This window comes from Homo sapiens, chromosome 13 (genome assembly GCF_000001405.40).
Source record: "Homo sapiens chromosome 13, GRCh38.p14 Primary Assembly".
Taxonomy (NCBI): Eukaryota; Metazoa; Chordata; class Mammalia; order Primates; family Hominidae; genus Homo; species Homo sapiens.
Genome location: NC_000013.11, coordinates 31,416,743 through 31,560,921, shown reverse-complemented (window position 1 = coordinate 31,560,921; position 144,179 = coordinate 31,416,743). Strand labels below are relative to the sequence as shown.

Sequence of the window (144,179 nt, the reverse complement as noted above, 5' to 3'; positions counted from 1 at the left end):
ACACATCTACAACCATCTGATCTTTGACAAACCAGACAAAAACAAGCAATGGGGAAAGGATTCCCTGTTTAATAAATGGTGCTGGAGGGATTAAAGACTTAAATGTAAGACCTAAAACCATAAAAACCTTAGAAGAAAACCTAGGCAACACCATTCAGGACACAGGCATGGGCAAAGACTTCATGACTAAAACACCAAAAGCAATGGCAACAAAAGCCAAAATAGACAAATGGGATCTAATTAAACTAAAGAGCTTCTGCACAGCAAAAGAAACTATCAGCAGAGTCAACATGCAACCTACAGATTGGGAGAAAATTTTTGCAATCTATTCATCTGACAAAGGGCTAATATCCAGAATCTACAAAGAACTTAAATTTACAAGAAAAAAACCATCAAAAAGTGGGCAAAGGATATGAACAAACACTTCTCAAAAGAAGACATTTATGCAGCCAACAAACTTATGAAAAAATGCTCATCATCACTGATCATTAGATAAATGCAAATAAAAACCACAATGAGAAACCATCTCATTCCAGTTAGAATGGTGATCATTAAAAAGTCAGGGAACAACAGATGCTGGAGAGGACATGAAGAAATAGGAATGCTTTTACCCTGTTGGTAGGAGTGTAAATTAGTTCAACCATTGTGGAAGACATTGTGGCGATTCCTCAAGGATCTAGAATTAGAAATACCATTTAACACACAAATCCCATTACTGGCTATATACCCAAAGGATTATAAATCATTCTACTATAAAGGCATATGCACATGTATGTTTATTGCAGCACTGTTCACAATAGCAAAGTCTTGGAACCAACCCAAATGCCCATCAATGATAGACTGGATAAAGAAAATGTGGCACATATACAGCATGGAATACTATACAGCCATAAAAAGGATGAGTTCATGTCCTTTGCAGGGACATGGATGAAACTGAAAACCATCATTCTCAGCAAACTAACACAGGAACAGAAAACCAAACACCGCATGTTCTCACTCATAAGTGGGAGTTAAACAATGAGAACACATGGACACAGGGAGGGACACTGGGGCCTGTCAGGGGGTGTGGGGCTGGGGGAGGGATAGCATTAGGAAAAATACCTAATGTAAATGATGAGTTGATGGGTGCAGCAAACCAACATTGCACACGTATACCTATGTAACAAACCTGCACGTTGTACACATGTACCCCAGAACTTTAAATATAATAATTTTTTAAAAAAAGACTATCACATGGTAAATATTTAGGTAAATCCTAGCAAGCATTGCCTGTATAAAATTACAATGGTGGTTGAAAAACAAAACCAGCTCCGAATTCCAATGTCTCCCCCAACTCTGCCACCATCAAGATCTGCACTCTTCTCACAGCACCCTAGTAGCTGTTCTCCACCAGCCCCATGCGTTCTTAACTTAGTCTTTATCCAAAATCTCATGGAATTTCAATGCAAATTTTGGAGGTTCTTTATCTGTGCAAACCCCCATCTACTAATAGCCTGCCCCAGAAATTCCAGCTACCTTAGCAGCACTGAATTCAGATCTGTCCCTTCTGCCCTGCCATAATACTGCTTTCTATTTGGGATCCACTTTGTGGTGCAATTTGGAAAGTGCCCAAGATGAAAAGCTAGGCTGAATGTTGAGCTCATCTTTAGTGTTTCTTTTCTCTCAGTATCATAACCTTGTGCTGCCTATTGTCCACTGCCCAAAAATAGTCGTTTCATGTGTTTTGTACAGCTTTATAGTTGTGTAGCCAAAGGATAAGTTGCTTGTTACTCCCTCTTGGCAGGTGTAGAGTCCCTTATTCATTAATTTTTTAGCCTATAGCTTTCCTTTATGACTATAAATGATAAATGATAGCATATAAGGCTACCAATTTCCTTTAGAGCACCATTTTTATTGCATTCCCACAAGTTTCCATATGTAATGCTTTGGTGTAATTAAATTCCAAGTTTTCCATTTTTCATAATTCATTATGGTTTCTTTTCAAATGTATGACTTATTCAGAATTGTGTTTTCTTAATAAAAGACATATACAAGAATCTTCATAGCCATTTTATTCAGTAAGCTAAAGACAGTAAGCTAAATATGGAACCTAGGTGATCATGAGCAGGAGAACAGGCAAACAAATTAATGTATATTCATACAATGGAATTCTACTTGGCAGTGAGAACCACAATGTTCTAATGCATGCAGCAACATGGGATAAACTTAACGACATCCTGTGAAAAAGATGCCAGACATGAAGGAGAACAGATAACACAATGCCATTTAATAGGAAAGTCTGAAAAAGTCAAAGCTAATTTATGGCATTAGAAATTACATTAATGGTTGACTCTGCAGGGGCGGGGAGGTAACAAGGACTGACTGAGAAGGGACTGATTGATGGGAATAAAACTCATTGAAAAACTTAGAAATGAAAGAAATATAATTTTAAAATTTTTATTTCATGCAACTTGATTTCTAACTCCTTAATCCCAGGTATTCTAATGTTTCTCTTCTCTTTTGGGGTTCTGCATGGCACTGGGTTCTAATGCAGCATCATAGCACTCAGGGCAGGGGACACCTTGGCTGTCAGTCATCAGCTCATAGACATTGCTCCAGAGAGCACGATCCCCCTGCTACTTCTGCACCCTCTTGGCTGCATGATTCCCAGTTCCTAGATGTGCCATGCAGCATACCCTCCAAAGTCAGGCCATCTTTCTGGAGAAGTTGCTGATAAACAGACCCCAGACCCCTCTGCTCTATGGACCCTTCAATGTCTCTCTCAATCTCCCTGAGCTCCAGGAAAATCCATCAGGCTTGGGGAGGTCCCTGCATTCACTTCTACTTCTCCAAAATGTTTCTTCTCCTCTTTTTGGAGACACAGTCTTGCTTTGTTGCCCAGGCTAGAGTCTAGCGGTGCAATCATGTCTCACTGCAACCTTGAACTCCTGGGCTCAAGTGACCCTCCCACTTCAGCCTCCCAAGAAGCTGAGACTACAGGCACATGCTAACATGCATGGCTATATTTTTAAAAAAGTTTTTGTAGAGACAGGGTCTCGCTATGTTGCCCAAGCTGGTCTCGAACTCCTGGTCTCCAGCAATCCTCCCAGCTTGGCTTCTCAAAGTGCTAGGATCACAGGCATGAGCCACTGCATCTGGCTGTTTCTTCTCCTTCATGTATGAATCCTCTCTTCTTTTTGGGCTTAGACTTTCAGAAATACAAGCCAAGAAAAGAGATGTTTGTCAAGTAATCCTAGATTTCCATCTTGCCCCACTCTCTGAATGAAGTCATAAGCTCAGAGTCAACTTGGAAATTGAGAGAAGGACAAACGATAAACAAAGGACTAAATAGCCATGGATTGCTGTCTTAAGATACTATCTTGCTAATATTATTTTACTAGTCTCTAACTCTCTGCCTTATGGAAAATCGGACTCCATTTAAAATTTCACTTCATGGGCCACTCAGATATTATTTTTCTTGAGTAGGAACTGCAATGTGCTCATAATCACCTCCCTTTAAAAATGGCCCCATGATGCTGCTTCTGCATTTCTTGCACATCCTAAGTGTTGCCTTGACTCTGAGGAGCTCGGTGATGTACCAGAGTTTGTGTTGCTGAATGGTTTGGTGTCATTAGCCACTGTAATCCCAAACTATCAGCAACAGGATTCTCCATTCTCAGGTTTTGTATGATCCGCTTGGCACCACATCACCAAGATCTTGTTTCTGTGATCAGCGGGCTCTGCAGCACACAAGTTACTACTTCCTGTCCAGAAAAGGCCCAATCCCTGACCAAGGTATTTCAGTTCCGCTCTGAAATGGGTAAGAATTTCTGCTCAGCTAACAGCTAGGATGGGTACAGGTCAGATAAAATTGTTAAAGCTGTTTAGGAAAAATATTCTTTCTGCAACATGTACTGAAATTAAAAATATGCAATTGTGAGCAACTTTGGTTCAGAATTTTTTCTTTCCCTGACATTCCTGATGGCTGCCTCTGACCTTTCTCCTGTCCTGTGACTCAAATCACTGCTCCATTAAAAAAGAAAGAGAGAACAAAAGAAAGAGAATTTCCACACAGATGAGAAAAAAAGAGCATAGCAGCCTTTTAACCCTGTGTAGTGTAAGAAGTGCCCATGTAAGAGATTTGTTCAAATACACGGAGAAGGTAGACAGACTGAAATAATCTTGGTTAAGAGCAACCAGTTAGAAATAGAAAAATTCGCTGAGTTCTGATTGTGTTGACCTTTTGGTTTGAGGTTTTATATCCAATTTCCTCTGAGGCTGGTGAGCCTCTAGGCATTTGTTTTTTATTTATTCACGGATACGTTCTGCAGCCCTTCTGGGAGGAAGCTCGCAATCCTCCTCTGCTGTGTTCTACACCCCATTTCTCCAATCTTATGCTGTGAGTCACTGAGGTCACCCATCACCAAGCACTGCCTCACATTGCTGAGAGTCTCCTAGCGCATACTACACTACCAGTGGAGAGAGAAGATTGGTCTACATGAAAGCTATCATCTCTACCTCTCTTGAGAAAATTCCTAGATGAACTGTACATTCTGAGGCTGGTGCTACAGAGAGCAAAACAATCCTCAGTAGCAGGTCAGACATGCAGACTGAGCAAGGCCGACAAACCAAACTAAAAAAGAATTAGAGTAACATCAAAGAAAATATGACATCTAGGGCAAGAGTGATGTCTTAAGACATAAAATGCAAACTATGAAGGAAAAGATTGACAGTTTTGACTTCATTTGAAAAACTGTTGTATGACAGAGATATAAAAAAATGTAAAAAGCCAAACCCACAGGTTAGAAGATTTTTACAATGTTCCTAAGCAACAAATAATTCATCTCAAGTATCAATTTAAAAGATGAACAACTCAAAAGAAAAATAAATAAAGAAACAAGCAAGCACTTCACAGAAAAAGAAATACTTATTATAGCCAATACATAAGGAAAGATATACAGCTTTACTAGTAATCAGGAAAATGCAAATGCCATCTCACTCCATTTAGGCTGGTGAAATTTAAAGTGTATGACTTTACTAAGTGTGGGTAGAGAAATAGAAACCTTCATCACGAGTACAACCACAACAAAATACATTTTGGCATCATTAGTTAAAGTTAAAAATATTCACACATGCCTATGACCCAGAACTATTTCGAATTACTCCAAGAGAAACTCTCACATCTTTGGAGAAAGAAACATACTCAAGGACATTTCTGTAGTGCCTTTCACAACAGAAGAGCTTTATGTAACCTAACTGTCCATCAATAGGGGAATGTATGAATAAAGTTAGAATTATACAATGGAAAAAATATATAGCATAGTCTAAATGAATAATTGGAGCTATATGTGTTAATAGAGACATGTTGAAAACTAACACTGGCTGGCATGTTGCCCATGTTGCAGAATGGTCTGGGCAGTGTAGAACTACTTATATTAACTTTTAAAAGAGAAAAACAATAATATATATGGTGTTAAAATATGATATATGTATATATATCTATATAGGGAGTATATACACTAGTGTGTATATACCATATATAGTGTATTATACCATATATAAAATAGGGATTTTTCTTTTTAAAATTAATATAAATGGCTTATATATGGCATGTATATATGTGTGTATATGCACACATACACACATATATATGATAAGAGTACAGACCAACTTCAGAATACTGATAACTTCTGGAAAGGGAGGGAAAGACAAGGAAAGAGAAGGAAGAGGAAGAGGAGGACAAGGAAGCTGTTACCATTTTTTTGAGTGCTTCTTATTTGCTAGTCCCTGTTCTAAATATGGTCAATGGATTGTCTCATTTCATTCACCCGCATAGTTACTTATAATACAGGTACTATTATTATCATCCTCATTTCACAGACAAGAACATGGGATTTCAACTTTGTCCATTGTAAAGTGCTTCTTTAAAAAAATTAGATCTGAAGTAAATGTGATGAATACTAACATGTATTACATCAGAGTGGGGGCCAGTATACATATTACATTTTTGAGGGGTGTCTTGTGACAAAGAAGCAGGCAAGTGAAACAAATGGGATCTTTTGCCACATTCAAAATCTCGGAACACTAAAAAAAATTACTCTCTCCCTATAATTACTTTTCTAAAACGCTGATAAACCACTAAAGTTAATTAATATCTTTGCCTGTTCAACCTTGGTAGTGACTTATCATCAATATGCTTATTGGGTACCAACCATCAGATGAGCAATTACTTTCTTAGTTAACACTGAACACACTAATTTACTAATCTAAGCCATCCCTCAAGGCAATTTCTTACTTTATAAGCTGACTTCTAAGTTAAACTTTAGGATTACATAGAAAATAGTTCTTTCTTATCTGATAATAATTAATTTGCAGTTTATGTAATTTTATGTATGCTTCATGCACCCATTCAATCAGAATAAATTGGGTAAGTGACTTGAAGAATCAAAGAAAGTGCTACATACCATTCTTCAGAGTCTTCATTTGCCTTCCATTTTTCCTAACATTTTCCCTAACACTTTAATTTTGGTTGGCAAACAGTCGGCAGGTGACAGTTTGGTCAAATGTCTTACCACTGCATAGTGAGGGTCACCCACTTTGTAGCCTGAGATGATTGAGTCCAAACCCATCATTGCTCTATCTGCTCCATTCACTCATTTTCCCCATTTTATGGGTTACACATAACTTATAGCACCCTTGTTTACAATAATCATACACCATCAGTTATAAATATATGGAGCTGCAAGTAAGAGAATGCCTTACCTGTACAGGTAGTCTCTGACTTGCGATGGAGTGTTTGACTTGATGATGGTGTGAGAGCAATGTACATTCAGTAGTAACTATACTTTGAATACCTATACAACTATTCTATTTTTCACTTTGGTACAGTATTCAATACATTACAGGAGATATTCAACACTTTATTATACAATAGGCTTTGTGTTAGATGGTTTTGCCCAAGCATAAGCTAATGTTAGTGTTCTGAACATGTCTAAGGTAGGCTAGGCTAAGAGCTGATGTTTGGTATATTAGGTATATTAAATGCATTTTTGACTTATGATGTTTTCAACTTTTGATGAGTTTATTAGTATGTAACCCCACCATAAATTGAGGAGCATCTGTATAATATAACAAATATGGAGGTGGGACAGAGACCCAGAATCTTTCTATCTATCTCTCCATCACTCTCAGTTTGCCTGCTTTTGTTACCTCTTTGATATTAAAGAGTTGCTGCAGCTCCAACAAGGCAGACAAAGGGGCATAGGAAGAAAAAACTGGTATCTGGGTATTTTCCATCTAAACAGAATGCAAACACTATCCTAGGAACACTAACGAACTTCTGCACACTTTTTAAAAATCAGAACTATGTCACATGGTCATCTTTGGTTGCATAGGAGGCTGAAGAAATGGAAAATAGGATTGTCCCACTGGTCTTAGTCAAGTCATGATTCATTCTTTCTCGATGTACATATTATCTCCCTGCACAAAGCAGTTATCTCGGCATAGAAGAAAGGAGGATAGATATTTGGAAAGCAGTTATGTGACTTCACAGTGTTCAGCCATCTGATCTTCCCTGGGGGGAGGCATATTCTTTAATTCAGTATTCAACGTACCTGCTCCTGATTTAGCCCCACTGGACAATGGAAAAAGTTTTGTAGGAAAGGGTAGGGTTGAGTAAGTTTGGTATTCTCTATCTCCTTCTGGAGCCCATGTCTGGGCAGAAAAATCCACCAAGGGTGGTTGTAGAGTTGGATTAAAAGGAAGACTGTTCAGGCTGCTCATGGTTTTTGCAGTATATTGGCAAGGCAGAAAATTAGCAAGGATATTAACAAATGAACAATCTCAATAGTGTTATGAACTGTGAAGAATGTAAAGCAGACCAATAACTGGGGTGGAACATACCTGGAAGGGAAGCAAGGAGCAATTTTTTTTTTTTTTTTTTTTTGAGACAGAGACTCGCTCTGTTGCCCAGGCTGGAGTGCAGTGGCGCAATCTCGGCTCACTGCAAGCTCCGCCTCCCGGGTTCACACCATTCTCCTGCCTCCGCCTCCCAAGTAGCTGGGACTACAGGTGCCCACCACAAAGCCTGGCTAATTTTTTTTGTATTTTTAGTAGTGACGGGGTTTCACCGTGTTAGCCAGGATGGTCTCGATCTCCTGACCTCGTGATCCGCCTGCCTCGGTCTCCCAAAGTGCTGGAATTACAGATGTGACCCACCGCACCCGGCAGAGCAATGTTGATGCTGAGTATTTCAGATAGGATAGACAGGGAAGCTTTCCCTCAGGGGGTGACTGTTGACTTGAGACATAAGTTATGAGAAGGCACCAGTCATGAAAAATCTGAAGCATGAGTACTGCAGGCAGAGGTGATAAGTGCAAAGACCCTAAATTGAGAATGAGCTTGGATTGGAGCAGAGTGGGAAAAGAAGCAAGTAAAACTAGATAAGGTGTAGGTAAGAAATAGAGGTGAGCAAGGTAATAGAGAGCCTCATGGGCATGTTAAGAAATTGGAGGTTTAAATACAGCAACAAAAACAAGACAATGACATAATCTTATTTTGTTTTACAACATATAAGGGATGCTAAACCATTCTTGGGATAAGTTAGAAGTATGGTGCCAGTTAACTCAGGTCTCTTTACATACCTAGCCAAATGTAAATTGTTTCCACTGTTACTCATTAAGAAAACACTCTTAAAAGGGAAAAAATAAAGCATTCCTCATTGCTGCCATCTACAAAAATGTAAATGTGAAACAAATATTTTTAAATCTTGGTTTAGAGTATTTATAAGTTATTAACCAGTTTGGGACATTAATGTATCTTCATGCAATGACTAGCTTCAGATGACCTTTGAAAAGGTGCTTTTGCAAAAATAAATGGATGATTGAACTTCTAGTTTGTAGTCCAGCATGTAAGAAACTTGGAAGTTGTGACTCCAGTCTTCACCACAACAATAAAAGTTGAGCAAACTGAAAATCAACAACTCTTCTTAAATCCCTTGGGAAACTGAAGTCACAGTGCACCCCAAAATTGATGTCTATCACTCCAAAATTGATGTGACAAGTTGATAGAGAGAATCACAACTTTCTTGGGCAGAAGCCCTGGAATCAAAACCACCAGGAAAATTTAACCTGTAATTGATGAATCGCTAGATGATCAGTGTGGATAAGATTGACAGTAAAAAACTTCAGGGGGCCCAGTCCTAAGAGGGACATATGTTATGATGAGTTTTACTTCCAGAAGTCCTATCAGTTTCTAATAGAGAAGATTAGAGAAAAATTCCCCTGTGCTTCTGGCAGGGGGTGGAGGAAAGTAGCCACTTTAAAATATACCCAGATCATTCTGTTCTAAACAAGGCCTGCCCTTAACAAAAATAAAAAAATGCCTCTGATTGTTCCATCAGTAGACTGAACATTGTGAAGCAAAGAATCTATGAGTTTGAAGGAAGGTCAATAGAAACTTCCAAAACTGAAATGCAACAAGAAAAAAAGTGAAAAAGATAGAGCAGAATATTCAAGAATTGTAAGACAATTATAGGAGATATAACATAAATGTAATGATAATACCAGAAAAAAAGTAAGAGAAAAGACCACAGGAAATGTTTGAAGCAATAATGGCCAAAGTTTTCCAAAATGTATAACAAAAATAAAACCACAGATCCAGGAATCTTAGAGAACACCAAGAAAGATAAATACCAAATAGTCCATAGAGAGGCATGTCATATTCAAGCTGTAGATAACTAGAGACACAGAGAAAATTTTGAAAAAAGCCAAAGTGGGGGAAAGATCTTACCTGTAGAGGAGCAATGATAAAAATTATATCAGGCCAAGTGAGGTGGCTCATGCCTGTCGTAATCCCAGCACATTGGGAGGCTGAGGTGGGAGGATCACCAGAGGTCAGGAGTTCGAGACCAGCCTGGCCAACATGGTGAAACCCAATCTCTACTAAAAATACAAAAATTAGCCAGGCATGGTGGTACGTGCCTGTAGTCCCAGCTACTGAAGAGATTGAGGTGGGAGATTCACTTTTTCAAAAAGTGAAAAAGCCCAGGAGATTGAGGCTACAGTGAGCCATGATCCAGGCTAGGCAACAGAGTGAGACCCTTTCTCAAAAAAAAAAAAAAAAAAAAGAAAAAAAAATATATATATATATCAGACTTCTCTTCAGAAACCATGCAAGGAAGAAAGAGAGTGGAATAAGATATTTAAAGTATTTAAAGAAAAAAAACCCCACCAACCTAGAATTCTATATCCCGAAAAATTATCCTTCAAAAGTGAAGGAGAAAAAATGCTTTGCTCAGATAAGCAAAACTTGAGAGAATTTGTTGCAAGTAGATCTGCCTTGCAAGAAATGTTAAAAGAAGTTCTATAGAGTGAAGGAAAATTATATATGCAAGAAACTTGGGTATACGTAAAAAAAGGAAGAACATTACAGAAGGCATAAATGAAGGTAAAATAATTATTTTTATTTTTATTATTCTCAACTGATCTAAAAAGCTAGAGAAAATTGAGTCATATAAAATTCCCAGGTAAAACCAAAATTGACAGAAAAAGAATGAAATACAAATAAGCAGACAAAAGAAAAAAGGAAAAGAAAGCCCAAGGGCAATGAATCGCAAACAGTAACAAATAGAGTAGATATAAATCCAGCTATATCAATAGCCACTTTAAACATCAGTGGTCTCAAGTATACCAATTAAAAGAGACTGTCACAGTGCATAAAAAGGCAAGACCAACTATATTTTGTCTAAGAAATCCACTTTACATATAAAAACATATATAGGGTAAAAGTAAAGAGATGAAGAAAGATAAATCATGATAACAATAATCAAAAGAAAGCTGGAGTAGTATATTAATTTTAGGAAAAGCAGACTTCAGAACAAGGAAATTATCAGGAATCAATATGGGAATTGCAAATTGCATAATGATAAAGGGGTCAGTTCTCCAAGAACACATAATAATCCTCAATGTGTATGTGCCTAACAACAGCGTGTCAAAACACGAGTGAAAAATGGACAGAACTGCATTAGAAACAGACAAATCAACTATTTTAGTTGGAAACTTCAACACTCTCTATCAGAAATAGGCAGATCCCGTAGACAGAAAATGAATAAGGACATAGTTGTGCTCAATAGCACCATCAATCAACTGGATCTAATGGACATTTACAGAACACTTGATTCAATAATGGCAGAACACACATTCTTTTTAAGGTCATAAGGAACATTCATCAAGATAGAGCCCATTCTGGGCCATAAAACACATCTTAACACATTTAAAATAATACAAATCATATAGCATATGCTATAGATCACAATATAACTCATCTACAAATCAATAACAAAAAGATAGCTGAAAATCTTCTGAGTATTTGGAGATTAAATAGCTTGTAAAGAATACATAGGTCAAAAAAGAAAACTCAAGAGAAGTTTAAAAATATTTTAAACAAAATAAAAATGAAAATACAACTTATCAAAATTTGTTGGATGCAGTGAAAGCAGTGCATAGAGAGAAAATCATAGCAGTGAATGCATATATTAGAAAAGAATAGAGATCTGAAATCAATTACCTAAATTTCTACCTTATGAAACTAGAAAAAGAAGAGCAAATTGACTTAACTTGCCAATTAGAAAGAATTAGAAAAAAAAAAGAAACAATGAAAATTAGAGCAGAAATCAATGAAATAGAATGTAGGAAATCAACAGAGAAAATCAACAAAACTAAAAGTTGGTTCTTTGAAAAGATCAATAAAATTGTAAAAGTCTAACCTGATTAGCTAAGAACAAAAGAGAAGACACAAATTAATATAATCATAAATGAAATAAGGGCCATAAATACTGATTCTATGGACATGAAAAGAATAATAAAGGAATATCGTGAGCAACTGTATGCCCACAAACTTGAAAACCTAGATGTAATGAACCAATTCCTTGAAAGATACAATCTACCAAAATTCACAAGAAGGGAAATAGACAATTTGAATACTTCTGTTAAAGAAGTCAAATCTTCTTCTATTAAAGAAGTAGAATCAATAATTAATGAGCTTCCAAAACAGAAAACATCAGACCCATTTGTATCTTAGTGAATTCTACCAAACATTTAAGAAAGATACGATATCAGTTCTCTACCATCCCTTCCAGAAAATAGAATCAGAGGCAATACTGCTTAACTCATTATGAAGCTAGCATTACCCTAACAAAGACAATACAAGAAAAGAAAACTATGGACCAATATCTCTCATGAATATAGATGCAGAAATTAGCAAGAAAATATTAGCAAATCAATCCAACAATGCATGAAAAGAAATTATACAACCACAATCACAATTTTACAACACAATCACAACACAATAAATCAAGTGGGATTTATTCCAGGTGTGCAAGCCTGCTTCAACTTTTGAAAAGACGTCATACTCAATGGTGAGAAATTAGGTGCTTTCCTGCTAAGATTAGGAACAAGACAAGCATGTGCTCTTGCACCTCTCATGTTTAACAAAGGAAATTTGGTGGAGAAAAGATAGTCTTTTCAACACATGATGCTGAAGCAACTGGACATCGACATGCAAAAAAAAAATGAAGTTAGACTTACACCTTTCATAAAAATTAACTCAAAATGAATCATAGACCTAAATGTTAAATGCAAAAGTATAAAACTCCTGGTTGAGCACAAAGGAGAAAATCTAGGTGAACTGAGGTTGGTGATCATTTTAGGTATAACATCAAAGGCATAATACATGAAAGAAAAAACTGATAGTTTGGACTTCATTAAAACTAAAATTTTCTGACAACAGACTGTCAAAACACATGAGTTAAAAACTGGTAGAACTGCAAGTAGAAATACACAAATCAACTATTTTAGTTGGAACTTCAACACTCTATCAGAAATGGATAGATCCAGTAGGCAGAAAATCAGTGCTCTATAAAAGGCACTCATAAGAGAATAAAAAGGCAAGCCACAGACTAGAAGAAAATATTTGCAAAACATGTATCTAATAAAAGACTGGCATCCAAAATATACAAAGAACTCTAAAAATGCAACAATAAGAAGACAAACAACTCAGTTTTGAAATGGGCCAACAATCTGAACAGACATCTCACCGGAAAAGATATACAAATGGCAAATAATTATATAAAGAGATATTCAACATGGTATGTCATTAGGGAATTGCAAATTAAACTAACAATGAGATACTACTACACCTTATTAGAATGGCTAACATCCAAAACAATGACCACACCAAATGCTAGCAGGGATGTGGAACACCTGGAGCTCTCATTTATTGGTTATGAAAATGCAAAGTGGTACAGCCATTCTGGAAACAGTTCGGCAGTTTCTTACAAAACTAAAGATACGTTTACCATTCAATTCAGCAATTGTGTTCCTTGGTATTTACCCAAATGTGCTGAAAACTTATGTTCACATAAAAACTTACACACAAATGTTTACAACATCCTATTCATAATTGCCCAAATTTGAAAGCAACAAAGTTGTCTTTTAATGGTGAATGGATAAACAAACCATGGTTCATCTGTACAATGGAATATTATTCAGCACTAAAAAGAAATAAGCTATTAAGCCATGAAAAGACATAGAAGAATCTTAAATGTATATTGCTAAGTGAAAGAAGCTAGTCTGAAAAGGCTACATACTATGTGATTCTAACTATATGACATTCTGGAAAAGGAAAAACTATAGACATAGCAAAAAGAATCAGTGGTTGCCAGGGGGTTGAGTGGACATTGAGGAGGGAGGGATGATAAGTGGAGCGCAGAAAAGTTTTAGGACAGTGAAACGATTCTGTATGATACTGATGGGTACATGTCATTATGCATTTGACAATAACCCATAGAATGTACAAGACAATGAGTGGGCCCTAAGGTAGAGACCTTAGTTAATAATAATATATCAATATTGGCTCACCAATTGTAACAAATGTTCACACACTAATGCAAGATGTTAATAATAGGAAAAACTGGGAGGGGCATGAGAAGGTATATGAGAACTCTCTGCACTTTCTACTCAATTTTCCTGTAAACTAAAAACTGCTCTGAAAGTTTATTAATATATTTTTTTAAAAAATCAGAAGCTACCCTTCTATGTGCTCCTCTCACTGGTCAGCAGAAGCAAGAAGTTCTAGGTTTTCTCCAGGTCTCTCCCTTGCCCCTGGCCTCCTTAGTTTTAAGCCATAAACTCAGCTTCAGTTCTCTAGTTGCTTTTTTACTTAACTTTCATAGTTTCAAATTTTTATCTTAGTTACACTTATAATAATATACATTACTGCTCAGATAATTCTGTAGTGGTCATGAGTCCCTTTTAGTTAATTTCTGCAAATGAGGTCTTTGGTAAAATAAATATGAACACTATTGGCTTACACCTTTCAATCTGTTAAATGCAGACGCTAGAAGCTATAACTCCCTAAATTAACATGGAAACAAAATAATTTAAGCCTCCTCTTTGAAAAGAGCAACTATAAAATCAGAAATATGAGGGTCCCTTTAAGAAGAAAATCACATTTCAATGTAAAGGACTAGGGATAAATCTCCTCAGATTTGAAATTATTGTGGTTTGGGGGATGCTGTGTTATAAATCTTTCTATGTGCTGATTAGAAAACTGAATTTAAAGCCTAGTAAACTCAACAAAGAGCTCTGGTGAGCTAACTGATCAAGGGGAGAAACTGTCTGCAAGGCATTTGACTGAGCTGTGCTCTCTATTTTAAGTGCCAGCTTTCCTTCCATTCAGCCAAGAGAGATAAACTCCTGATGTCAAATGGCTTTTTGACAAGATCATGTCTGAAAGTGTAGATCTTTATATTTGTGTGGGCATCATTGTCTGCAGAAGTTTTAGATAATTGCAAAAAGTGAAAAACATCAGAGATGGTGATAGTTCATTTTTTTCATTAATTGTATTTATTGTTAAACACTCCAGAAACAACTCATCTTAAAATAAACCGTTTTAAAATTATTTTCTCTCTGTAATCTGGATCTTTTGTTCCCCATCCACTATTTATAACGTGTAATTTCTGAGATCTGCAATAGCATTTTATCACTTTCTCTTTGTTGCTGTTGATTGTAGCACAACTGCATGAACTGAAAGTGCTTCCGACAGTTTGAAAAGCTAAAACATGACTCAGATTGTTGTTCATTCTTTGGCACTACTACTGGCCATTTTACAAGCACAGGATGAGAATAAGAAGTTTTGATAATGAAGACAATATGGGAGGTAAGAAAGTACTACCAGGGAAAGAGTGTAGAAAAGAAATATTTGACATCCTAAATCCTACCATCTCCTTCCCCTAAAACTGACATTTATTCCAAATTCCATATTTCTGCCACTAACACAATCTTGTCAGACACATGAGAAAGTTTGGTGTCATCCTCAAACCTTTTCTCCCTATCTGGCTCTCCAGATCCTCTTCTCTCTAATTCTCTGTGGATTCCAATAGAGGTGTTCTCCAAAATACTATAGAATCAGTGTCCATTGATCCCACAGGGACGCAAGCTCTGATCTGAACCCCAATGCAAAGGGCAATGGATATATAACATTTATCTATAGGGATTAGGACCAACTGATAGGCAAAAGAGCTGTGCTATGAACAGAATTACCTGGAGAGGACCTGAGCAGCCTTGGACTAAACTAAATAAAAGGTGGAATGAAAGGAGAGAGTGTATAATTCTATGAGAACTGTAAGACCTCCTGGGTTGCAGCACTGATAGTACCTCATAGCACGTTTGATAGTTGCATGTCTACTCTCCCTGGGTTGCCTCAGTCTACCATCTAGGCCACTTAGGATTTTCTTCTCTCCATGATTTCACAGTGAGAGATTTCAATCGCTTTAGGTTCCCACAAGAGGGCAGAAAGTTATATGCAGCCTGTACCACACCCTACTCCTGCCAGCCTCTCCTGCCTGAGCACCCACTGCCTCAGTCCCCCCTACATTGCTTATAACAGGGCAACCCCCACTTCTAGTCAATCAAACAACCATCTATCTTAGCTTCCTGGTCAGAGTATGAACTCAGGAACTCTATAAACATTAATTCTTTTGCCTCCATTTCTTTTCTTTTCATCTTTCTAGTTCAATTGCTTATCGCCTTGTGCCAAGACAAATCTCTTCTAACCATTCTTCCTGTACTTTGAACTTTTCCCTCTCCAATCCACCTTAAATAATACAGCTGTTTATCTTCCTGTCTCATTATCCTGTGCACCCTCACCCTCCTCTGCATCATTCCACATCTCCCTATTAATTATCACATCTATCCAACCTTTCAGCAGGGAATCCAGCTTCTCTACATCTGGCTCACGTCTCCCTTGATCTAGCCTTATTTCCTTCATATGCGGACAGGAATCCTCTGTTCCGTCAACTGGACTGATCATTTCAACCATTCAGAGGAAAGAATTTACCCTGCTTATCCCTAATCTACTCACATGGACAGATTAAATGGGTACCAAGAACCATGAAGGGTCTTACATTTTGCCCTACTTGCAAACTAACAAGTTAAACTGCTATAGTTTCATGGATGCTGCAGAAGACATGAGACTTCTGGGTCAGAGACAAACGACTTTCTTACTAACAGCAATAGCAGCAGCCAAAGTATAAGCATTTTCTTGCAACTGTTTCTAGAGCCCCAATCATAGGGCAATACATGGAAGGCCAGGGAAAATCAGCATATACAGTAGGCTGCATTAGAGAAGAGGAACCCTGAGTTCAGGAACACATATCTTTTATAATAAGCAGTAATCATGCTAGCTGTTTACTCCTGAGGAAAACATTTTGTCTATCTTTCATGGCAGTTGTCCATAATAAACATCTCTGAAAATATAGTTCAGAAAAAAAGGCAGTCAGCACCTCTGCTTGTAGGACGTATGCAGAAACACAAGAGACACGTGGATGGATAATTGTCTCCCAACAATGAGCTTAATTCTAATCCTTTAAAAAACAGAAAGGTTGATTTGTTGGTGAAGTGGACAAAGAAGGTTGTAATGGGCTTTTTTTTTGAGACGAAGTTTCAGTCCGTCACCCCCGCTGGAGTGCAGTGGTGCGATCTCAGCTCACTGCAACCTCTGCCTCCCATAGTCAAGTGATTCTCCTGCCTCAGCCTCCCGAATAGCTGGGATTACAGGAACGCACCACCATGCCTGATTAATTTTTCTATTTTTTAGTAGAGATGGGGTTTCGCCATATTGTCCAGGCTGGTGTCCAACTCCTGACCTCAAGTGATCCACCTGCCTCGGCCTCCCAGAGTGCTGGTATTACCGGCGTGAGCCACTGTACGTGGCCTGTAATGGGCTCTTGAGTCAAACATCATCAGTTCGCTAATTGCCCTTATCCTAGTGCCTGGCCAACAGTAAATGTTCAACATAAGTTAACTAATATTATTTTTGTTGCTGTTGTTAAGTAACAGCAATGACTAATAAATCTCCTAATCTTCTACCCCTGATCCCAGGAGAGGTGATTAGTGCCTATCTCAGGAGAAACATGGATGGTGATTGCTACAAGCTGAATTATGTTTCCTCAAAATTCATATGTTGAAGTCCTAGCCCCTGGTACTAAAGATTGTGACTGTATAGGAGATAGGAGGTAATTAAGTTAAAATGAGGCCATTAGGGTGGGCCCTAATCAAATATGACAGGTGTCCTTATAAGAAGAGGAGATTAGCATATGGACACACACATGGAGAGAAGACACAGGGGAAAGACAGCTATCTACAAGCCAAAGAGAGAGACCTCAGAAGAAATTAACCCTGCCAACACTTTGATCTTAGACTTTTAGCCTCTAGAACTGTGAGAAAATAAATTTCTGTTGCTGAAGCCCTCCAGTCTGTGGTATTTTGTTATGGCAGTCCTTGCAAATGAAGACATACAGTGATGAATGAAATATGAATGAACCTTCTGAGACCTGGCTTTGGGTGATTCTGGGCCTTAACCAAATAGCTTATTACAGGAAAAACCAATGTGAGGTATGGCCTTAAACATTCTCTAAATGATGCAGGGTGTGCACCTTGTAGTCCCACCCTTGGCCAGGGCTCTGTTTTCGCAGTTCCCACCCAGCCCTCCATGCAGCTAACACTCCTGACTTCAGAAGCAGGGCCCTGCCCCTTACTGCCTTATTTCACTTAGGATGTTACAACAGGGTTGGGGGCTTTCCTAACTCTTTAAGCTTCTCAGGGAGACAAAGTGTGGTAACTAAAAGCTAAGTCATACTTGCAAATAAGTTAGAAATAACAAATACAAGGTTATTACCTGCAATTTGTAAACAAATTTGATAGTCATTCTCCTCTCCTCCTCTCTCAAGGTTAGAGAGTTAAAAATTGTAATTATAGGTTGGGGACTGTGGCTCACACCTGTAATCCTAGCACTTTCGGAGGCCAAGGTGGGCAGATCACCTGAGATCAGGAGTTCGAGACCAGCCTGACCAACATGGTGAAACCCCATCTCTACTAAAAATACAAAAATTAACTGGGCTTGGTGGCGTGTACCTGTAATCTCAGCTACTCAGGAGGCTGAGGCAGGAGAATCACTTGACCACGGGAGGTGGAGGTTGCAGTGAGCCGAGATTGCACCACTGCACCCCAGCGGGGGTGACAGACTGAGACTTCATCTCAAAAAAAAAAAAAAAAAAAAAGCCAGGAGAATCGCTTGAACCCAGGAGGCAGACATTGCAGTGATCCAAAATGGTGCTATTGCATTCCAGCCTGGGCAACAAGAGCGAAACTCTGTCTCAAAAAAACACTTAAAAGTTCCTCTACAGTTAGCAGGAGGCTTCGCACATACAGTCATGTGCCACATAATAATATTTTAGTCAATGATGGACTACATATATAACAGTGGTCACATAATCTTATAATACCATATTTTTACTGTACCTTTTCTATGTGATATGTTTAGATGCACAAATACTTACCATTGTGTTACAGTTGCCTACAGAATTCAGTGCAGTAACCGGCTGTGCAGGTTTGTAGCCTAGGTGCAACAGGCTGTGCCATATAGCCCAGGTGTGTAGTAGGTTATTCCATCTACGCTTGTGTGAAGACATTCTATGATGTTCACATAATGATGAAATCTACTAACGAGTCATTTCTCAGAATGTATCCCTGAGGAAAGCATGACTATTACCATTTTCTCCACTTTTAATCAGATGGCCTGCCTGGTTCAGAACGCCCTTGTAATTCTTTTCTTCTTACCCAAGCTCTCCCCTCCCATCAATGCCTTGCCTCAGTCCTTAGAGAATACTTATCTGAACATTTTTGTCATTACCATCTATGCGTTCACGCTCATATAGCATACACTCTCATGGAAATTATTTTGTGGACACCTTCTTCTCCAGAAAGATTTACAATTTTAAAGCAATAGACAGAAGACTCCATTATATCATTTTTAAATTGATAGACCTGATTTTTTCAGAGCAGTTTCAGGTTTACAAGAAAATTTACCAGGAAGTACAGAGAGCTGCCATATACCCCTTTCCCCCAGCCCAACACTTTCTCCTATTCTTAACATCTTGCATTAGTGTGGTACATTTGTCACAATTGATGAACCAATATTGATACATTATTATTAACTAAGGCCAGTTGTTTATGGGGGTTCACTCTTTGTGTCATACAGTTCTGTGGGTTTTGATCAATGTATAATGTCAGGTATCCCCCATTATAGTATCATATAGAATTGTTTCACTGCCCTAAATACACCCTCTGTTTTACCATTTCAATCCTGCCTCTCTTTTCCCAAATCCTTGGAAACCACTGGTATTTTTAGTCTCTATAGTTTTGCTTTTTCCAGAATGTCCTATAGTTGGAATCACACAGTATGCAGCTTTTTCAGACTGGTTTCTTTCACTTGACTTGACATCTCGACCTCATTATATTTTAGCACAGACCCCTACTCATAGCAAGACCTCAGTAAATATTTTATGAGCTGCTGTTGATGATAACTCCCATTAAGCAAAGCTTCATGGAGGAAGTGGCATTTGAGCTGATCTTTGAAAGATGAGCAGGATTCTACATGACAGCTAAAACATCCAGCAGAAGAAATAAACAAAGTGACATTAACAAAGTCACAAAGGTAAAGTTCCTGCACCTCTGAGGCTCATGTTCTTTGTCTAAACTTTTCTCCACCTGCTGTTGTTGATAAAGTCTTTCTCTCCTCCTCATGATTTGTCATTTTCTTGGGTGTTTTCAACATTCATGTATTGGCCCAAGTAATATCCTGTTGGCATTTTAAATTTTTTTATTTAATGCAAAAGTAAAATAAGTTTCAGAAGAGTTAAGTGAAGTGCCTGAGTTAGTAAGTGGCAGAACTGCTGCCTAACCCTAGGTGTTTTTGACACTCAAACATTACTGTGACATTTTATGTCCCTAAGGATTAAATTAATGTCAACTCAGATCCACTGAAGATTCAGTTATGGCCTCAGTGTATGCTTTGAATGAATCATCAACATATGATGCTATTTCTCCCATAGCAACAATGCATGCATTCTGGGTCCACGTGGTGGAACTGGGCATGGGTGCTGTTTATACTTCATAGCACACTTGTAGAATTTTTGCTTCCTCTCCCTGAAGCCAAGGAAGGAGTGTTTCTACCAAGTGACACAACAAGGATCCCAGTAAGCTGGAAATGAGACTGTCACTTGGCTATTTGAGCTCCTCACGTTCTTGAACCAATAGACAGACAGGAGGTTGCTTTACTGGCTCAGGTGAATGAGGTTAGTTTCCAAGGGGGAATCAGATTACTGCTACATAATTGTAGCAGGGAAGATCAAGTCTAAAATGTAAGTGATTCTCTATATCACAGGGAGGCTAACTCCCCCCGTGTCTGTCTCCTCTGGTGTCTCCAGCAGTAGCTGTGTTACTCTGTGGCTCCAGTTCTCAGTAACAGGCCTGCTGTGGTCCCACCTTCTGCCAAAGACCTTGAACTCGGGTCTCTGGTCATACCCCCTCCTCTCTTTGTCCTTCTGGCCAGGGGTGGTGGTGACTTGCTGCTATTGCTAATCTCCGGATGGTATCTCTGTGTCATAGTTTAGCTTTTCAGCTCTTTCATTACTTATGCACAAAATTCCTTGTATTAAATTATCTTTGTTTTAAATACCCAATGTGGTTTCTTTATTTCTGGCTTGGTTTGACCTTCACTGATATAGACTCCCTTCTCTTATTAATCTATCTGTAATCTCTCTAGAAAATAGCACCCCCTGTAGTAAGTATGGCTACCATCTAAACAAGGAAGATTTCCAAATCTGTGTCTTCAGTCCTGATGTCTCTTCTGAGAGTTGGTGCCTTTTCCACAGACGTAACTTAGATGTTGTGACAGTAAATATCAGCTACATTGAGCTGAGGAAATAAATGATCCCAAATTCCAGCAGCTTATGGTAAAAAATAGGTTTATGCCTTGCTTACACTACATACTCATCTCAAATCAGTTGAGACTCTACGTTGTTTTTCGTCTGAGACCGAGATTGTATGGAAAACATCTGGCTCTTAAGCCTTGTGCCTGGAAGGTCCACATGGTCACTCCTGCATTCATCAGGCAGAGAGGGGATCCAGGAGGAAGAAACCAGAATATTCGATACACTACACAGTTAACAAGCCCTCAAATGCAGCATGCCCACACAGAATTGCATCATCTTACCCCCCAATACGTTCCCCCACCTGTGCTCCGATTCATATAATGTCACCATCATCCAGAGTTACCTAAGATAGAAACCTAGGTGTTATCCCTGGTCTCATTCTTTCCTAATTTTCCCTCAATGCTTTCCCCCAATAAGTCACCAAGTTTCATTGAGTCCATCATGTAAGTACTTCTTAACACATTCCCATTTCCATTATTCATATTCAGATGACTGTCATCTCCAGAATGTCTCCAATCTTGTTTTCAGTTGATTCTCTATAGAATGTCCAATGTAGAATCAAAGAGGATCCTCTTTAAATCTTTACTGACCTTGGTTATAGATTAGTGAGTTATGACAGTATTTAGCATGAGGACTTGCAAAGAAAGAGAAAGTAACCCTGTGGGGATATATACGTGAAGCATTATTAATACTGCCTTCAAATTGCTCTTCTAGGAATGACAAGGAAGAAGAGGTTATGGAATGTTTACATTCCTGTGGCCATGAAAACACAATAAGTTGGAAGCATTGTTGGCAGCCAGCCAAGTGGGGCTGAGTTCTAAAGATTACAAATGTACAGCATCTTCTCCTGGTTATCACTTTATAAAGCGTCTGTGTTTACTAGTATTTAAGGTGATAAAAAATAGACCTTCCAAGGTATATAACTGCTGAGTTATAGGGTTGAATAGTCCAACCACTTACGCTATAACATTTGTTATAGAAGATTATATTTTTCCACTTAAGTTATAAAAAGACAGGAACCAATTTCTCCTATAATTAATTTCAACCTATAAATGCTGAGTGAGTTATTGGTTTAGCTAAAGCATTTTTGACTACTCAATCTGTCTCTGTCTGCATATGGATATCACTATTAGAGAGATTATAGCTAGTCTAGGCAGCTCTAATTGGGCAAAATACCCGGCTTCATTTCTTCCACATCAGAGAGATGTTTCTAAAGCACAGGACCATGATCATATCATACACACAGATGTGTAATAATTCACAGAATCAAAGGAAGAGCTCAACACCGGTCTATAGGATGGCTAGAAGTCAGGAAAGTCCTGAGAATCTGGGAGAGTATCTGCAGGGGACTGCCCTCTGGAGGACACATATCAAACAGCTTCCACTTTCGGAAACATCCCAAAACTTCAGGAAAGAGGAAGCAATTATTCTATAGAGAAAAACTGATAAGGAGGAAGGCCAGGCAAAATTCTAGTTATAAACAACCTTGTGAGGTATTCTTATTTGCTAATGACAAAAATGATGCTTTGAGAATTTAAATAATTTGTTCAGCTGGTAGTTATCAGAGACAGCCCTTAGTCAAGTCTATTTGACTCCAAAATCCATGCTCATAACCAGCATGCAACCATGGCCACTTACTCACCCTTGAGCCCTCAGTGACTGGTAAAGTATTAACACTAGGCAGGCATTCCATAAATATTCATTTCATTGAATGAAAACATGAATAAAAATGAATAAAGATAATAATAAATGGTCAAAAGTGGTCTAAGCTCCTAGCTGAAGCTTAGACTATGTGGCGATTTATGCAGGAACATGAGGGTGGAGGTATAGGATGAACCTACACTTCTATTCAGATATGATTTTTCCTAAGTAGGCTATTCTATTCTATGTTCTACCACCCCACTCCAGCCAATAATGCATCTCCTTTTCCCTGTGGCTCATTTAATCGCCTTTCTGATGGAAGCCTTCCTATATAGTTTCTGCCCTCATAGATCTTACTCTCATGTGAGCCCCAAAAAAAGTTGCATATTAACAACATTAATTACATTGATAGTATTGACTGGCATAGCTTGCTCATTGCTTAGTGTCTAATACATATTAAACAAAGCTTCTCCCCAACCAGATTAGCATCAGCTATGCAAGGACAGATAAAGGGTACTCCCAATCAGTCCCAGGGAATATACAACAAATTAAAGATGCTCCATGAATAATTATTTCTTGATTAATTGTTGAAGTATTGCCTCACAAATCAATAGCTTGTATCCTGAAATAGCAAAACCGAGCTCCCTGGCTGTAGAGCAGGGAGACCATAATTTAAAGGTTGTAAACTCAGGATGTGACCCTGCCACTGATTCACTGACCTGAAGCTGGACACATCCACACTGAGCTTGAATTCTGCCCTGTGTGCTATGCTGTCAGCAGGATGGGCAGTAAGATTTCATAAAACCAATGCTTAGAAAGACAATTAGAGAATCAGAGCAAGCCACTGCTTCAGAGCATCCTGCCTAATTTACTAAAAATGAAGACCATTCTTGACCTGGTCACTTCTTCCATGCTAAGCTGTGTGAAAACCATAAAATGCTTTTAAAATTAATCTCTCTGATGCAGTTTGTCTCCAGCAACATCCAAAATCTTATTTCTTTTTCCGTGGTTTTCTGAGTTTCTTTCAAGGAATTTGTGTGTGTGCGTATGTGTGTGTGTTTGTGTGTGTGTGAATGAGACTTAAGATATTTTTTGTGTGTCAGATGTTTTCTCTGGTGGATTTTTAAAAGTTCTCTGAGCAATGTTATACAGGTATCGACATTCTTCCAAATAAGTTACACAATGTTTTCAGTAAATACTTGGAGGGGAGAGGCACTAAAGATTAACAGCAATAAACACAGCAAAATTCAGGTGTCTCAAATTTCCTTTCTTGAGAACAGATATCCTGGAGCTGACAAAATGAAATTGAAGCTCACAGAAGGAATCAGGGAGTACATCAAAACACACACACACACACACACACACACACACACACACACATACACACACACACAGATTTACTCTTACTAACCAAAATATGCATAGCTCTCCTTACACCCTAAAAACCATTTGCAGGACAGTGAGTGGGGAGACGTTTCTGGGCACCTGACTCAAGGCAGTAATTAAAAATCATCATCTGTTTCCTTTCTTCACCCAGTCCGTGGTGTTTAGGTGAAGTTTTCAGCTGTTGATAGATTAGATTTCCTAGAATAGCAGGATGAGTGATTTTCAAGATCTAAGAGAGGTTAGAATGTAGCTCTTGCTGAAATCGCCCATGTGAAGAACAACATTGAACAGCATATCAGGCAAAATGCAACTTTGAGGAAATCTGCCCATAACTGTGAAACATCAAACCCCTTTGAAGTGTCAAAAGCATCTTCGTACATTAAGTCCTGGAGGTAAAAACCTCCAGAGCACAGGCTTTTTCTTTTCAGAAGACCCTAGAGATGAAACTTTGAAGGTTTTGGGGCCCTATGAGTTTAACTGTCAATTCTTCTGTTCCATTTTCTTTTTTCTGCCTTTTTAAAGAAAAGGCCCCTGCTGCGAGATGTTATAAAAAGCTGCAATTTCCACTTTTGATTAGTTTTCATATTCTTGAAGCCACAAGGCAAATGCAGGGCAGGTGGAAATGACTTTTAATTCCCTTTTTCATGTAGAAGGTAACGAAGCAAAAGACACAGGGGTGGCTTCATCAGGCACCTGGGGACCCCAAAAAGACATGAGGAGTTGCCCACAAAAGCTGCCAACAGCTCCTTTTTTATTAATTCTACAGGACAAAACAAGATAGCACAAAACATAGGGATGCTTTTAGGGAATCACTTATTGCAGGGGTAGAAGAGACAGAGATGATAAAGAAAGCCAAGGGCCTCAAGGCAAAACATTAATACATTTTTTTAAGGCATCACAAAACTTCTATTACGAAGACCAGAGCCAAAGCAATCTTCTGAATTTTATGAATTTTACATCAGTATACCAATTGCATTTCTGAAGATGAAAATAAGCAATATTCCATGATATAAAATTATCAAATTAACACATTATCATGTAAACATATTGAGTCTACAAAGCCATTTGTTCTGATTCTGTAGCAATTGGTGCCAAAAATTATGTCCCAGAAATTTCAGACAATAATTCCAAGAAGGTTAAAACTACAACACACAGCTTTTCAGAGAGCAAATGAATGCATTTCTCAGAATTATTCTTGTATCTATTATCATAATCACCTCCAAGGAATTTTGATGTTGTTTCAGATATGCACAGTAAAGGGCATGGTCCTGCAGAGGTTTTCTTGGTGAGCTTACAAATACAGGTTCTTAGGCTGAGAGGAGCCCTGAGGTTCTACTCATGTCACTCATGAGGAAATGAATCAGTAAACTCCATTTGGGCCACGTTTCCTTGTGAAGTTCCTCCTCCATGGAGGAAAGGGTGTCATCATCAGTTTCATTAGTTACTAATCTTGGATAAGTAATTATCCCCTGCACACCAATTTCTCTATCTATAAAATTAAGATAATAATAGCTACACTGGATTTTAAGAGGGTCATATGAGATAATGTGGGTCAAAGTATAATCCACCCAACACTGGATGTGAAAGGATTATGGGTTAAAAATTCTGAATTTCCGCCAGAAGGAAGATGAGTAGGGAAAATAGCCCATATTTGTGCTCTGGCCCAGTGGTGGATCCACCCTAGCATAGATTAAAAAGGAAAATCATTCTCCTACCAAAAGAAACATAAGGAGGAAGGCTCTCCAACCAAGGTGAATGTAGACACAATTCACAGGAGAGGCAGCAGCAGAGCCGATTAAATAGAAGGAATAGTCCTATGTCACTCATCTATAGCCAGTGGCAGAATTTTTGCATTTTATATTAAATGAAGCAAACATCATTACGGATGACACTGACAATGATCCAGTGCTTCAGGTCTTTGGGGTCAATAAAATTGACTAAGCATTAGCAGGGAAGGGGGAAAAAAACCCCTCTTTAACCTCTAAAACATAGACATGCTGAATATAACAAAGAAGTATTTAAAACAGTTCAGCTTAAAACCAAAAAATGAAGAGAAAACTCCAAGTCACCATAGTGAGTGAATGCTGAAGCCAAGGGGTGATCCTTCTATTGGACCTAACACATAGGGAAAGAAGGCTGATCGGGAGGGAGTTCTGGTTCTAGCTTGAGTGCCTGGAGACAAGTCACAAAGGAAACTCCAGTTGTTTTCCCCTAAGAAATATGGGGGAAAAGAGCCACTCATGAGAAATCTGAGCCCTCCTCTTGTACCATGCACATGTGTGAAGTCTGAATTCTTGATATTTGCATGGTGGAGGAACACCAAGTTAAGAATGTAATAGAAAAGCGGTCTGACACTGTGGAAGCCCAGTGTGCTCCCAACGTGGGCAAACATAAAACTACTCTGAAGATTAAAGTCGTAACCAACACCCAGGAGATCCCCACAGAAGACAATCCAATGACAAGGAGCTCATAGTAAAAAATAATAGTAATAAAAATTGTAATAGTGACATAAGTAAACAAAAGAAGAGAGGAAAAGAGACTTCATTGGAAGATGTGCCTTCCCAGGAACTGAAGATAACAAGACCACCTCAAAGAGGATTTAAAATAAACACGTCTAAAATGTTTAAAGAAAGAAAGAAATGCAAAAAGATATTCAAGATGTTGGGGGAGGGAAAGAACAAATCTTTGCAAGAACAAAAGATATTCTTGAAATTGAATCTATGGTCACTGAAATTTAATAACTCAAAGAATAGAAAAATAGATTTAGGGACAGTGAGAAGTAGTGAATTAATAGTGTTAAAGGGTGAATTGAAGCCCTAACCCCCAGTAGTTTAGAATGTGACTGTATTTAGAGACAGGGTCCTTAAAGAAGCGTGGACCCTTGTGCGGTGTAACTGGTGCCCTTAAAAGAAAAGAAAATTTGGACACACAAAGAGACACTAGGGATGTGTTCACACAAAGGAAAGGCCGTGTGTCCATGCGCACAGAGGGCACAGCAAGAAGGTGGCCATCTGCACACCAGGGAAAGAGGCCTCATAAGAAACTATAATAGCCTGATAGATTCTTTCTGCCCACTGCACCGACAAAACCAGTTCACTGAGATCATGGTAGTGTACTAAAAGAAAAGTTTAATTGATACGAGGCTGCCATTTCATGCAGGAGATGAAGTTATTACTCAAATCAGTCTCTCCAAAGACTTGGAGATTAGGGTTTTTCAAAGACAGTTGGTTGACAAGGGGGTTAGGGAATGGGGAATGTTGACTGGCTGGGGATGAAATCATAGGAGTGTGGAAAACAGTCCTCCAATCTGAGTCTGCCTCTGGGTGGGGGCCACAGGACCAGTTGAGTCATGAGTCATGGGGCCAGTGGAGCCATCAGTCATCAGAAATGCAAAAGTCTGAAAAAAAATCTCAAAAGGCCAATTTTAGGTTCTACAATAATGATGTTATCTACAGGAGTAATCAGGGAAGTTACAAATCTCATAACTTTAGTTTTACGAAATTTAGTAAATTTGATTTTTTACTAAATTTAGTTTTACAAAACTAATTTAGTTTTGGGAAGGGCTATTATCTTTCTTTTAGGGTTAAACTATAAACTACATTTCTCCCAGATGAAGCTTGGCATAAGTTCAGGAATGACCAAGGAGAACTTGGAGGTCAGAAACAAAATGGAGTCAGCTATATCAAATTTCTCTTACTGTCATAATTTTGTGAAGGCAGTTTCACAACAAAACATGCCCACACCTTGATTTTGGACTTTGAGCTAACAGAACTTTGAGAAATAAATTTCTGTTGTTTAAACCACCCAGTCTGTAGTATTTTGATATGAAAATAACCCTGTAGACTAATACAAGTGGATAAGTACAACGACCAAACTGGAGCACAGAGGAGAAAAGAAAGCAAAGTGAAGAGACACAGAGGATCAAAATAAAAAGATCCAACATATATCCTGTAAGATTTTCACAAGGGGAGAATGCGGAGAATTGGGAAAAGCAATATTTGAAGAGAAAATTGCTGAATTTTTTCCAGATTTGAAAAAAGACAGGAGTCTTATAAAAGTAGCACCTTAAGCAGGATGAATACTTAGGAGTGAGACTACAAAACAAGAAAGACAAAGACAAAATCTAAGAGGCTGCTACAGAGCAAAACAGAGATCACCCTCCATGAAATTACAATTACAATTTCAAACAGTAGCAGTTATCTAAAACAGTAGCAGTTATCAGAATGATAAAATAACATTTTCAAATGCTGAGGAAAAAGGTCAACCTAAAATTGTATAAGCAACTAAATATTACTCCAGCAATAAAGACAAAGTAAAGATATTCTGGAATGTTAAAATATTGAAAGGGTTTACTACTCACAGATATTTACTGAAAATTCTTCCTACATATGAAGGAGAAGAATATTGAAAAACATGTAAAGAGAAAACATTTAGCCAAAAAATTACAAATTTATTAAAAATTCAGAGTAAATACTGACTATAAATACTAATAATTCTCTGTGATAATAACTGCTTTAGAAGGTACATGTGAAATACTAGACAACAATCACCTGAAAGATGGAGAGGGGGATCTTGGAGTTCAAATATTCTAAGGTTCAGGAGGGGGGATTAAGGTTCTGGTTTAGATATTTTTTTAAACATCTGTGTTAAATTTTAGTGATAACCACTGATATAATGGAAATAAAATGTATTTTTCCAAAAAAGAAAAATAGCCCAGAAGGCAGAAAATAGATGGGCAACTAAAAAATATGGCAATTAGAATTCACAAAATAACAATGCAGTCCTTGACGAATATATTCATCCACACAGATGAACCTGGAAAACACAATAGTGAATAAAAAATAAAATTAAATTAAATAAATAAAAATAAAATAGTGAATAAAAAAGGAAACGATAGACTAATACATACATACATAAAGTGTGATAATATCAATGTCCATTTAAAAATGACAGAAATGAATATCATGCTTGAACACACACTCACATCACTAGAAGAGTATGTTCCAAAGTCACTATGGAGCTTGTTTATCTGGAAAGAAAGTAGAATGGTACAAACTTGATGAACAAAGAAGACTATAATTTAATCTGCAGTGTCTTATTTTTGTGAAAATAAAACAAAAAAACAACCAAACAGAAAACTTTTTGAATCAGAAAGAAAGAAAGAAGAAAGGAAGGGAGGGAAAGAAGGAGAGGGGGATGTAGGAAAAGAATCTTATTTAAAAAAACAGGCCCTGACGCCAGATGGTCACACTCCAGGTTGGTCAGTGCAGGACAAGAAGGACCCATAAGAGGGTATGGATGTGAAAAATAATCAGGGAATACTGAGATGCTGAAAAATCATCAAATCTGGGGAAGAGCCAGTATTGGTCCATGGCCTGTTAGGAACGGAGCTGCACAGCAGGGGGTGAGCTGTAGGCAAGAGTGAAGCTTCATCTCTATTTACAGCTGCTCCCCATCACTTGCATTACTGCTTGAGCTCTGCCTCCTGTCAGATCAGCGGCAGCATTAGATTCCCATAACAGCATGAATCCTATTTTGAACTGCGCGTATGTGGGATCTAGGTTGCACACTCCTTATGAGAATCTGATGCCTGATGATCTGTCACTGTCTTCCATCACCTCCAGATGGGACCATCTAGTTGCAGGAAAACAAGCTCAGGTCTTCCACTGATTCTACATTATGAATAATTGTATAATTATTTCATTAGATATTACAATGTAATAATAATAGAAACAACGTGTACAATAAATATAAGGCACTTGAATCATCCTAAAACCATCCCCACCCAGCCACCAGTCCATGGAAAAATTGTCTTCTATGAAACCGGTCCCTGGTGTCAAAAACATTGGGGTCTGCTGCCTTAGCACACTGAATACCAATTAGCACTTTTTCTTAGAGACTGGAAACTGGCTACTTATTTGAAAACATACAGTATCCTTGATGGTCTATTTCATGCAAGCATGGATAGTAAACTTCATGGATTAAAAAATAAAAGATAATGCTTTATGTGAACTTTGCCTAACTGTACTTAAAAAGTCATAGGCTTTTCTTCAAATAATGGCAAGGGCCTCAGCACAAGCCTTGACACTAGGGGACAGAAAGAGAGGGCTGCATGAGGAATATCAGTAGGACCAGGATAACCAAGAATCAGAGAAGCCTAAACCAAGCTTCTGAATCAGAACAAGAATTTTTTTTTTAACTTTAAGTTCTGGGATACATGTGCAGAACATGCAGGTGTGTTAGAGTTACGCATGTGCTGTGGTGGTTTGCTGCACCCACCAACCCATCATCTAGGTTTTAAGCCCCTCATGCATTAGGTATTTGTCCTAATGCTCTCCCTCCCCTTGCCCCGCAACCCCTGACAGGCCCTGTTGTGTGATGTTCCCCTCCCTGTGTCCATGTGTTCTCATTGTTCAACTCCCACCTATGAGTGAGAACATGCGGTGTTTGGTTTTCTGTTCTTGGGTTAGTTTGCTGAGAATGATGGTTTCCAGCTTCATCCATGTCCCAGCAAAGACATGAACTCATTCTTTTTTATGGCTACATAGTATTCTATGATGTATATGTGCTACATTTTGTTTATTCACTCTATCATTGATGGACATGTGGGTTGGTTTTAAGTCTCTGCAGTTATAAATAGTGCTGCAATAAACATACGTGTGCATGTGTCTTTATAATAGAATGATTTATAATCCTTTGGGTATATACCCAGTAATGGGATTGCTGGGTCAAATGGTATTTCTGGTTCCAGATCTTTGAGGAATCGCCACACTGTCTTCCACAATGGGTGAACTAATTTACACTCCCACCAACAGTGTAAAAGCAGAACAAGACTGTTTTTTTAGCTAATCTTAATGTAATGTTTCACCAGCAATTTAAAGAGAGAGACTTGGTATCAGATACATAAATATCCCTGGTATAAATCCCTATAACACAGTGATATTTAACATTCTCATAGATGGCCAAAGTTGCATTGTCTAAGTGATGTGAATGAATGGAGACAAAGTGCTCTAAAACAATTTGCATTTTGGGTTACTTTCTCTTTTAGTTAAAAACAATGAAAACTTTTCAGGCAAATAAGTCCAGTTTAACTCACAACAACCTTGAGCACTGGTGACACAAAGATGAGGCCCATGAGCATCGGCTTGGCTGCTCCTGCTGCCTCTGAGGAGATCTGAGTTCATTTGTCCACCTGTGGGCTAATCCCCCAAAGGCAGGGGACAACAAGCAGGGAGGCAGGAGAGGGCAGAAGAAAACCACTGAGCACTCATCTGTAGTCTCTATTAGCTGGCTTGATAGATAAGATAGAATTCCACACTATGTGGTCTCTAAGTCACTCACCAATGTCACCTGTGATTGTGGGCTCCCAACCAGTGCAAGGACTCCAGATGAGAGCCTGCTTATTAAGAAGAAAGGCATGGAACTCTGCAGGGTCTAGTTCAGAGAAGGTTCACTCTAGTAATCAGACTCCACGAGTTCCCATAGCACACACATTGGAGATATGTGGCAGGAGAGAGCCAGGCAAGGGCTGAGGGAGCCAGAAGGTGAGTGAGCCTTTGGAACAGCTTGGGACTGTGCCAACCTCACCAGCAGGGTCTGAGGGGCCACTTTCAACCCCATACCAAGAAGGCAGAGGCAGTTTAGTTTAATTATCAACACAGAGGGGGCTATGCCTATGTCTTTCACACTCTCTTCTGTGCTCCAACCCAAAGGAGTAAAGGCAAAGAATGGGGAGAGAGGGAAGAGGGTGAAAGAGGACACCCAGTGGCTGATATGGTTTGACTCTGTGTCTCCACCCAAATCTCACCTTGAATTGTAATAATGCCCACGTGTTGTAGGAGGGACCTGGTGGGAGGTAACTGAATGGGAATGGGTTTTTCCCATGCTGTTCTTGTGATAGTGGGTAAGTCTCATGAGATCTGATGGTTTTATAAAGGGGAGTTCCCCTGCACATGTCCTCTTGCCTGCTACCATGTAAGACGTGACTTTGCTCTTCATTTGCCTTCCACCATGATTGTGAGGCTTCCCCAGCCATGTGGAACTGTGAGTCCATTAAACCTCTTTCCTTTATAAATTACCCAGTCTTGGGTGTGTCTTTGCTAGCAGCATAAGAACAGACTACTACAGTGGCCCCACCCCTGTCCCAAGACCCTCAGAGTCCCAAGTGCACTACACACTACAGATAGGAGAAGAGCTTTGAATGAAATATGCATGACTCACAACATAACTTCAGGGGCCCAGCGCAAAATGTAAACACTGGTCCCCTTGCTTAAAATTGTTAAGAATTGCAAGACAACGACAGGTGAAGGGCCAAGCACAGGGCCCTGAGTGAATGCACGAGTTGCAGGCCCATTAAGTCACCCCTGAAAACATGAGAATGCAATTTCAACAGAACTAAATCATGAAAACTAGAACGAATCTGTTTTACCAACCAAGAGATGCTGAAAAGTCATCAAATCTTTTCGATGGGGAAGAGATGCCCTTAAGGCAGCATTATCAGTGGAGAAGGTGTTTGACAGAAAACAGTAGTGATCACTGGGGAAAAAAAATTCATATTTGATTCTATGTTGAAACTGTTCATTAAATAAAATATTCCTTTTATGAATATCCATTAAATGAAACATTTCCTGTTTCAATGGAAATATTCTACACTTGGAGCACAGCCTTTTTATAGACACAATGACATGAGAGTTTGTTAGGAAGAGAGAGCCTGACGCACACAATTTTTAGGAGGAGGGAGGCAGCACACCAGTCCAGGTTTTCCACAATTCTCTCCTAGGCGATCTACATTACCCCCATTGTAGACAGGAATTGGAGGTTATGAGTACTTGAGAGATGTGCTCAGGGTCACAGAGCTAGGAAGAGGAGAAGGTCAAATTCCAATCCAGGTCCCTCGGCTCCAGTCCAGTTTATTGTGCCCCTTGGTGCCGCCCCGTGGCTCTACTGCAAATCATTTGTACTTGGTTCAGCATCACTACACATAGGTTAACTGCAGAGTAAACTCTATATGGTTCTCATTCCATAGTGTGACTGATTCACCCTCAGTGAATCCTTGGGTTGTCTTTATGAAATCCACAAAGATGTTACTCTCTCCACACATCTATCCAGCCAATCCCTACAACAAACATGTGTTTATGGATCCATATCTAGGCCAAGTAGACTCAACTCTGCCATTGCAGTCAAGATTCTGGGGGCCAGAGGAGGGAGGGCAGGTAAGTTATATCCCTTAGAGAATGCCAGTTTAGCTAGACTTATTTCTCAATGTACTAAAAATTATAAACTTTTTATAACATCAACTCCTTATGTAAATTTAATGCACGTAAGTGTCCAGTGCAACGGAGATCTAGAGTGAAGTTTTCATGTATACAGTTGGGTTAGTTGATTTTCTTATTCCAAGTGTGCAACAGTGTTTTTATTCAGAGGGGGAAATCAAAGAAGGAAAACTCCCTGGGGCTTTGCTCTTCATTTTGCTAAGACTATACCCTTCTCCACTCCTGGATCTTGATATTGTGCAAGGCAGAATAGATTCCCCTAAGATTCCATGAAGATGTCTTGGTGAAAAGGCTCAACTTAGTGGGTATGCGGAAGAGGCAGTGCAGTTTCATAAAGAGAGTGCTCTCTTCTGAGTCTGTCAGATCTGGGTTTAGATCCACTTTCCTCCCTTGGCTAGCTGATCTTAGGCAAGCTTCTGCTTAAAATTTCCAAGCCTCAGCTTCCTCATCTATAAAATGGGGATAAAATATATACTCCAATGTGCTGTTGTTAAGATTAAATAAGATAGAATTCCTGTTCTAGTCATATTATGGACTGCTTAAAGACCTCACAATACAAAATACCCCAAAATGCTGGATAAATTAAGAAAACATCTGTTAAAATGTAAAGTAGGTAATATCTACCCTAAAGCAAGGAGAGAAAAACAAAGAAAGTGGCTTCTCTCTGCATGGGCTCTTCATTCAGACCTGTCACATCAGTCAGGTCTCTGTTCAAATGTCACCTCCTCTGCCCTTCTCTTCCCCTTACCTTGTTCAACTTTTCTTTCCAGCATTTGTCACTGGCTGTCATCATATTCTTTGTGAGCAAGGGGACTATTTTCCCCTCATTAAATCCCTACACCTGGAACATGGTGGGTTCATAATAAAGATTCATTTGATGGATGAATAAACCTTTAGTTTATGAAGTGAAATCCAATACTCAAATCTAGTTATTAAATCAATGTTACCAATTGCTCTAGGACAAGAATGTTAATATTTAATAATGAAACATAATGGGAACAATTCAAACATTTTTACCTAAAATCGAGAAGTTCAATATTTACCTTAAGATAGAAAAGGTAGCAAGTTTTAACAAAATGAGTTTAAAATATCCACAAATGTGGCAGGGGGATTGACTGGACAGCTTGACCGTGTCTCGCCATTATTTATGTAACTAATAACTGACAATTTGCATATAAAAGGCCCAGGGGGCACATGGGAGAAGGAAGTTAGGAAAATTCCCATTTGAGCAGTCACTGAGTTAAGCTCTAAGGCCATCTCCTTTTCAAGAAAACTAATGTTCTGGCAAGAACCAGCCCAGTTCTGCAAGACAATAGGGCTGCCTGACTGCCTCTGAGGAACAGGTAACCAATATAATTTGTTTCAAACTGGAACATATTAAATTTATTTCCTAATTTTTAAATATTGATCTCACTTGTCAAATGCATTTGAATAGGAATTGGTGCATGCACCCCTCTTAACTCCTAAGAGATTTCCAGCCACTCCTGCCTCATCCATTGATTCCGTTCAGTAAAGGGGGTGGGCGATCCGTTGGTAAATGTCAGCTCTTGCCAATCACTCTCTCCATCCAACACCTGTACCCACACACAGTTGTTCTCTCTCATCTGGAAATTACTGGGTTGGGATTGTTGTATTTTATGTTGAGATGAGGATGCCCTTGGGCTGATAGCCAACAGCACCCTCAAAGAGAGGAGGTGAGATGGGGAAAGCCCTGTGGAGCAGTTGTTCTCAAGCATGGTTCCCTGACATGCAGCATGGTCACCTAGAGCTTGCTAGAAATGCAAAATCTCAGGCACCGCCCTCCAGAATCTTTTTTTTTTTTTTTTTTTTTTTTTTTTGATACCGAGTTTTGCTCTTGTTGCCCAGGCTGGAGTGCAATGGTGCGATCTTGGCTCACCACAACCTCCACCTCCCAGGTTCAGGCGATTCTCCTGCCTCAGCCTCCTGAGTAGCTGGGATTATAGGCATGCACCACCACGCCATCTAATTTTGTATTTTAGTGGAGATGGGGTGTCACCATGTTGGCCAGGCCTGTCTTGAACTCCCGACCTCAGGTGATCCACCTGCCTCAGCCTCCAAAAGTGCTGGGATTACAGGCGTGAGCCACTGCACCCTTGGATCTTTTAACAACCAAGAGATGCTGAAAAGTCATCGATTCTGGGGAAGAGATGTCCTTAAGGCAGCGTTATCAGCGGGGAAGGTGTTTGGCAGAAAACAGTTGGTAGCGATCACTGGGGAAAAAAATTCATATTTGATTCTACATTGAAACTGTTCATTAAACCTGATATTCTACACTTTGAAGCACAGCCTTTTGAATCAGAAACTCTGGGGTGGTTCCAGTCTTCTGTGTTGTATCAAGCCTCCAGCTGATTCTGATTCTCACTCAAGTTTGAGAACCACTGGATAAGAACTAATTTTCGAGTAGCAGAAACTCTCAGAATGAAGGGATTTCATGTTCTTCAGAAGCAAAAGTCCACCCACTGACCCAATTCAGTACACATGGGGTGTGTAAGCTGCACCCTCTCAGCTGTACCAGGGCTGGCATTTCTAATAGACTCCAAACCCAGATAAAAAGCCAACATTCTTCCAAAGAGTTCCCAGGCAACCACAACCAATTGGTTAGAGCAGGCCTGTGGTGTGGTACTTATCTGCCACCTGACAAAGCCTCTCTCCTTGACCCAACTTTAGACAGGCTCCTCTGAGGCCTGTTTTCAACTAGGCCTCATCCTTGGGTTGTGTCCTGGTCCTGTGCAGCCCTGTTCTAGCAAAATTCGTGCTAAGTCAGTTTAGGGAGACCCTCTCCACATTTATCTGATCAAATTCCTCACCCCCGTCCTCAATGTCTAATCCTCAATACCTTGAACAAGAGTCTCCCTAGACTTGATAGCTTCTGTTAGTAATTTCCCACCCAGGGTTCCCCTCACTCTGCTCCTTGGCTATAAATTCCCTGCCATCTTTCCTGCGTTTGGAGCTGAGCTCAGTGTTACTGAAGCTGCTCTCTGCTACTGCAATAGCACTGAATAAAATCAATCTGTATTGCCTTAACTAGTGGCCATCTCTGTTTTTCTTTGACACATCTTAGTCACTGGTAAATTAAAACTCTATCTTAGGAGACATATGTTTGTGTTATGTGATATTGCAGGCTGGGCCACAGAGCGAACTCATATCTTATTAGAACAAACTGGGCACAGTGTCTCACACCTGTATCCCAGTGCTTTGGGAGGCTGAGGTGGGAGGATCACTTGAGGTCAGGAATTTGAGACCAGCCTAGGCAACATGGCAAGATGCTGTCTCTACAAAAAGTTAAAAAAAAAACTAAAATAAAACCCTATTAGGACAGTCCAGGAATTGTGGCTCACACCTGTAATCCCAGTGCTTTGGGGGCTGAAGTGGGAAAACTGCTTGAGACCAAGAATTCAACACCTGTCTGGGCAACATAGCAAGACCCTATTTCTACGAAAAGTTTTGAAAAACTAAACTAAAATAAAACCCTACTAGGACAGAAACTGATCTTCACTGAGTCCTACCTCTCACAGCCCTACTATATAATAAGCTGATACCTCTCTCTCTCTCTCTCTCTTTCTCTCTCTCTCTCTCTATATATATATATATATACACACACACCAATTATTAGCAGAAAAAAAAGTTGGCCTAAAGCTCATTTAACGCTCAGAAGACTTTATAAAGAAATACCTTCATTGCTGTCGGGAAAGTCAGCAATGTCCCTCCCCCCATTTCTAAACTCAGTGGCTCATGTTCAACTTTAGGCTATCTCAGGTTTTCACTACCATCATCGAATGCCTACATTTTGTTTCCCCTGTAATTTCCATATGATTCTTTGTGAGCACCAAATTCTATTTTGAAATACATTCATGTGACCTACTTATGTCTCAGACAACCTGATTACTATAATAGCACAGCCTGCATAAAAGGAAAATAACTAGAGTTATTCAAATGACAAAAATTTAATTTGAAGACTATCAGAGGAAGAAAGGGGAAAAAGTCTTTATAAGGATACCAAAAAAGGCTCATCAGCTCAAATGCAAATGACATTTGACTTTCTGGAAAAGGAAATGCATTGCACTGGATTATGATTCAATTTCTATACTTCATGTACTCTAATTTTCTCCGTTACAGTTACATAAATTTTAAAGAACAAAAAGGAAAGCAATTTTCTCCTTTCTAAATCAAAGATAAATGTAAGTGTGCCTTGGAATTAATTTCAAAGCATGGAGTGAATTTTTCCAAAAGATACTTTTACATTCGTATCAGGTATTTCATTAGAATTTATTTTTAATTCAGGTGAAATCAAAGTGCTTTTGCTTTCTGAAGGTTGGGGAGAACAAGCACCCTTCTTTCATGAGCCCTCTAGAAAGTGTTTCTGATAGATCTATTTCAACTCTGCCATTCTTGAGGCAAACCCAGAGCTAGGGAAGGAAGCTACTCTCCTAGTATACCAGAGTAGATGGATAAGTTCTGGTTGTGGATATGAGTGAGCAAAGTATACAGAGGCACTGCTAGGAAATCATGCTGGGGGTTCAACAGCCAAAAACTTTTTCAGGTGAAAAGAGGTGCTTGCTCTGAGCCTGCCTAGGGTGGCCAAGTGCCCATGGGCCATGAGCCTTAGGCAGAGAAATTCAGGAAATCCTCCTGGCCTTCAATCCATGACTACCAACCCTCTCATCTGCCTCTGTCACTCAAAGCTACCAGGGCAGCCCTGATGTCATTTACTCAACATTGTTTAACTATTTACTTAGCAGTCCTATAGTGCCCATTTCTCATGTGCACAGTGCTGGCACACCACTGGATTTATGAGTGAATTAGTAAATTAGTAAATGAATGGTTAGACAACTTACAGACTGGGCCTTGGAGCTCAGAGCTCCAGACCTCGCCCACTTCTTCTGGCCTGGAAAGGTTTCTATTTTGGGTCTCATTTCCTCTGCCTGGAAGCAAGAGGTGATAAATTAATTCCTGCTAATATTCTAGCTTGCTAATTTGTTACTCCTTTCAGATATCTTACGGTCTTAATTCAGTTCAAACCTCCCAGGCGTATTTGGCGAGAGGAATATTTTGGGTCTGGAGGGCCTGTTTGTGCCCCTCGGAGGACACTATGGACACAGTGCTCCTGGGGAATTACAGCTGTCTAAAGTTCTCTTTGGTAGAGACGAATTCAAGATACCTCAGCTGCCCTTGATACAAGTGCAAAATACTGCCTCAGAGGAGAAAAAATATTTACAGTAGTCAGAATTCTAAAAATAACAACTATGCGAACATACAGAGACTGTCTTAGAATGTACCCAATATAGAAAGAATCATTGAGGAGGTACTGTGCTTTGCAGCCCGTGGTCAGCTGCACTATCTGGTAGAGCAATAGCCTCCAAATAACAAACTTCTCATTTCCTCCTCTGTTGTCTGTTGCCTTTGTGTTTTTCCCTCTCTCTCCTTTGTAAGACAAACACCTTTTAACTCTGTATCTCAATACTTTCTGGATTCAGGCTGTGGAGTAGCTGTCAGAAGGAGGCAGCTCACTGTGAGCTTGTAAAATATTTTAGAAATTACCCTCAACACACAATAACTGTAGCAAGTTTAATGTGGCAGGAGGTTGGGTAAACTAGGGCAGACTGCCATCCCATTTGCTGTGTGTGTATGTGTGTGACTAAACATCCAGAAGCTGTCTTAGCAAAAGGAATCAGGAGCATAAAACATGACCAGCCCTGCTTGTGCTGCAACCAAAAGGCATGTCATAGGGATGTCAATAAATTATATGCTGAGGACAAAGCAACACACACAGAAATTAAACTTGTTGCCCCCTTCAAGGAGGAGGAGCAAAGCTTTCTGATGATGCTACAGATGGTCCAGTGAGACATATCTCATACCTTTTTAACTAAGCAGTGTTGGCACAAATCCACTCCAAAGAATTAACATTTCAACAGGCTCATCTGATGGTAACAAAATCAGAGATCAATGAAAGTTTATCCAAATTCACTAACAAAAACAAGATACCATTGTATTTTCCTACTAATCACCCGTGAGAATTAACACATTTCTCCCCTTTTTAATGCCAATATATGTTTTGAATAATATTCTCCATTCTAAATAGCACACATGTGCTAAAGAACGCAAATTCAGCAGTGAAGATTAAACTTGATGCAGAAAATAAGAACAAGGTGAGAAATGCAGTTTATCATGACATTCATTTATTTTCCTATTTTGTTAAACTAAAAAAGCACTGCACAGGGAGCATATTTAAGCAATGATCTTGCTAGAGATCATTTTGGAACCCACTTTTTAAAGCCCTCTAAATTTCTTAAGATTCATAAGGCAACAGGGATGATATTACATATGTGATGTTATGTCTCTATCAAGAAAGAGCAATGATTAGCAAATACAAAAGAACTGTGTATAGTTGTGTTTTTAAGAGTATTTATTAGTTAGCACGGAAAAGACCATATGTCTTTTGGCAGGAGGTGAGATAATAATTAAAGAGTCAACTCAAGTAACTGGAGAAAAAAAGTAAAAACAAAAACAAAACTGGAAAAGAGAAATTAAAATTTTAAGTTGAAAAGAATTAGAAAACTGAAAATAGTGAAATACATAGAACCAGAAACTGATTTTTAAAAAATCTTCTTAAAATAATAAAATTTCTAGCAAACAATAACAAACACAAACACAACAGCAAACAAAATTTAAGAGATGAGAAAACAAAACCAATCCAGAGATGATGAACAGAAAACAAATGGAGATTCTGTGGTTAAATTTTCCAAGCCATGGGCAATAGTGTACGTGCATATTAAATAAAGAGATTAAAACCCAAGCTGATCTGTTATATCAGTGGAGCCGGTAGCCCTGATATAAGGCATGTCTAGAATTCTCTCCAAGGAGTAGAGTCTCTAAATATGGTAAATAAATAAAGGTCTGTACGTTTCCATAGTCCTCTGCAAAAGGAGAAGTTGCAGAATACTTTCTAATGCCCTCTGATGTTTTACACTTTATAAAATATTTTTGAGTATATTGTGTTATTTTATATTTAAAACAAAACAAACAAAACCCTAAGGCGTAGGTGTTATTATCACCCTCACATTTTATAGTTGAACAGTCATGAAAACTCAGGGTCAAAAAGAAGACGTCAATTTCCCAAAGACACACGGCTGGTAAATGGTATGGGCAGGACTTGGGTCAAAGTTCTTGCTATCTGCTTTGGGAATAGACCACATTCCTCCCCTGCCTTGCTCCAGTGTCACCTGGAGAGCAATTTACAAACCTCAGTTGCAAGGATTTTTTTTTTATTACAGAGTAAAGTGTGTGTACTCTTAATAGTCTATAAATTAAGCAGATGGTTGAACATGGAACAAGAGAAAAGTTATTTCCAGAGAGAAACTACTTAATATAGTTTGCAGAGGCAGGATCTTTAATAAAGGATAGGTCCTCAGAAAAGCACTAATCAAGCTGATTGGTAAGGGGCAGTGAAGCAACATCAGGCCCCAAATCCTTCAGAAAATGTGTGGCAAAAGCTTGACCCCAAGTGTCAGCATTTCAAGTTCTTAGGGGATGGCGAAGGGCTTAAGAATTGATTTAGCATTTATTGAGGTGACCACAGGACCCCTACGTTGCCTGGATTTTTTAACCATTCATTAATCTGGAACAGTAAAACAACAACTATTTGGTGGTGCTGGGCCTCATGAGCATAGGAGAGCCCTATCACCATGGCCTTAGGAAAACCCTTAGCAAAGAGGAAGGATGGTGTTACATTTCCACTGCAGCTGTGAGCAGAAAATAGGAGGATATATGACTGACAAGTTTAGTGAAACAAGAAGGCTTTCAAAGACATACAAAAAAAAAAAAAAAAGAAGAAGAAGAAGAAGAAGAAGAAGAAGTCCAGATTTGGAAATGCCAGCAGCAGAGCTGGGGAAGAGAGGCATCAATCACCAGCATCCGTGGCCAGCCAGTCAGCTGAGCCAAAGGAGAAGGCAACGGTCTCTCTGGACCTTTCTGTTTTGTTGGGGGAAGGAGTTGTTGCAGAAAGTAACTGAGAAGACACTAGAGGGTTAAAGGATTTCTGGAGTGTGTAGTCCATGTATAAGTTCACTTCACATGGTCACATGAAACCAAAGCAGATGACCAAAGACCTCCCCGAGCACTGATTAGTTACAACAGTGCAGGGGGAAAAACTAAAGTTTAAAAAATTGAATGTTTTCTTTTGATAAAAATTTCAGGATGTTAGAGAAGAAAATTGTACTGACTGTCAAAAACTTTTCCAAATATAGCTCCAAGTGCTGAGCAAGCTGCAGGGTGCAGTTAGTTTAAGCCACTCAGAAAGTGAATTAGCTTTAAACTTCATAGGTCAAGAGGAAACCTTTATTTCATGTCAACTGAGATGTTCGTGAGAGTAATGAACATGATGGAAACTGTAGCTGAGATTGAGCCATGTGTGGAATGTTAACAGGACCAGAGCGAGGGCAAGCAGCCCGGTTCCTGTAAAGGCATGCAACCAAAATCCTTTGTATTTTCCTCAATACGTTCCATTTTCCCCTTAACTTTGGTACTTTGGTCTGGTAAGTGTGGGAGCCATTATGCAATTAGCTTGTCAGTGGCCTAATGTTTCCATATAAGTTAATTCAACTGTTATAACAAAGCATATTTCTTTGGGGGAGTGGCAAGCAAGATGTATGAGTATGCTCCCTTCCTCATGTAGCTTCCCAGCTTTCCTCAGATTCCACTGATCCAATTCCTTCTGAGTCTTTCGGCTACATGTTGGCTACATCTCCACTCGGGTAAAATAGCTAAAGTCATTCCCCAAAGCTGGTTCCTACCACAGAGGATGCATCAAGAAAGGGCAATTTCTCCCATTGGTTATTTAATTCTGCTGATGGGTTTAGCTTCTTCACTTTCATATCTTATTTCAGCCAGATTTTTGAAAACTGTGAGAAAAATAATACGAAAAGCAAATATATAGGATAATAATCTCAGTGGTAGTTTGCTTAACATTTTCTGTAACATAATAAACCTTAAAAATGGATTCAAGTAGAAAACCTGGATAGACCAATAAATACGAAGGGATTCAGAAAATCATCAAAGAAAGTACAAGCAAAAGGCCCTGGGCGCAGAGGATTTCATGGTCTTTAAGCTTTCAAGGGACAGATGATTCCCTTTAAATTCTAAGTATAGGAAAAAAAACCAGATAATTTTCCAAAAGTAGGACAATCTTTATTATAAAAAAAAGAAAAGTATAGGCCAAGCTTATTTATTAATTTATATATACAAAATTCTAAACATATGACTAAAAAATAAAATTAGAGAATATATTAAAATAATAATCTGCCATGATCAAGAAGATTTTAGGAAGACTAAAATACATTAATATTAAGAAAGCTAATGAAATAAAGCATCACCTTGATACACCAAAAAAGAAGAAAAAAAAGAATCATCTCATAGATGTCAAAAAGGCATTCAATATCATTTTTACCATTGCTGACTTAAATGATTTATTTTATTATTATTTTATTTATCTATCTATTTATTTATTTATTTATTTATTTATTTATTTATTTATTTATTTATTTTTTGAGAAGAAGTCTTGCTCTGTAGCCCAGGCTAGCATGCAGTGATATCATCTCAGCTCACTGCAACTTTCGCCTGTTGGGTTCAAGCGAATCTCCTGCCTCAGCCTTCCAAGTAGCTGGGATTACAGGCATGTGTCACCATGGCCGAATTTTGTAGTTTTAGTAGAGGTGGGGTTTCGCCATGTTAGTCAAGTTGGTCTCGAACTCCTGATGTGAGGTAATTCTCCTGCCTCGGTCTCCCAAAGTGCTAGGATTACAGGCAAGAGCCACCACGCCTGGCCTTAAGTGATTTATTTTAAATATAATTTTGGAAGTGTGTTAGCTATCTATTGCTGCATAGTAAATTACCCCCAAATTAGCAGTTTAAAACAATAAGCGTTTATTATCTCACAGATATTTTGTAAGTTAGGAATTCAGGAGTGGCTTCGCTGGATGAATCTGACTCAAGGTCTTTTATGAGTTTGCAATCAAAATATCAACCAGGGAAGCAGTCATCTGAAGGCTACAATGGGGCCAGAGTAACTGCTTCCAAGCTGACTTACTCATATAGCTAGCAAGTTAGAGCTGGCTGTTTGATGGGAGGCCTCAGTTTCTCACCATTATAGGGCTGCTTGAGTGTTTTCACAACATGGCAGCTGGCTTTTCCCCCTGAGTGAGTAATCAGGGGAAAATTTCCAGGCAGAGACTGCAATGTCTTTTATGAACCAGCCCCAGAAGTCACCAAACTTTATGTCCATAATATTGTTACATACGTCAGCCTTATTCACTATGAGAGGAGACTACACAAAAGTGTGACTACCAGAAGGTAAGAATCATTATAGACATTTTGGAGGCTGAGTATCTCTGACAGATTCTCATATAATACAAATAACATCTATCTTAAGCCATAGACAACATCATACTTAAAATAGAAATGCTAGAGAAAGTTCCAGTAAAATTGAGAGTAAAATCAAGATGCCTACTATAATCTTATTATTCAACATGTTCTAGAAGTTTTAGCTGATACAAGACACAAAACAGGCTGGGCACAGTGGCTCACACCTGTAATCCCAGCACTTTGGGAGGCTGAGGCAGTTAGATCACTTGAGTCCAGGAGTTTGAGACCAGCCTAAGCAATGTGGTGAAACTCCATCTCTATAAAAAATACAAAAAATTATCTAGATATGGTAGCATGTGCCTGTAGTCTCAGCTACTTGGGAGGCTGAGGTGGGAGGATCGCTTGAGCCTCGGAGGTTGAGGCTGCAGTGAGCTGATCGTGCCACTGCACTCTAGCCTTGGTGACAGAGAGAGACCCTGTCTCAAAAAAAAATAAAAAATAAATCAAAAGACACAAAACAGAAATTAGAGGTAAATTTATTGAAAGAAAAGCTTCCAATGATTTGCAAACCATATAATTATATAAGAAATCTCACTTATGCCAACAGTAACCAGGTGGAAAATGCCATTTACTATAGCAACAAAAATCACCAAGAAACCAAAACGATCCTAAGCAATAACAAAAGTGCACTTTACTGAGAGGTCTGAGAAACTAGTAACTGTAGAGGTGCATCATGTTCCTTGATGAGCAGATGTTACAAAAACATCAATTCCTTCCAAAATAATGTATAAGTTTATTATGGTTTCAAGAGGGATCCCAATAGCCTTTTAAAAATTGTTGATAAGGGATATTTTTAAAAGTAATGATAGGTTAACAAATAGGTAAAAAACCTACGTACATTTTGAAAAAGAAGAGGAAGGCTAGGGAAGTCATCTTGCCAGATACTAAAATATACTTAAAAAAATGCAGTTGCCAAGCCTGGTACAGATGCAAAAATAGATAAGTCAATGCCACAAGTAAACAGTACAGGAATAACCCAACATACATGAATTTAAAATAATTTAAATCTTTAGGCAGTTTATTATACATATAAGGATTCCAAATAACATCACAAATTGGAGAGGAAATGAAAGATTGTTAAAAATATAATACTGGATTCATTGGTTAGATGTAAAAAAAAAAATTGGCCTGAAAAATATTGTGAAATATGAAAGGAAATAGAGAACATTTAGTACTAGAAATGGAATATCTCCATTCTGGGAGTAGGATAAGACCAAATTTCAAAAGAAAGATACAACATTCCCACTTTCAAATCTTTCCAAATTCTGACCCATTCTTTCTGATGTGTAGAAAACGAATATGCCTGATGTTGGGTTTTCTCCACCATTTCCAAAGTCTCTCCTTATGAGATCATTTTAATTTTAATCAAGTTTTCAGAAAAACTCATGCTGCATTTGGACAGGGCCTGATTCCAGGAAATGGGACAATTTATTTTAATCTCATCAGTTTCACTTACAAAAATTTGGAAATCTAGTTCAGCCTTTCAAATTTAAACTTCCACAAAGTGTAAATTTACTCTACCACCAAAGTCAACCTTTGCTTGTTTTGTCTCTACTTAAAGTGGTTTAAAAAAAGAGAATGGTTGGGGCTTGAAGGCACTAAATGTCAGCTTTATTTTGGTTTTTCATTTGTTTGTTTTTAATATATGGAAATATCTACTACCGAAAGACTTAGAATGGATAGATTGATGATGATGATGATGATGATGATGATGATAATGATGATAGATGATAGATAGATAGATTATAGATAGATAGATAGATAGATAGATAGATAGATAGATAGATAGATAGACAGATATAGATAGGTAAATAGACAGACAAATCAGCCATAAGAAAATGATGCTTGTTAATAGTCTTGAAAGCAAGACTTACTGTGAGGAAGGAATTACTGCTTGGGGCTTTAACTTCCTGTATGGAAAGCAATTATTCTCACTGTATATCAGAGAAAAGATTATAGTTGATTTGAAAATAAACACAGTTTCATGTGAACCCAGAACAGAAACATTCAGTAACAAGGTGATGGGTTGATCTGAGTTGAGTGAATTATTCTAGCTTGTGACTTGGTAACACTGAGTGAAACTCCCCCAGGGTTCCAGCTGCCTGAGTTTCCTATCCAAATCTCATTCCCACCCCCGAACCCAGATCTCGGCTCCCCTTCATTTTCTAAGGCTCTTTTCTATCTTCATTTTGCATCAGAATCACCTAGGGCATCTCTCAAAAATACAGAGTCCCCGGTATGAGCTAACAGGCTCCCCCAAATGATTGTAACATGGACAAAGGTTGAAAATCACTTTTCTGACTCCCTGTTTATTCCAACTCTTCCTGGACCCTTTTTTCTCCTATTCGACATACCACCAATATCTCTGGTTTTAGAATACTGAATTCAATAACTACATATTTGTAAAGTGTTTTCTTTCTTTTACCTGTTTTGTTGGAATGTATCTCTCCTATTATATTTTTTGGAATGATATGCTCATATTCCTGAAATTGTTGTGGTTCTCAGTAAGTGGATTATTCTGTTCAGCATCTATGCTTTCTGTAAAGTCATATACCAAAATGGCTGATACTTATATACATTTATTATGTACCAAGCACTGTCTAAACACTTTATCTAAATTCCTTCAATCATCACAACATCTTGCAGTTAGGCACTATTATTACACCCCTGTTTTCAAACGAGGAACTTGGGACACAGATAAGTTAATTAATTCATCCAAGGTCACACAGCAGAGCCACCTTCGAGCCTAAGTTTTCCAGCTCTTATTTGCAATATCATTCTGCCTCTCTGCTCTGTATTTTGTATCTTTATTCAAACTTTTTCAAAGCACAAAACACAGCAAAGTAAATAGCTTCACCAATGAAGACAGAATTAAAAGGCTTCCATCTTCTTGGTTTCTGAACAAACTGTAACATGGCTTGTTTTTCTTTTGTCCACAAACAGGCAAATCAGTTAAGATTAAGAGATAGAGAAATGATATAATTGTCAACCACTTGGGGCTTCTGGCAGAAATTAAAGGTCCCCTCAACTTCTAACAGTCCTGCACTGTGGCCAGAGGTGGCTTTGGTGGTGAAGGTTTGCACAGTAGATAGTTTAATGTGTCATTGTTTTCAACCATTGTTTTTTTAAGTATCAAATTATTCTAGTCGTGTATTACAGACTCTTTATCCTATGTGTAGAAAGGAAAAAAAGAGAAGAAAACAATGACCCAAACCCAAATATACATAAATACCTGCATTCGTCTCTTCTCTCAGTAAACATTTAATCAGCATTAACTACCTACTGGCCATTGTGTTGGATGCTTATAGGAATACAAACAAATATGTAGGAGACACCTCTGATCACCGATGCTCCGAAATACTGACTGATTTCATGCAACAATTCAAAATCCACAGAAGCTGAGTCCCACTGCTTGCCCAGAATGGTGCAAGGTGCTTTTCACTGATTCATGGGAGTCCTCCGAGCTGCTTGGTCTTATGGACAGTAGGACAGGATAGAACATCCTCCAAGTGACAGACTAAGAAAGGCTGATGATAAAGACATTGCTGGAATTGAAGTTAGATGCAATGAAAATTCATCAAAATCTTTTAGGCAGAAACAAAACTATTCCTATTAACGTTTAAATTAAATTAGTATCTAGAGATAAACTATCCTTCCACTGTACTCTTCATTAGAAATAAGAGAGAGAAACTCTACCAGTAATTAGTGATAATTGCTTATACTAAGCTATATGAGTGCAATTATGTTTATTACATTAACTTTACTCTAAGTACACATATGGAAAATGCTGCTGCTTTATGCTATTCATCAGGCATTAATACTCAAGTTATAGGCTTGATAGCTGAAAAGAAAAAACTAGCACCCTGAGGCTTAGCTTTGCTAAACTTAAAACCCACCTATCTATAGCTAATATCTCCACAAGGTTTTTCTTTCATTTATTTATTTGTTAAATATTTATTCTATAAGACTTCGGTGCCCTTGACATGCTTTTAAATATTTTCCTTTTTCCTGCTTTTGCCTTAGTACTATTTGCAGTTATAAAACAATTTCATACAATGAAAGCCCTTTTTCCTATAAATGAGTAACTGCTATATTTCCTAATCCCTCTTTAATTAAGGACTAAAACTATAGCTTGAATTATAAGATCATAAAATGAGAAATAACCTTTTAGTAACTTAGTATATACAGAATAATGAGCAAATGTTTTATACTTTTTGAAAGTGACCCCAGAAACCCACTTAAATCAACATGAGAGATGCTTTCCTGAATTTCTGATTAATGTCGCACTTATCTCTGGAGACAAAGATACTAGTGATTAATAAAACAGACAGCAAAGTTGTATCTTTTTTTAAAGTTCTGGCAACTTACCATTTTCAAATGCTGAAATTCATCTGAGGATTAATGATGAAGAAGGTTTGTGAGGCAGTTTTAGCTTGCACATTTTGCAGGGTAGAATTAACGAGAGAAGAACTAATCTCCAAAATGGGAGAAAGGAGTCAAAAACAGAAAGATCATAAATTCACTGAGGCCCGTGTACTTAGTTTCCAGAATGGCCCAACATCTGGGATTTTCCTGTCATTGGCTGGGATTTATTGGAGTTTAACAGTTGGAGCATAAATTATGTCACATCATTTAGATTATACCAGTGATGCATTTTGTATTCATTCATCAAACTTCAAATATCACTGCAAACCCACAAAAGCTGTTCCCAGCCTTGCCAGACCACAGCCATTTTGCAGCAGGATGTCTGATATTGCACACAGTGTATGTCCTTGTCTTATACACTCTGTGACCACAGAAACCAAAAGATAAAATAATAATGAATTTTAATCCTCACCTTTCCTATCAAAGGTCTATAATGCATGAGTCTTCTAGGAACTAGGTTGGCTATCGCAAGCTTATAAAAATGCATGAGCAGGAAATTTACCAAAATGAGGAAGTAAACTTCCTTAGAGGGGCTTATATTATAAAGTTTGGTGAAAAATTTGCTCAAATGGAAAGAAGTTTAAAATACGTGTTGAGTGTGGGACGATAGTGATAGCCTGAGCTTTGTTAAATGGTATATTTGTATCTGGAGAAGGCTTTTAAGGGTATAATCCTTAATAGAGCTGGGCTACAAATATGGAAAATTTCTGGGGCTCCTCCAACTATACCGTGATCCCACCATCTTGGTCTCGTCATATGTCACTCATGCCCAGATTTGGGCCACTGTTTCCTTCCTGCCTCCAGTTTATCATTTATGTGGCCATCCTACAGCCTGCTGTGAGGCAAGTATTTCTAAAATACCATTTATTAAATAGGCAGTGGCTCCCCCTTTTTTATCATAGATCCCCAACTGGTCTTTCAAAGTTTTCGTTATCTTCCCTGCTCCACAAGCATGTGTCTCCGTATTCCTCCCAGGGGAAAACCATCTACTCAGTCAGCTAATTTGCAGTGTGTGTACATCATGCCATACTGAATTCCTGCATCTGTCTGTGCCTGTGCAAATGCTGTTACCTCAACCTGGAAGATGACATCTTCTTCCAGCCTCCTATTTCCAGCCTTCCCTTATGGTACAGCGCAACTTCTTAGGATGTTTGCATCTCAGCTGTTCTTTTCTCTCTCCCAACTCCTGCTGCCTTCCAGCACAAGCCTAAACACCCAACCTTCTTAATGCTTCACGTGACTTAATTGTTTGTTACTCCTGTAGAGCAAGAACTGTGTCTGACATATCCTTTGTGTCTCTCAGCATAAGTACGATGCTGAGAACAGAGAAAATGTAAAATGCTTGTTGATTAAAGCCCATATCTAATACATCACATCCTTTACTTTACAAACTATTACTTTTGAAATTTCACATTCTATAAAGAATTCAATCACTTCTAATCAATTCTGTATGTACTGTATTCTATAAAAACATTTCTGTTGACGGGGTGCAGTGGCTCACGCCTGTAATCCCAGCACTTTGGGAGGCTGAGGCAGGCCAATCACAAAGTCAAGAGATCGAGACCATCCTGGCCAACATGGTGAAACCCCGTCTCTACTAAAAATATAAAAATTAGCTGGGCGTGGTGGTGCGTGCCTGTAGTCCCAGCTACTTGGGAGGCTGAAACAGGAGAATTGCTTGAACCCGGGAAGCGGAAGTTGCAGTGAGCTGAGATCACACCACTGCATTCCAGCCTGGCAACAGAGCAAGACTCCATCTCAAAAAAAAAAAAAAAATCTAAAAGAAAGACAGCTTTCATTTGTGAAGATGGCCCAGGTGCCATCATATGGATGTCCCCAAATCCTCCAGCCTTACAGAATCACCTTCTTCTTCAACATTTATATTGCAATAGCTCAGCACCATTCCATAAATGTTGGGAAACAGCATCACCACCGAAGTGTCCAGGGATTCTAGAGAAGATTATATTTCTCTAAGTCGTATCTTACTCTTATTCCTTGCCTCTGTAGAATGTCCCATTTCATACGTATTTCCCGTCTTACTGGTTTTGCTTTTCATCTTGTACTAACCTAAATAAACATAGTTTCCCCTTCTTGATTCTCACAGATACTGTTACATGCGATAGTTTTATGTAGAGGTATTTAATTTAACATTTTGTAGAGAGAAGGCAGGAAAGTAGTAACATCACAAAGCATAGGAGATGATTTGAAATTCGGTCTCAGCCTTAGACACCTCTGAGTCATTCTCCCAATTTCCATCATTCCTGCCTGGGGGGATTTCTCACTGACTTTCTTCTTCCATCCCCTGACTGCCCACCAGCTTGCTGTCCCTCTCTCTGTCTTCACATTTCCTTCTTAACAAGCTGCTCCCTGGTGCTTTACAATCCTATGGTCCCCCACACCCTACCTTACTGTGCAGAGCAGTTCGTAAGCCACCCAGACCACTTTCCCTTTCTACAATGAGAAGGTTGTTAATCAGCATGTTCAGTCAACACTGTCCTCTCATTGCGATGAATTCTGCCATCAGCTTGAAAATATTGTGTTACCTTAATACATAAATAATTCACCAATCCTTAATAATTTAAGGGGAAAATTAATATATATGTTATATAATTTTGCTGATGCTTTCTTCTGTGCTTTTCATCATTTTAGGTGCCTGGATCTAATAGGCAACTACTTATTTGCAGAGTTATATTAGATTGTTGAGTCAAATTTTCATTTATATAATGTTCCACATTTTCCCTTAAGCTTGAATTTTCTTGATAATTAACACATGGATTCTCTCCAACTTTCAAATGCACTGCATAGCAAAAACTTAACTTTAAAGTATTTATTACAAGATGTTATCTGCAAAAGATGCTTGGTAGTGGGGTTTGGTTTGTCTTGGTCCATCCCAGTCATTAAAGCGGTGGATAGTTCTTCATTTTATAATGTAGATATTTCTTTGACTAATCAGAAAGACTTGGTAGGTAGGTGAAGGAAGAGGAAGGAAAAGATATTATACACTATTAATCAGGAGGTATGGTAGAACCCTTCCAAGTAAAGTGCAAGATGACAACCTCAGTCACTACATACTGAGATTTTCAGGGTTGGAGGACAAAATCAGATAGTAGAGGGATTTGGGAAAGCTGCCAGGAAATAACGGCAGTGAGACATGAAGCAGAAGATTCCAGAGCTAGCTGCCAGAATCAAGCTGGAGCAGGCCATTGAGGTATAGAGGTTGAAATCTCACTAACATTTGCAGGGCCCAAGACTAGGGTACAGGGGCAAGCCTTCACCGTTGGTCTATATACTTAAAAGCTGCAATAAATCAAACTGGCAAACTACAAAATAAAAGATGTTTTATTGTCTTAGCTTAATAAGTATACCTTCCTAATGACTTAGAAGACCATATTTGAATTTAAAATTCTCATACTTCTCAGAGTTCTACATTAACATGTGGACGTGCAGAGAGAACTGGTCCAGGCTCCCAGCTCCCCAAAACGTCTCTCTCTCTTCTTTCCCCAGCTCAGGCCAGAAGGGAAAATGGGCTTGTACATGCCTGGGAATAACCCAGCCTCATATCCAAATGCCATCCATACCCTCTATAAGTAGCTACTCCTTGGCTGTCTGGGCCTACAGGTACACACACAAGTAATATCTGCCTCAGGACAACACATCCAGAGAAGGGGCCCACCCAGGCTTTGAAAGGTGGCTTGGAGCTGTTTGAACAGGGGATTCTGAGGTGCTGGGTTCCTGGAGCACAGTGTAGAAGGGGGTCATGTCTCCTCGACCCTGAGCTCTCCTTGCCCTTTGAGAGTGGAGCACAGCAGGAGAAAGCCAGAACAGGAGGGCTAGGCCTAGGGCTAGAGCCCCTCTTGCCCAAATTTAATGGCAGTATAAATTTTCTACCTAGCCAAAAAGCCTAGTTGAGTCAAAGAAACTGAGCATCAGGGTGGAAGGCAGATGTCCCAGGTAAATCACCTGGAAGATAACCTGAAACCAGCCACCTCTATTGTTCCCCTCCAACTGGTTACAGTCAGCTATATTCCAGTTAATCTTTAGTGTGCAGAAGGAGTGTGACAGCTTTCAGAATCCATCACTCATTCCTTATCCCCCAAAACCTGTCTCTTGCATGATTCTTACTGAGTCCTCCACCAAAATAGTGCCATTCATCGTGCTTCCTCAGCAGGGCTTGAGAACACGCAATGGCAAGAATCACCTGCAGAGAGTGAAGAAATGGTCTACAAGATGTATGCCAGGTTGACACCTGAGCAGGATCTACAGGATGCATGGGCTTTCTCTGGAGAGCGTCTGAAATTACTGGGGGAAGAACTACAAAGGCCGATCTCCCTGTCATGCAAGAAGGAGGCTCAATAAATGCCAGTTTGGCATTAAAGGGAAGGATGTCTTTAGGCATCTCAGGACAGTACCAATTGTTGGAACAACAGGAACTCCCATACACTCCTGGTCGGGGTATAAATTGCTCCAGCTGTTTTAGAAAGCAGTCTGGTGTTGTTTAATAAAGTAGAACACACAGATTCTCTAGAACTCATCAATTACACTCCTGGTATACATACGTGCACCAAGGACATGTACAAGAATGCTCATAGCAGCAAGACTAACAAGTATCATTCAACAAGAGATTGGATATCTAATACCATTCAACAAGAGATTGGATAAATCGATCTTGGCATAACCATGAACAAAATACTATATAGTGGTAAAAATGAATGAACTACTGCAACATAAACATCATGGCTATATCTTACAAACATACTATTGTGTGAAAGAAGTCAGGCACAAAAGAATACATATTATAACTTCAATTTATATAGAGTTCGAAAACAAGCAAAACTAAATTATATCAGCAGAGGTTAGAAGAGTTGGAAATAGCTGGGCTTGGTGGCTCATGCCTGTAATCCTAAGGCCAAGGTGGGAGGATCAATTCAGCCCAGGAATTTGAGATCAGCCTGGACAACATAGTGAGATCCCATATGTACAAAAATAAAAATAAAATAAAATAAATTAACCAAGCATAACAGAACATGCTTTAGTCCTAGCTACTTGAGAGGCTGGGACAGGAGGATCACTTGAGACAGGAGTTCAAGGTTACAGTGAGCTATGATCACACCACTGCACTCCAGCCTGGGCAACCAAGTGAGACTTTGTCTCAAAAGAAAATAAAAAATAAAAAGAGTTAGAAATAATTTGGGAATACAATCTCATGCAAAATAACATTTTTTTTTTGTACATTCTCAGTTTTGATCATGAATTTAGCTCACTTTTTCTCATTTCCCTTCTATAGTAGCAGAAAAGCAGTTGTTCAAAGGAGCAAATAATGAATCTACTTTTCCACCCAAATGAAGGTCATATGTTAGAAACAGAAACTTGGAAAAGAAACACAGCAAACCGTGGTGTCTTTTAAAAGTTAAAATCAACACAATCAGGAAAATTTGGTGAAACTCCATAGCAAAGAAAGCTATCTGCTTTCCCCTGGCTCTTTTCTTTTCAGGGTGTTGATTGTCTTTCCTGTTGGGTTTGATTTTACTATAAAAAATTTCAAAACATGAAACTGGATCTCTGGGAAAGAGACAACATCAAGAAAACAAGAGACCAGGGTGCTTCCTCCTGTACCTGCCTCCCAGTAATGTGTAATTTTTCTCAAGAAAATTAACAACTTCAATTTGAACTTGAAACTAATTAAAAGCCCTTTGGAAAATCAGGATGGATTTCCTCTCTTCCTGGAACAGAGATGCACCAGCAAACAGGCTTTTCAAGGAAGGAATTGCTGAGAGTGAAAAGCCAAAGGCCACCGGCCAGTGTGAGCAAGAAGAAATTTGGGAGGCAGGAAACTGAAAGCAGCAATTCTATTATCATGGGCAAATGAATCCATCAGAGAGTATCAGGGAAAAGGAGGTGACAGCATTTTAAATTGTTCTAGTGAGCCATAATCTGTTACATCATGTTCCCCATCCACATCTTTGCCTATAGATGTGAATATCCTTTCCTCAGTATAGAAATGGAATAGATTCAAAATGGAAATGGAAAGAGAAGGCAGTTTTAAGATCCGCTAGGATTTGGAGCCAGTATGTAGTGATTGTGTAAATTTGCTGATAACTGGGCAGGCAAATAAATGGGAAACAGCTGAGCATTCCAGAGTACAATGTATTTGGGTTTTCATTGGGTTTTAATCCTCACTCTACCGTTTAGCTGTGTAACCTCGGTTACTTAACCTTTCAACTTACAGATGGTTTCTTCATCTGTAAAATAGAAATATTAGTACCTACCAGACAGGGTAATTGTGAGAATTAAATTATGAAAAGCACTCAGTGTAGATGCTGGCACATGACAAATATTCAGCATATATTAGCCATTTGCTAGATCATGCAATATGTATCAGATATCATCAGTCTTTTTTTAAGATATGATCAATCTTAAAAGCAAAAATAGTCAAAGCATAAGTGTAAGCAGAGAGTACTGAAATTGCTTTGCAGTCAATCAGTTCATAATATAAGCAAAGTATTCATTCAACAAAAGGAACGGTCTCCTTCAAGAAGGCCTCAGTGCCAGGGGCAGTAGCTCACACTGGTAATTCCAGCACTGTGGGAGGCCAAGGTGGGCAGATCACCTGGGGTCAGGAGTTTGAGACCTGCCTGGCCAACATGACAAAGTTTTTTTGTATTTTTAGTCTCTACTAAAAATACAAAAATTATCTTGGTGAGATGGTGCAAGCCTGTAATCCCAGCTACTCGGGAGGCTGAGGTAGGAGAATCGCTTGAATCCTGGAGGCAGAGGTTGCAGTGGGCCGAGATCGTGCCACTGCACTCCAGCCTGGGAGACAAAGTGAGACTCCATCTCAGAAAAAAAAAGAGGAGGAGGAGGAGGAGAAGAAGAAGAAGAAGAGGAAGAGGAAGAGGAAGAGGAAGAAGAAGAAGAAGAAGAAGAAGAAGAAGAAGAAGAAGAAGAAGAAGAAGAAGAAGCCACCCTCGGCTAAGAAGCAGCTTTGAAATTCCCAAAGGCAAGGGTTACAAGATACAGAGCTTAGATTAATACATCTTTTGATATTTCTTATCTATTTCTCAGAAAATAGAGAAAAACTAAGAGTGGGTGGTGAAGTGTCAGAGTGAGTGGCAGAGTTAACAAAAGTGTAGAGAACAGAAAAGCCTCTTGCTGATTTGACTAAAATAAATTATTACAAAAGTAACACAGTGGCCCTTGCTGAGATGTTTGTGAGGCCTCAACACCACCAGGGAGGAAGAGAAGCAACACCGCCCCATGGGAAAGGAACAGTGGAAAAGCAGAAATGCCTCCCCTTGTGCCAAATACCCACCGCATGCTTGTAATTTAGAGGCAATTCAGTAATGATACTGGGAGAAGGGAAGAACTGCAAGAACTTCAAAAGCAGAAGAGGATTGCTTGTGGTGAAAAACAAAGATTGCTCCACCACCATATACGTTTAAGGAGTATTACCAAGTCATTATTTAACCATCAATTATCAATAATGTTTGAGAAAAGAAAATATGAGCTACATAGTGGCCAATCATAAGTTGAAATATGGTTGTTTTTGCCAGTTTACATCTAGTTGAATGTATTATAATGATTCCATCCTGGGATGTAATCTAGGATGATTACGATTACGCAGATACTGGTAGAGGAGTTCAAGGGGGAGTAGCTGATTTAAACTAGAGTTCATTCCCACTCCCCCGGAGAAGCATCTTACAGAGCAGCGGTTCTCAAAGTGTGGAATGTCAGCATCCCCTGGGAACTTGATAGAAATGCAGAATCCCGGGCCCCACCTCAAACCTACTGAATCAAAAGCTAATCCTTGTTTGAGCAAGTGTTCCATGAGATTCTGAAGCACACTAAAGTTTGAAAACCATGTGTATTAGTCCATTTTCACACTGCCATTAAGAAATACCTGAGACTGGGTAAGTTATAAAGGAAGGAGGTGTAATTGACTCACAGCTCCGCATGGCTGGGGAGACCTCAGGAAACTCAGAATAATGGCGGAAGGGGAAACATGCACCTTCTTCATAAGGTGACAGGAGAGAGAGCGAGTAAAGAAGGAACTGTCAAACACTTATAAACCATCAGATCTTGTGAGAACTCACTATCACGAGAACAGCATGGGGGAAACCAGTCTCATGATCCAATCACCTCCCTCCCTCAACACATGGAGATTACAATTTGAGATGAGATTTGGGTGGGAACACAGAGCCAAACCATGTCACCATGAATATAGATGATATATTAGCAGCAAAGCATGGTGGCAGTTTTGTGAGCTCTTCAGTGGAGGACTTGGGCTCAAAACCTATCTCAGGCGTAGTGAGTGAATCTGTTCAAGGTACTCAAACTATTAAAGGGATGATAACCTTGTAAAGTTGTATCCGTCTGTTTTCACACTGCTATAAAGAAATATCCAAGACTGGGCAATTTAAAAAGGAAAGGGGTTTAATTGAGTCACAGTTCCACATGGCTGGGGAGGCCTCTGGAAACTTACAATCATGGCAGAAAGTTAAGGGGAACCAAGGACCTTCTTTACATGGTGGGAGGAGAGAGAAGTGCCAGCAGGGGAAATGCCAGACGCTTTTAAAACCATCAGATTTCATGAGAACTCGCTCACTATGGTGAGAACAGCATGGGGGAATCTGCCCCCATGATTCAGTAACCTCCCTCCCTTGACACATGGGGATTATAATTCAAGATAAGATTTGGGTGGGGACACAGAGCCAAACCATATCAGTTGTTGTGAAGATAAGATAATGTATGTTAAATGTAGTGCTGATAGAAAGTGATTAATATATGCTTGCTATTATTTTCGTTGGTGAACAAAAAAATGCAGACTTCCAATGATATGAATTTCTCACAGCCATACAATGTCCATTGAACTATAGTTTTGTTTGGACCCAAAAGAGAGACAGCATTGATGGAGATTATCTTAACTGGAACATTAAGACCAGTTACATTTAAAGTAATTACTGATATTTAGGGACTAATAGCTTCTATCTTACATTAGGCATTCTACTTATTTATTGTTTCTTTTTCTCTTTCTTATTTGTGTTTTATTAATTTTTGTCATTTAAAAATTTCCCCCCTACTAGTTTGGAAGTTTTTGCATACTTCTATTTGTTTAGTGGCAATCCTAGAAATTACAACGTGCATGTTTAGCTTACTGATGTCTACAGTTAATCATTGCACTTACCCTTTGTCCACAAAATATGAGGATTTATGAACATTTTACCTTCAACTATCTCTGCTAATGAACTATATAGTAGTTTCAGTTATTCAGTGCCCCTTTCCATTAGGCGCATTTATAAAGGCCTCCTTCTGGTGACACTTTTTGGAGGGAAAGAGTGTATTTCTTGCCATAATAATCATAAGGCTTTGCCATGTGCTTGGCTTGGACCAGTTGATTGTGAGTAGCAGTCACGTATACCACATTCAAGCAAAGCAGTGGGACCCTCATTTGGTTCAGCCTTTGCTTGATTGCCTCTGCCAGATATGGGTTCGCTCTTATAGCCTGTATCCCAGATTGAAGAAGACACAGAATGAAGAGCTGAGCTGCAACTGGGCCCACCACTGTTGTATAACCTAAATGAAAAGTGAACTTTCTAATTTTTTTTTTACAAACCACTGAAATTTAAAGGTGGTTTGTTATCAAAGCATAATATAGCTCAGGGTGTGGCAAACATTTTCTGTAAAGGATAAAATAATAAATATTTTAGGCATCATGGGCCACAGACACTCTCTGACACTTGTACTTCTTTGTTTTTGTTTTAACAGACCTTTAAAAATGTAAAATCCATTCTTATCTCAGACTCCATACAAAAATGGACTGAGGTAGTTTCCAATCATTGACCTATCCTACCATGATTGATAAAACACTGAAGGAGAATTTGTATACAGAAAACTGAAGGTAGAAGAGATCAGGCTTCATGTTGGTGACATAAGTGTGTAGACAGTAATGACAGTCATTAGAGAAGAGATTCTCAAAGAGACTGGTTGAAGTGATATGCCTCTCCTGCCTCTCCCAACGTATGTCAGTGCCATCATGAATTTAGTTTGCTCTTCTTTTTTGGTTTCTTAAGGGGTAAAGTTAGATTACTGATTTGAGCTCTTTCTTCTTTTTAACATAGATATTTACAGCTATAAATTTCTCTCTACGCACTGTTTTTACTGCCTCTCATAAGTTTTGATATGTTATGTTTCATTTTCATCAGACTCACAACATTTTCTAAGCTCCCTTGTAATATGCTTTTTGACCCATTGGTTGTATATGGCTGTGTTGTTTTATTCCCACATATTTGTAAATTGTCCAGTTTTCCTTCTATTATTAATTTCTAGTGTTATTCCATTTTGGTTAAAGAGGATACTTCGTATGATTTCAATTTTTTTAAATCTACTGAGACATTTTATGGCCTGCTATATGGTCCATCTTAGAGCATGTTCCATGTGCACTGGAGAAGAATGTGTATTCTGCTGTTATTGAGTCAAGATTCTATATACATTTGTTAGGTCTAATTTATAGTCTTCTTCTATTTTCTTGTTGATCTTCTGTATAGATGTTCTATATGTTATTGAAGTCTCCAACTATTATTGTAGAACTGTTTACTTCTCCCTCAACTTTGTCAATGTTTGCTTCATGTATTTTGGGGCCTGTGTGTTGTTATGTGTATGTGTGTTTATAATTGTTATTTCTTCTTAAAGAATTGCCTCTTTTATCAATATATAATATCTTTTTGTGTTTCTTGTAACCATTTTGACTGAAAGTCTTTTTTGTGTAATGTTAGTATAGCCTCCTGTCTTAGTCCATTTGTGCTGCTATAACAGAATACCACGGGAGGTAATTTGTAAAGAACAGAAATTTATTTTCTCAAAGGTTTTGAGGCTAAGAAGTCAAAGATCAAGTCACCAGCAGGTTCAGTTGTCTGGTGATGGCTACTCTCTTCTTCTAAGATTGTGCCTTGATGCTTTATCCTCTGAAGAGGAGGAATGATATATCCTCACATGGCAGAAGACAGAAGGGCAAGAGAGAGAAACTCACGCTATCAAGTCCTTTTATAAGGGCACCTAGTCCCATTAATGAGAGCTGACCCCTCATGACTTAATCACCTCTAAAAGGCCACACCTCCCAATACTATTTAACTGGGAATTAAGTTTCAACATAAGTTTTGGAGGGAACAAAAACATTGAAACCATATCACCATGCCTGCTCTCCTTTGGTTACCATTTCCATGGAATATTGTTATCCTTTCACTTACATCTTTTTCTGTCTTTGGATATAAAGTGAGTCTCTTGTCAACAGCATACAGTTGGATCATGTATTTTTTTCAACCCATTCTGCCAATACGTTTACATTTAATCCATTTACATTTAAAATAATTACTGATAAAATGACTCACTTCTGCCATTTTGCTATTTGTTTTCTCTGTGTTTTATACCATTTATATTTCTTACTTCCTCCATCTCTGCCTTCTTTTGTGTTTTGTTTTGTTTCTTTATAGTGTATCTTTTTGGTTCCCTTCTCATTTCCTTTTTGTGTATGTTTTTATACATATTTTCTTAGTGGATATCATGCAGATAACAATTAAAATCCCAAATTTACAGCAATTTCATTTGAATTGACACCAACTTAGCTTAAATTGCATTTAAATAACCTCTACTCCTATACAGCTCCATTCCCCTTGATTTTGTTATTGTGACAAATTACATTTTATGTATTATATGGCCATTAACATGGTTTTATAATTACTTGTTTCTATATTTATCTTTTAAATCAAATAGGTAGTAAGAAGAGGAGTTACAAACCAAAAATACAATAATGCTAGCTTTTATATTTATCTACATTGCTACCTTCAGCAATTCATTCTGTTTTCATTTCCTTTTTTTTTGAGACACAGTCTTGCTCTGTCACCCAGGCTGGAGTACAGTGGTGTGATCTCAGCTCATAGCAACCTCCACATTCTGGGTTCAAGCAGTTCTCCTGCCTCAGCCTCCTGAGTAGCTGGGGTTACAGGTGTGCACCCCTATGACCAGTTAATTTTTGTATTTTTAGTAAAGATGGGGTTTCACCATGTTGGCCAGGCTGGTCTCGAACTCCTAATCTCGGGTGATCTGCCTCCCTTGGCCTCCGGAAGTGCTGGGATTACAGGCGTGAGCCACACCTTGCCCAGCCTCTTTCATTTCTGACTCAAGGATCTCTTTCTGCACTTTTTGTAGGGAAGGTCTACTAATAATAAATTTCCTTAACTTTTTTTATTGGGAATGCCTTAATTCCTCCTTTCTTTTTTCTTTCTGGTTTTTTTTTTTTTTTTTTTTTTTTTTTTTTTTTTCAGAAATGGGATATTACTATATTGCCCAGGCTGGAGTGCAATGGCTGTTCACAGGCATGATCACAGCACCATACGGCCTGAAACTCCTGGCTTCAAGTGATCTTCCTATCTCAGCCTCTTGAGTAGCTGGGATTACAGGCACATGCCACTGCACTCAGCTCTGCTTCATTTTTGAATGTCAGTTTTGACAGATACAGAATTCTCAGTTGACAAGATTTTTTTCTTTTGGCACTTTAAAAATGTCATCCCACTCTCTTCTGGCCTTCATGATTTTTGATGAAAAATCTACTAGATCAATGCTCTCTTGTATGTCATGAGTTGTTTTGTCATGCATTTTTGAAGATTATCTCTTTGTCTTTGTCTTTCAACAATTTCATTATGTGTCTCTGTGTGGTTCTCTTTACAGTTATCCTGGAATTTTCTGAGATTCTCAAATATGTGGTTTTATGTCTTTTATCAAATTTGGGAAGTTTTCAGCCATTATTTCTTCTCTGCCACTTTCTCTTCTCTCCTGGGATATTCATTATGAGTATATGAAAATGCTTGATGGTGTGCCACAGGCTTCTTAGGTATTATTTTTCTTCATTTTTTTTCCTTTTTGCTTCTCAGACTGGGTAGTTTAAGTTGATCTGTCTTCAAATTTCCTGGTTCATTCTTCTGCCTGCTCAGCTATGCTACTGAAACACTCTAGTGGGTTTTTCACATCAGTTATTGTATTTTTCAGCTCCAGAATTCTGTTTGGTTCCTTTTTATAATATCTATTTCTTTTCTTTACTGATTTTTATTTTTTCATACATGGTTCTTCTGGATTTATTTAGCTCATTGTTGACAGTTTTCTTTAGTTTTTCTAGTATATTTAAGACAGTTGACTTAAAGTCTTTTTCTACTAAGTACAGCGTCTGTGCTTCCTCAGGGACCCACTTTCTACTGAGCAGATTTTAGCTATGGTTCTCTCTCAGATTTTCTTGTCTCTCCAGATTTCCAGGTGGCAGTTTTCCCTGTCACCTCAATCCTCTCATGAGTCCAAGAAAAGTAACTGATTTTCAGTTTGCTTAGTTTTTCTATTGTAAGAATGAAAATGGTAACTTCTAGGTTCCTTATGGGGCTGAAGTTGGATTTTTTTCCTTTTTTTTGTTTCTTTGTTTTAATTTCCTTGTCTTCCTGTTATTTAAAAATACTGTGAATTTCATTTTCATTTATTAAATTATTTGGGGTGCATCCTTTTATATCACCTTTTCTAGTTGTTTCTCTAATTATTACATTATATATACATAACATGATGATATGGTTTTGCTGTGTCACCACCCAAATCTCAACTTGAATCGTATCTCCCAGAATTCCCGCGTGTTGTGGGAGGGACCTAGGGGGAGGTAATTGAATCATGCAGGATGGTCTTTTGCATGCTATTCTCATGTTAGTGAATAAGTCTCATGAGATCTGATGGGTTTATCAGGGGTTTCCACTTTTGCTTCTTCCTCATTTCTCTCGTCGTCACCATGTAAGAAGTGCCTTTTACCTCCCACCATGATTCTGAGGCCTCCCCCGTCATGTGGAGCTGTAAGTCTAATTAAACCTCTTTTTGTTCCCAATTTTGGGTATGTCTTTATTTTGGGCAGTATGAAAACAAACTAATAAAGATGGTATATGTAATATATAATATATATAATGTATCTTACACACACACACACACACACACACACACACCAAGTTTTCTAATATTTTGTATTTGATACTTTGGCATCTTATTCCCGGATGGACTGCTCCTCTTAGGGTTAATAAATTCCAAGAAATAGAAAAATGACTGGTCTGTGAATGCACCTTTCATATACAAACTAACCAATCTAAAGCTCAAATTCCCAGTGATCTCCTTTATCTAGTACTTACATCTGGGCTACTATCCATCTGCCATAATCACTTCAGGGCCAGGTACCAGACAAATCAGGGCACTACACCCTAAAGCCCACTGAAATTATTCAAACTAGCCAACCCTAACCCTGTTTATCCTGTCTTGCCTTGACTTTCCAACAAAGAAAACACAAGAGTTTCTTGCCCACATTTTCCCCTTGCTCCCTCTGCCTCCTGTCCAACACTGGTGCTTCCCTGTATGGCCTCCCTGTGTCATGTCACGCCTCCTGTTTCTAGGAATCTATGAGTATAAAACTTTTGCCTTCATAAAAGTCATTTTCATGTCTGTGTGTCTTGCCACACCTGATTAAAACAAATCCCAGTACCACAAAAACAGTCTACTAGTGTGACTTTACCATATAGTATGAAGTTAGAAAACCTACCTCTCTTTTACATCCCATTCCTATTTATATTCTCATTGTCTTGAGTATTTCATCTGCATACATTTAGTGACATCCAGACATTATTATAACTTTTGCTTCAACCATCAAACATAATTTAGAAAACTTAATAGGAGAAGGAAAATGTTTTGAAATTACCCTTATATTTACTCTATTATTATTTCTTTCTGATATGCCAAAAAATGTTCTTCTATTATTATTTCTCTCTATTTAAAGAACTCCCTTCAGCCAATCTTTCAGGGTAGTTCTTTTGGCAACAAGTCCTACTAGTTTTTCTTTATCTAATACTATCTTAATTTCCCCTTCATTCCCGAATGATATTTTTGCTGGATGTAGGATTTTGGGTTGGCAGCTCTTTCAGCACTTGAGAAATATGCCACTTCCTTCTGTCTCATAATTTTTAGTAAGAAATCTGCAGTCATTCAAATTCTTTTTCTTCTATAGATAGGCAGTCATTTCTTTCTTGCTTCTTTCAAGATTTTTGTCTTTAGTTTTCAGAAAATTGACTATGTCTTGGTTTATGATTATTTGGGTTTATACTATTTTATATTTATTCAGCTTGTTGAATCTATAGTTTATGTCTTTTGCCAAATCTGGGGAGCTTCCATTCACTATTTCCTCAGGTGCTTTTTTGGTCTTGCCCTCTTTCCCCTCTCCTTCTAGGAGTCCTATGACACAAACATTTGAGCTTTTGTTATAATCTTACAGGAGTAAGGCTCTAATCATTCTTCTTCCAGCCTACTTTATCTCTCTTGTTAAAAGTGGATAATTTCTATTGTTCTACCTTGAAGTTCACATATTCTTTCTTGTTTCCTTCATTCTGACTTTGAGCCTGTTTATTAAGTTTTACATTTTAGTTGTATTTTTCAGTGCTTAATTTCCCATTTGGTTCTTTTTCATATGTTTTATTTCTTTAGTAAGATGTTCGATTTTTTCATTTGTTTCAAGCATGCTCATAATTGCTCATGGAAGCATTTTTTTAATTATACTTTAAGTTCTGGGGTACATGTGCAGAACATGCAGGTTTGTTACATAGGTATACATGTGCCATGGTGGTTTGCTGCACCCATCAATCTGTCATCTACATTAGGTATTTCTCCTAATGCTATCCCTCCCCCAGCCCCCAACCCCATGACAGGTCCTGGTGTTTGATGTTCCCCTCCCTGTGTCCATGTGTTCCCATTGTTCAACTCCCACTTGTGAATGAGAACATGTGGTGTTTGGTTTTCTGTTCTTGTGTTAGTTTGCTGAGAATGATGGTTTCTAGCTTCATCCATGGACCTGCAAATGACATGAACTCACCCTTTTTTCTGATTGCATAGTATTCTGTGGTGTATATGTGCCACATTTTCTTTATCCAGTCTATCATTGATGGGTATTTGGGTTGGTTCCAGGTCTTTGCTATTGTGAACAGTGCCACAATAAACATACATGTGCATGTGTCTTTATAGTAAAATGATTTATAATCCTTTGGGTATATACCCAGTGATGAGATTGCTGGATCAAATGGTGTTTCTAGTTCTAGATCCTTGGGGAATTGCCACACTGACTATGGAAGCATTTTTATAATGGCTGCTGTAAAGGTTTGTGTAAGATCATTCCAATATTTCTGTTACCTTGACTTTTATGTGTATTTTCCTTTTTATTCAAGTTTAGATTCCCTTGTTCTTTGTATGATGTACTAGTGATGCTTCTATTTAAATCTGGACATTTTGAGTATTATGTCATGAGATTTTGAATTTTTATAAGCCTTCTGTTTTAGGTGATCATCTCTGACGCTATATTGGAAAGAGAAGAGGAGAAGGATAGTCCTGCTGCACTACTTCTAGGCAGAGTAGAAGTCCAGTTTCCCCACTGGGACTCTATTAACACCCCAAGGGGTGAGGGTCTCCCTCATTACTGCTGGCATGAGGTGGGAGCTCCCACTCCCTGAAAGGTCTCTGCTGATATTACCCTGACTGGGAAAGCTGGGAGTGCCTTGTTCCTGCCCTCTACTGACACCACTTGGGTGGGGTGGGCAGGGTTGAACTTTCTCAGTCTCTACTAGGTCTCCTTTGACACTACCTCTATGTGTAGGGGAAGATAGCATCATTACTGCTAGGTAGAGATAGAACTCAGTCTCCTCACTGATGCTGTGAGTATGGGGATGTCTTCATCAACATCCAATAGGAATAAAGTCCCAGTTTTCTACTTAGCTTGCTCTAACACCACCCTACAGCAGGAGCTTAGAACACCTCGCTACAGCACGACAAGGGTAGAAGTCTAGGCTCCCCACTCTGCCTTTTCTGGTGTAAGCGGAAGTGGGGCCACTGTTCTTTCTGTGGTTTTTGGCTGGAGTACAGCAGTTATTGCCTAAAAGGTTTTGGTAATGCGAGGCTGCTTTTTCCTTTTCCTTTGGCTTGAGAGAGCAGGCTTTTGGGGGACCTTTTCTTGTCTGCATTCATTGGTGCTTCTGGGTTGCCATCTTCTTTAGATCCAAGTCTGGGATATGTGATACAAAAAAAAAAAAAAATCCGTGAAACTTACCTCTGTTTTATTCCTTTAGTCACCAAGTTTCTAGGTGTCTGCCTCTTCTCTCTACTTCTCAGAGTCTTACATTTAGTTTTATATATAATATGGAGGGTTTTTAGCTGTACTTAAGAGGAGGAATAGGAAAAGTACATATTCTATTTCCCCAAAGCAGAAGTAATTATCTCATTTTTTACATGTAAATCACTTACTCTTTAGAATTCATCCTTCTAAGTAGACAATATGAGTCCAACTTTAGTTTATTCCAGATGGCCACCTAGTTATACAGAATTCACTTATGAGAAGTTTGTATTTTCCTCATTGGTTCAAGATACTTTTTAATACTTACAGATTTCTATATTTGAATGTATTTCTGGACTTTCTATTCATTTTCATTGAGATGTCTATTGATGCACTGGTACCATACTTGCAAATATTGGGTAATTATAATATTTATAATGTGTTTTGAATCTTATAGACAGCCTTCTTAATTTCTTGAATCAACTTCAGTAGCTCCAGAAAAACACTATTTGCTGTCTTTGGATACATTAATTTAAGAAGATTTGAAATATTTTGATGATGAATCTTCTTTCTTTTTTTTTTTTCACTTTTAATAAGTGTATTTTCTTTCCAAAACTTACTTTCTCAACTGACATTTCCTGCCTCAGCCATAATCTATTCTAGTTTTGTGTCCTGGTATCAAATATTTTGCTTTTCTATTTTGTTCACTCTGAGGACAGTGCTGACCTTACAGGTATAGCTTTAGAAGGTTGGGTCTGTTTTCTCTGTTATTTAAGTGCACTTTTAAATTTAAAATTCAGAGTTTATTTTTCACATAAATGTTTATTCTTCCCATTAAATGTAAAGAGACTTCTCTACTTGAAAGCCTAGCTTGTGTTTTATAAATTTAGTTTGAAATCTTAGAGAAGTATTTGTCATTCAAATAGCTATTAATCAATCGAGAAATAATTTTTTGAAAGCAGAGGCTGTGTGTTATTCACTGTTTTCTCTCTAGAGCCAGGCACAGTACCCAGAAATTCCATAAATATTTTATGAAATGGGTTGAATATTAATATATGTACAAAGTAAATGATGAATTCATATAGATAATAAACACAAGCAGAGATAAAGAAGAGAGAGGCCATTTCAAGCAGCAATTTTTGTGGTGAAATTTTACCAACAAGGTGGAATTTGAGCTCTGCTTTAAAGAATGAGTTGAAGTTATAGAGGCAAAGACAAAGAGGAAGATAACTTTATTTGAATGTAGTGTGAGTAAACGTACAAACACAGAAGTGTACTAGACATTTTGAAACCATTAGTAGTCAGAAATAGGCTTATGAAGACAAATAATTGAAAATAAAGCCATAAATTCATGTTGCAGCAAACCAGAGAGTTGTACTTTATTCTGTGTGCAATGGGGATCTACGGTAGGCTTTTAGTGTATGCTTCTTTAATGCATAAACACTATAGGAACTTTATTCTTTGTATTTTTAAAGGTACTTTATTCTAAAAAGTTTGTAACAAACATAAAAAATAAATTTCAAATTGGCAGTTACATTTGGGACCAGCTTTTATTTTAGTATTTAAAAAAAAAAAATGTAGTTTTTTGGTCTTCTTGGATTCTCTTATGGATAATGTCCTGTGGAAACAACACAAACAAAAAAAGCAATGTAAAATTTAAAAAGACCACCCTCATGAATATGTATATGCAAACATATTAAAGGCTGAACAAAGTCTGTTCAATATTCTGTCCTAAAGTTAATATATTATTACTATTATTTAATCACATAGAGATTTATTTTTCTCATATAACAAGAAATCTGGAGAAAGATAGTGGAAAACCAGAATGGACTTCTACAATGCTGTCAGGGACCCAAAACTTTCTATCTTTCTGCTGTGCCAATATTAGTAGACATCTTTCTGTCCTTCTATATCCATTCTCTTCTTCCACTAGTAGTATAATTTTTTTGGTGGTAAGTTTAATATTTTATATATATGTATATATATATATATATATTTAATTTCAATAGCTTTAGAGTATGAGTGGTTTTTGATTACATGGATGAATTATATAGTGGTGAAGTCTGGGGTTTGATTGTACCCAACTCCTGAATAGTGTACACTGTACTCAACAGGTAATTCTTCATCCCTCACCTCCCTCCCGTCCTCCTCCCTTCTGAGACCTCAATGTCCATTATACCAGTATTTCTTTGCATACCCATAGCTCACTTCCCACTTAAAAGTGAGAAGAATATGCAGTATTTGGTTTTCTGTTTCTAAGTTACTCACTTAGAACAATGGCCTCCAGTTCCATCCAAGTTGCTGCAGAAGACATTATTTTGTTCTTTTTTATGACTGAGTAGTATTCAATGGTGTACATATATATCACATTTTCCTGTTTTTTTTTGAGACAGAGTCTCACTCTGTCACCCAGGCTGGACTGCAGTGGCGCAATCTCGGCTCACTGCAACCTCTGCCTCTGGTTTCAAGCAATTCTCCTGTCTAAGCTTCCCAAGTAGCTGGGACTGCAGGTGCATGCCACAACACCTGGCTAATTTTTGTATTTTAATGGAGACAGGGTTTCATCATGTTGGCCAGGATGATCTTGAACTCCTGACCTCAGGTGATCCACCCACCTTGGCCTCCCAAAGTGCTAGGATTACAGGCATGAGCCACCATGCCCGGCCATATATCACATTTTCTTTATCCACTCAGTGGTTGATGGGCATTTAGTATGAAACCAACATACTAAAGGTGATGTATTATTAAAGAAGTAATTACCTTTTTAATTATTTGAAAATTAACCAAGCTCTCCACTCTACTTAGAACAGTTTTTGAGAGACAGCATAAATTGGTGATTAGAATCTTGGACTATTTCTCTGACTGGGTCCAAACCCCATCTCTGCCATGTATTAGCCATACAATCATGAATAAAGTATTTAAATTGTTTAACAGCAACTATTCATCCAAGAAAATGGCATTAGTAATTGTGTTAGTTTTATATTACTGAACAATACATAAATTATCACAAACTAGTAGCTTAATGCAACACATATTTATTATCTTACAAACTTTGTGGATCATGAGCCTGGCCAAGATTTAGCTGGGTGCCCATCTTATGGCTTCAAAAGCCTGCAGTCAAGGTGTATGTAGGTCAGAGCTGCAGCCTTATCTGAGGCTCAACTGGGAAGTCATCTACGTTTGTTAGCAGAATTCAGTTTCTTGTAGTTGTAAAGCTAAGGACTGCGGTTTTTGTTTTGTTTTGTTTTTGCTTTTGCTGCCTATCACAAGATCACCCTCAGTTCCTTGCCCAAAATAGGCAGCTCAAAATAAGGTACCTTACTTCTTCAAAGCCAGGAAAAGAGTGAGAGAAAAATCCATCAGGGTAGACACTAAAGTCTTATATGGCATAATTGTGTACACAAAATTACATATATCTCATCAACTTTGTCTTAGTTCATTGGTTAGAAGCAAACCCCAGATCCTACCTAAACTCCAAGAGAAGGAATCACACAAGGCAGGAGTGGTGGGGGGCACCTACAGGAGCCTTTCTGCCACACCAGTGATAGCTACTGGGTTTTTAGGAAGGGAAAATATCATCAATACTTCCATCTCCCTGCATGTATTCTAAGCCAGTTTCTTTTTCTTTTTGAGATGGAGTCTTACTCTGTTGCCGAGGCTGGAGTGCAGTGGCACAATCTCAGCTCGTAGCAACCTCTACCTCCTGGGTTCAAGCAATTCTCTTCCCTCAGCCTCCCCAGTAGCTGGGATTACAGGTATCCGCCACCACGCCTGGCTAATTTTGTATTTTTAGTAGAGATGGGGTTTCGCCACGTTGGCCACGCTGGTCTCGAACTCCCGACCTCAGGTGAGCCACCCACCTCGGCCTTTCAAAGTGTTGGGATTACAGGCGTGAGCCACTGCGCAAGCCCAGTTTCTTATTTCCACAAGATATAATAGTTAGAAGTGCTGCGAGTAAAATATCATCTTAGTTAAGGACAAGCTTCAAGACTTAACTCTTCAGTCAAAGGGTTTTTCAATATTCCTTTACCACCCCCCTCCCACCGTCACCATAAGTAAATTTTCCCAGAAACAGAACTGGATATGAGCAGGCCATCATGGCAGTCACTAGTCACTTAAAGTGAGGCAGAGCAAGAAAATATGGATTTTGGTGTTTTAACCCATCAGGTGTTTTGATGTTTCAACCCATTAGCATTGTGGCATTTCAACCCATCAGGCTTACCCATCAGGCCTAAAGTTAATAGTGGTTGTGGCTATCTCCTCAAGAGCAAGATCAGTCATTTTTCAGGAACTTCTGCTAACATCTTCATGAATTTTCTTTCCTCATACCAACCATTGCTTTTTTGTATATCTTCCTGGGACCACTTGCAGGCAGTTCAGCTTTTGTCTTAAATTGGGTCAACTCTAAGGCCATTCTATAATCTAAACTAAAAATACATTCATTTTCATTTTCCAACTAAAATTTTGCCCATATATATAATGTGTTTAAATGACAGAATAAAGATACTATAATAATACAAGGTCAATAATTTTTGTAAAGCCTCAAGATTGCATAATAAGGGTTCCTTTATATTATTTTATTTCTGGAGAAATAAAGTAAAAAAAAAAGTTATGTTCCTATTTTTCCTATAAGCTAAAGTTAAAGGCCCAAATTCTTTAATACAAAGAAATTAAAAGGCTGTAGGTCTTTCTTCCTCAATCCCTTATTTTGCAGTGTTTGCCAATTGTTTAAAAATCAGTCTCCTAGATACTTTAGAGGTTCATTCAGCTCCTTTAGCATGAGTTGTTGCTAGAAGAAATAAATGTAAGTTATTTGGGGAAAGTAGAAAATTGAAGAAATAATATTTGAAAACTTTCTAAGGTTGATAAACATTCCGTACCCACAAATCAATGAGTCCCAAGCAAAAGAAACTTAAAGAAAAGCACACAAAGATGCATTATAATAAAACTGCTAAAATCCATTATAAAGAGAAAATATTAAAAGTAGTTGAAGAACACATTACATTTAAAGGCACAAAGATAAGAATGATAGCAGACTTCTGAGATTAGGCAGGTCAGAAGACAATGGAATGGCATCTTCAAAGTACTGAAAGAAAAAGAAAAATCTGTCAGGCTGTAAATCTACGCCTAGCAAACATATATTTCAAAAATGAAAGAGAAAATAAAAATTTCATTAACAAGCAAAATTGAGAAAATTCATTATCAGAGGAATAAACTTCAAAAAATTAAAGAAATGTTCCAAGAAGAAAGAAAATAACCATATGGAAATTTATACTACACAAAAATTTAAAGCTGATTAGAAATAGTAAATATATCAGGTAAATTATTTTCTCATTTGCTAATCTCCTTAAAAAATAACGACTGGTTTTAAAAAATAATGACGTATTAAGGAGTACATAATATAGATAGATAGATAGATAGATAGATAGATAGACAGATACAAATGTGTGAAGACAATAGTGCAAAGACAGAAGGAAAAAGTATTTTATGCTCTACACAAAGTTGTGCAATATTATTTGAAAATAGACAATGATGGCCAGGAGCAGTGGCTCACGCCTGTAATCCCAGCACTTTGGCGGGAGGAGGTGGGTGAATCACCTGAGGTCAGGCGGTTGAGACCAGGCTGACCAACATGGTGAAATCCCGTCTCTACTAAAAATACAAAAAAATTAGCTGGACATGGTGGCAAGCGCCTTAATCTCAGCTACTCGGGAGGCTGAGGCAGGAGAATCGCTTGAACCCAGGAGGCAGAGGTTGCAGTGAGCCAAGATCCGCGTCATTGCATGCCAGCCTGGGCAACAGAGTGAGACTCCATCTCAAAAAAAAAGAAAATAGACAATGATAAGTTAAAGCTGTTTATTGTAAACCCTAAAGCAACAGTACAAAACAAAACAAAACAAAGAGGTATAGCCAATAAGCCAATACTGGGGATAAATTGAATCATAAAAAAAAATTAACACTCAACTAACAAAAAGTAAATCAATAAAAGAGAGAGAGAGAGGAACAAACAATAATTTAAATTAAAAGAAACTAGAAAGATGATAAATTTAATCTAATTAATGATAATTAAACATAAGTTGTCTAAACCTCTCCTACCCAATATGATAACCACTAGATACATGTGATTATTGAATATCTCATAAATGATTCGTCTAAATTACTGAATTTTGAAGACTTCACACAAAAAATAATGCAAAATGTCTAATCAATGATTTTAGATTGATTACTTATTGAAATATTTTATATGTATTGGGTTAAATAAAATATATACTTCAAATTCAATTTACCTTTCTTTTTACTTTTTTAAAGTGAATGCTCAGAATTTTAAATGTGCATATGTGGCTCACATTATATATATTTGTGACAGCTCTGGTTTAAATATTCCAGTTCAATTGCAGCTGCCAGATGGGATGGAAAGCAATATCCAGCTATATGCTGTGTACAAAAAGCCAGCTTTGAATGTAAAGACGGGGTAAAAGAGAAGATGTTTTTAAAGTTATGCTATTAGGTTTGTGCAAAAGTAACTGCTGATGCAAAAGTAATTGCAGATTTTGTCATCAAAAGTAATTACTTTTTCATCAACCTAATAGTAGACATAGCCTTAATCCAAGATGTGAACCCCAAAATTATATGTACTGTTTCTTTCCAGATATCTTTAGACCCTTCATGGTTTTAGATGTCTGAAATACAAAGTAACTTCCAAGTGTAAACATTACACTAAAGGTCAGCAAATACAATACAACACACCAAGAGTCAGGAAAGTTTTGTAGTCGGCAAACTTTATTCTTTGGTGTCTTCCCAATTCCCTGTTGCTGTCTTCACGGGAATGATATTGAGGATGCTTTTCATTTCATGAACTCTCTACTGTCAGCTTTTCTCCCTTCCTGCTCTCCTGTAATTGTGAACTAAATCCAGATAAAAGAAAGGTTTGAATTATTACCCACAGCCAATGACATATTTTACTAAGGAAATTTAAAATGTGTGTAGAAAAAATAAACTTCGGTATCAAGTGAATAAATCCAATCTTTCAATCACTAGAGGTTGAAGTACAGACTCCCTGAAAGGCCATATTTGGGAACAAGAGGGCTCCCCATGCCATTCAAACAAGGCCATAGAGTTTAACTGATGAGAAAGTTAATGCCATGTCACTGTCATCTACAAATGCTTACCACCCAGTTCATAAAAGATTATTTTACTAGATTCCATTCTCTGGACTGGTCACAACACATCTATAGTAGCTTTTTGAAGGACATTGAAAAACAGAAGTATGTCCAGAGGAAGGTCATCAGGAATGTAGTGGGACAGAAGGTGATTTCCATCAAGGAATACGGAAAAAGTTGGGAATGGTTAGCCTGGAAAAGTCTCAGGAGGAAAATAATACTCCTCAAAAATGTAATGGATAATCACAGAAATGAGAAAAGATTTATGCTGTTGTTTCAGAAAAGGCTGATGAAAATAAAATGTTGAAGAGGCAGCTTTGAGCTGTCCATCAATGCAGTGAGGGAATGGAATAGGATCTGCCTCACCGAAGCATTCAGATGGCAGTGAATGAAGGAGAACCTGTCAGGGATGATAAGTAACGTGTGACTTGGGGAAATGTGTAACAAGATGCCTTCTAAGATTTCCTTCAACAGTTATAATGCTGTGAGTTCATGTCCTGTATGTTAATTTTGCCCCTAGAAGCAGCCATATTTTATTGAGAAAAAATGCATTTTTCACATTTATGCAAAACAAATTACTTTATTTTCAAATGTTACATGATACAGTTCTGCATCACTTAACAACAGGGATACATTCTGAGAAATATGCCATTAGCTGATTTTGTCCTTGTGTAGACATCATACACAGAGTGTACTTACACAAACCTAGATGGTATAGCCCACTATGGGCAATGGGGAATAGCCTGCTGCTCCTAGGCTGCAAACCTGTTCAGGCTGTTACTACATTGAATACTGTGAGCAACCGTAAGGCAATGGTAAATATTTGTGTATCTAAACATACCCAAACATAGAAAATGGGCAATGAAAACATGACATTATAATCTTATGGGACCACTATCACATATGTGGTCCATAGACCAAAACATCATTATGAGGCACATGACTGTATATAGAATGCATTTCTCCTATTTGTGTTTTAACATACTCTTCCTCTTTGTAGGGTAGTCAACTGGACTTCTGCATAATAATAAAAGATATTGTAATAAGTACTAAGACTTGTAGTCCATGCTTTCGTTGGGTGTGATCTTCAAGTTATGCAAATAGTATTATCTCAACATTTTAAAATAGAAGTAATGCTTATAATTCTAATTTTTTAATAATCTCTTTTATGAGGAGGAAATAGGTCCCTTACTCTTCTGTGAACTAGCATATGCAGGCAATTGTAATACCAACTTCACTCCTGCCAGAAATATAGAAAACATCAGAGAGATGTCAAAATAATAGGAGTTAAGGCCACAGACAATTTTGACAACTTGTATCAGACAATATATTCGGTATCATATCTATTAGTGAACTGCTATATAACCTAATTATAAGATAAAGTAGACAAAATCAGGTTAAGTTATTGATTACTGATTTGACATTAATAAAGAAAATGCTGGCTATCACCATAGATGGTGGCTTTCCTCAGTAGTCTAGCAAACATTGTATATTTGACTGAATAGTGTTAGGACAGGAAGACTTTCCCTTGATTTTTTTAATACAATGTTTTCCATATAAAAATGTTTTCTTGGGCTGGGCACGGTGGCTCACATCTGTAATCCCAACACTTTGGGAGGCCAGGATAGCGTATTACTTGAGCCAGCCTGGGCAACATGGCAAAACCCTGTCTCCACAAAAAAAAAAAAAAAAAAAAAAAAGAAAGAAAAGAAAAATTAGCCGGGCATGGTGGTGTGCACCTGTAGTCCCAGCTACTCAGGAGGCTGAGTGGGAGGATCACCTGATCCTGGGGAGGTTGAGGCTGCAGTGAGCCATGATAGCGCCACTGCACTCCAGCCTGGGTGACAGATCAAGAACCTGTCTCAAATTAAAATAATTAAAAATGTTTTCTTGGTTTGTGTAGACCTTGAGGTAAAAGTCTCCGAAGGAATCTAAGTGTTTAAATAAATAGTATTCATATTATTTAAAAATAGGTCTTCCAAGTATGTAGCAAGTTGTTATATTTTAATTGCTTGCATTGTTCTTGCACCGAGAAGAATAAATAAGCTTTCCTCTATCTGGCAAGAAAAACATTGTATTGAAATAAAATGCAAATACAGAGTTCTGATTTCATCATGACGTTATAATCTCATTATGTCTGTGTGAATACATATTTACTCATCTGTCAATTTCACAATCTCTAGAAGCTGTTAGTAAAACTTGCTCTCTTAGCTGCGGGCTGAGTCTTATCTTTTTAGCTGAGAGATAAGACACGTTATAAAAATCTGTGAATACATGCTGTTCATGGCAGACTGCTAACAGTTCCTTAAAATTTGATCTTCCTTTCTTCCATATTAATTCAGTTTAAGCTGAGCCATGGCCACCAAGCTAGAGACTGTGTTTCCCAGCTTCCCATAAGTGAATAACTCCCATAGGGCTGGCTTCTCACGGATGAATTCTTTAAGCAGGCTGTTTTCTGATGCCTGGCAATGAAGTAAAGAGGACTCTGAGGAAATGACCTTTCTGTGTCCTTCTCTTGCTTGATAGATCTAGAGTATGTATTTAGTCTCTTTTAAACTAGTGCTGTGAGATTATATGCTCAATTTTCCTAAACAATATTTTAGATTGCAGGACATGAATGAAAGTGATATATGCTTTTCTGTGTCACTTGCTTTAAAAAAAAAAAAATCGTTGGCCCTCCACACACCATGGGCTAACACAGGAAAAAGGCAGTGACTCAACTCCCCCACACAGATGAAATGATATCCTTGGGATGGTGAAGCAATAAAATAGAAGCAATGACCTAGGTCTCTGAGTGACCACGTGGAACAAAGTCACCCCAGTAGCAAGGATCTCTGATGAGCACTAGGGTTTAATATTTGCCAATCCTTTGCCTTTTCAAACAATAGAGTAGGCAGGAGCTTCATGTCTGCACAATGGCTACTGACTATCAACAGAAGATAGATAAACAGTTCTCTTGTTTGGTCAACTATCAGTACAACTCTCAGCCATGTGCTGAATGTAACCATAGTAGTTTACTTCAGCATTACCACTGAAATTAGAGCTACTCGTATGAATGATTTAGAATGTTAAGGTGCAGTCATTCTTCATTCAGCAGACTACTTGCAGAATCCTAAGACTTAGGGGAAAACAAGTGGCTTCATTTGATGTATCATTATCTCCCACAAAGGCATATATTTTTTAAAACTGCTATTCAAAAACTTATAATAAAAAGAATGTTGAAGTCGGAAATCAGAATCCCTGAATAAAAGATCCCATTTTTACTAGTTGGTCAACTATGGACATATCTACTCGTCTTTATGAGCTCTAAAGTCCTCATGGGAATATGCTGACCCCTACCTCTTCGCAGACTTGAAATGCTCACCTGAAATAATTTGACCACAAATATATTTCCCTAGAAGATAAAGCAACTTACTGTAGTACATACACAAAGAACAGAGTGGGGTGGGGGGCAGTGTTTCATCCATTAGGGAGGAATATTTTATCACTGACATTGTTTAGAATTGCTAATGCATTGTGATAATAAAAAGCAAACTGCCTTTTAATCGGTTTTATTATTGTTTTTAAATTCTCTGCAGTTGATTATCTCCCTACTGCCTGTACCAGGGAGTTTCACTCCCAACAATCCACCTATCCCATGCCACTGACACACCCGATTGGATTTTGCACAACTGTTTTTCAGAATAGCTCAAGCCTCTGAAAAGCCAGGATTCAACTTTTAGTGGCATTTGATAGAGCAAATTAAATGAAACATCATTAATAAATACTAATAAAATAAATTATTCTCTGCAGATCGCTTTAGCTGACACTGTCAGTGACATGCCAATATATCCTTAGCCATTTACCATTTCCATGCACGCCAGGCCAATTTTCAATTGCCCTTTATTCTCCCAGCCCCAGAAGTGGTAGATGCTTCCTGCAGTTACTATTTTTGCATTACCTTTTTAGTCCTCTAATATCTGTTTAATCAATTCTCCATGTTAAATTATTTTTCTTAAGATAACTGGTGCCATCTCTGTTTTCCTGAGTGGACCTTGATTGATATAGCATCAAAACTGTGAATCAAAAAAATTCAAGTCATTTAAAAGACAGACTTTTATCTTCATGGTTAAAAGGAATTAGGAAAGATGTATCATTGTCTCTCACAAATGCATAACTTTTTTAAAAATTATTTTTCAAAAACATAAAGAATATTGAACTCAGAAATCAGACTTCTTGAATAAAATATCTCAATTTTACTAGTTGGTCAACCATGGATATATCAACTAGCCCTTCTGGGCTCTGCAGTCCTCATGGGGATATAAGGACCCCTACCTCTTCACAGACTTGAGATGCTCACCTGAGATAACAGATGTTAAATTGCTTTGTAAACTATAATTTGTTTTGACACAGAAGTTATTCGTTATTTGTTAATAGTTACACCTCTGAGAATTAAGAATATTCAAGTCACAGCATGCAGAACAGTCCAGCAATGATAGATCTGAAGATTGTAAAGAATTTAAAGACCTCCACTGTTCCAAGGATTCTATCCTAGCTGAGGAAGAACCTGAGTTCCCTTCTACTTCTATCTCTGCAGTTCTGTCTGACTTAGCTGACTTGAGAAGCTGTGATGGCCAACCTTTGCCCTCCCAGGACGCCGAGGTTGCTTTATCTCTCAGTTGTGGCCATTCCAGAGGACTCTTTAGTCATATGCAGAAACATGACATTTTAGATACCCTGTGTAGGACCATCTGGCAAAGGAAACCAAGCTGCTTCTTGACATTAGGTGTGGCATGTCTACTTTTAAGTCCCTCACCCCCAACCCCCATGCTGTTTGTACAAGTTTTGCTTACTTATTTTTGTGCTTCAGTTTGTCCAGTGCTCTCTGCTTGAATGGCAAGATAGATTTATAGGCTTAATTCTTGGTCAGGCAGAACTCCAGATGAAAAAAACTTGCATCTTCAGTACACTTCCTAAAGGACAATCAGATAATGGATATGTTTTATGTAATTAAGAGTTCACTGTAGTGGCTTTCATTTAATATGGCTGTCTGGGAAGAACAGGGTTCCCTAGCCCTGTACAATGTAATTTAAACTTACAACATTTTTACTGTGTATAATATGGTGTCCTCTGTGCCAGTTTTGTACCTCATAGAGGCAGATTGCTTCCTATCGCTATGGTTCTTATTATCAAAATTAAGTTTACTTGTATACGGAACAACCACAAGAAATTTGATTCTGTAAAGAATCCTCTTTAGCTGTGGCCTGGCAGTTTGTAAATGGTGCTTTATTTAACAGACTACCTGTGGAGGAAATATGGTTAAAATATATATATATAAAACTGAAATTTTAAAGAATAATTTATTTTAAAGTTTTACATTAATTTTATGTAAATAATTGATTTTTGAAGGCTCTTTAGACATAGCAAAACTCTTATTTCCTTATCATTTTCTTTTTTATTTGTACAGAGGACTCTGTCAATTCACCCTCAATGAGATTTTTGCTTCTGTATGTTTACTAGAGGTGAGTGGATAGTTGCTTTGAGCCACTGAAAGCAAATCAATTCTGATTAAACACTTGACTAGAAAATAAAAGGATATGAAAATAATGTTTTTGACTGGTTTATTTTCCGCTTGTCAATGATATTTTTGGTGATTTTTCTACCATTGAAAAATGTATTATGTTAGGTTGTTAAATCCTATAACTAACCACTTTAATGTGCTTCATTTCTAAAAATAAGGACTTCTATGAGTCATACCTATGATTGCAGAAGAAAACTGCATCTTGGGATTAAAAATATAAAAAATAACCAATGGGCATTATCACATGGATGCCTCACCAGCTCAAACTCAGCATGTTTCCAAAACTCCTCGTTATTTCTCCCCCCATAAACAATCAAGATAATGCTATTTCTGTCTCCCAATCATTCACATTGCAAATTCAAAACCACCCAAGTCTCTATCATCCCTGGGAACTTTAGCTGCAGTAAGTTGCTAAACTCAATTGCTTCTCATTTTTCAACATCTGCCTCATATACTTCTCCTTCCTTCCTTCACATTTCCACAGCCCAACCCCTGCCCTGGCCTGGACCTCCTTGACTACTACAGTCAACTTCCTCAACTCCTAACTTGATTCTATGCTTCTTGGCTGGTCTCCTCTCCTCTCCTCTCCTCTCCTGTCCTCTCCTCTCCTCTCCTCTCCTCTCCTCCCCTCCCCTGTCCTCCCCTCCCCCCTCCTTTCTTTCTTTCTTTCTTTCTTTCTTTCTTTCTTTCTTTCTTTCTTTCTTTCTTTCTTTCCTTTTGTTCTTTCTTTCTTTCTTCCTTTCTTCATTTCTTTTTTCTTTCTTTCTTTCTCTCTTTCTTTCTTTTATACAGGGTCTCACTCTGTCACCCAGGCTGGAATTCAGTGGCATGATCATGACTCAGTACAACCTCTGCCTCCCAGGCTCAAGTGATCTTCCCACCTCAGCCTCCCAAATAGTTGGGACTACAAGCACATGCCAACACATCTGGCTAATTTTTGTATTTCTTGTAGAGATGGGGTTGCACCATGTTGCCCAGGTTGGTCTTGAACTCCTGAGCTCAAGTGATTCGCCTGCCTTGGCCTCCCAAAGTGCTAGGAATATACGCATGAGCCATGGCACCCAGCCAGTCTTTCTACTCTCTGATATAATCTATACAGTCACGGTGTTTTCTCCATATTACTGAGGTCCTCAAGAAAAAGTTGTATAATCATATGGCTAAGATTTCCTAGAGAAAATACAGACAGTACAGCCATCCTAAAACTGAGATTCTATGATCCCGTAAGTCTAAACCCACATCCTTTCACATCTCCATATAGGTATCTCTTTATTTTCCTTCTTTCTGACTCTTTCTAAGCTCTTTAAGCTCTATCCTATGGCACTATTTACTAAGAAGTGGAAGAGCTTCTCTAAGTTAGAAGAGCTTCTGAAATGTATTCAAGCTTGCTTTGATTTCTTCTTAAAATTCTGGAGCATAAGTCTTTGTCTAAGTCTTCTCTAAAGAGGAAGATATTTAAGTTAGTCCTTTCAGTTGTGTGACATGCTAAAACTGGACTTTGCAGAACTTCTCAATGAAGAATAAAACTTTCCTTAGTTTTCCCTATATTTAGGCAGGTTCATATGTTGAGGACTTAGGTGTATTTATTCCATTATATTATTATGTAGCTTTCATTCAAGGCTTTGAAATAAATTAAACTTTGCTGACACTACTTGATATGGTTTGGCTTTGTGTCCCCACCCCAATCTCATCTTGAATTGTACTCCCATAATTCCCACATGTTGTGGGAAGGACATGGTGGGAGATAATTGAATCATGGGGGCACTTTCTCCCATACTGTTCTTGTAGTAGTGAATAAGTCTCACAAGATCTGGTAGTTTTATAAGAGGAAACCCCTTTTGCTTGACTTTCGTTCTGTCTTGCTGCCACCACGTAAGAAATGCCTTTCACCTTCTGCCATGATTGTGAGACCTCCCCAGCCACGTGGAACTGTGAGTCCATTAAACCTTTTTCTTCCCAGTCTTGGGTATGTCTTTATCAGCAGCGTGAAAACTGACTAATACAGTAAATTGGTATCAGTAGAGTGGGGCACTCTTGAAAAGATACCTGAAAATGTGGAAGCGACTTTGGAACTGGGTAACAGGCAGAAGTTGGAAAAATTTGGAGGGCTCAGAAGACAGAAAAATGTGGGAAAGTTTGGAACTCCATAGAGACTTGTTGAATGGCTTTGACAAAAATGCTGATAATGATATGGACAATGAAATCCAAGCTGAGGTGTTTCAGATAGAGATGAGGAACTTGTTGGGAACTGGAGCAAAGGTGACTCTTAATGTTTTAGCAAAGAGGCTGATGGCACTTTGCCTCTGCCCTAGAGATTTGTGGAAATTTGAAGTTGAGAGAGATGATTTAGGATATCTGGCAGAAGAAATTTCTAAGCAGCAAAGCATTCAAGAGGTGACTTGGGTGCTGTTAAATGCATTCAGTTTTTTTTTTTCTTTCTTTTTTTTTTTTTTTTGAGATGCAGTCTTGCTCTGTCACCCAGGCTGGAGTGCAGTGGTGTGATCTCGGCTCACTGCAACCTCCACCTCCCAGGTTCACGTGATTTTCCTGCCTCAGCCTCCCAAGAAGCTGGGACTACAGGTGTGCATCAACACATCTGGCTAATTTTTGTATTTTTAGTACAGACAGGGTTTCACCATGTTGGCCAGGTTGCTCTCGAACTCCTGACCTGAGGTGATCTGCCCGCCTCAGCCTCCCAAAGTGCTGGGATTACAGGTGCCCAGCCTGTATTCAGTTTTAATGGGAAAACAGAGCACAAAAAATTCAGAAAATTTGCAGGCTGACAATGTGATAGAAAATGAAATCCCATTTTCTGAGGAGAAATTTAAGCCACGTGCAGAAACTTGCATAAGTAACAAGAAGCCGAAAGTTAATCACCAACACAATGGGGAAAATGTCTCCACGGTATGTCAGAGAACTTGTGGCAGCCCCTCCCATCACAAACCCAGAGGACTAAGAAGAAATAATGGTTTTGTGGGCCAGGCCTAGGGTCCCTCTGCTGTGTGCAGTCTAGGGACTTGGTGCCCTGCATCCCAGCTGCTCCAGCCATGGCAAAAGGGGGTCAAGGTACAGCTCATGCCATGGCTTCAGAGGGTGCAAGTCCCAAGCCTTGGCAGCTTTCATGTGGTGTTGAGCCTGCAGATGCACAGAAGTCAAGAATTGAGGTTTGGGAACCTCCACCTAGATTTCAGAGGATGTATGGAAACACTCAGATGTCTAGGCAGAAGTTTACTGCAGGGATGGGGCGCTCATAGAAAACCTCTGCTAGGGCAGTGCGGAAGGGAAATGTGGGGTCGGCATCCCCACACAGAGTCCCCACTGGGGCGCTGCCTAATGGAGCTGTGGGAAGAGGGCACCATCCTCCAGACCCCAGAATGGTAGCCACCAACAGCTTGCACCATATGCCCAGAAAAGCTGCAGACACTCAGTGCCAGCCATAAAAGCAGCCAGGAGTGGGGGCTGTACCCTGGAAAGCCACAAGAGTGGAGCTGCCCAAGACCATGGGGACCCACCTCTTGCATCAGCATGACCTGGATGTGAAACATGGAGTCAAAGGAGATCATTCTTGAGTTCTAAAATTTGACTGCCCTGCTGGATTTTGGACTTGCCAGGGGCCTGTAGCCCCTTTGTTTTGGCCAATGTCTCCCATTTGGAATGGCTATATTTACCCAATGCCTATACCCCCTTGTACCTAGGAAGTAACTAACTTGCTTTTGATTTTACAGGCTCACAGGCAGAAGAGACAGGCAGAAGAGACTTGCCTTGTCTCAGATGAGACTTTGGACTTTTGAGTTAATGCTGAAATGAGTTAAGACTTTGGGGGACTATTGGGAAGGCATGATTTGGTTTTGAAATGTGAGGACATGAGATTAGTAGGGGCCAGGGGCAGAATGATGTAGTTTGGCTCTGTGTCTCCACCCAAATCTCACCTTGACTTGTACTCCCATAATTCCCATGTGTTGTGGGAGGGACCTGGTGGGAGATAATTGAATCATGGGGGCGGTTTCTCCCATAGTGTTCTCCTGGTAGTGAATAAGTCCATGAGATCTGATGGTTTTATAATGGGAAACCCCTTTTGCTTGACTTTCATTCTGTCTTACTGCTGCCAAGTAAGAAGTGCCTTTCACCTTCCGCCATGATTGTGAGGCCTCTCCAGCCACATGGAACTGAGTCTATTAAACTTATTTTTCTTCCCAGTCTCGGGTATGTCTTTATCAGCAGTGTGAAAACTGATTAATACACTACTAATAATAAAAACTTTGGAATTCCCAAAGTCTGTGACCAATCACTTAATTCCCAGTGTTTTCAAAGATCACTTGAGAAATTAATGCTTTTGAGACACCACATGTTTTGTATAAAATGTAACCGCAAACAGAACTTTGGAATTTCTGCTTGCTTTTCTTTTTGTCTAGCTGGAATAAGTTAAACGACTCATCCTTATGAAAACATAAAATTTTCAAATCTTACGTTTATTTTGGTGATCTCACCCCCCTTGCCCTGTAATGCTGCAGTCCTCCCCCACTGTGATGCTGAGTTTAGCCATGTGACTTGTTTTCACTAATGAGACAGTAGCAAACTCAATGCAAGCAGAAATGTATAAAGGTGCTTTCATGTGTGTCCTTGCTCTCCTGGACACATTATCCTCCTATGAGCACAAGCTTAAGCTAGCTTAGTAGGAAATGAGAGGCTGTGGAGAACAGGTGAGGTGCTCTAGCTAGCAGCCACTCAACTTTCGGAATCAGAGTCACTTAACTGACCTCAGGTTGACCACCAATGCATGAGGGAGTCCAACAAAAACTCAAAGAACCATCCAACTGAGTCCAGCCTAAACTGTTGTTCCACAGAATCATAAACTAAATATCATCATTATATGAAACCAGTAAGTTTGGAGTGGTTTGTTATGCAGAAATTGCTAACTGGTACACCACACCAAATAAGCATTCACCTCCTTCTTTTAGGAAAGGAGAAGAAAAATCATGGTGTCAATAAAGAGATGCTGTGGTTCAAAAGAATCACAAAGGCTAACTCCTTTTGAAAGACATTTAACAAAGGAAGGTGAAAAATCTTAGAAAATATTTCAGATTTTTTCATCTATCAAGTTAAAATAATTAGTCATAAATAAAGAATAATCCACAATTAAAAGAACATGGAAAACACAATTTTAAAAAAGGAGTTTAAGACATGAATAACAGATTTGATACTGAAAAAAATTAACTTTGAATGAGGAAGCATCCTTCCAGAAATAGAGTAAAAGTAGAAAAAGATAGAAAAGGCAGCTCAATTTAAGATCTCCAAATGACAGATCTTAAGATTCCCAAAGGTAACAAATATGAAATTTAGAAACAACAACCCCCCAAAATAGAAGGATGCTTTCCTGATCTAAATAAATAAAACTTAAATCTAAAAATTGAGACTGTACTTCATGTTATGAGAAAAAACAATTTCAAAAAAGACATATTTTGCTAGAATTTGGGGAGATTAAAAGACTCTAAAAGCAATCAGAAGAAAATGTTCAGTCTACCACAGAGAAACACATCAAGTTGGCCCCAAAGTGCTTCTTAAAATCAGTAAATGCTAGAAGACAATACTGCAATACCCAAAGCTCCCAGTAGAAAAAAACAAACAAAAAAACCCACGTGACTGAAGTTTATACGTGAAGACCAAAAAAAGTCACAAACAGATGTTCAGTGGCAGAAAAAACAAATTTAAAGAACAATGAAAGAGCTTGAGAGTAAAAAAAAAGTGACTAGAAAGGATTAGCAGAGAAATTTGAAACCAGATGGAGATACAGAGGTAGATATAGCAGTTGTTTTAAATACTCACATAATTGATTTCACATAACTTGCTTTAAATTTGAAGGGGTTACCTACATTTTAAAGTTAGTAGGGTGTTTATTATCTCAGATAATAAGGCTCAGTAAGGGTGAACGGGGAAGAAAAGGGAAGTTATTTGCTACAAAAAGTATTCAAATATATTTATATTATAAATATATACATATATATGTATATGTATATAAGAAGAAATTGGCTCATGCAATATGGAGGCGGAGAAGTCCCAAGATCTGCGGTCAGGGAGTGGGAAAGCCACGGAGCTGATGCTGTGAATTCCAGTGAGTCTGAAAGCATGAGAAGTAGGCAGAATTATCAGTTTCTGGTGTTATCTTGAGCAGCTGAATCAGCTCTGGGCTACTCGCCCGTTGACTTTTATAAAGTGAAAAAAAAAAATGCCTTCTTCCTAGTACAGATTTCTACTGAAGTTGAATGCAGTGCAAGCTGATATTCTACAACAATTACATTTATGTACTATTGATGTAAGAAAAGACATCAATAGTACATCTATTGGGCAGAAGGAGAATCCAGAAATGTAACTTGTTATATAACCTAATATAATAATAAGCAAAGTATGATAAATTACTCAGAGGCAGATGAATTACATAAATTATTTCCTGTAATTAAAAATAGAGCTTTCCATAACTCACATTAAATTCCAGGTGGATCAAGAGATATATAAAATATAAAACTATAAACAAAAATATATTTTTCAAGCAAATGCATTTTATTTTTTTAATATTAAATATATTTAAAATATATTTTTTAAATCTTAATCTAACTTCAAAGAGAGAAAGAACTTTCCAAGTATAAAATCATTGAAAGAAAGAAATCCTAATGAAAACAATGGATTCATTTGATTTCGTAGACATAGATAAATATTTTATATGCGCACACAAACATAAGTTTAAAAGTCAATCAAGATATTGGGAAAATATTTACCTCAAATGTGATAAGCAAAGGCTACTTTCCTTAGCATATGAATATTTACACATTAGAAATAAAAATGACAAAGAAAAATGAGCAGATGGCATTTCCAGGGCAATTCACGGGAGAAAAAAATGCAAATGGCTGGGTCAGGCGCAGGGGCTTGTAATCCCAGCACTTTGGGAGGCTGAGGCGGGTGGATCACTTGAGGTCAGGAGTTCGAGACCAGCCTGGTCAACATGGTAAAACCCCATCTCTACTAAAAATACAAAATTTAACTGGGTGTGATGGTGCACACTTGTGGTCCCAGCTACTCGGGAGGCTGAGGCAGGAGAATTGTTTGAACCTGGGAGGCGGAGGTTGCAGTGAACTGAGATCATGCCACTGCACTCCAGCCTGGGTGATAGAGTGAGACTCTGTCTAAAAAAAAAAAATGCAAATGGCCAATAAGTATAAAACGTATTTGACCTCACTAATAATCAAAGACATTTAAGATAAAACAAAATATTTATCTCAATATTTTGAGTTTAGGTTATCAAAGAATGTACCATAAGAAAATAATCATAAATAGGAATCATAATTTATGTACATATATGTTCATCAGATTGCTATCTCAGCTGAGTTATTTATACTGGCATAGTATAAGCAGTTGCATTTAACATAAATTTGAATCACAAATTATTGCTTCTAATGATTTAAAATTATTCTAGATGCATACTTCAAACAAAAATGATTTTGTCTGCAGAAGATTGCCTGTCGTGCACTTGGTCAATCACACACAGGCAATGGCATTAAATGCTGTAGAAATTGATCTCAGTCTTCGAATTTTCAAAGCTAGGAGAGGTGGCATGACCAATTCAAGAGTAGTGAAGGACTTTTACTCAGGCCTCAAATCTATTTTCAGAAGCTCCGGCTGATGACCAAGAGAAAGTAGGTATTCCAGATAAGAAAAAACTTGGAATAAGTTTAACGAAACAGGAAATGCAGAAAAACCCTGATTTTTTTTCAGTATACATCAAAATTATATTTTCATTTCTACAAGAAATGAAGAAGTGATGATCACAGGCCTCGATTATGAAAAGCATCACATACATCACTCTACTGGTGGTGATAGCTATTGATGATTCAAAGCAATTTATGACATTATCTGGACTAAATAAAATAGAAGATTTAAAATAATGCATTATGTGTTACATTTTAAAAACTTGTTTTCAGTAAAATGTTATTAAGTTAATAATGTATCTTAAAATTGAAAGCTTCCAAGGTCAAGGCAATATGATACACACACGCATAGGTTCCTGGAAGCATGTACGACAAAACACTAAATATAGTTACCCCTGGATTACGGAATTATGACTACTTTGGGTTTTCTTTTTACTACTTTTTTATCTTTCTCAGTTTTCCATAATGAGCTTTATTCTTTTATAAAACCAGGATTAAGAAAAATATTTTTACAGTGATTGAATGTCCTCTTTCACCTAGTCTGAGTGTAGAAAAATTCCCCGTTGACATGTAGTGTAGTTTTGGACCCTATTTATTTTTCAAGGTTGAGTCTACCTCTAAAAGGATGGGAAACCTAAACTGTTTTTCCTACTGTCACATAGTCAACAATGAATACTTTACCTCCGGTCACCAAAATGTGTGGGGAGTTCTCCCCACCAGCAACCAATCAATTCTGCAGTGGACGCCAGCTAGGTATCCTCTAACTCAACTCACTTCTGTCACTATCTACCTGGAAATAGCATCAGATACCAAGTAGTAGGTTGTCACGTATACTCCTGACTGACCAGTTATAAATTGGGAGTTCTCACGATGGACCCCCTCCTTGGGCTTGATTAATTTGCTAGAGTGGCTCACAGAACTCAGGGAAACACTTTACTTTCACGTACCATTTATTATAAAGGATACTACAAAAGATACAGACGAGCAGCTGGATGAAGAGATGCACAGGTAGTTGACGTGGAGCTTCCATGTCCTCCCTGGGCACGCAACCCTCCAGAAACCACCATGCTTTCAGCTCTCTGGAAGGTCCCAGAATCCAGTCCCTTTTAGGTTTTGATGGAGGCTTCATTACACAGGTATGACTGACTCTTTACTTCATTGGCCATTGGTAATCAACTTTACCTTCAGCCCTTCTTCCCTCCCTGGAGATTGGGGGCTGGAGCTTGATAAAAGAAAAACTTCAGCTGAATTAAATTTAAAGGAGTTTAATTGTGCAATGAACAATTGGTGAATCCGTTCATTTCTAGTTCAGGGCTGTTATGAATAAAGCTGCAATAAATATTTCCAAGTTAGCCTACTTGCTGCTGTTGAATTTCTAATGTTCTCAACGTAACAACTGCTTTCGTTCAGCTCTAAAGGATTCTTTGTCTTCAAAAGATGTGATAAAGGTGTTCAAAATAGCTTAGCGTTGGCCTTAATTTTTAAATGTTGCTACTATAAATTTCGAAAGTAAAACTTAGTGACTATTAACAGTGGAAAATGTATCCACAGAAAAGAGTATTATTTACTCAATAAGCATTATCAATAACAATCTGAAGGGAAGTCTACATGGTAGATTATATTGTATATATATTTATATTTGTGTATAGTATATTATATTATATATTTATGTATATTATATATATTTATAATTAAATTAAATATATATTATATATAAAACATATTATACCATAAAGACTTCCCTTCAGATTGTTTTTAATAATGCTTATTGAGTAAATATACACATATATAATATACATAAATATAAATGTATATTATATATACATAAATCTGCTCTTTATCTTGCTCTTTATCCATCATTGTGGGAATAAAACAAAGCATTCTGTGTATCATCTCTATAAATATACGAAGCTGTAGATGAAGGTGCAAATAGCTAATATAGTAGGTAACAGTATCAAATCGGCAACAATATGTATAATAGGAGAAAATTTGCCAGAGTTTGTAGAAGTGATTCCAGAATCAGGGAAAAACTGAAACTTAATCAGTAGTTCCCCAATTAGACCACACATTGAAATGACCTAGTAGGAGATATAACCAGAAGGAAATAGAGGAATGTGATGAAAACAATGTTTTTTAAAATTAGAAATTATTATGCCCCTCTATAATCATGGGTGTTATGATTCAGTAGATTAAGGTGGGGCTAAGAATTAACAATTTTAAGATGTATCTCTGGAAATTCTGACACATTTGTTTGGATGAGAATTTAAGACCTAATTTAGAATAAGGATTGGATGAGCTCCAAAACCTTTCTGAGCTGAAGATACTATATTCCTACTAATAGTTTAAATGCCTTCTGATATCCTTGAATTACGCTGAAGCCAGATGCCTTCTTAGCAATGCCAAAAGGAATTTACTATGATATGATAATACTTCTCTCAAAAGACAAGGGAAACACCATAAAGAGCACAGGTAAAGATGGGGAGGATGAGAGGAGATGCAAGGATAGAGGAATTAAAACCAAGAAGGGATGATGACAAAATAATTCTCAGGAGTCTGGCTTCTGATTTTATAAATTCTCAAAGTTTCTAGATGCTTAAAATGTGAATGAATTTTATGTCATTATCTGAAAAATGGACTGGCATTTCTCTTGTGTTAAATGGATGTAAATGGAGTGAAGTATAGATTCTGCACCAGCAGTCTAAGCTATAAAAATATAATTGCTCCCAAATTGAGATGCATTATCAATTTTTAGTTTAATATTGGTTCAGAATTAAAGGGCATCAATCAGCATGTTTGGCACAGGCAGAAGTGTAGAGCAATAGCGATACGTTTTTAAATACAGAGAATCAAAACATTAGTTATTATTTTTTAAATTACCCACTATGGGATGAGTTTTGTGCTAGGTATTTTACTTACCTTGTCCCTATTCTTTATATTAGTCCTGCAAATTAAGTGTGGAGTATGGTATCTCAATAGACAGAGACATGTACTAGAAAGAAACCTGGGAATAGGATTTTAGTCCTAGCTGTGCCACTAACTGGGTGATCTCTGTCTTGTAACTACTTAACTCTCTCAATTTAAGATCTGCAAAATGAAGAGTAACTTTGAGCTTTTTAACAGTGTATTAGTGAGGATCCCCTGTACCACACAGCTGTAACAAACAGCCCCATTAACTCAGTGCCTTACACAGTAACAGGTTTTTGGCATGCAAAGTCCACTGTAGACCTGGCTGACTTTCCAGATCCGATTTCCTCCATGTGGTGATTCAGTCAACTATGCAGCTTAGAGCCCCTGGTTTCATCATTTCACAGGAGGAGAGACCTCAACAATCTCCAAGGCTTTTCACTGCCTTAAAAATGACACCTCATGTCTTCTCAATTTGTCATTGAGCAGAACAAGTCACAGGACCCCATATGGTTGGAAAATAAAGACTCCTATATGTCTAAGAAGGAAAGAAAAAGTGGATTTTGGAAAGCCCTAGCAGGGTCTACCATAAATCGTCCCTTCTCTTTAAGTGCGTGAGTACCTATAGCCTTCAGGATACTTGGTTAAGACGGTTGGATTCAACGTTTTGCAAATGCGTAGGGAAAAATAACCTCAATAATTACCCAGGCTCTTGCTATTAATCACCTCCAATGAGGGTTTATTTTGTGGATTAGTATTATTACAACGAGCAATCTTTAGATATTATGATGAGACATTAAAAATCTTAACTGAAATAATAATAATAATAACGGCAACATTTATGGGAGGTTGTGTTGTCTAGGCATTGGGACTAAGTGCTAAGTGCTTTAACGAACTAAACTACTTCAATCTCACAGTTCTATGACATACGTATTTTTCTAATCCTCATTTCACAGCTTCAAAACTAAAATAAAAGAAAACCTTTTTTTAAAGCTTAGGTTAAATAACTTATCCATATTTAAATCATTAGTAAATGCCAGAGCATGACTTGAACTATCTATGCCTGACCTTGAAGCTCATGTTCATAACCAAGTCATATTTCACCTTGTTTTGTTAACAAATAAGGAAGCCAAAGCTCAGAGAAATGCATGGCCTGATTAGTGTCATCTTGAAGGCTGAAGTATCAACCTCATCTTGAAGGTTGTGAACTACAAAGCATGTATCCTCTGGAGTTAGAATATTTACTCTGCATTTCTTCCATGGCTCAATTGCTTATGATAAAACAAGGTGACTCAGAGAATAGCCCCAAATGCAGAAGTTCATCTGTTACATTCACTTACATTCAACACCCTGGCCATGCCTCTTAGACCTCCAGTCTTTCCAGGATTTCTTTTCTTCAGGTTTATTTTCCTTGGCCATGTCTATTGTGTTGAAGGACATTCAGAGTCCATTCAAGGGCACATCACTTTTGACTACAGCACAGAAGAATCTTGGTGTACAAATCTCCTATTTTAAAAAAATATTTTAAAAACTCTTCTCCTGTTCAAATCATTTCTCCTTGAGAAGCAATTGTATCACCAGCCAATAAATATTGGTTGAAATAAATGAATTGAACTATTAAATCAGAATTCAGTTAAATGCATTAACAAAGAACTTCTTCTGTGTCAGGAGTGAGACATTGTTAAAAAGTTATTCTATGTACCTATTCTTCCATTATTCAAGAATAGCTGCAGTTAAACAAAAGAGATGGTGAGTGACTTAAATTACTATTTCAGCAATTTAGGATTGGATGAGCACTAAGGCCCTTTAGCTCATTCAATTGCCATAAGAGTTGTGCTCTAAGAAGAGACAGTCCCTTTTGTTTCTGTCCTTTAGAACATCTTTTCTTTCAATAAAATCTCATGTTTCCCTTTGCTTATCTTAAGAAACTAAAAATGTTCCTAGGGTCTCTTGAATACAGTATCAGAATAAGATTTATAAGAAAAACTAAGTTATATTTAAAACTATAAGGATATATGTTTATCTCTTTTCCTTCCTTTCTCTTTCCTCCTCCTGCTTTTACTACTCCTCCTTCTTTTCTATTTATCTTTCTCCTACCACCTTTCTTCCTGAAATTTATGCTTATCCTTATATTAACTACTAAATGAAGTATGGGAGTTACCCATTTGTCTTGGGTGATGGATGGGGAAAATCCAACACAGTAACACAAAATATGAATATTTTATTGTATCTAGAATGTTTAATTTATTGTATCTAGAATGTTTATTGTATCTAGAATGTTTCTGAAGGGTAAAATAGCTTCCAGCAGTGACTTAAAAGCTAATTGAGATGTTAATTAACATGTTAATTTTAAACACTTGGAAAAGAAGGAAAATTAAAAATAAAATAAAATGAAAAATAAATTAAAAATAAAATTAAAAATAAATTAAAAATAAAATTAAAAATAAAAATAGAGAAAAAATAGGAGAATAAAAAGAAAGAAAATATGAAAAGAAAAAAATCTAACCAGAAAGAGGAAACAGGATGTAAGAAGCAATGGAAAGCATGATCAATTTATGGGTAGCTATAAATAAACTCTAAGAATAATTATAAAAATGACAAATATCTGTTATAAGCTAGATAGGATTAAAATACAGAGCATCAGTAATGTGAGAAAATATCTGAGTTAAAATGGTCAGAGTTTCTTATATTGCTAAGGAGAAGGCAGAGATGTTGATTAACTGAGACTATGTCAAATAAGTGGGAATTACTAAAAGACTAGAAGTAAAATGTGGTAGAAATTAAAAAGAACGAAGAAAACTCCATCAATTCAACAGAAGTCAAAGAGGAGGAAAAGAAGCATAATAAATAAAAAGAACAAAATAAGACTGATAAAATAAATCCATGTATCCTGACAATCACTGTTATTTAATGAAACTCCTTGTAGAAGATGAAGACTCTCCAATTAGATTATTTTCAATAAAGCAATTTGCTGTTTATAAAAATTATACTGAAAATATAATGACAAAAAAAAGATTGAAAGCAATGGATTAAACACGGTGACTTCAATATACAAGTTTGCCTCGTTTTCCTACAGCACCACTTTTAAACAAGAGAGAACTTTTAGAAGTTGTAGACAGGAAAAAAGACGACAGCAATAAAATTTTGCTGACTGTAAGACAGATGAATATTAATTGATCTTACAGATTGGAAAATTTTGAAACCTAACACAGCACTGTTGAGAAATCCTAGTGAAGGCCAGAAGCAAAACGAGTCGTTTTGCAGAACTCCAGATACAGAGGAAGTAGAAGTGATACAGGAGTTAAAAAGAAATTATTTAGGCAGTTAGGGTAAGAGAGTCTTCGATAAGGCTTTCCTTGTGACAAAAAGCAGCCCCCAAATCATTTCTTTTCTAACAAAGAGCAGCCGGTAAAATCAGGCTGCAGACATAAATAAGAAAGCTGGAAGCTTGCATAGTTTAATGTGGGCAGCTCTCCCAAAAGGAAAAGGCTACCCCGGGGGCCGGGCATATTCAACATGGAAGTTCCCCCTTCCCTTTTCTTTGACACCATATGTGCAGTAAAAAAGCAGGCAACAAGGCGCCAGCCAGGTAGAGACACCATCTGCATAATAAAATATTAGGGTGGGAGATGGCCAGCCTCTTCAACGCTATGTAAATGGCACACCTGGCCCAACCAATCCTCTGGGACCTATGTAAATCAGACACTGCCTCTTCAAGCTGATATATAAAAACCCGTGCATTTCACCTCAGAACCAAAGACCCACTCAGCAGCCCCTTTCTCTCTGCAGGAGAGAGAACTATTCTCTTTCTTTCTTCCATTAAACCTCTGGCCTTAAACTCACTTCTTGTGTATCTGCGTCCTCGATTTCCCTGGCATGAGATGATGAACCTCGGGTATTTACCCCAGACAAGGACACCACTTCAGAAGCACGAGTCACCTCTGAAAATGGGCACAGAAGAAGCTAAAAACAGAAAATTGATTGAAAATCTGTAACAGAAGCAGTTAAACCCCTAGATCCCTCCTCAGTCCCCCTGAACTAGGTAATTACCCTGCCCCAGCCTGGCAGAAGGCTGGAGGAGACTGCGTGGGAGGTGCACTAGTCCTGGGGACCCTTTCATACAAAAAGGGAAACCCTTAACTCCCTCACTCACAGCCTCACTCCCAGGCAGAAAATTAAAGAGCGACTTTCCGATGAAATTTACCAAGAAAAGAGATCTACTAATAACTGATACTTCAGGCACTGGACCCAAGCTTCCCCAAGGGAGCCTTTCAGCCCGTCACTCTCAATGAGCCCTGCCCATAACAAGGGACTTCTAATCAATGTTTTAGAGTGATAGTCTTGAAATCGAATGGGTGACTAACAGCATCAGACATTTGTAAAACACCATTAATGTGGAAGACAGAGACCAAACAGAACAAATTGGAAGGAAAGAAGGAAGGAAGGAAGGGAGAAGGAAGGAACGAAGGAACGAAGGAAGGAAGGAAGGCTGGCTCACATCCATAATCCCAACACTTTGGAAGGCTGAGGTGGGAGGATTGTTTGAGACCAAGAGTCTGAGGCCAGCCTGGACAACATAGCAAGACTCAGTGTCTATGAAAAAAAAAAAAATCAGCCAGTCCTAGTGGTGAGTGTCTGTAGTCCCAGATACTTGGGAGGCTGAGGCATGAGGATCGGCCAGGCATTCAAAGCTATAGTGAGCTATGATCATGTCCCTGCACTCCAGCCTGGGCAAGAGAACAAGACCCTGAGAAAGAAAAGAAAAGAAAAGAGGAGAGGAGAGGAGGGGAGAGGAGGAATCTTTGAGGAAACATACAATGTAAATTTAAAAAAAAGAAGAAAGTTTGACAAGAGATCTTGGACATTACATCTACGTAATATTTTCCTAGGGCTGCAATAACAAATTACCACAAAATGGGAGGCTTAAAGCAACCAAAATTTATTTTCTCATAGTTTTGGAAGCTAGAATTGGAATATGAAGGTGTCAGCTGGGCTATGCTCCCTCTGAGACTCTGAGCAGAACCTTCCCTACCTCTTCCTTGCTCCTGGTGGTGGCTGTCAGTCTTCGGCATTTATTAGCTTGCGGCTGCATCGATGCAATCTCTGCCTCTGCCATTACATGTTGTTCTCCCTGTTTGTCTCTATCTTCTTCCTATAAGGACACCAGTCATATTGGATTAGACCCCACCCTATTACCTCATCTTAACTCGATTCTATCTACAAAGACCCTGTTCACAAATAAAGTCACCTTCTGAGGCATTGGGGGTAAGGACTTCAACATACCTTTTTAGGGGACATAATGCAACTCATAACAATGTATGACAGCAGGAAAAAGTCAGTAGAAGGTTTGAACTGTAAAGATTTCCTGGGAAGAAAATCTCCCAGAAAGTGGAACAAAAGTGGAACAAAGGGCAAAGAGATGAAAATTAGGAGAAAAAATAGAATAAATTTAGAGGACAAGTCCAGACCATCTAAAATTTAAATAGTAGGAGCTCTGAGGAGAAAAATAAAAAAAAAACAAAACACACACACGGAAGGGAATTACTAAAAGAATAATTCACTGAATGACCAACACACAAAATGAAACATAGTTGTGGACTGTTACAATATAGGTGATCAATACATAATCCTGAAGGGGGTAAAACAGGTAATATACAAGGATTGTCACAAAGAATGGCATAGGAATTCTCAGTGGTGACACTGGAATCTAAAAGACAAAACAAACCTTAGAATTTTGAAGGAAACTGATTTCGAAAGTACTGTACTCAACCAATCTCTCAGGTCCAGTCAGGTGCTAACATATTGTAAAGATAGCTCAGACATGGTAGGCCTCAAAGTGTCTCTCCCATAGACCATTTTCCAGCCTTTCAGCCATGTTCTGGAGGATGTAAATCAACTGCAAGAATTAAGGGGTTTCCCAGATGAGAACCCCAGGAAAGAGATGTACAAGAAGTGCAGAAAATAATGTGTATATATCAGTGCAAGAGAACTGAGGGCTCGAGTACAGGTGTCTCTAAGAAAATGAATCTGAGGATTATGCTATATGTTTGGCTATTTGGGGAAGACAGTTAAACTTGTGGTAGAGAGTCCAGGATCAATTCGTGATGAGATTTAGTCACCTGAGCAGAGAAAAATGAGGCAATGATTGACCCAAGCAAAAGAAAATTGTCCCATGTAAAAAGAAATATATCATAGTGCACTACTTGGTTCCACTGAGAGTATTTTTATATACTGATAATAAGGCTAACAGTTAAACTGATTTCATTTGGTCAGTCATAAGATAATTTACTGAACACTTACAGCAAGTAACACTTACATCAGATCGGCATCAGGTGCCCATCTAGGCACCAAGCATACATCAATGAGACAACTAACTTAACTAATGAGATGAATGTATTTTTACTACCAAAATAAAAAAAAATGATAGTAAAAACAAGGATTGTCACAAAGAATGGCATAGGAATTCCCAATGGCAACATTGGAATCTAAAAGGAAATCCTATCAGCTGTTTTTAAAATATATGCTGGATCTAACCAATTTCCACAAGCTTCCCTGTTATCACTGTTGGGGGAGAAAGTCGGCTGTGGGCTCTGAGCCTTCCTGCTTACTGCTGCATGTGCCAAACTGCAAGGATTATTCTTTCCTTAAATGTGAGCAGTTTCTATAGCTGGTAAAGAAGGCAACTAATACATGGAGGCAACCATAGCTTGATTGCGGTGTGACTTCTTGCTCCCCTGGAGACATGGACTGACTTGTTTGCTATTTGCTACGAAGGGTTCTGGGCCTTAATCCTGGGTCCCTCTACCGCTGTGCAACCCCCTGCAGGCCGAGCATCTATCTAGGCTCTTTATGGGACTTGAGGACGAGGCAAACTGGCACAATTACGCTGCTGCTGTTTTCTGTGCCGTGAGTAAGTAACTGTCTTAAGGCTTGTTGTCTGCTTTCCAGGAGTACTCATGGAGCTGTGGCACCCTTCCTGCTTGCCATTCTCTATGAAGTTGAGGTTCTGTATACATCGCTGGTAAAAAGGTAAAAATCAGGGAGTGGCTTTGGAAAGCGGTTTGACAGTTTCTTAAAATGTTCAACATAAACTTTCCATATGACCCAGCAATTTTACTCCTAGATATCTACTTAAAACAAATGAAAACTTAAGTCCACTCAACATAAATTGTTTGTACAGAATTATTCATAACAGCCAAATACTGAAAACAACTCAAATACCCATCAACTGATGAATGAATAAACAAAATGTAGTATATCCACACAATGGAATACTATTAAGCAATAAAAACGAAATCAACTACTAATACTTGCCACAAAATGGATTAATCTCAAAAACATGCTAGTGAAAGAAACCTGGTGCAAAAGACTGCAATACAAATCTGTATAGATAGAAAGCAGATTAGTTGTTGACTGAGGATGAGCATGAGAATGGAAATTGACTGTAAATGGAAGTTGACTATAAATGGGCACAAGGACCTTCTTGAGGTGATGGACATATTATGCAACTAGATTGTAGTGGTGGCTGAACAACTCTAAATTTACCAAAGATCACTGAATTGCACACTTACATAGGGTGAAAGTTATAATATATAAATTGTACCTCAGTAAAGCTGTTTAAAGAATATATTCCATTCATTAAAGAAGAAAAGGATACTATAAAATAGAAATCATAAAAATAAAAAATAACTCTTGAAAAGGAAACGTGATTTTGAAATATCTTTAAATGTAATAGAAGTTTGGAAGGTTAAAGTGAAGGAAATCTCCTAGAATACGAAACTGAAATACTCAAGCATGAAAGATAAGAGAACCTAATCCAGGAATTTTAAGAGAATACAGAGATCCAAGAAGAAGTAATGAAACATTTAAAAACCCTCTAAATATATTGCCATGAAATTTCAAAATGCTAAGGGGAAGGAGAAGCCCTAAAACTTCCACATTGCAAAATACAGAAAATGAGACTCAGCCAGGAATTTAATGTCTCATCAATAACACTAAATGGACACAAGAATCAGGGCATTGGACCATGGAGAATGAAATGCAATCCTAGCACTTTATTTTACGTGGCAACAAACAAAATGCAAATCGCTATTCTTATGTAAATACTATTTATTACTTTTCAACTTTTAGAGAAGGTAGTTACAAAACAGAATATAAACATCATCAGATGACTTGATATTTCAGTTCTGAGGAAAAATGATTTTAAACCTAGACTACTATGGCCACCCAATTTTTCAATGAGAGTTAAGACAAACGAAAGCATTTTTGGAAAAGAGCTCAGAATATACCCACCATACATTTTTTCCCTCTACGGAGAATAACAGGGGTAAAGAGAAAGGAAATCATGGGCTGTAAGAAATAATGAACTTTACTGAGGAGCTCAGTGAAAATGTTGCCAGCATGACAGTTATGCAGAATATCTAGTAAACAACTGGTTCAAATTAAAAATAAGAAGCCCGCCAGGCGCAGTGGCTCAGGCCTGTAATCCCAGCACTTTGGGAGGCCAATGCGGGCAGATCATGAGGTCAAGAGATCGAGATCATCCTGGCCAACATGGTGAAATTCTATCTCTACTAAAAATACAAAAATTAGCCAGCCAGGCATGGTGGCGTGCACCTGTAGTTCCAGATACTGGGGAGCCTGAGGCAGGGGAATCACTTGAACCTGGGAGGCAAAGGTTGCAATAAGCCAAGATCACACCATTGTGCTCCAGCCTGGCGACAGAGCGAGACTCCATCTCAAAAAATAAAATAAAAAAAAGAAGAAGCCACTGGATTCTAAGAATAAAAGGGAATAGGATGGATTCCAAGCAATATACCAAGACTACAGAACTATCTTATATTAGTAAAAAGTGGTAAAAATAAAAACAAAAACATGTTTCTACTCACAACAAGAGGGGGAGGAGTTAATTAGAACAGTTAAGAAAGCTGTAAAACTGTATAAGAAAGGCACGTCCAAATACATTGCAAAGTGAACTATGGCATGATTTCGAACAATAGAGGGAGTCTAAGAAAAGAAAATCCACTTAGGTTCCATGCTGTGAATTGTCGCCTTCAAATGACACAGGAGTTAGGGCATTGCACCCATGGAGAATGAAATGCAATCCTATTTTACTTGGCAAGAAATGAAAAGCAAATAGTTTAATTACATACATTTATTTATTTCTTATCAACTATGAGAGATAACTCATTGAATTAATCCTCAACCTTAAATGTATTACAAAACAGAATATAAACATCAACCTTGATGATATAAAATGAGAAGAGTGTAGAAAAGAAGGAAGTAAATAATAATATCCTCATCTAATATAATAGAAAGTCAAGATATAACAGCTTAAGTTGGTGAAGTAAGAAATAGAAGTTTAAATATGATATATAAAGTTACAAAGGCAAGCAACAAAACTAAAATAATCACTGCCAAAAATCCAAATGGAGAGATAAAAAAAAAAAAAACTTGGATAAGTAATGGAAGTAAATCCTCATCTTTCATAGTGGAGAGTTAGTAGAAATATGTTAAATGTATAAGTAAAGAAATAGCGACATATGCATATTCTCACAAATATGTGGGAGCTAAAAAAATTGACCTCATGGAGGTAGAGAGTAGAATGGAGAACCTCTCCTCTTAGTGGAAATACTTTAAAGCTTCTCCTCATTTATGTAGTTCCATAATGTACAACTTTAATTCTAGCTGAATTAGCCAGGCATGGTGGTGCACGCCTGTAATCCCGGCTACTCAGGAGGCCGAGGCATGAGAATTGCTTGGACCCAGGAGGCAGAGGTTGCAGTGATCCAAGATTGGCCACTATACTCCAGCATGGGCGACAGAATGAGACCCTGCCTCAAATAAATAAATAAATAAATAAATAAATAAATAAATAAATAATTAATTCTAGCTGAAGTTCCACTGAAATTGTCTTTGTACCAAACGGAACCATACTTCTCATTACTTCTCACTTTCATTGTTCACTTAGCACTTGCAATGAATCAATTATTTCTGGAATACAGAGAAGCCTAAATCAAGAGAGAAAAGTTTTATAGCCTAGAATGGATTGAGTATTTATTGATTATTTTTACCATTATTTACATTCAAAAATAATTTAAAGGATTTTACAATTCTGAAATGGGATTGTTAAAAAGGAGAAAGAGGGAAAGGGAGTGGAAATCATTTTCTAGAAGACTCATTTCTTAAAATACCAGTAGACTATAACCCTGCTATGCTTGTTTGTGCAGTGCAAACTCTTGATAGGTCACACTAAGCTTTTTATAAACTATTGCTACTTGCAGAGAGGATCCAGGCAGCATGCTTTACCTATACAGCCAGGAAATGCAGACAGGAAAACATCTTCACTGGTGTGCACTGACAAAGAAGCTTGGGGAAGCCTTCCATAATAAAAAAAGATGGGGCCGGGCGCGGTGGCTCACGCCTGTAATCCCAGCACTTTGGGAGGCCGAGACGGGGGGATCACGAGGTCAGGAGATCGAGACCATCCTGGCTAACGCGGTGAAACCCCGTCTCTACTAAAAATACAAAAAAATTAGTCGGGCGTGGTAGCAGACGCCTGTAGTCCCAGCTACTCGGGAGGCTGAGACAGGAGAATGGTGTGAACCTGGGAGGCGGAGCTTGCAGTGAGCCGAGATCGCTCCACTGCACTCCAGCCTGGGCAACAGAGTGAGACTCTGTCTCAAAAAAAAAAAAAAAAAAAGAAAAAAAGAAAAAAAGATGGGTAGGATCCTCCATAGGTCTCCTTGTGTCCCATCCTTCTCAATTCCTTCCATTTGTATATAGGAAAGTTCCAAACAGGACATGAGGTATCATAACAATAAAGAGTTCTGTACAACAGAATTTCTCCTCTACAGCACTTAATACACTGAAACCTATCTGAATGTAGTCTGTTTATGCCCTTTTTCTCAGCTGTTTCCTTGGGAGAACTGAACTGCAGTTTAGACTCTCATGGCTTTTGCTTTGCTATAAACATAACCTCCAACCCAATCTCCGCTGTACCTCTCCTCTGCAAGCCATCATTCATTGAAAAAAACAGACCTTTCTCCCAAATTCACACAACTGACACTCCTTCCCAATGTAATGGGCACTCAGTGTTAGACTTTATTCTTCTCTTGTTCTTGGTGTGTTTAGAGAGCAAATATAAAGTTCTATTTGTAGGATATTCAAAATAATATAAAAGTCGAAGTCCAAAAGAGAACTTTGTGTAGAGTTAGGGGCTTGAATTGATAGTAAAGAAATAAGAAGAGTTTATACAATGAAGTTATATTACACCACTTATTTCAACCATTTTGGAGCAAACATTCTACCCTGTTACATATCCAGTGCAGGGGAATCTACAATTACCATATGGAAAAAATAGCCTAAATTAAAATCAAATAATTAGATGAATATCTGAGCCATTAATAGAAACCAACTAGCTCCCATTTTAATAAGCAGGATTTTTCAAGAAGGCTTCCTGCTGTAAAGTCAAGAGTGTGGAAAGTGAACATGACTGCATTGTGATAAATGCAAATAGTTATTCCTATTGGTAGAATAGGTTAAGAAACTTAACACAAGCATTATGCTGAAGATAGTTCACAGGGAAAAGGGAGCTGGTGGAGAGCCTTGGCTGACACCAAGCTGCCTCCGATTGCATTTCTGCTCCTCCCTCTGCCTCCTGTGCACTTAAACTTCACTTTCCTGCCATGTAACATGGGCAATAATAATTACATGTCACACAAGGTGGCTGTGAGGAAAAGATGAGTAGCATTCATTAAACATTAACTGTAGTGATGATTATTACTACTTTTTCCTCACTTAAGACATAAGATAACGAGCTCAGAAGAGATTGTTACAGCCACTTCGTTCTAACTGGGTGGCCACAGTAAATCTTATTTTGTTAGCAGTCATAGACTAGGTAAGCAAGTATTTTTAAAAATTGATGTGTTGCTGTGTGTTCCCTGCATTCATGGTATCCAAACCCAGAACACCACTAAGATATAACGATGGAAGGACTTATATGAGAGTTAGGAGTAATCTTCACTTTGTCACATTGGAAATGGCTGGTTTGCTATTTTATTATGTTATTTTACAATAATCTATTATATGACCTCAGAGTCTGAGGTATGTGCAGGAGTGTGCTGAAGCCAGCCTGTATCAAGACCCAATTGTTCAATATTCAAGAATTTTGGAAGCTGGATGCTAAATTATTGATGGCTTGAAATAAACCACAGTGGGAGTATTTACACCACAGAAATTGGCAGCTGCTACAGATTGGAGTCTTTACCAGCACACCCCTCAGTGTGTATGTCCTGGATAACAGGTGGAAGGAAGTGAGGACACTCAAAAGTAGTGGCTTGTTCTTTCCAAAGTGTGTTTCCATCCTATCCAAATAATCTTTACACCAATTCGATGACAGTGACAGGGTATTATTTATTCTTCTTATTTTACATATTAGGAAACTAAAACAATGATGCAAAGTAACATCAGGATTAACCCAAAGTAATGCCTATCAGGGCAGAGCCAGGACTAAAACTCAAGTGATCAGAATTACCACAACACTGATTCTATTCTTGTTTTGAGATGTAGCATCATAAGATTTTATCTGTAGTAATTTGGGACTCCCAATTAATTTTAAGAGGTGCTACAACATTTTCTAAATAAAACAAAATAAAGAAGGGAAGGAAAGAACCAAGTCATCTAAATTAAATACCATCCATATATCATTTTGTTGGGAGGGTAGAGGATGAGGAGACAGTTGACAACATGGTAAAGATTTCCTGTAGAAGTAAATATTTAATTTGTCAACATGACGTGAAGTGTGTGCTTGTTGCTTTTGGGTATGTACTATTATTTGAATATGGTTTGGGTTTGTCCCCATCAAATTCATGTTGCAATTTTATGCTCAATGTGGTGATGTTGGAGGTGGGGCCTAGTGGAAGGTGTTGGGGTCATGGAGGCAGATCACTCACAAATGGTGTGGCATGGTGCTCCCAGCAGTGAGTTCTCACTCTGGCAGGCATACATTAGTTCTCTTGAGAACATTCCTCGAACGTGGTTTGTTTTCTTTTTTTTTAGTAAAAATTTTCTTTCTTTCTAAATTATACTTGAAGTTCTGGGATACATGTGCAGAATGTGCAGGTTTGTTACATAGGTGTACACTTGCCATGGTGGTTTGCTGCACCCATCAATATAATCTACATCAGTTACATCAGGTATTTCTCCTAATGCTATCCTCCCCTAGCCCCCCACCCCACAACAGGCCGTGGTGAGTGATGTTCCCCTCCCTGTGTCCATGTGTTCTCCTTGTTCAACACCCACTTATGAGAACATGTGCTGTTTGGGTTTCTGTTCCCGTGTTAGTTTGCTGAGAGTGATGTTTTCCAGTTTCATCCATGTACCTGCAAAGGACACGAACTCATGCTTTTTTATGACTGCATAGTATTCCATAGTGTATATGTGCCACATTTTCTTTATCCAGTCTACCATTGAAGGGCATTTGGGTTGGTTCCAAGTCTTTGCTATTGTGAATAGTGCCACAGTAAACATGCATGTGCATGTGTCTTTATAGTAGAATGATTTATAATCCTTTGGGTATATACCCAGTAATGGGATCACTGGGTCAAATGGTGTTTCTTGTTCTAGATCCTTGAGGAATTGCCACACTGTCTTCCACAATGGTTGAACTAATTTACACTCCCACCAACAGTGTAAAAGCGTTCTTATTTCTCCACATCCTCTCCAATATCTGTTGTTTCCTCACTTTTTAATGATTGCCATTCTAACTGGAGTGAGATGGTATCTCATTGTGGTTTTGATTTGGATTTCTCTAATGACCAGTGATAATGAGCTTTTTTTCATATGTTTGTTGGCCGCATAAATGTCTTCTTTTGAGAAGTGTCTGTTCATATCCTTCACCCACTTTTTGATGGAGTTGTTTTTTTCTTGTAAATTTGTTTAAGTTCCTTGTAGATTCTGGATATTAGCCCTTTGTCAGATGGATAAACTGCAAACATTTTCTCCCACCCTCTAGCTTGCCTGTTCACTCTGACGATAGTTTCCTTTGCTGTGCCGAAGCTCTTTAGTTTAATTAGATTCGCTCTGAAAACTGGCACAAGACAAGGATGCCCTCTCTCACCACTCCTATTCAACATAGTATTGGAATTCTGGCGTCAGCAATCAGGCAAGAGAAACAAATAAAGTGTATTCAAATAGGAAGACAGAAAGTCAAATTGTCTCTGTTTGCAGATGACATGATTGTATATTTAGAAAACCCCATCGTCTCAGTTCATAATCTCCTTAAGCTGATAAGCAACTTCAGCAAAGTCTCAGGATACAAAATCAATGTGCAAAAATCACAAGCATTCCTATACACCAATAATAAACAGAGAGCCAAATCATGAGTGAACTGCCATTCACAAATGCTTCAAAGACAATAAAATACTTAGGAATACAACTTACAAGGGATGTAGTTTGTCTAAAAGACAGGATGAGGATGCCCTTGAGTTTTCCTTCTTCACACATGTGCACTTCCCCCTTGGACTTTCTCTACCATGTCTCATGCAAGCACGTGGTGGTCACCAGAAGTTCAACAGATTCAGTGTCATGCTTCTCATAGGTCCAGGCCTACAGAATCATGGGCTAATAAACCTCTTTTCTTTATAAATTACCCAGTCCTAAGTATTCTGTTATAGCAACACAAAAGGGACTAAAACATTGTGGAAAGAGGATATTAAAGAAATGGAACACGTACATTTTTCCCTGAGGAAGATTTCATTATCATTAGGAATCCTGAACAGACATGAAATGCTTAAAAATGTTTACAAAAAAGTAAGAAATTTTTGTTTGGGAGCTTATATGTTGAGAGGGGGACCAAAGGAGGCTTTCTGGAGGGAGGGAATTTTGAGGTGTGTCTAGCAGGTGTCTTTTAAATCCGAATTGCTGAAGAGGAGATGCAAAGATATTGACAGCCAAAATGCTAACACAGCTAATCAATGACTTCCTTCCCCCAAATACCTCCAGCCTTCTGAATATTGTTGTATATAATGGAAACTCCTCTAGGGATAGGGCGAGGAAGCTTCAACCAGACAATGTCATTAACCCTTTTCCAGTCCGTTAAAAAAACCGAGGTTGAAAATTAATCACAAAATAGATTGAAGCATGGGATTTTTGTTTTCCTTTCCACCAATTTCCTTAGTCTATTGTGACATTCTGGTGGACAAGTCACTGTATCAGGCATGGAAATATCTGTCTGCGATAATTTTCCTATTGTTCTCTCTGAAGCTACACGGCATATTGTTGCACCCCAACTCACGAAAACCTAACAGGCAGATATTCAGACTCTTAACTAAATTGATTGGTGTACGGTTCTTTATATCACAAAAAGAGCTCTTATAAAAGGATTTATCATTGTTTTATAAAGTCATGTTTTTAAGAGACATTTAAGTGCTGTCTGTATTTCAGGCACTGTAGACACAAAGCTGTATAAAACAGGATTCACTGCCCTCTCAGATCTCCGAGTATGCTGGAGGAGACCACGCTGTTCTGGCATAATTATAATCAAACCCAGTTGTTATAATAGAAGGACATGCAAATGCTTTAGGATTAAGGTTAGGACAGTTAACTGCTGCAGGTATTGGACAAGTTTACCCCAAAAAAGGTGATACTTTAAGTGGAAATGAACAAGTTCACCAGATAAAAAGGGATAGCTTCCCTCAAGGATGACAAAACATAACAGTAAGAGAGTGCTAAAAAAAAAAAAAAAATCAATGTGTTGCCATGGTTTCCTCTGCATTCATGGTATTTCAATCTAGAAGACTACTTAGATATAATTACCAAAGGACTCATGTGTGATTAGCAGTAATTCTTACTTTATGTCACCAGACCAAGAAGTTTGTTGTTGTTACTGTTATAATTGGAGCAGGAAAATTGAAGTTTCTGGAGACAAGAGATTAAGGGTAAGCAATAGGAAACCACTGAACATTCTTAGCAAGAGAATAGTCACATGCTCTGATTTGTAGGGCTTAAAAAAAACAAAAAAAAAAAGATTATTTTAGACATGATATAGAGAGTAGATTAAAGGGTAGAATTCTTTAGGATCTCTCTTGTTACATTTAAAATATAAGTTTATTTACAAAATTTCTTGCTGCATAGAGCAAACCCTTATCCACAGCTGCTTAACAAGCTGGCAGATGTGGCCTGTAGCAACTGGGGCACACCTCTAATATGGGAGGTGATGTGTGATAAAGCCCAGCTTGTCTGTCATAGTGTTTTAATGCCTTGCTTCTTTATTTTTCAGAGGCACACAGCATTTTTGCTTAAAGCAACTACCCCAACTTTAAACCTGATAAACTATGATTGACTTTGCATCACCTACACTAAAAAAGTTTTCAAAGTATCAAAACAATGGCTCTAAATAATTTAGATATATAAGGTGTCTGTCATTTTTCTTCCATTTCCCCACCAAAAATCTCCACAAGTTCTTTGAAACCTACAGTGACATGCATTTTACCTCTGGACTATCTGCAAAGTTGGGATGGGATTTAATTCATTCTTTAAGATAAACAAGGAAAGCCTGTAAGGAAATTTCTCAAAATGAGGTCTACGATACATACTCCTAGTATTTTTTTTTCCAAGGAATTTCTAAATTGAGTTTAAAGTTTGCTTCTGATGGCTAGTATCCTGCTGAGTTAATAATTTTCAAATTTAGAAGACATAAAATAATAAAACTAAGTTGAAAAAAGCCACGATAGTCCAGGTTAGTGCTTTGGAACTTCTGGCGATATGGTCAGGGATCTTGGCAGGCAGTTGGCTTTATTCTTGGGTTTTAAATAATATTAATGTGGAAATCTTTGGCCACTTATGACTCTAATTCTACTCTGATGGCATAGTATAGGCATCGTTGGGCACTATTTTTCATTTTTTACTTTTAAAATAGGTGAGAGACTTTAGAAAACTCAAATCTCAAACTTCTCAAAGCAAAGGATCCAGGAAAATGAAGCTCTGCCTGCCATTTGCAAATAACCAGAACGATCATATTGTAAGTCAGAGAGCTTGAAAAGCAGTTCACCCTGCTCCCTTTTTCTCTTACTTTGGTTGACAGACTTTGTGTTTGCCAAGCCAAGGAGGAGGAGAAAAGAGATTAATAATGGCAAATTACCTAGGATTGATTCAGACTGGTGATTGATGAAAAATTTTTCAGCCATTGGCTAAAAAAGAAAAATCTAAGTGTAAAGTTGTTTGTATTCATAATGTCATTTCAATCCGAGGTTTATTTATCACAGTCCAACGGACTTTAGGCCGTGAGTCATTCCTTTAAGACCCAAAAGCTTAGCCTTTGTTGTATAGGAACTCAAGAGTCTCTACCCAAAATGTTAGGTAGGTGGCTTTGAAAACTGTTAGTCAGTGCCATTGAGGGTGGTGATGGGAAAGCAGTTGCCTGTTGTGCAGAACTGCTCGAATAATCTTCTTAAAACACCACTTTGATCCTTCTTATCAGGTCAAGACTAAATTCTCTAGTCATGGATCCAATTCCTTCAACACACAGCTTCACTGGCTATCTCTGAGCCTCTCTCTTACTCTCCCCTGGTGCCACCTACTCATCAATTTTTACCTTACACTTGGTTACTCCTCTTTTTTTTTTTTTTTTTTTTTGAGACAGAGTCTCATTCTGTCACCAGGCTGAAGTGCAGTGGCTCGATCTCGGCTCACTGCAACCTCTGCCTCCCAGGTTCAAGCCATTCTTTTGCCTCAGCCTCCCAAGTAGCTGGGATTACAGGCATGCGCCACCACATCCAGCTAATTTAATTTTTGTATTTTTAGTAGAGACGGGGTTTCACCATGTTGGCCAGGATGGTCTCGATCTCTTGACCTCGTGATATGCCCGCCTTGGCCTCCCAAAGTGCTGGGATTACAGGAGTGAGCCACTGCGCCCAGCCTTACTCCTTTATTTTCATGGCCCATATTTTATATCTTTGCCTTTGGTGCACATGCTCAACCTAGGATACTTTCTTAAATATTCTCCCTTAAACAAAACCTTCCGGAGTTTAGAATCTCACTTTACCAGACTTACCCCACCTGTGAAAGATATTTTGGTACCCCATGAAGGAAGGCAAGGTACTACCTGGTAATACTTTAAACCCTTTGTCATGCATTATTAGCCCTTTCATTCACAGGTTATAGGACTTTAGAACTGAAGGGATCCTAGGGATCACTTACAGAAGGGATTATTGAGGCTTTTCCAATGACAGAGAGAGTAAATGATTTTCCCAATGAGACAAAACAGTGCAGTGAAAACTGATGTTTCTGTAGACAGTCTTGATGCTCAATGATATCAGGAGATGATTCACAGTCCTCAAGGGCAGTTCACTTATGTTCCTGACAGTTCAGAGTTAAATCTGAATCTCATAAACCATGTATTCCATGTAACTCTTGTGTGACATCTCCCAGTTCAGAAGGATAGACATACTTCAGAGCATCACATTGTCTACCCACTCCAAGAGCAGCGAGCAAGTGCTGCATTTTGGAAAGCTTTCTTGGTTGTTTGATGTAAATTAAGGCTTCTACTTCCACTTTCTTATAGTAACCATTTACTTTCTCAGAGCAAACCTTTACCTTTTTATATGTGAATTTGCCTGTGATTATATTATTATATATTGCTATTATTATTTTAATAATAATTTAATTATTATATTATAATTGGACTGTAAAAATCATGAGGGCAATGGCTGGGATTCCTTTATGTATCTTTGTATCCTAGTGTCTAGCACATGCTTTGAACATAGCAGGTACTCAAGAAATATTGAATGAATAAATGTATGTTTGTGTCTTTTTTTTCTAGTTTAAGTGTAAAGTCTATAAGAGAGGGACTTAGTGCTTGTTAGCTTAAAGTAGGTCACTTAATGCCAAATCAGGGTTTTTAAAGAAAATTCACTAGAAAGGGGGTCAAAAATGTAAACTCCTATAGATGCAAGCAGGGAACATGAATGAGAAAAACCAGGCTGTGTGTGAGAATTACAAGCCAGGGACTCCTGGCTGGTGATGCCCCTCCCAGGCCTTGCTTGGCCACATTAGTATGCCTCAGCTCCCCTGTGTTCAGTGGTTCCTGAGCTCTTGCATTGCGCCCATGAAGAATGAGGATATGTGGGACATTGAAAGATGAGGAGGATGGAGAAGATTTTTATCGAATGATGAAAATGGCTTTCAACAGAGACAGGAACACAGTTGCTGGGGGTGCAGGGATTGTTCCCCTACCCAAAGGCCAGAAAGATCCCCCTGGTGGCCAGGTCTGGGGCCTTTTATGGACTCAGAATGGGGAGTGTGTGCTGATTGGTTTGTGAGTATGCAAATAAAGTTAAAGCAAAGGCACCACTCAAAGGTGGGCACAACAAAGTAGAAAAACCAATTAGGAACATCAGTTTTCACTGCACTGTTTTGTCTCATTGGGAAAATCCTTTACTCTCTCTGTCATTGGAAAAGCCTCAATAATCCCTCCTGTAAGTGATCCCTAGGATCCCTTCAGTTCTAAGGTTCTATAACCTGTGAATGAAAGGGCTAATAATGCATGACAAAGGGTTTAAAGTATTACCAGGTAGTACCTTGCCTTCCTTCATGGGGTACCAAAATATCTTTCAGAGGTGGGGTAAGTCTGCCTTTGGTGCACGTGCTCAACCTAGGATACTTTCTTAAATCTTCTCCCTTAAACAAAACCTTCAAATTCATTCCGGAGTTTAGATTCTCACTTTGCCAGACTTATGTATATGTAAAATAGGTGAAGGATGGGGACCAATCAGAGGAAAGCTTGCCAAACAGGAAGACAAGATCTCAATCTGGGTCCAAAGATTTAACTTGTAGGTTGGCTTTCAGTCTTTAAACTGTCTTCAGTTGGAGGTGGGGTTTCACTGAGGACCCACTTCTGTCTGCCTAGAATTTCTCTGCCTCTATCACAAGCACCTCTATCACAAGCACCATGATTAGTAAATGATACCCAGAACCAGGGAGGCAATAGAGAGTGGAGAGCAATGTGGCAAAGGAAAGAGCATAGGCCTCAACTAAATGGTCAGGATGTTACCAGGTAGAAATGGAAATCCAGCGTAACCAGATCTGATTTTTCTAGAGAGTGAAAATCTAGCTTTTGATATAAAATATCACAATATTAAAATATTGATAATTAGCTCATTTTAAAAAGAAAAACACTGTAGGCAAAACAAATCTTTCTATGGGAAGCCCAAAGGCTATAAGTTACCAGACTCCTGTTCTAAAATCCAAGGAATGTGACCAGGAAGCTCTGTAAGGGTAATTGAACCCAGTCTTCCCCATCTTTCCCGCATACCATGAGACTGCCTCTGGTACGTAGTGTCACGATCCAAATGTTGGGTCACCTGAGGGCCAGATGGGCCATACCTTTTATTCTAATCCAGGACCTACCAAGGCCAAAAAGAGATGGCACAGATGTGCCCTGCTGGCAGGCTGTGCAATTTGAGTCAGTGAATTCTCCCCATCACTCTACCCTGAGTCTTCATTTTTCATCTGAATTAGTGCAACAACCTCCACATTGGTCTTTCTGCTCCTAGGCTGACTCCTTGCCAATCTGTCCTTCACATGGCCACTCCAGTTCTCTTTCTAAGAGGCCAAGTTGGTCATGCCACAGCCCTGCTTAAAACCCTGCAATGACTTTCCATTCTCTTTAGAAGAAAAATCAAGCTCCCTACCTGCTTTCAAAGCCTTCCAGACTCTGACAGTTGCCCAGCTCTCCTGCCTCCATTTTCTCCTGTTTGTCATCTTATATATAAGGCCAAATCCCCTCTTGCTTCTAAGGCTTTCCACATGCTATTCCCTCAACTTGTAATGCCACATTTTCTCTTCAATCAAGACTGACACCTCCCTGTGGTTAGGCAAAATCCTATTCAACCATCAAGTCCAACTTACATTTTACTTCCTCAAGGAGATCTTGTTGAACCCCTAAATGGGTAAGAGCACCCTCTACTTTCCTTGTGATAGTAAATTTTGTGCATTGTTGTGCAGTGTCTGCCCTCCCCACTAGTCTGTAAGCTCCATGAAGAGGGGACTCACTTTATATAGCACTATCCCCCAAAACCAAGCACAATAAGGAGCATATTCTAGAATCTCAACAACACGTACTGATAGAGAAAGTGATCAAGTTAATATTTCATACCAGTTTTTCCCCCAAGCTGCCTGTTGGGTGCTATGATATCCACTTCTTTATTCAGGGCTTGTATTTGTAATCAGACATAGTTCTTAACTTTGGCTTATGTTTGATAGTCCCTAAGTACCGACTTTATCCACTAATTTCCATTGATAGCCATACTCCATATTTTTCACTTTCCAAAAGCACCATGAAATATTAGCAGTCAGTTGCAAAACAAGAAGCTAGATATATGTCTACTCACATTAAAAATCTCTAGATATTTTAGTGAGTAGAGCAAGTTTTAAAAAAATACACAGAAGAATGTTACATAGTTCTACAAGATTATTTTAAGAAATTTGTAAGCTCTAAGAAATCTTAAATTTTGAAGACACTACTCCACCTAATTTGAGACCTTTTTCCTAAATTAAATATAAATTTTTTGTTGTAAAAAATATTAGGAAAGATTTTTCTAATTTTGCTTTTGAAAAGATTTAGTTACAAGTAACTTATTTATTTTGTAATTAGTTATAATTTTTCAGTAATTATCATTTGCACTTGGGAACATTTGTGAAGTAAGGAAAATCTAACCTACCCATTGTTTTCAAATGTAATGACTTGTTTATAAATGCTATATTTGTTAATATTAAATTTGGTAGAGTTTTAAGCATTATTTTGAAATTTTGTAACTTTCTATACTTTAGAGGCAATAAAGAATGTTAGTACTTAAATATATTCATGGCTTCTGTAAAGCGGGTAAGCATTAGTCATTATGCCAATAGTGTCCAACAAAATGGTTACATGGCTATAAATATAAATACAGATATAGATGAAAATGCATAGAAGAAATAAAAGATCTGGAATCATATACAAAGAACTGATAACACTGGTTAACTCTAGGAAGAGAGCCAGTACTGAAAGTGGAGGGCTGAGAAACACTAGCTTAATCCATAATGTCTAAGTTTTTCACAAAGACAATTTAGTCCTATATTACTTTAAAATACTTGAGTGGGAGATCTCATAGATACTAACGATTTTCAAGTAGATATGTGTGTTTACTAATGATGGAAAGATTTCTAAGCCTGTTTTTGCTAGACTGTAACATATTTAAATAGATGAAATAGTTAGTGTTGATTTTATACAAAACAAACAAGCAAACAAAAAAATCTCCAAGATAATTGTACAAAAATTTCACTGAAGTATCTGACTATTTCAGGTCTCTTAGAATAGATAATTCAATATATAACTTTTGTAATAAATCTTCCCCAATGCTAATATCTGATTTTATAGCTTCTGGGTGCTTGGAATCGAAAAAGAAATTGATTTGAAAATTCCAGTATTAAAATAATGATACTCCAGAGGAAAAAGTAAGCAGACCGTGTCTCATTAATGTTGTTACTTTGCAGCAGTTTGGTTTTATCTCAGCATTTATTCCAAGGCTTTGTTAGTTGCTATAAGGCAAAGCATTTTCTAAAGACTCTAAATCAAAAGAATTTTCTAAAGACTTTGAGATGTCATCACAGAGGAAGATATTGGAATTTCATGTAACATGACCCTCATTCTTTCAACATATATTTTAATAATTACTTTTGAGAACATTTGCAAGCAGATATTTATATATGAGCATAACAAGTACAAGTCTGTTCAAATGCATCCAAGAGCATTTGTGCTTCCTCCCATTCAGAAAAGACAGTATTCTTATAAGTGTCAGAGTTTTATATAGTCTGTCAGTAAAAAAAGTATTTCTCAATAATCTAGTTACCACATGATGTTCTCCTGCATTACTTAATTAATTCTAAAAAGTAATTCTTTATATTCTTTTTTTAATAGCCTTCTTTTGTCCATTAATTTTCTCTCAACAGACCCAGAAACTGAATTGACCAGGATGAGCACAAGGACCATCTTCTGTTCTATTTTTTAGCATGGAAGAATGTATTTATCTTTTTATTTCCAAGATGAGATCTAGAGAAAATGTTAATTGATTCTTTTTGGCAATACGTGAGAAGTGGTAAAAGTATCATTCTAAAAACATGAGATAGCAAACAGTGCTAAAAAGAAGAATTAGAAAACATTAAAGTCCAATTTTCCAAAATGACATATTATGAAAGGGACAAGAAACAGGAACAAAGAAATCCATCAACCTGATGAGAAAGATTTCATTAAATGTCATAATATTCAAATGAAGCAAGCAGTAAGAATTTAAGGCATCACTGAAAAAAACTAAGCATCATGGATGTAAAATGGAGTTGTGAAGAGGAAAATGGAAGATATTAAGAAAATTAACAAATTGCTGTTTTTAGTGGGTTGCAGCACTTAGATAAGGAAAAGTAACATGGAAAAGAAATCTGTTTTTAGATCTTGATTGTATGAATTTTGTAACCTGAGTCAGGTGCTATGAAGGATCAGTCAGCTAAAACTCTTAAGGGGAAAATTACCTTCTTCCCTATAGGAAGCCTTGGTCATCCAATCGGAGAATTGGGTTCTATTTTGACATTGTATTGGTATTTGGGGTAATGCCGAAAAACAGACAAATTCTGAGAACAAAATCTGAACCATTCCAGACACAGATTGTTCCGAGCCTGGGCTTGGCCCAAAGCATCTCATTGTTGCTGTTTGGGTTTCGCATAGCCAGACGTTTTAAGACCTCTGACCTATTTCTCTGAACACAAACGCTTATGATTTCCAATTTCCCTCCTTTATTTTAGACTGACTGCAATGGCCATGCCTCATTTTGAGTGGGTCTTAACTTACTTTTAAAACTCTTGGAGAGAAACATAAAACTGAACCCAAACATTGAAGCCACATGTGCAGACCACCCAGCACCCCTCAACCCCATTCCCATGAGCCTGCGTCCACCCCAGCAATCCATGAGCATTCCAGTTCTTCCTGGGCAGGGAGGCAATATTCATTCAAAATTCCAGAAGGTGATTAGCTAGGCATGGTGGTGCACACCTGTAGTCCCAGCTACTGAGGAGGCTGATGTGCAAGGATCACTTGAGCTCAGGAAATCCAGGCTATGGTGAGCCATGATTGTGCCACTGCACTCTTAGCCTGAAAGACAAAGCAAGACTCTGTCTCAAAAAAAGAAAAAAGAAAAATCCACAACAACATTCAAAAATGAATCTCAACACTATCTGGTTTCTGCTGAAATAAGGTGGCTGCTCATGAGAGCTGTTTTAACTCACAAGAGTTTCAGCACATACAAACAATTATTGCTATGACACCGAGGTTGAGAAAAACGAAGCTGGCTGTTAACATTTTTCTCTAAATCCATCCCAATGACGTTAAAGGTTCCTTTTTTTTTCCTGTGCCCCCCCAGATGATCTTGACTTGACAGACATGATCCCAACAGCACTTAGCTATGTGCACAAGTCTTTTATCTCTGTTACAGCCTTCTCATTTTAATCATCAAAAGAGGCCATCAACCAACATTCTGCTTGTGGTTATAAACATGAGACAAATAAAATAAAAAGTGCTTGGCATGTCATCATCCCACTTTTGTATTACTGAATGCACTTTAAACTATGTCTTTGTGGAGGACAGTGTGGCAATTCCTCAAAGATGTAAACCAGAAATACCATTTGACCCAGCAATCCCATTACACCCAAAGGAATATAAATCTTTCTATTATAAAGGTACATGTACAAGTATGTTTATTGCAGCACTATTCACAATAGCAAAGACATGGAATCAATCCAAATGCCCATCAATGATAGACTGGAGAAAGGAGATGTTGTACTTATACACCGTAGAATACTAGCCAGCCATAAAAAGGAGTGAGATCATGTCCTTTGCAGGGACATGGATGGAGCTGGAAGCCATCATCCTCAGCAAACTAACACAGGAACAGAAAACCAACACCACATGTTCTCACTTACAAGTGGAAGCCAAACAATGAGAACACATAGACACAGGGAGGGGAACGTCACACCCTGGGGTCTTTCGGGGGACAGGGGTAGAGAGAGCATCAGGATTGATAGCTAATGTATGCAGGGCTTAATAACTAGGTGATGGGTTGATAGGCGCAGCAAACCACCATGGCACACGTTTACCTAAATAACAAACCTGCACATCCTGCACATGTATCCCAGAACTAAATAAAAATAAAGTAAAATAAAATGAATATCTCTTGAGCACAATGTCCACGGGCCCTTTCTGATCAGGAAGGAATTACTCTTAAGCTTTTCTCTTGTCCAATGACTTGCACAGCATCTACCCTGCTCTGGGGTCCACTCATCTTAGACTTTCCAGAAGAGTGTCTGTTTTAAATACCGTGTCCTTCCATTGCCTTAAGACATTGGATGTAAAATGTCCCCACCCTTCCCAGGATGCTCTTGGACCAAACTATCTATACATGGGTTAGGGAAATGTTTGGTGTAGGCACTATTTTCTCACAAGTCTTCATAATTAGCTTTCCTATCTATCACTATAGTGATCTAGGGCATCCCAGGATATCTGGTATCCCAGGGAATCAAGCTTTCAGCCAAGGTTTTACCCTTGAAAAAATGGGCATCACTCAACCATTTCAACAGTGAACTCAAGGATAGCCCATTACCAGAAGAATCCCATCACACTCACCCTCACCGCCAATCACAAATATTCTCAGAGTACAGAGGCTGGTATAAAATATCTTTTCACTGGGTCACTTCTCAGACATGCAGAGGCCTTCTCAGATGAGCATCCATAAGTTCCTCTCCCTTGGTTTCCTTTCTTCCTTTCTTTTTCTACTCTCTGTCCACCCCTAGAACCTCCTTTGTTGCTGGTCCTGTGTCTGAGCCCTTGGAAACCCATTCCTAGTTTCATTCAAGGAGGAGATGGTGAGTTCTTACCCTCTTTAAAGCAGAACACTTTCAAGACAAACAAATCTCTCTCATGCATAACATGGATGCATTATTCTGCTGCAAAAGTCCCTCCTGGGCAAGGTGAAGAAACATCAAAATATAGGTGGTCCAGGGGAAAGAAAAGCCCATTCTATCACAGTTCAATAACAAGAATTTAAAGAGACAAAAATTTAAGATATAAAAATATTTTGTTTTGCTAGGAGTGGTGGCTCATGCCTGTCATCCCAGCACTTTTGGAGGCCAAGGCAGGCAGATCACCTGAGGTCAGGAGTTCGAGACCAGCCTGGCCAAACATGCTGAAACCTCATCTCTACTAAAAATACAAAAATAAGCTGGGCGTGTTGGCGTGCACTTATAATCCCAGCTACTCAGGAGGCTGAGGCAGGAGAATCACTTGAACCCATGAGGCAGAGGTTGCAGTGAGCCGATATCACACCATTGTACTCCAGCCTGGGCAACAAGAGCGAAATACCATCTCAAAAAAAACAAAAAACTTAAAATATTTTGTTTCTAAGAAACTACTCTCTCTCTATATATATATACATACATACACACATATACATATACATATACATATATGTGTGTATATATACGTATGCATATATGTCATGATGCTTAAAGTTGAGACAGTGTCTATTAAGATAAGCATAGTTAATATCATTGAGTGCTCTCTTTGTGCCAGATTCTAAGTGTTTTATTTCTATTATATTATTTAATCCTCAAAACGACCCAAAGTAGTAGATGTTATGGTTGCCATTTTGCAGCTGGAGAAACAAACTGGAAAGTTCAAGTTGCTTGATTACAGTCAGACCACGCCTTCTGATTTGGGTTCAGAAGATGATGGGCACTGTCTGCATTATAGTTCTTTGAGTGTGACAGTTAATCCTTGATTAAATCGAAAGCATCTGGAAGTCGAAAAGCTTCATACCACCTCTCCCCGCTGCTCCACTAGAACTTAGAACAATGACCCACATACATGAGGAACTGACAAACATTTGTGAAATGCATGAAGCCACAGCAGAATTCTGCATAAGTTAAAAATTAAATTTTGCAGAAATAGTATCACATTTTTGCAGTTATATCCAAGTGTTCACACTTTGAGGTCACACATATAGTAATAAGTGAGATATAGTGATGACAGGAACATAGTTCAAAAGGGAACAAAAAACTTTAGCCAGAATCAACAAAATAAATGTCTTCCTGCACCAGAAATGGAACAGAGATGCAAAGTGGTGAGGTGGCTGAGACCAGGAGCCCAGGAGGCCCTGAGTCTGGAAGCAGGCAGTGGCTACCAAGAGATAATGTTCTGTTGGGTAAAGGGGACTAGGAGTTCTCCATCAAACACAGGGCAAGGGCCAGGCTCGCAGTTTGAAGGCAGGAGCTGAGGAGGGGCTCTCCCTAATCATGAAAAGAAACTAAAGAAGGAAAAACTAGCACGACAAATGTCCCCTAGAGAGATGGTTTTGGAGAGCAGCTCTTAGTTTCATCAGAATGCGATAGTAAACCATGTTGCCAGCTGGCCAAGTGAGAGGATCTTCCATCTCCAACATCACAGTGGAACAGGCATCTGAAACTATCATCTGAAACAACAGCTAGGGAAAATGCTCTGAATCCTCTTAATCCCAGAGGCTCAGAGGGCCAGGAGGAAGCAATTGCAAATCTGCTAGTCTGAGAGAGAGAGACAGATGCATTATGCAATCTAATACAAAAAGAGACAGCCAAGAAAATCAACCATCAAAATATGAATTTACTCCAGACTTAATTTTTAGAATTTTTTGGCAAAACCTTCAAATATGTAGGCTAAATGTGTTCAAAAAGATAAACGAGGCATAACTTCTTTTAACAAGAAAAAGACTGCATAAAACACAAACAAGGAGAAATGAAACAAGTACAAGTAGCACCGAAAAAGAACCTACTATAAATGTGGAAATGAAAGATATAATAATAAAAATTAAAATAAAGTACACTCGATAAATTAGTACAGAGTTGAAGAAAGGTGAATGAGTTGGACAGTATTTAGAAGGATCAAGCCTGCTTTTCAGTTCACATCAGGAAGAAAACACCAAATAGGTCTTGCTTTCTTTTTTTCCAAAAACAGTCTACTACAAGCGAGGGGGTGCTTTGGGGCTGCTTAAGCTCCCACAACCTTCGTTCAGCAACCATCTTTGATTAAGAAAATTAAAGAATAAATGCGTCCTGTGTTCTGTGCGGTAAGTATTGGCTATTCAGTTGCTGTAAAAGTACAAGTAGCCCCTCTTTGCTATAAGAGTTTTAAACCAGTGAGAAGAAGTGACTTTCCCATTTCACTCTTCTCACACCCATTTTGGGGATCAGAGACAGGAGACAGGGGCAGAGCCTCTGGGCTGGGGGCTGCCTCCCTGAGCAAGTCACTCCTGTGTTCCAGTGGGAGCGTATGGTGTGAGGGGCCCAACCTGGACATCTCTTCAATCCCAAGATGGATAAAAACAAATCTCTCAGTGAAGGATCATTCATGCCTATTGCCAGGAGTTACAGAGGAATAAGCGTGAGATTTAAAAGAGGTTTTTATTACCTTGTCTGAAGAGAGAGCTGGTGCTGCTGGGTTTTCTGCATTCCAACCTCTGAAAGAAGGGTTGTGTGTGTGACTCTGTGAGGTGGCCCCATTCCTGAGAGAGTCTCTAGGTACATGGGAAATAAGATGCATTGGAAATGGCACTCATCTGGGACACTCTAGAGCTGTTGTCTCTGCTGAAGGAGCCACCCTCCACCTGACTGGGAGGGCTCCTAGCTAGGGATGGTGTATCACACCTGCGACAGTTCCCCTTAAAGATGCTCTCCACTCAGACACAGGAGGCAGGCTGAGGAACTGAGGGGCACTAGGAGACTTGGGGTTGCAGAATGGAACATGTACATTGGATTTTCTTTCAATTTATTTAGTCTTAAAAAAAAAAACAAACCATGCCATGGACAGTTTGCTTGGTATTTGAAAGCTTGATGCTCGCCATCACTGAGGATTTGAGCAAAGTGAATATTCCCTGAAGTTTTTTAATGAATAGGCATTAAAAAAAAAAAGCTATATAAGAAACAATGGAGCCATGAAAGCAGATTGAGGCAGATGAGCCATTTTATTTGGAGGATCCTCTGAGCAGTGATTGCCTTGAATAGTTTTGCCTGTACCTTGACCTCAGCTGGTCTCACGGTGAACCGTGAGCCCTCACTTCCTCCTAGCTTCTCCATGGGGCCAAATCCAAAGTGTGTACGTTGGACCTGTAACCACCCCTGCCTATCCCTGCTGCACATCTGGCCTGCTGCTCACCACCTCTGTGGTCAAGGCTTCCTTCTGCCCTTTACAAGCTTTTACCTCTCCAGAAAATTCTACCGTCACTCTATCTTGCTTAACAGTGTCTTTTTATATTTTCCTGTGTTATTTATTTTGCTTAGTTTCCATAGAAACATAGGACTGGAGGATACTGTGGGGATTATCTACACCTACATCTTACGGATGAGAAAACTGAGGCCCAGGGAGATGGAGTTAGATTTTGTTTTGAGTGAGCCATGGGGGAAAAGAAGGATCTGTATAAAAGGACCTGGCTCCTCTCAGAGAGCTGGCTGTGTTTCTAGAACTTTGCGTCAATGAGTTTCTCAGGGTAGCAGGTTATTCCTGCATCCCCAGAGCTCCCCAGAAGCCCAGCACCAGAGCTCATTCTGAGAGTATCTGCACTCCCTCTGGGATCGGCTGACCCTGCTTCTGACCCTTTTAGACTCTTGGCGTGGTCTGGACAAGCAGGCTTCTTTCCCCAGCTTCCTGGCAACCATGATGTCATCCAGAATGTTCTCTCTCCAGCCTGACCTCATTTCCATCTTGCTGCCTCTCTCTAATGCTGCCACTCTCCTTGCCATGGAATTTGCTGGCGGGCCCATCAGCAGGGTGCCTCCTTCTGCCCCTCCTAAGTGTCTTTGGTGCCCTCGTGCCCATGAGCAGGAGTCTGTTACGAGGCTGCATTTGGACCAGCCCCCAGTGGAGTCTCACTGTTTTGTTCCCAGCTCCACAGGGAGGGCAATGTGACCCATCCACACCTGCACACAGTGCCTGCCAAGGCATGACGTGCTGAGGAAGACGTTTGCAAATTTGAAGGCTGATGAGGATAAGGTTCTCGGAGAGTTCCTGCTGTACATCTGTGGCCTAGGGCTTCTCCTTATGGAGAATAAAGTGAGTCAAATTCAATTGGCCTTAGAATTATAGAAGGTTAGAGCTGAGTCTTAAGAGATCATCTAGATGAGAGAGAGTCCACCAGGGATCAAATTTCATGTCCACACAAATCACCATAGGTGGTTGTTTAAAATTCAGATTTTTGGGTCCTACCCAGAGAGATTAGGAATTTAGTTGGTCCACAGTAGAGGCAAGGAAAAGGACTTTTTAATAAGCATAAGTGGTTCAGATTTGGAACCCCTCGAAGGTGCAAATAAGGAAGGCAAGAGCCGGGTCCGCAGTGTCCACTGCCTGTCGGTCCCCACTCAGGTGATGAAGGCTGTGGCTCCCCAGTCTCTGCAGAGGGGAGCCTCTGATCTTGCACCTCTGCGTGACCTGGTCTTCCTTTTGTTTCTAGAACTCTCCCTTCTGTGTGTCCCACCCTGGATCCTCCAGAGGCAGGCTGTGCTCCCAGAAAGGTACCCAGAGGAAAACACAAAGGTATGAGGGAGGGCAGCACAGAAAGGAAACTGAATGAGCAGTGAATGCAGCTTCAAAACTACTTCACGATTTTGCCAAGGGAAATTGCTCAGCCTGAACATCCAGGTAATTGGGTTGAAAAACAGTCATCAAGCCATCTGCCAGCCAATTAAATGTGTGGTCAGTCACTCACCTGATGAAACACCAAACAAAAATGTCTGCTTTAGCTGTTCCTTCCTCCTCCGTCCTCATCCTCCCCACTTCTTGCTTATTTTACTTCCCGATGGATGATGTGAGAAACCAAGTCAGAAAGAGAGATTAAAACAAAAGTTGCATTGTTTATCAATGTTAAACTTGTTTAACTTATTTTGTCAGAGTTTTTCCATGTGACATTGTGCAAAGACAAATATGTAAATGTGTGACCTGGTTCCTAAAGCTCACCAGGAGTGAGGCGACAGGACAGAAACCCAGAGGGGCACCAAAGATTGGGTGCTGCATACACAGAGAGTACAAAGGGAGGGGGGCATTAACCATTTTCTAGTAGAGATGCCTTTTAAGAAGATTTCATCGGCCGGGCATGGTGGCTCACACCTGTAATCCCTGCACTTTGGGAGGCCGAGGTGGGTGGATCACCTGAGGTCAGAAGTTCAAGACCAGCATGGCCAACATGATGAAATCCCATCTCTACTAAAAATACAAAAAATTAGACAGGCATGATGGCGGGCGCCCATAATCCCAGCTACTCAGGAGGCTGAGGCAGAAGAACCACTTGAACCCAGGAGGCAAAGGTTGTAATGAGCTGAGATCACGCCACTGCACTCCAGCCTGGGCAACAAGAGTGAATCTCTGTCTCAAAAAAAAAAAAAAAAGAGTTATTTTATCCTTTGAAGTTCCTCTTAAAGAGCCATTCGACTCTTTTGCGCCTAGTGTGCAACTTCAAATTATTTCTTCTTGCAGTTTTCTCAGTGCTTGCCAAGACCTCACAGATGAGAGGATGTTTTATACCTTCAGTGTGAGTTTTGTTCCATTCACAGACATTAATCACCAAGTGCCAAGAAGGGGCTGATATATGGCACACAACAACCAGCATAAATTACATTTTAAGGCACTCAGATAAGAGCAAAGTCAACATCTCCATGTACCACCTCAAATTCCTTTTGGAATTAGATGGTGGTATAAATCTCAAGTTATAAATAAATGAGACATTTCTGTACTGTGTTATACTAACATCATAAAAACAAACCACTCTTTTCCTCTTCTGAGTGTGCCTGAATTTGAACCAGGAGTAAAAATAGTTAAATAAACACAAAAGTTTGTTAAATGAAAGTGAATTTAAAATAAGAATTTAAAAATCATGAAATGCAAGTGGTCATCACACATTGTGGCTACTTAAGATCCCAAATCACATGGTGACAAAGATGGTCTTGGGCAAATGATCCTCTTCCTCTTCTTCCTCTGTTGGGTAATAGTTCACATGTGGATGACTTACTTAAAATGCTAAGGTTATGGGGGGATCACGACTATAAAAGTTATCTGGTTAAGAAAAAACAATGGTGGAAGTTTGATGATAAAATATGAGAAGTGACCGTTTGTGGGCCTGGAAAATCTCACACATACATGTCTTTTGTGAGCTCATTTGAGCATCAGTTCTCAAGATGTGCTAGAAGGAGCTCTGAACCACCCTGCTGCTGAAGTAGAAGTGAGGCTCACAGCCATCACTCAGAAGATGCTAAACAAACCTTGATGAAATAAAGATGTTACATAAGATAGTAACATCTGCATCTATTTATAGTTTATGGACACACAGAACACATGCCATGCACAAGGTACCTCTAGATTTTATGAAGAACTTTTGGGGAAAAATTAAGTACTTTTCATCAAACAGAAGGATTGAAAGTGATTTTATTGTGGCTTTACTGGAGAAATACTACGTTACTCATAAAAAATATGGTATATTACTTATTAGAACCAATACAAAAATCATAATCACCAATATTCCAACATTTTGGGCAAAAGGTATAAAATCATAGGAATAGAAAGAAGTATATTGATATCAATAAATATAAAATGCAGCAAATTTACTGATGTATACAATCCTACATCTTTTATATGATACTATAAATGCAAATAACAATCTTGCTTTTCAGAAAATGCGGGTACCTAAAAAGCCAGTCATGCTATAAAACACGTGTAAATGGATTGTTACATTAGTGCCCTGGACGAAGTAAATATATAAGTAAAAATTGAAAGAAGCAAGTAGCAAGATATGATAAATTTGAAATTAATTTATATGGAGCTGAAGTACACATGAACAAAAAATAATAACTGATAGAAAGCTTTAAACTAAATAATAAATTTGAAAGAATTCCAATATCATGTTTATGCAGGCAGCAAAACCAAGTACTTCCCTGACTGTGAGTAAACAATAAGAAATAAGGGAAAACATCATGAATTCTAATAGACACTGCGTTGAATCTGTTGTTATTGTAGCGATTCCATTGGTTGTAACTCATAGCTTATGCTAAGGCAAATTTACACCCCAGAGGTTAGTGAAATAATCCCAAATCTGCTTCTTCTTATCAGCTGCGTGACTTGGGTTTGTTATTTCTTCCCATGGGTGCCAGGCTCCGCTGTAAGGAGCAGCAACATCACTATTATCCTGTTGTCCACCCCTCTCCACCTCCTCGAACCTTGGGGGCCTGGCTTGACAACTGGAGCAAGAACCCATTGGATAGAGGGAAAACCTTTTATATTTGGGGAAGAAGCAATATATATCATAACCCAACAAGTACAGTTCATGTGTAGAACTATAATAATGGCTGATATAGGAAAGATACGTTTTGTTAATCATTTTAATTGCCTCTTTAGCAACAAGGCTCTTGAATATTCAGTGGCCAATAAGCCAAATGTTTTAGTCAAATACCTGAAGATTATACTAACACATGGCAGCTGGCTTAATGTGCTGACCAGAAGGGACGAGGACCCTGATTGGTTTTTCTATTAGGGCAGTTTTAGACCTGGGAGCTGAAAGCACTGGGGGAAGTGACTGTAAAGAGATATAACACGTGACATCGTAGAGAGAAGGGGTGGCCCATGCGGACTAGGAGCCTGTGGTCCAGGATGTGAACAACCATGTACTGAACAGTGCTTACAAGCAAAAGGACCTAACAGCAATCATTAGAAAAGCTGCCTTCATTAGATCACTAAATGTTCTGAGAGGCAGCTATGCTCAACTCCTCAGGAATTCATTTAGCTGGTGTAGCCTCAGGCCACACTTTCTTTATGAGAAGCAGGCAAATAACTGTGATTCAAATTGATAGCAGGGAATTTACAAAGCACTAATCACAAAAACACAAACACATTTCAGGAGCACAATTGTGTCTGTGAGCCTTCAGCACACAAGCTATTCAATCTGTATCTACATCTGAGTCTGTAACTATGAACTGAGCACTAGATACTTATATTCCCAAGGGCTAATTATGATCAAATGGTCCATTTAATCTACTCTGTCTCATAAGACAAGGAAATGTACACTTTAGAAAGCTTCCCATTAAAAATAAATTACAAAATTTAAAAGGTTAACTAACCTTTAGGTATCTGGGTAAACTTGGCCATCCAGAAACTCTTATTCCCAAGCACTCTGGATTGGGGAATCCTTTAAATAAAACAACATGTAGATTGATTTGGATTATACGTAAATATTGTTTCCTTTTTAAAAATTATGTACCATGTTTCATTTTTTTAACCTATCCATATACCATGAGTGTACATTTTGATGGTCAGTTGAGTTTTTGAACTTGGCATAAATTTCATCTTCTTTTTTTAATGAAACTCTTTTCCTTGTTTTAGTCTCTTTCTTCTCTTTCTCTGTCCCTTTCCTTTCAGAAGCTGTATTCACAGTGATGACAAAATGACGATCTGCTGAATGTTCTTTATTACAATCCACAATATGCTTATTGTTTCCCTGAGAAGAAAAATAAGAGAATCCCCAGTATGAGGGGAGACTGTCCCCAAAAAGGGTCTCAGCCATTTTCTGCTGCTCTCTAAACTCCAATCCTGGAATTTGAGCTTGAAGAGGTCATACACATCCTACCTTTCTTATTTTGTAGGTAAGGAAATTATGACCCCCAAATGTACCTTCCTCCAACATCACACTGCTGGCTAGCAGCAGTAAGGCGTCATATCATTTTCCCTAGCTGTTGTCCAGTGCTTGTCCCATTACGTAAACATGTTTCCCTCCACTTCCTTTCTTACTGATGATAATGTCCACTTAAGGCTATCATTTGCTTATTTTGGAAGATGGGACTAAAGTGGGTGATGGGAGGAGAGCTATATGGATATTGCTTGTCTGTTTTCTGTAATATGATGAAAGGGTGTGAACATTTCAAATAAAATAATTATACTGTTAGCAGCAGTAAATCCATATGGGTTTGCAGCAGTCTCAATTCTTGTCTCCTCAGAAGAAAGAATTCGACCGAGAGGCATAAGGCAGAGGAAAAGACCGAGGCAAGTTTTAGAGCAGGTGTGAAAGTGTATTAAAAGCTTTCAAGCAGGAAAAAAAAAGGAAAGAAAGTATACTTGTAAGAGGGCCAAGCAGTCAACTTGAAGGACAAGTGTGTGGTTTGACCTTTGACTTGTGATCAAAAGACCTCCTCTGCTGTCTTGCATTCCTTCTTCCCTAATTCTTCCCTTGGCTGTGGGCTGTTTGACGAGCAGTGACCTACTGGCAGTTGGGAGGTGAGCAAGTGCAGTGTGTTTACGGAGTTGTACACATGCTCACTTGAGGCATTCTTCCCGTACCAGTCAAATGTCAATGGAACATCATAGACCAGTTAAACTCCGTCATTTTACCTCTTAATGCACATGCTGGAGCCCACTGCCCAACTCCTGAGATCTTATCAGGAAACTGCTGATCACTAGTTTCAGGTTTTTTTCTATCATAGGAAAACTGCCTTTCCCTGGCACTGACTGTGACAAATTATTATTTTAGAGAGACAATTAACAACAGCCAGACCATCACCTGATGTCGCCTGACATTCCTGGGGCAGGGTGGGAGAGCCCTCTCCTGTCTTGCTCATGCCAGACTAGCTACTTACTATAACAATACCTCCTCGAGGAAAAAGCCCCCAAATAAATATAAGGTATTAATAAGAACCAGAGAGGGTTTGATTGATCACAGCATGAATTAATATCTAGATATGAAATGCAGAAATACATGCATTCAGAAATAATCTCCTTTCCTTCCAGAACACTCAGATTGACCAGGAACAGAATTTAAACATCTACAGTCTCTCTGTGGCTATGATTATAATTATGAACATTCCCAACAGTGTTGTAGATATGTAAGTGATATACTGAGGAATTTCTTTTTCAGAAAGTATATAAAGGCATCTATCATAGTTTTTTCTTCAGATCTGAAACAATTAGTAGACACGCACAGGTTATTTTTTTTCCCATCCCGTGAGCCAGGATGCCAGGGCATATATCTGGTCAGCCACATCTCAGGGGTTCTGCTTCAATTTTCCCAGGTTTTCTTCTGTGTCCCCCAGTGGTCCCTGGAAGCTCCCCACCTCTTGGCAAGAATACAACATTGCCAGGAAGGTGCCAGGGCGGTTGGTTAATCATTGGTCCAAAGAACTTCCTGCAGCTTGCAGGGATCTTCCCCATCGAAACCCTCCAAGGTAGGTAACAAACTCCTGCAATTGACATGCAATGCAAGTCAGGGCCAGCCAAAATTACAACCCGGCAAGAGTCACTTCTAGCATATTCTATGCCCTTTGCCCCATGGTGACTTAGTGATTTTCAGTATTCCCACTTTTATAGAGCAAGTTTTAAGGGGTCTGTGAAGTTACTTTAGCTAAATTAGATATTATAAGTAAAAATTAGTGGTTCAACTCAAAACATGTTTGTATGAAAGAAATAACTGAGCAGTAATTTGGGCATAGAAAGAAACTTAAGAACTATCTACATTCACACCAAAATCCACATAGAAAGGCCTGCCTAAATGCAAAAATACTTTTGGGCTTATGAAAAAACTGAGGTGGAAAAAAAAAAGCTTTTCTCAGGAGAAAGACAGCATTAGTTATTTTTTAAAAGGCAATTTTGCTAAGTTGAAAATCCATGAAGTCAATGAACTATCACTTTCTGAGTTCAAAAAGTGAGACTTTTACTTGCTTAATTATCCTTGCACTCAGTGCCTTTAGACTAAAAATGATGATTTTTTAACACTTAAAAAATCCACTTCTTTCTCAAAGACCTAAATCTTTGCATCTCCTCTTCATGCCGTCTATAAGTACTTAAAATTTTTTTATTTCCTTTTCCAAAAGCCTTAAAGAAAATAAAGATCTAACAATTAGGGTCTTAAGTTAAAATCTGATAATTTTTTTATTCATCAAATTTCTGCATCCCTAACTGCAGCAAATTGAGCGTCTTCAATAACTCTGAACAGCTTTTGACAATTTGAGAGAAAAGGTTGCTGATTAATCTACTGAGTCATTGACTTGGACTGGGCGACACTAGGAACTTGAGGAAGACGTGACATTGATAAGTCCGGGAGGTAACATTGATAAGGCCAGGAGGCAGGGAAATACCGGGTAGAAGAGGGCAGAGTTCCTGACGAGGGCTCCACCCTTAAACCTAGACCCGTGGCCCAAAGTGAGAACTATCCCTGTTTTCCTGGCCAAATGTTGCCTTTTGGCCCATCCCGTCCCCTATTCTGTACCCATGAGAACCCCAGACCCCAGACTCAGCAGTCATACACACAGAAGAGAGAAGTGTCTGAACATCAAGAGGAGAAGAAACAGCTGGATGTCGGAGACTGTGGTCGGAGAGGAGTTCAGCTAGGGATGGCTGGACTCCAGGGGAAGATTGTCTTCCCACTCCACCCGCTTTCCAGTTCCCCTTTCTGCTGAGAGCCACTTCCACCACTCAATAAAGTCCTCCACATTCACCACCCTTCAATTATTTCTTGTAACCTGATTCTTTCTCAATACCAGACAAGAACTAGGGTACCAAGAGGGCAGGGTATAAAAGGCTGTCCCTGCTGACCCTTCGCTGAGCTGGTTAATACTTAGCTGTCCAGACTGCACCCAGAGCAGCAATCCTGCCCACCCCCCACACGCCCTTCACTATCTAAATAAGTATCTTCCCATTTTTCAACAAATATTTGTTGATCAATTATTATATACCAGGCACTGTTTAAGCTTCCCACCTTCACAGAATGCACATTTAAATAGGGGGGAGAGAGAGAGTGTGACAATGATATCTCATTACCTCCAGAGTTCAGCGCTACAAGTAAAAAGAAAATAAGATGTTGTAAAGACAGAGTGACTCTTCACTGGGTATCAAAAGGGCTAATGAGGGAAGGCCCCTCGGGCTGTTTCAGATCCCGTGCTGGCTGCCTTTCCTCTGCTGTGCCACAGCTCAGAAGCCAGGTCTGAATTCCTGTCACAAGAAACCGAACAGCTTTTTTAAAGAATATTGTGAAATATGCAAGAATATGCGAGCGTGTACACTTAGCATGTAAACACTGGAGAACAAAAGAAAGCTGAAAAATAAATATCTATTTTAACAAAACTGTTTGGTGAAGTTTTTAAAAATCGCTCCAAAATATAAGGGTCTTGATTTTGCCCCCTTTCACCCTAAGGGCCAGGAAGGCAGCTAAAAAGTTACCAGGGGAGGTTTGTCAGATGTTCAAAATCTCCAGAATAATGCTACCATCCCCTTCTGCCCCTGAAAGACACAGAGTCCTGGGAAGAGACAAGATGGGTGTAGTTTAAGGGGAAAGGGTGTCAGAGGGACCATTAGAGACTTGGCAGGATCCAGTTACAGCCTCACCTGGAGACCACATTGTCTCCCCCTTTGGACTTCTGAAAACTCCAGAGAGCTACAGCTCCCAAAGAAGGAAAGGGTGTTTCCTTTTGTTATTGGAGTCAGATGATGAAAATGTGTTTCTAATTTGTTCCAACCATTGCTGTGTTTCCAATCCTATGTTATGCTTGATATTGATTTTTTGTAATCCTTATTTTTTTCCTTTTTGATGCTAAGCAACTGAAAAAGGGAAACATAGTATTAATCACACAAGCTTACTGAGCTGATCCCACTGTTTATGACGTCTCCTTCCTAAGTCCCTGTAAAATCTTGGCAGGGTGGCAGGAGGGAGGTTGAGGCAATGTTCAGCAACCCACGTATAGGCCCACCAAGTCACTTTCCCGTTGCAATGATCTGGATTATACAGGGCATTTCACAGACCTTCATGAGGTCCTTTGTCACATAATCCTGTCCCTCATTCAGGACAGAGTTGCTAAAAAGGAGGGATTTCTCGTTTTTAGTTTCATCATTCGTGTTAATAGATCGTATTGGCTTTTAACAGAAGAAATAAAGCAGAGTAGATTTTAAAAGTACTTCTGTCTGAACCTTTCTTATTTATACCATTTTTGGACTTTCATGGTAATTGTTTTTGTGTCTCATTTTCTTTTTTTCCTACAAACCTTAAACATTTTTACCTTAACTGAAACATCTTAAGAATACATTCAAAGTGTTTTGTTGAGCCTATGTATGTTGCTAATGCAGATTAAAATTCTGCACAAAATAATACAATTGCTTATCAGTCTGGACAATGACGTAGGTCAACAGTTTCTGCCTCTTAATGGCCACGGAAACCATTTTTCCAAAAAGAATCTCATATGGGGTACCAATACATAAAAGGATAACATTTGGATGTTCTCACTGAAACAAGGACTGAAAGGTCAAATGTCCTCTCTCTCTTCCATCTTTCCCTGGCCCCCATCCTTTCACACTCACACACCACACAGGCCTCCCCCACACATGAGAGATACACACACACCACATGCCGACCAGCATCCTGGCTTGGAGGTACACAATTTTTGAGCCACACCTCTCAAGGAGCCTCATTCCCTCTAGTGTCATAAGACCACGTTGTATCGGTGGCCACACTGGATATCCTGAATATGATTATCTTTTCAGCATGCCCACCACTAGACTTCTGCATATTCGTCTTCAAAGACCATCCAAGAAATTTAAAAGGCAATGCATTTAACTCGTGTTTATTTCTCCTTGCCCTTTTATGAAAACTGAAATAAAGATAAATTATTGTAATAAAGTTGCTTTGGAAGAAAATTAGAGATATCACCTGGTGCTGCTCTCAGGCTTAAGTTTATCTGTTAATGTGTTAAACAAATATTCACTGAACTCCTACAGGCAAGACAGTTAATTGTCTAAGCCAAACAGATTAAGGCAGCATGGTTAAATGGAAAGCATATGATCTTTCTGTGTTATCCCACAGGCCTCAGTTTCTTCATCTGTAAATTGGGGATAATGATGCCTAACTTTCAATGTGTTTGCGAAGCTCAACGGGATAAAGCATACGAAAATATCTATTCTAGCACTTGGCCCAAAGCATACTAAATTTCCCTTGGGGTGGGGTGGGTGGGGTGTTGTAACAAGTTTTCTGTGCTGGAACCACAGGGTGGAGAGTAAAGCCTGCCATCTAGTGGCCAAAGTGACAGCTGCACTTCACGTTCCTGTAGGGTTGAGTCTCAGGGGTTCCCAAATTTGGATCTGCATCAGAATCACCTGCAGAACTAGATCCCTCTCCTGGAGATTCTGATGCTAGAGGTCCAGGCCTTAGCTTGGGAATATCTAGTTTTAAGAACTCTCCCAAATGACAGTATGTCACCTGCCGATCGTAAGTTGTTTGACATCACTAACCTGAGGTTTCAGGCAGGAGAGGCTAGTAATTGAGAAAGGTTATTTTAAGCTCTTCATAACAAGGGATCTTGTGCCTGCAGGATTGCAAACACAAGAAAGCACTTTATTAAAGTGTCAATTTCCAGGCATGCAAAGCCAAGCAAACCAAGCTAAGAATGATCCCATGAAGAAAAAGCAGTAACTTTTGCTCCTTCTATATAGTATATATACTTAAGATTGAGGTAAGCCTACAAAGAAACACCACACTTACCTTCTCCTCATAATTATTCCCTGAGAGACCTGGAAAACCCATTATAGCATTTCCACACGTTTGACAAGCATTCATCCAAAAAATATTAATTTCGCACCAGGTATGTTCCAAGAGCAATGTTTGTACTTGAGAATATCAGTTGCATAAGATTGATTCAGTGCATTCTCTTACAGATCTTATGGGCTACTTAGGAGATGAGCAGGTAATAGAGCCATTGAAATAGAATCTGCAGTGTGAAGACATAGAGTGTGGAAGGTATGGAAGCACAGGGAAAGCCATCTGTATGAGTTTCCTGTTGCTACTGCAACAGATTGCTACAAATTGAGTGGCTTAAAACAACACAAATGGATTATTTTATAGTTCTGGAGTTTAGAAGTCCAAAATGGGTTTTACAAGGCTAAATCAAGGAGTGCGCAGAGCCGTGTTCCTGTGGACACTCTATGGAAGAATATGTTTTCTTGCCTTTTCCGGCTTCTGGAGCATCCACAGTCACATCGCCTCTGATTCTGACTCTCTTGACTCCCTCTTATTGGGATCCTTGTGATCACACTGCTCATCTCCATCACCTAAGATTATTTCCTCATCTCAGTATTCTTAACTTAATAGCATCTGCGACGTCCTGTGGCCACACAAGGTCATATATCCACAGGTACAGGGCATTAATGACATGGACATTTTGGGGAGCCAGTACTCTGCCTCTCACACCTTCTCATCCAGACTTGGGGAATCAGGGAGGCTTCCTACAGGAAAAAAACTTCTGAACTGAAACGTAACTGATAAAATATTATATTTCCAGAAAATGTGGGAAAAGTGAAGGAGGAGGGTCAGTCACAGTGAAAAGAAGACTTCCTAAACAGAGGAAAATGGAGATGACTCAGAGCTAAACCAAAGAAAGTGCTTTAGCTGGAAATAAACCCAAGCATTTACAGTCAATTGATTTTCAACAAAGGCACCAAGAACACACAATGGGGAGAATCTCTTCAATAAATGGAGTTGGAAAAACTGGATATCCACATGCAGAAGAATGAAAATGGGCCATCATTTCACACCATATACAAAAATCAACTCAAGATGGATTAATGGCCTGGAGGCGGTGGCTCATGCCTGTAATCTCAGCACTTTGGGACGCCAAGGCAGGTGGATCACGAGGTCAGGAGATCGAGACCAGCCTAGCTAACACAGTGAAACCCCATCTCTACTACAAAAAATTAGCCGGGCGTGGTGGCACATGCCTGTAATCCCAGCTACTTGGGAGATCGAGGCAGGAGAATCGCTTGAACCTGGGAGGCGGAGGTTGCAGTGAGCCAAGATCGCACCCGTGCACTCTAGCCTGGGCAACAGAGCGAGACTCTGTCTCAAAAAAAATCCACAAAAAACAAAAAACAAACCAACAAAAAAAAGGTGGATTAATGACTGGAATTTAAGACCAAGACCTGAAACTATAAAACTACAAGAAGAAAACATAAGAGGAAAACAACATGAGCTTTTTCTGGGCAATAATTTTTTGGATATGACCCCAAAAGCACAGGCAACAAAAGTGAAAATAGACAACAGGATTACCTCAAACTATAAAGCTTCCACGCAGCAAAGAAAACAAGTAATAGAGTGAAGAGATGTCCTATATATTGCCAGTCGTATGTTTGATAAGGGGTTAATATCCAAAATATACAAGAAACTCAAATACATCAACAGCAAGAAAATAAATAACTTGATTATAAAATGAGCAAGGACCTGAATAGACATTTCTCAAAAGAAGACATACAAATAGTCAACAGGTATATGAGAAAATGCTCAGCATCACTAATTATCAGAGAAATGAAAATTAAAACCACAATGAGATATCACCTCACACCTGTTAGGATGGCTATTATCAAAAAGATAAAGGATATCAACTGTTGGCGAGGATATGGAGAAAAGGGAACCTTTGCACACTGTTGATGGGAACATAAATTAGTAGAGCCATCATGGAAAACAGTATAGAGGGTCCTCAAAAAACTAAAAATAGAACTACCATATGACCTAGAATCCCACTGCTGGATATAGACCAAAAGAAAGGAAATTAGTTTATCAAAGAGCTATCTGCACTTCCATGCTTACTGCAGCACTATTCACAATAGCCAAGATACAGAATCGATTTAAATGTCTATCAATGGATGAATAGAAAAAGAGAGTGTTGTATATATACACAATGGAATACTATTTGGCCATAAAAAGAATGATATCCTGTCATTTTCAGCAACATGGACGAGCCTAGAAAACAATACGTTAAGTTAAAAAAGCCAGTTACAGAAAGATAAATATTCCATATTCTCACCCAGATGTGAGAGCTAAAAAAAAAAAAGTTGATCTCATGGAGGTAGAGAATAGAGTAACGTTTACCAAAGGCTGGGAAGGGTAATGGGGAGGAATGAAAAGAGGTTGGTTAATGGGTGCAAAAATACAGTTAGAAGAAACAAATCCTAATGTTTGATAGCACAGTAGGGAGACTATAGTTATCAACAGTTTACTGTATATTTTTAAATAGCTAGAAGAGAAGATTTGAAATGTTCTCAGCATAAAGAAATGATTCATGTTTGAAGTGATGGACATCTCAATTACCCTGATTTGATCATTATATGTTATATGTTTATACCAAAATACCACATGTGCCCCATGAATACTTACAATTATTATGTAGCAATAAAAAAGCAAGTCAGGTGGCTCATGCCTGTAATCCCAGCACTTTCAGAGGCTGAGGTGGGTGGATCACCTGAGGTCAGGAGGTCAAGACCAGCCTGGCCAACATGGTGAAACCCCACCTCTACTAAAAATATAAAAATAAGCCGGGCATGGTGGCAGGTGCCTGTAATCCCAGCTACTAGGGAGGCTGAGGCAGGAGAATTGCTTGAACCCAGGAGGCAGAGGTTGCAGTGAGCTGAGATTGTGCCACTGCACTCCAGCCTGGGCTACAGAGTGAGACTCCTCTCAAAAAAAAAAAAAAAAAAAAAATTCAAGTCACTACAACACAGTCCTATTTTTATCTTTTTCTAAAAAAAATGAAGGCTATTAGTGAAAAAAGGATCAAATTACAATAAGGTCTTTAATAATATTATACCAGTATTAATGTCTTGTTTTTAATTATTGTACTATGGTTTTACAAGATGTTCCCATTAGGGGAAGCTGGTTGAAGAATATAAAGGAACTGTACTATTTTTACAACTTTTTTGTAGGTCTAAATTAGTTCAAAATAAAACAGATCTAAAACTTTGGGGAAAAAATTAAAAATAAAAACTTCATAATAGTATAAGTGGGGGGAAGTGTATTTAGGAAGGAGATTAGAGGGAGATGAATATTAAACAAGAAAAATTATTTTTCATAAAATGAAATGTTTCCTTTGGAATAAATAATGCTTTTTTGTTTAAATAAAGTGTTTTATGGCTGTGTGGTGGGTTGGGGAGGGAGGAAATGAGAAGGCCCTAAAAAGTAACCAGAGGTCAGTTCATGGGGAACAATGTCAACAGCTGCATTACGGCCTATGGGATTTATCCTAAGGGTAGAGGGGAGCAACTAAAGAACTTTAAGTAGGAACATAATTTTACTCTGGTGTGAAGTGAAGCTTAGAAAAGGGCATGGCTGGAGGCCATTGGAGAAATCCAGATGAGAGATGACAGCTGCCTGAACTAAGGGCTCTACGGTAATGGCACAGGTTCATAGTGCAAAGCTCCTTCACCTACCAGCTGTGTGATCCTCTCCAAAGTACTTAACTTTTCTATACCGCAGCCTCCTTATCTGTAAAAGTGGGAATAATGCTAGCACTCACCGGATCTTACCCAATTGTATTGGAGGGTTGTATGAGGAAACACATTTAAAGAATTTATTACAGGGCCTGATACATAATAAAGGTCCAATAAAATTTAGCAGTTGCAATTTAATGGTAATTTCAGCAGGAAAAAGGGGAACTGTGGGATTTGAGATATGCTTAGGAGAAACAAGTAATAAAACTAGAGACAGGTTGTTAACAATAGGATGAGGTCAACCAGGAAGCCCAAGCTAGAGCTCTGGTGTTGGGGTGGGCAGCTGGCCCAGTGATGCTGCAGATGATGGTGGCTTAGAACACAGAAGAGCCTGGGTGTGGGTGTGGGTGTGTGTTGGAGGGCAGGGAATGATTGCTTCTGTTTTTGACACACTGTTGGTGAGAGTGATTCTGAGATGCCTAAGAGAAGAGACCCAAGAGACATTGGTTGGATGTGTTTAGAAAGATTTGAGCTGGAGATGTCTACTTGAGAGTCATTAATGGAATCCAAGACAGTGAAAGAAATCACCCTGGAGCACATAGAGAGTGAGGAAAGGAGGACCTAGGACAGAACCCTGGAAAACATGGATGAAGAGGCCACTTTCCCTCTCATGCCATTTATCACTTTATTGTAGTTATTTGTTTAATGTCTCTGCCACATAAATCCATTAGACTGCAAGCTCCCTGAGGGCAGTCACTGTGTCTAACTTGCTCACCATGTATCTCCAAAGAGTAACATCTAGCTGGCACACACCTCACTCAATAAATATCTCCAGTTCAATGATTAAATGATAGGCACCCTTTAAAGCCACAAAAAGAATAATAAGTATAATATATAGGTCTTTGAAAGTTTGTGCATGAAGACAATTAGTCTTGAGCAATAGCAAATGGTATTAGAGAGTTTATAATGTTGGGGTGTATAAGAAGTTGGTAAGTAAAGGCAGAAGAATTACTCTAAAATGAACCATGAGGGAAGAATTGCTAGAATCTGGTTATTGTATGATGATGATGATGATGATGATGAGGATGAGGATGAGGATGATGATGATATGCAAAAAATGAGACTTATGGAATGATACTGTCATTAAGAATAGGACAAATGGTCACCTATATCCCTGGGTGATTCAAGCACAATCTTTAGTAGAGGTCTGTTTCTGGCTCAGTAGTCCTGGGGTGATTGCAGCCCCACACAGGCATCCTAGGCCAATATCTAAGATACTCCCTTTTGTGTATTTACACATTCATTTCACAAATATTCATTGAGCATGCCAGGACACAGAAATGCGTGAGACATCATATTGCCTGTGTCTAAGAAATTAACTTATCAGTGTGATAGAAAGAAATGTAAACAAATTAACAAGCTATAATATTGGTTTTATAATCTGGATATGGGGCACTATATCAAAAGTTCTTAATCAAACTCAATAATGACCTTTATGTTGCTAAATGAAATAGTTCTATGTCCTCATCTTACTTGCCCCATCAACACCGTCTGACACAGTTGATTACTGCCTGTTTCCGTGGTATGTTCTTTCCTCGGCTCCCTAGTTTGACTCCTGGCTTATTGCCTATTCCTCTGTAGTATTCTTCCATGACTCTTCTTCACCACCATGACCTCTCAGCATTGGAGTGCCTCAGAGCTTACTGCTTGGACCTCTTCTCTATCAATACTCACACCTTGGTGATCTCATTGAATGTCTTGGCTTTAAGTATCTCTATGCTGAAGACTCTTACATTGGGTCTGAACTTTTCTCCTGACCTGCAGGCTGTGTAACCAAACATCGAACTGCCCTCCTCATGGATGTCTACTAGGCATCTCAAAGTTGACATGTCCAAAAGCCAACTCCTGAATATCTTCCCCAGCTCCTCCCACAGTCTTCTTGTCTTCATAATGGCAGCTTCATCCCTCTAGTTGCTCAGGCCAACATGCTTGGACTCATCCTCACCTCCCCTCCTTCTCTCACACTCCAGAGACAATCTATTGGCAAATCTTCAGGCCTTGTTGTCATGTGATAACCAGGAGCTCATCCCCTCACCACTTCTGAACCTGCCCATGCCATGGGCATCTGCTTGGAGAGCTGCAAGAATTCCTACCTGTTCTCCCTGCGTCTACACCTGCTCCTTACAGCCTCATCTTAACAGAGAAACCAGATGATCTTACTAAACCTTCCACTCCCTCTTCCACTCAGACCCTGCTGCTCATCTCACTCTGAGAAAAAGGCAGCGTCTTTCCAAGGCCTGATTCCCTCTTCAACCCCAGATCTTCCCCTGCTCCCTGTTCTCCTGTCACACCAGGCCCCTTGATGTTTCTCCCACACATCAGGCCTGAAGTCATTCAATGTGTTACATCTGTGTGATTTAAAGACCCATCCCTTCAAATGCCTGAAAATTTCTGAGAATATGAAAATATCCACCTTGGAAACAGCAAATGATGTCTCCTGCCTTGAAGATGCCCCTTCCCAGCAAAGCACAGAGAGTGACCTGATTTGCCTCAGCCCTTTGGTGTTGGATGGAGGGCAGAGGGAAAGTGGAGGAAATGGCTGTCCCGTGAAAGCTGCTCACACTCAGCTCCTGAAGACCTGACCTGGGCATATGCTAGATGATAAGACAGTTCTTGACCTCAGCGGCTCATGAGAGAGATGCTCCACTGAAAAACCCTGCTGGGCAGGATGCAGTGCCCAGTTAAAGCAGCAAGTAGACCCACATATCAGAAAAGAAAAATGAGAACAGAGTTAGATGAGCAGATTTATCAAACCCTGTAATTGTAGAACTTATCAGTTCCAGGGCAGCTGTTTTCCCTTTGAAAGGGTTAGAGAGGGAACATTCTGCTTCTTGGAAACACATCTAAGATGATCTAAATAAGGATTAAACATATACTCCCAGCCCCAAGTAGCCTGCCAATATGAACCCCAAAATATAAATAAAGTTTGAAGGGAATGAAAAGCCTTTTTAAAAATGCTTAAAATGTGCCAGATACTGGGAGGACTATTTTACATAAATTAGCTTATTTAATCTTCACAACAACTTTCAATTGTTCCCATTATGCCTACAGGAGATTAGGTAAATTGCCTCAGGACAGTGGTAAATGACAGGGTCAGGCCTATTGACCTCCAAAGCTTTGTGCCTCCACTACATCAGGCACTGTAGACAGGTAAAGGGGTGTGGGCACTGTCTCCCACATAGAAGAAGGCTGAGGACAATGTTGATTGCCCCGCTGAACATTTCTCTCCCAACTTGACGGACTTCTCTGTTCCTCTCTGGGCCACCCGTTCGGTAAGCGGCTGTGGATCACAGCCACTAGAGGGCAGGCATGGCATGAAAAGCCACCAGCCCTTCCCAGCTCCTTTTCTGGTCTTGCTCAGACCAGGGCAGCAGGAAGAGGCACTCCTGCGACTGCAGAACAAATGACAACAAATGGCAAAAATGATCATTTACATTTCTCAAGGCTTTCACAGTCCACAAATCCCTTCCAAGTCACATTTCATCTTTGACACAGCTTTGTCAAGGTAGTTTTTTTTTTAATCATCTTCATTTTACAGAAATATATAAAGTAATGAGATAGATATCAATGATTTCACTTTCAATATTTTTTCTAGACTGCAGAGGCTTTGCTAGAACTGTGGATTCCTCAAGGCAAATTGGTCCATGGGACAAGCAAGCCAAAGCATAGAGGGTAGGTACTTAGAGGGACTGTCCTGTTGAGCCCCTTGCATACAAGTGCTCAAGGAATAGTAATTCACTAAACTAACTGAAGAAAACAGTCTCAAGAACCTATTGTGTCCAGGTCACGACCTTCAAGATTTTACAAATAGGGCTACTTGGGATTATTATCCCATTGTAAAAGCAAGGTGGCCAGGCGAGGTGATTTACTCCTGTAATCCCAACACTGGGAGGCTGAGCTGGGTGGATCACCTGAGGTCAGGAGTTCAAGACCAGTCTGGCCAACATGGCAAAACCCCATCTCTACTAAACACACAGAAATTAGCCAGGTGTGATGGCAGACACCTGTAATCTGAACTATTAAGGAGGCCGAGACAGGAGAATCGCTTGAACCCAGGAGGCAGAGGTTGCAGTGAGCCGAGGTCACACGACTGTACTCCAGCCTGGGCGACAGAGTGAAGACTCCATCTCAAAATAATAATAATAATAATAATAATAATAATAATAATAATAATAATAAATAAAATAAAATAAAATAAAAAATAAAAGCAAGGTATCTACCCTTAAGCCACAAAGTTTTTCAGTGAAAAAAGTGGGACTTAGACTAGTTTTAGAACTCTTTTCACCACATCTCACCATTACCAATAGATCTAGAACCCAGAAGAAAATCAAAGTTCAAAGAGACACAACTTGGTCCTCAAATTCTAGGAGGCTGGCTAAGTTCCACTGGCTGTCACTGAGGTGACAAGTCATCTGTGGTTTGTCCCAGCCACTCGGTTGGACCAGAGTTAGAGAAATCCATTCACCTCACCTCATTTTCAAGATTGTAGCAGGTTACAGATAACAACGCAGCACTGGATGAACACTTTGAAGGCTTCCTGTTCAAGGAAAGGTTAAGAAAAATGAACTCCGACTAGGTGGTTAAAATGACCTACCAGACTAACTAGTAAGAATTTTTATCAAGCTATGTTGATGATAGCTGAACTAAGACAATGGCAAACAATGGTTTGAAACATCTCTGGATGAAACAGTAAAGGAGCAAAGTGTCTTAAAGAGCTTACTCCACTTAATAGTTCTTCATCAACCAGGTTCCAATCTTTTAACCCTGGCCTCTCTGAGGAGACCCATCAACCATACCTCCTAGCCATTCCTCAGCCCAACCCGCTTACTGTGCCTTGTTGAACTGTCGGTTGCTGCCTCTTCAGTTGACATTTCCTTTGGACTATCTGTTTCATTCTCAACTCTGGCTTCACCCTGGGATCGTAGCTTGTGAATGCCCTTAACGCCGTACCCTGACACTTTAGCACCAGTCCACACCCCCTGCGCTTCTAGTTCAGCCCCCAGAGCGCCATGCCGTATGGAACTCTGATCTCACTTTCAGCAAGGAAGTACCCACAGGAAGGGAGCCATTTTTACAGCATCCATTCAACATCATTCAGCAAATGATTCCGCTTCACCTAAGTGGTATTTATGATGCACATTCTGTGCAAGGGTTGTGCTTGGTACAGGTGAGGATATAAAGAAAGTGAAAATAAAAATCCATGTCTTCATGAAGTTAGTCTATTGGAAGTGGGGACAGATTAGAGAAAGTTAATCCTAATATATAATGAAACAGGTTGAACTTCATCATAAGTTTAAAATGCTACAGGTGTCCAGAGGAGGAAGAAAAAACATTCAAGTAAAAGGATCAGGAGAATCCTTGTAAAGGAGTTGACATTTAATAAGTCTTAGAAAGGATCAAAGCGTAGGAACTTTCCAGAGAGGAATAACACCCACAAGAGCATGTACGGGGAAAGCACTGAAAAGGTGTGTAGATTTGTGCAACAGTCCAATGTTGCTGAAGAGTGAGGAAATGGGATTCTGGAAAAGAGTGGGATGCTAGGGAGAAATCCATGTGGCTTCCTGAAATGCCAAGAAGGGGGTGAATGAAACTGATCTTCTCAAACAAGGGGTACAATATGTTCTGACACACCAAGTGTTGAGCAATGTTTAAGTTATAACTTTTCCACCAGGCCAGCTTGTGCTGGATGGAGCTGCCTGTTGCTGACAGATCCACTTCATGAACACTTGTCTGGAACACTTCTCATGTCCCCCATCACAATTCACTAAGCTCTTTCCCTCTGCTGCAAGACATCATAAAACTCCCACCTCTTCTTCCAAACCTTGACTCATTTCCTGGAATCGGGGTAGTAATTTCACCTTTACCATTAATAAATACATCACCTTTGCCATCTCTCAGAGTTCAACTCATGCTCTCTCCTACAACCCTCCCACCCTCCATTCCTGTCAGACACTTTTGTTTATCCTTTGTGTTAAACTGTGGTGATTAAATATTGGTTTAAATATTGATTAAATATTGGTTATGCCTATTTCCATCCCCATGATGCTGTCTGTCTTTGATGGTGGGCTCTCCTTAATGTGGCTCCCCTCCACTGGAAACAAAGGTCAGGAACAACTCCAAGGCCCAGCCTCGTAGACCATTAATTACAAAATAGGTTCTTTTTATGGTTAAAACCTAACATAGTGACAGAAATTAAAACCTCAGGTAAGGAAACTCTTTTAAGAAGTAGCTCAGGAGTGACCCAAGAGGTGGTATCCAGTGATGGATTCATTTATTCATGATTTGCTGTTATTTCCTTGACCTTTGTCAAGTGATAGCACTTTGGGCAATTTGAGAATGTGCTGAGAATTTGCCTGAGAAGGTGCTTGTTCTACAGGGACTAGACATCTCAGTGAGGCACCCACTAATGGCTTTCTCTAGGTTGATGATGCATTCAACATTCCCAGAAGAAGAATGGGGTTGCTAAAGAGACCTTCCCTTCCTATCTGTGTGTCCATTTCCATAAAATGTGTTGTGAAGTTGTCTGTAATAGCCAGGAGACCTTACTGATTGAAGCTCAACTGATTTCAAAAAATCTCCACTGACTTAAAATTCAGAAGCTTTTGGAAGGGCACCATAATAGGCTGAAGTCTGTGTCCTCCCAGAAGTTTGTATGTTTAAGTCCTGACCCCCAGTACCTCAGAATGTAACTTCATTTGGAGATAGAATCTTCAGAGACATAATTAAGGTAACATGAGGTCTTTAGGATGTCTCAGGGGAGAGCTAGTGACAGTCACATTGGGGAGACCAGGAGGAGCTACAAAGAGGAGTCTGAGGTTGTAGGGGAGTTTGTAAACAGTGGGAAGTATAGGAGCATAGAGCGTACTGGTTTGGGAGGGAGGATGATGAGGGGGAGTGGGACCAAGCATTGGAAGGATGATGATATTGGAGTGAGGAATAGGCAGGAGGCTGGGCTGCAAGGACAAAAAGAAAGCATAACCCAAAGGAAGCCCAACACAGATGGGTTTGCCTTAGCATGTTAACTGAGTGATTTTGGAATAGACTTTATAGAAAAAAATAGAGCGTGCAAATCCTGGAGTCTGGGGATTCACAAGAAGAAACCAGACAGGACATGTACTGACAGCTGAATGGTTTACACCAACCAAGGTGTGTTGGATGTGTTTGGCAGATCTGGTTCTTTCAAGTTCTTGTGGCTTGAGGACAGGCCGACTTAATATGTCTGGCTTCAAGTTCATCAGGAGATCATAAGAAAATGTCACCCAAACTGGGAATCCTGAAATCCTTCCTTCCTGTGTGTATCCAGTTAGCAGTTCTGAATACATGGCCATAGAGAGAAGGAATTATGTGCATATGTGTGCGCTAAAATAGTACTTAACGATGGTCTAATGCTTGACCTTACCTTGCTGTGTGCAAATAAAAGCAAACTATTTAAGGAGTAAATGAATGTCTGGTAAAAATAAAAGAAAACGCCATTAAACGTGTGTGCAGTTTAATCTGTATAGTTAATTACAGGTAAGAGAATGTACATAAGCCCTCATACGTACTCCTTACATTCCTTAAGTCTTTTGGTTGTTGCCATTTTCCTATACGCATAGTTTTCTCATAACCTTCTTAGCATCCAGATTTCTGAAACATGGTGAAAATCATGCAGTCAAGAGCAAAATTCTTAGAATCTCAACCCACTTCTACATTCTATGAGAGTATTTAGAATCTCTTTTTGTTTTTCTATTCTTTTAGTACCAGAGCCAATGTGTCTTTTAATTCATACTAACACCTCCTACTAATAATCAGATCAACTAGGTGGTAGAGAAACACATATGTAAAATTGAGAAAATTTGTAGGAATATAAAAGGAGGGATACTCTAATCAAAGTTGCTTACTTAGCAAAGCCTTCCCTCCTACAGATGATATAAAACGAAAACAGGTACAGATCCCACTTCTATACCTGTAATATACATAACAAAGTACCACAGATTGGGTGGTTTAAACAACAAAAATTTGTCTTCTCACAGTTCTGGAAGCTAAAATCCAAGATCAATGTGTTGGCAGGATTGCTTCTTTCTGAGACCTTTCCTTGGCTTATAGATGGCCGTCTTCTGCCTGTGTCTTCTCACGGTCTTCCTACTGTGTGTGCCTGGGTCCAAATTCTCTCTTCTTATAAGGCCTCCAGAAATGGTAGCTATTAATATTCCATCATTATAATTATCATTGTGATTCCCCAGGTCAGGAGGTGAGGGTTATTGTCCTGCCCCCCTTCCAAATCTCTTCTAGACCATTACTCCCCCACCTTGTGGTGACGGCCCCCACCTTTGTGGAGCATCTGCTGCCTGGCACATGGTCCCAGGCTTCAACCTGGAACTGTCAGCAAGGACCCCAGCTCACCCATACTCCATTTTGGCCCTATCCACAGCCCTGCCTCTGTTCATTTCCCTCCCTTCCTCTGCAATTTAGATTTCATGGTGCAGCATCACCATCCCACTCTTGCCCAAACCCTAAACTCTCTTATCCATCTTCCTTTTTTTTTTTTTAACCTACCCAGGCAGATTGCATCCTTGAATGATACCAGGTCTGTCTTCTCTGTGCCAACCCTTGAGTAAGGAAGACCTGGACTCAATTTGCTCACACTTAACAGAGGATTTTTCCATCCTTTTATAAGACAGATTATTCTGAAGTTTCTTTCTGTGCTATTATACAAATCATAAGTATACACAGAGGTTCTGAGTTGATCCAAACTAATTATAGCAGACGCTACTTACAGAAGACATCGACCTGGCTGCAGGTCTGTAAAATCACTGGGGAAGCATTTCATCTTTCTATGCTGTTGATGAGTTTTAGCACAGGAATCAGCCTATCCCCTAACAGTTTCATAATGATTTGTGTTGGCTGGTTTTAATGTGGAGGTTTGGCCTTTGAAAATGCGAATCATTAAGAAACAGAAGTTATTTAAGTCAACACATATGCAGTAATAGAACCAGGAAGGAGCATTTCACTTTAAGCATTTCTCTGAGTTCTGGATTGTTCTTCAACCTTTTACTGTCAGGCATCTCCTGAGCCTTTGGTATTGAATTGCCTGGTTGCAGACTATAAATGAAAACAATTATTTAAGAGGTTGCTGAGTGACTCTTTGGGTACAGAACTCCACCTCCCTCACCTCTAGGCCGCAACGTGGAAACCCTGCCTGAGTTTCCAGCCTGCCACCTTACCCTGTAGATTTCAGACTCAAGACTGCAACAGCAATTCCTGCCTGAATTTCCACTCTGCCAGGCTGCCTGACAGATTTCAGACTTGCCAGCCCCCACAATCATGTGAGCCAATTTCTGAAAATAAGCCTCTCTCTCTCTCTCTAAGTGTATATGTACACACATATATCTCCTATTGGCTCTATTCTGGAGAACCATGATTGATACACATATCTCAAGGTTTGTTACATTTATAACTGTCCCTTCACTTTCCAGAGACCCTGGTCTGTTATTATTTTCCTTTCTTTGAAGTCACAAGCAACATAATACATCATTCAGGGCCTAGAGTTTTATGAGCATTTGGGATTACCCAAACCCTCACATCCTTTCAAACAATAAACTCATGGAGTTGTTGGAGGATATAAGACCAGAGGAAACAGTCACAAAATAATATAAGTTTTTTACAAAATCGATACAAAATTTATAAATACTTGGCACATCATGCCAAGTGTACTGCTTCTTTCAGTTCTGATTTTTTAAAAATTCATTCCTATAAGGAATGACTCCAGTTTTGATTTTTGGGGGTCAACAACGAAACTGTAAAGAAAAGTAGGGGGACATTGTTAGTCTCTCTGAGGTAGGATTACATACAGAAAGTTTTTTCTAACTTGTTTTTATGATGAACATATACAGCTCTTATAATAGAAAGATATAGGCCAGATGTGGTGGCTCACACCTATAACCCCAGCGCTTTGGGAGACCAAAGTGGGAGGATCACTTGAGGCCAGGAGTTCAAGACCAGCCTGGGCAACAGAGCAAAACCGCATCTCTGCAAAATTTTTTTTAAAGATTAGACACGGGGCCGGATGAGGTGGCTCATGCCTGTAATCCCAGCACTTTGGGGGGCTGAGGTGGGCGGATCATGAGGTCAAGAGATTGAGACCATCCTGGCCAACATGGTGAAACCCTGTCTCTACTAAAAATACAAAAATTAGTCGGGTGTGGTAGCATGCGCCTGTAGTCCCAGCTACTTGGGAGGCTAAGGCAGGAATATCGCTTGAACCCAGGAGGCAGATGTTGCAGTGAGCCAAGTTCGAACCACTGCACTCCAGCCTGGCAACAGAGACAGACTCAGTCTCAAAAAAAAAAAAAAAATAGACGTGGGGGTGCCCACCAAGTTCTATCTACTTGGGAGGCTGAGACGGGAGGACTGCCTGAGAGCAGGAGTTTGAGGCTGCAGTGAGGTAAGATAGAATCACTACACTCCAGCTTGTATAACAGAGCAAGACCATGTCTCAAAAATAATAATAATAATAATAATAGAAAAAATAAAGAGTCTGAAAATAGAAATACTTGTTTTTATAATAAAATACTTGACTTAAAACAGAGTTGGAAAATTTGGATAATGCGTATGAAATTAACGAAAGGCTGAAAAACATTAAGAAGTTGATAACTCAGGGGTATAGGAATGTAAGTTGATTCCCCTAACACCACAAACAAATACAGTTGACCATTGAACAATGCAGGCATTAGGGGCACTGACCCCAGGTGCAGTGAAAGAGCCATGTATAACTTGATTCCCCCAAAAGTTAACTATTAATAACCTAATGTTGCTTGGAAGCCTTGCCAATAATATAAACAACACATATTTTGTATGTTATATGCATTACTGTATTCTTATAATAAAGTAGCTAGAGAAA

At 38.8% G+C, this 144,179-nt stretch overlaps 1 long non-coding RNA gene across 3 annotated transcripts, besides 1 other annotated feature; it reads right to left on the bottom strand.

Moving 5' to 3' along the window:
- Positions 1-90,305: 90,305 nt before the first annotated feature.
- On the bottom strand, positions 90,306-140,933 carry LOC105370150 (uncharacterized). Of its 3 annotated transcripts, none has more exons than XR_941830.1 (6): positions 140,852-140,933; positions 123,136-123,203; positions 119,742-119,824; positions 117,452-117,557; positions 93,968-94,087; positions 90,306-90,441 (listed from the first exon to the last, which is right to left on the bottom strand). It is a non-coding gene; the product is annotated as an uncharacterized LOC105370150 (long non-coding RNA). The 3 variants fall into 3 exon arrangements; XR_941829.1 differs by lacking the exon at positions 140,852-140,933 and adding an exon at positions 123,307-123,386; XR_001749806.1 differs by lacking the exons at positions 123,136-123,203; positions 140,852-140,933 and having other exon boundaries at positions 119,742-120,100.
- Positions 136,593-136,712: a silencer, noted in NCBI's record as "silent region_5242". NCBI's record gives its function as "represses an Ori minimal core promoter by ATAC-STARR-seq in GM12878 lymphoblastoid cells {active_cell/tissue: GM12878}" and the evidence as "EXISTENCE:reporter gene assay evidence [ECO:0000049][PMID:35858748]".
- Positions 140,934-144,179: the final 3,246 nt, after the last annotated feature.